Here is a 126,538-nt window from a genome sequence, read left to right as displayed (position 1 = left end):
TGGGAAGGAATGTAATATTTTCGGCCTTTAAAATTTAAGAAAGGAAAGGAATGGAATAAAATTTCTTTAATAAGCTAACAAAAAACAAGAGGTTTCGTTATTTATATATCATAAAACACTACAGGATGCACGTAACAATATATAAATTTTACTTTTAAATACTAAGTTTAGCCTCATTACCAATACAAACAAAACAACATGGTGTTTCGAAGTGGGATCTTCCTCTACAACCAATTACCAGGTGGACCGGACTCCCCTCCATCATGGGACTCATCTACGGATTCTTATTATCCAGACACTGTATCCTACACAGACGACGACCCATACCATGCCAATTCACTCACTGTTCAACACCCACCTGATCTCGGTACCCTGTACCTTCATTCGTTAACTACAACGCTGTATTGTAACACTACTCACGTACCCAACCATGGTGCGAATGAATGGTTTAACACGATTTACCTCTGCAATTCACCCGTCTCATTCAAGCTCGATACAGGCTCTCAGGTGAACATTCTACCAAACGTTATTTACGATTCACTACCCATCAAACCACCTCTCCAACCTTCTCGATACTCAGGACACCCTGCCCCCATCTTGGGTGTGATGACTTTACAAGGGGCCTCTCCTCAGGGCCACCTGGTTTCCTGCAGTTTCTACGTAACCCCAAACACTACAACTCCCATACTAAGTGCTGCTGCAACCGTTGACTTTAGCTTTATCGCTCGTCTCCGTCCCCAACAACGACCGGCCATACATCCAATCTTGCCATCTGACACGCACACCCAGGTCTCACTTAATCCCACCACGGCTCTTCCGGCCACTCCATCAACCGCTACCGCATTATACACCAGTGCACTTCTGTCAGCTCGGGAATATGCGAAGCAACTAATCGACGAGTTTCACTACTGCTTTGACAACATTGGTAAACTCCCAGGACAACACCATATCTCCCTCAAGTCCAACGTGGTCCCTTAAGCCACAGCTGCACGCACGGTTCATCAGGCTTATCACAATCGAGTTCATGACGAGTTGCAACGCATGGTCTCTGACGGCATCATCGCTCCCGTCGCCGAACCAACTGACTGGGTTAACGCCATGGTCGTCGTGACCAAACCAGACGGTTCGCTTCGACTTTGCCTCGACCCGCGCGAGCTAAATAAGGCTATTCGACGCCAAACTTATCCGTCTCCCACCGCCCAGGAAATCTTCTCAACTGTCCATGGCGCCGCACTTTTTAAAGTGCCTTTTGGCAAATAGCACTTGACGACGAAAGTTCCTACCTATGCACTTTCGCCACCCCGTTTGGTATATGTACAGCCTCGGAAATTTTTCAGAAGGCGATGCATGACATTTTTGCACCACACCAATATCCCGACATCAAAATCGCGACCGACAATTTCCTCCTGAAAGCCCAACACCCCGTGGACCACACTCCTCTACTGCTTTCGGTCCTACAGCGTGCTCGTCAACACTGGCGAGAAATTTAGCACCACGAAAATGCAGTTGGCGGTCACCCCAATCCGCTATCTTGGGCACATAATCACTCCGTCGGGGATTCTCTATTCATGCCAATCCTGCCAAGACCAAGGCGATCGACGCTCTAACATCGCCACCAGACAAAGAAGCACTGCAACGATTCTTAGGCATATTGAACTACCTGGCCAAGTTTTTGCCATCCTACTCCCTGGAAACCGCTCCACTTCGCGCTTTACTTAAAAAGGACGCTGTCTTTCTATGGGACGAAAATGCTGAAGTGGCATTCCATCGCGTGAAACGTATGCTCACCACGGCTCCTGTTCTATCGTTTTTCGACTCCGCGGCACATACGACACTATCGGTTGATGCCAGCCCAATCGGAACTGGAGCGGTCTTACTTCAAATCCAGAAACCGGTGGACTTTCAACGCAACCCAACGACGCTACTCACAGATTGAGATGGAGCTGGTTGCTGTCGTTGCCGCATGCGAGCACTTTGACTTTTAAATTGCAGGCACACAATTCACCGTCCAAACAGACCACAAGCCCCTTACCTCAATCATCAACAAGCCACCTCCTTTCACCACGCCTCCAGCGCTTGGTCTTGTGCCTAATGCACTATACCTTACACATCGTTTACGTTCCAACACCCTGTCTAGAGCTCCCCACCCGCAGATGACAATTAGCACGCGAGAATTGGGTGGTCCCTGTGCTGCAGTATATTCCACGACAGTCTTATCCGCGGCCAAACAAACAGCTTTTCGAGAAGCCGTGGCCAGTGACGACACATCCCAGCAAATCATCTACCACACTCGACATGGCTGGCCTTCGCTAATCAACAAGCTTCATATGGCGCTTCGCCCGTTCTGGCCATTAAAAGAGGAACTGCACGAAGACGAGGGCCTCCTGTACCGCCTGTTCGTCCCCCCATCCCTGCGTGATGAAGTGATTGCCCAAATTCACGTCGCCCACCAAGGTGTAAATGCCTGTTTGGTCAGAGCAAAACTCAATGTCTACTGGACAAACGATGTCAGCTGACATAACCACATTCATACGCAAACGCTCAATATGCCGCGCACGGGATCCGGCTAACTCACTCCTCTCATTGCATCCACATGCTGTTCCTACGCTACCATGGGAGACAGTCGGAGCTGATCTCTTCCACAATGACTTTAAAAACCTGATAGTGCTCGTTAACTACTATTCCAAATACGTGGAAGCTACCGAACTCCAAACGACCAATGCTGCCGCCATTATATGGTTCCTTAACCCACAATTTGCTCGTCACGGCGCACCACAGCGCTTGGTCTCGGACAACGGTCCCCGTTCAACTCGCAACAGTTCCGCCATTTCATGGAACAATGGGGCGTAACGCATATCACATCCAGTCCACACTATACCCGCTCGAATGGCATGGCCAACAGAACCGTACAAACCATAAAAAATATGATGACGAAAGCGAGAAAGGAAGGTCGCGACCTGCAATACCTCCTTATGGAGTATCGCAACACCCGTCGGAAACCTACCATTACCAGCAGATATGCTAATGGTACGTCAAATTCGGACCCCCTTGACGACAACCAAAACCTCCCTTCAACCACATTACCCAACGGCCCACATAGACAACAAACTTAACACCAAAAGAACCACTATGATCAACCAAAATCAAAACAAGCGCCACCTTCAACCCGAACTACTACCCATCGGCCAAAAAGTCCTCTACTTCATGGCACATCGCACGTGGCTTCCCGCTCGCATCATCGCATTGGCGCCAGAACCGTACTCATACATACTAGAGACTGCTAATGGACGCACTTTCCGCCGCACACTCGATATCATCTCCGCATCAATCAATCACTTCCCCCACCATCTTTGGACGACTCCGTCGCTTACCCACGGCCACATCCCGGCCCAACACCCTACCTGTCAAGACATTCCACACCACCCACAAGTACTATGTCAACTCAACCCTCAACCCGTGTTCAATTCACACCTCAGCCACAGCCACAACCACAGCGACGACCCTGCCCTACCAGAGCCCCACTGATCACTCCTCCCGTCACCCTAAAAAGCTGCATTCAACCTCAACCCGCGCCCGGATCAACTTATCCGCTTGGCCCCGCCATAATCGTAACCGAACAATCGCCGTTTTCCACAGCACCGCAGAGACAGCAACAGCCTAACTCCATCGTGCCCGGAAACTCACCGCCACCTCCCTCATTCTCATCGCCCACACTTCCCATTTTCCCATTGCCGTACACTCTACCCTTCGCACCGTACTCTACATGTATACCAGTCACCCGTTCCGCCTGTGGCAGGGTCATTAAACCTATCGCTCGCTACCGCCAAGATTAACCGCAAATGAACTAGAGGCCAAATTCGATGGCGTAAGTTCCGCACGTGTCAAGAATACGTTGTAGATCGTCGCTGCCAAAATGCACTCTTAGCATCAATGACAGTAAAAACCTTCATGCCATGTAAAGTAGAATAAATTTATTGTGGTGTTGGCATGTGAATGTGGTGACGTCTGATTGCCGGGTTAAGTTTTCTTGGATCAAGACAAATACGAACAGACCCGTCTGGTTTGCGCTCAACAACCATCGGATTCACCCATTCCGTAGGACCCTGAATAGGAGCAATAATCCCATTCTTGGTCATCATCTGGAGTTCTTCATACACGGGTTGTCGTAAACCGTGTGGAAGAGTATGGGGTGCGGAAACAGATGGAATAACACCAGGCCGCAGGTGAATCTGATACTTAATAGGCAGCTTCCCAATTCCTTTAAAGACTCCTGGGAATTGGTCAATTACTGTCTTCGGATCATCGCATGCTTCTATCGCATGAATAGCAAACGGAGAACGAGGTGGCCTTCTTGCGCGATAAATGACACCTAAGGCTTCAGAAGCAGTCGCCCCAAGGATTGGTGTGGTTGGCGGAGGTGTTACATAGGATGTTAGATGTTAAGGAGCTGCAAAAGAAGCACACGGTAAGGTAACCATACCCAAGATCGGAACATCGTGACCAGTATACGCCACTATCCGGCGAGCCGGCGGATTCAAGACAGGTTTTACAGCAAGACGGTTAAATAAGTGTTGCGGAAGAATATTCACCTGAGCTCCGGTATCCAAATTGAAAGGAACTGAAATTTTATTTATGTATCATACTCATACCATTCATCATCCGTTGGGTGTAAGGGTGGATGTTGAGTAGAGTCACGGAGCGCCATTAGAACATTAAGTCATAAGGGAAAGCCGTCGTCGATCTCAGGAGTATGCGGTTTAAAAAAATACGATTCTCAATAGAAAGGTTCTTCCTGGATGGCTTTCCGGAAGTCTTGGTCCGACTGATACGTATTGTATACAGGTCGTCGTGGACCAGTCTCTTGTAGCTGAATTGCCAAGGAATACTCATCCGGGTCAGCTGAGTATTGTTGCATCAGAGTTGAGTTAGAAAGAATCCCAGATGGAGTGTAATAAGGGTCGATAAGTTGTTGATCCGTAGCAGAGAGAACGCTTTCAAAATCGGCGACCTCATATACTCGAGCTGTAGAAGAACGGCAAAGAGCAGCCCAATGTCCAATACGAGAACAGTGATGGCATTTAGCCTTTGATGCAGGGCCTCGATTAGGTTGGAAGTTATGTAGACCACAGTTCGGGCAGGTTATCGGCGAGGTATTATGGCGATATGGTTGATATTAATGGTGGTATGAGGGAGGTTGTAATGGCTACGGGAATCGTCCTACAAAAGACCGGTTGAAAGTTGGACCCCAACCACGTAAATCCAATGGTTGTTCTGGAGAACGCTGAGAGATGGAATGGCGGATAGCAGATACTCCAGGTCGAGGATAACGGTGATGTATCATGTCGACACCAGCCATAAGAGAAGGATTATTAGTGGCACGTATCCGGTCAGCATGACTAGCAGTGGTCTCATCAGTCTGACAGATGGAAATAGCCTGTTTGTACAATTTTAATACGTTTTCAAAATTTTCCTACGTAATACGTTTTGGATTTGTTTAATCGTATTTAGTACGTTTGGAAAATTTATGATAATGAAATACGTTTTAATATTATTTGGCATATATTTAGTATGTTTGAACTTTTTGGAGTTCGTTGAAATATTATATGGTCTAATTTCACCACCAAAGCAGCTTGCTTTCTGCGAAATCCTCTTGTACGGCCCTCTATTGAAAGCGACATTCACGCTGTTTTCAAGGGCATTGAAATTGTTGACAGCAGTTACAATGCCGGATTCAATCTTAAAAAGGGGAGAAAATTGGTTTCATAGATCACGCACTAAGCGGAAAATCTAAAAGTATACAGGACAGCAAAACGCTAACAATAAATGAAGACATAATCGGGAATATCCAATTCCGAGGATGGAGAAGCCATTTTCACAGGTACCAAGCTCGGAGGACTTCTCGATGGAGTAAGAAACTGAAACATTAGGAATTTTAAGCCGGAATAGCGACAAGGAGTCGTCGGGGGAGACGACAAAAGACAAGGCATCAAAAGGTGATGAAGCTGAAGAAGAGGAGGGCAGGACACGGACATGGCCACCGGAATATCTGCAACTTTAGCCGTAGGAAACGCAGCATAAATTTATCTATGAGTAACGGCAGTAGAACTGAAAGACTGAACCGTGACATCAACAGTTTCGTCCACCTCGATATCGTCATCGGAGATAGTCTCTGAGTTTAAAGGTGAAAGCACTGGTGGACGATGCCGAAACGACCGTGATTATATCTTCGACCCAGGAGAACGCGAACGTTTGTTCGTCATGCCGTAACGCACCAACCTCCGCTGAGGCGAACGAAAAAGAGAAGCCAACAAATAACACGATAAAAGTAAACAGGAACACAAATAGAACCAAAAGGAGTTAATAAAAATCAACAAAAGATCTTCTTGTACTGGCCGCGACTCGATACAAATGTCTAGCGAACAGGAGCGACCTTAAACCTAAAAGAGATAAAAAAAACTTCCCTACAGGAAAGAAAACAAGGACGAAAAGGAATTTTCGTGGTATGAATAGTGTAGCGTGGTGCATCAAGCAAAACGAGTCATTTAGTGCAAACCACACGCATACTAATGTTTTCGCTTATTCGAGCAGACGAGAGGGGGGGGGGGGCAAAATAACAAGTAGCGGGGATTGGTAGATCTTGACAGTTTTGAGATTTCCTCCGGCGTTTAGATGGCGGTACCGTCAGCGCAAAAAAAAACAAATTACCATAAAATACCAATAGAAACATTTATTTCGAAGACGGGGCACCCTAACCTCGGGGGCTCACTTGGCACATGCTTTAATATGGCCATGCATGGTCTAGTCATGGATTAATTAATCCATGGTCTAGTTTTCCGTAACGAGAAGGGGGGAGTGCCGAGATGGTCTTATTCACACGTCGAAAGACTACGTTTTGGGCAGCCAATGAGATAACCACACCTCAAATAAAGAGCAAGTTGCAAATTATTCGTTACCGCCTTAATTTTGTTATTAAACGAAGCGCTTACGTTTAAAGTACCCAAATATAAAGTTTCGTTGCTTTTCGCTTCGTAGTTAATTAGAGTTAATTAGTAGAACGCCAAAACAATTTGAATTTTAGCGTGGTGATTGACGTCATTGACTACACGCTATTTCTCATTGGCCGCTATCCCCAACATATGGAGTTTAGGCTTTGATAAAAATGTAGATGCCACTGCTTCCGTGGTCAAATCTGAAAATCTCCTATAGAATTATGGGATTCTACTATTGAATTTTGTAAGTGGGTGCTTACACCCTGCTTACACGGTTTTAAAAACACGCGCTCACGCTTATCGTTTAGAGCGCGCGCTAAATTGGCATCGTCATATTATCTAGCAAGGATATTACAAGAATCATAGTGGGGACTATATAATCTACCAGCGGCAGTGGGAAAAAATTCAAACAGAACCATAGCCCATGACTTATCGGTCAGAATAAAAGCCGCAGTGGGGCGCTGCACGTAAATTTCATTTCAATATTAAATGAACATAACGGCGGTATTTCACCAAGTGAGTTACATTTTCAGAAATCCCATGATGAAATGAACGAGAGAAACATAAAAGAGTTAAATTTCTATTCCGAAAATCTTTTAGCAACCTTGACAGTTTTTAGTTTTCGTGTTGAAAATTAACAAGTGGGCCCGGCTGTCCCAAATAGTAGTCTTACACTGCTTGGTTTGGCGCTTGTTGCAGCCTACTTCCAGGGGCTAGTAGGCCACACTTTGAAGCTCTCTGGCGCTCTTTTAACTCATCGTAGGAAAATGGGAAAAAAACAGGCATACTTCTCAACTCACCCCTACAACTCCTTAATTTTTTTTTGCAAATCGCCGCAATGGTATCCGACGATAGGAGATCAGCTCGAGAAATGGAAGAAGAGCAAGATGACATTTTATCAGGCCGAATATACATCACCGTAATGGTGTTAATTGTAGCCTTAGCAATATTTTGCAGGCCCCAATAAAAATTAAATTGCTAAATAAACATGTTTGTTGAACTTATTAATTTCGTTTAACTTTCAGATTTCTTGTATCAATAAGCGATTAAGTCCTATGGATAAACCGCCGTCCACCCAACGTGTTTTTCCCCGCAACAGCGTTCCCAAAGTAGCGTTGAAAATTAAAAAAGGACACAATGAAAATTGTGGTATACACAATTTATACGCTTTATTCCTAGTATATCACTTCAAAGTTACAAATAATTTTTACCACACTAAATTTCAGTAAAGATTAAAGTACCAGTACTTTGAAAGCAATGATTATATCAAGAACTTCTCAAAATTATAAAAAGTCCTCGATAACTTATGCAACTATGAAGTGGAATTAAAAAATATTTTGTATTATAATAATTGAATTGCATATTTAAAAAACGACCTTTGTTTTGGTAAAAGTAAAAAGCGAGGTAAAAAGGCACACTTTCAAAAGAGTGTTTTTAGAGAATGAAACTTACGATTAATATAATTCGGATTTTAGCTCAATTGTACAGTCTTATTTTATAAATAAACTATAACATAAAACAGTGTTAAACTTCAACAAAGCTTTTGCGTAAAATAATTACAACCTCGGATTTCAACCAAGGATTAAATATTAAACTGTCACAGTTTTAAAAAATGTAGGTTCTGACTATGGTATTCTAAAAATATGTCTTTCAAGTGACTTTAAAACTACAAAAATTTAAAAAGGTATACTTGGTATAAATACAAAAAAAAAACAATGTATCAAGCTCTTAGACAAGCTTGGAAAAATTAAAATTAGTAAAATAGAATAGTAATTATTCATATGACATAGCCATACAGGGATTCTTGTGGGAGAAGGGGTTTTTGCGAATGACACCGAGTGATAAAAACTTTTAAAGCGATTAAATAAATAGTTATAATTTTCTGTACACAATTCCTACACTAACTATTCCATAAACATTTTTACAGAATTCATTAACCACATTTTTTTTCTACTTTTTATATATATAAAAAGGTGGCCACTCTCTATACCAATAAAATAAATTTAATAAAACTCGAAATTAACCACGATGTAAATTTGTTTAAAAATCTTTCGGGTTGGATTCTAAATCTAGGAAACATTTAAGAATCGGTATATTTGGTTTTTTATTTGCAAATGTCTATGGATAAACGAGGATTTAAAAAAAAAACATGTGAAGAATGATTAGAACTAAAACATTTATATTTTTAACATTTACACATGAAACACACATTGTAGCGCGTAAACTCAGATGAAAAAAAATTTGTATTAAGAAATTGCGTGAATATATATTTTTTAGTCTTTCCATATCATTTTAGAAATTTTTATGTTCCTTCTATAGAAAGATGTAAAAAGTAAAATTTTGCATTTACCCGTGTATATTTTTCTACTTTTTTAAAAGATGGATTTTTTTCATTGCATCGTCTTTAAAAAAATAATTTATGCCTGTGATTTATTTATTTTGAGGGACAATTTCTTAATACAAAAATGTTTTAACATTTTTCCTGGAATAAATGTTTTTTTACATCGTTATGCGCTTATTAACTTTTATATTTCACTAAGCCATGAACGTAATTCGGTGTATACAACCATATTTGAAGGTTGAAGGAGCCTAAACACAATTAGGCTCTTGTTAAGTGACACAAAATGGATTCAGACCATATTTTACATTAAAAACGATATGCTGATATAGAAGTTTTGCGTTATATTCAAAACTAATCCTCATCTTAACAAAATAGGCTGATGAAAATTTGCTGTATATATGAGGTATTTCCGGAACTACCAGTAATTTTTTCGGTAAAAATTAAAAATTCAGTTTCAAATTCTTTTCAACTATGAGTTGAGTCACGGCCAACTTAGATCCACTGCTACTCGCACTAGTGCGAGTAGCAGTGGATCTACGTTGGCCGTGGTTGAGTATACTCTAGTTTGAGAGTAATTCTCGCGGGGCTATTGTTAAAAATACTGTAGACCTACCCGGGGATTTGGAGACCCGTAAATTCTAATCAATGTATGCAAAAAATTATATCGCTTGATTTCGCAGCTTTTTAAGCACCTTCGGAAAATACACACGTTTTTATCGAAATATGGGCTAATAATAAACTATTTTGATATTTTAGCTTCAGTCACTCAATAATAATTTGCGAGTTGTATATTGGTTTATTCGGAAAGGTTAGTACCCTGTGTTATTAAATAATTTCAACAAATTTCATTTTCAAAATTATTTTTCCAACTAACAAAATGAAAAGTTGGATATAAGGAGGCTCTTTTAGGCCTCTGCCGTCTATTGAAAACTTTTTGTATGCATAGCAATGGAAACGTTAAAGAACCGTTACTTTTTTCTTCAAGCATAACATCTCGATAAAGACTATCAGGAACTTTCAGAGAAAGGTTATCATATCATTCAATATTAATTCGGAATTACATGTATATGACTGGGGACGGGGAGTTTTCTCAACAATCAATAACCATCTAAATTATTCGCACCCTTTTTTTACTAATTCGTGCGGTATAAGTTGGCATTACTGTGAACCCTGTTTGATTGCACTGATTTTAGTTTGATAAAAGTTTGGTTAACAGGGTCACTAAGTCCATAACAAGTAATTGATCGATTCAAACTAACCAATTTTATTTCTTTTTAAGTATTAATGTTTCTAATCTCCATAATACTTAATATCAAAAAAACTAAATTGGCCTTTGCCTTGGTTTTAAATGAGATAACGAACAACTCATTAATTCAAAGTTACATTTAAATTAATTAACTCATTTTAACATTATTTCCTTGTAGCTTCTTAAACTTGGTCTATATGAATGGCAAACTATACTTCGGCTACTGCCAAGGACTACCGAGTATTTTTTTTGTTTTTCGTATTTCAATCTTGGCAAAATGACTACAAGCTTGCATTAGACAGTTTCAGAAATTCATAAAAACTACCTTTAGAAACGTAAGGAGTGTTTAGAATAATTAATTTTGTATTCCGCTTAAATATTTTATAATTATTTATCTCAAGAGGCGTATGAGCTTCCTTGCCATCGAAATAATTTTATGGTATATCAAAATCCTAAGAATTCAACTTGAGAACGAGATAATTCTCGAGATATTTTGAATTCGATTAGCTAAAATTTTATTTATCAATGACAATTCTTAGTATTTTGACATACCTCAAAGAGCTACACAAAGCGTTATTTGGTCAACTTTGATAATGACGCGATATCGAAATTGGCTGTGTTTTGACTTTTTAGAGACTAGATTAGTCGTGTGAAGTAAACTTTACAGGATTTAACGAAAACTCGAAAATTAACAAATTTTAATTACCTAAGGGATGAGTTATAGAGATGAAGTATGGTTTTCAATCTGGCCACGTATGTTGCGAGTAGTAATAACCAACTTTTAACGCACGAACTTGACTACAATTATAATATTTGTCGAAACGTAATGTATATGTAAAACAGGTACGCATTTTCTTTACAAAAAAATCCAAAAAGATCATATTTTAGTAAATTATTTTGATATTATAGTATATCATTTATGTAGATATTTTAATTCGGAGAGAACGAATGAAAACAATTCGGAATTAGCTTTCACGAAAACTAGACGCTATATGAGATGATTTTAACAGTATCTTAATCACGGGATTTACATATCGTTAGAGCCCATTGGACTTGCCTTTTACAAAAATTATTTTGATCTCCTTTTTTATAAATCAGGGTCGTTCACTAATTATTATTTTTACACGTCGTTATTGTTTATTGTATGTCGGATGATAAGTGGGAACGCACGCCTTGCAATGAAAGGGTTTCTGGTCGTGCGACGTCGACGAAGATTGCAAATGAGCGGTGACAGGAGGTTGCATAGCCATTTGTTGGGGGGTTGGTTCTATCAAACTAGCTTCTTTGTGCATTCTTTTGCGGTGAAAATTACGCGACGAGGCTTGCGTGAAACGACGGAAACACAAATCGCAGACGTAGGGCTTCTCCTTCGAATGAACGCGATAATGGGCCTTCAAATAGTTCTTGAACGCGAACGTTTTCCCGCAAACTTCGCACGGCGGAGAGTTCTTCTTCGGTTGGTGCTGCGATTGCGACGATCCACCAGGGGGCGTCGGGTTGGCGCCGCCACCCGCGCCTGGCGCGTGCTGAGATGGCGCCACTGTTAACGGCCCGATTTCGATATTCTCTTGCTTGTGCGTTTTTTTGCGGTGTCGATTCCTCGAAGACGGTTGGCTGAACCTTTTGGGGCAAAGGTCGCAGCAGAATGGCTTCTCTTTGGTGTGAACGGTCTGATGCAATTTGATGTAATTTGTGAAGGCGAAAGTCTTTCCGCACACGTCGCAAGGAGGAGAGTGTTTACGGTTCGCGGCGGCTTCGTTCGGATTGTGACACTGATGGGGCCGCTCGTGATCGTGCGTGTGAGAGCCCGCCCGGTGGCCGGCCGCCGTCGCTTGCTGGAGCGAAGATGGATGCGGATGTTGTTGAGATTGAGAATGAGCGTGCTGCGCTTGTTGAAGATGCGAATGAGACGAAGGGCTGGTGGCTTGCGAATGAGCGTGGCTCTCGCTCGGACCGCGCGAATGCGCCATTTCACCTTGTTGCATATGACACGAAGAATGAACCTGGGAAACTACTTGCATCTGTTGTTGGGAATGATGGTGGGCCGCCGCCGCGGAGGAATTATTGTGGGTCCCCGCGGGACCCAATTCGCCGCGGTGAACTTTGCGTCGATGGCTGTTCTTGCTATTAAGCGAACCGAACGTTTTGTTGCAAATATCACAAGCGAAAGGTTTCTCTTTGGTGGTGTGCACCCATAAATGCGTTTTCAGGTCGCTGATGCGAGAGAACAGTTTCCCACACACTTCGCAACGACAGCAATTCATGTAATTCGGAGGAGTCGAGCGAATGTGTGCCCCGAGTTTGTCTTTCAAGGCGAAATTTTCCGTCCATACGCCGCACTGATACAAGTCTTGCGAAGAACCGATTCTCAAATGGGGATCCATTTGATTTATCTTTTAGTGTAAGCCGTACTTGTTAGTGGAACTAGCTTCCCCGTACCTAATATTATAACAATCGTCCGCTTTATCCGGGATCGGATCCAATTTTTCAACTCTGTATTTTTGAAAAAGCGCGCTACCAAATTTTTCTACACCACTGTACTGTTCCGGTATAGGACTATTGTATTTATCTTCAATTTGGTCGTTAGAGTGATCAGAGTTGAGAAAAACCTAAGAGAAAAAAAGACAACTTTTTAAGAATATTATCATTATTAAACAAACGCTAGTCTTTAAAATGACATAACACCACCACACTGTCCTCCTCAATGGAAAATAAAATCTCTAATCTTAGAAATAATTCTAAATATGGGATTTGTTTCAGTCCGATGTTTTGACAAATTGGCATATCGAAACGTTTCTCCACTACAGTTTAAAATAACTTGCAAAGATAAGGCACTATACAGATGGTGCTTTTGATGTTTTCCCAAATTCATTCCAAATACGTTACACAACACATGCTACAAGTTTCTTTTTTCTCTGGTAAACTAAACACGTCCACAAGGATTCAAAAATGCATAAAAAGAACCAAAAACTGCACAGGAAATTAGGAACTTTTCCCCTTTTACTTAGTTTTTAACCTAAGAGTAAGATTTACCTTAGTTTAAAGTCAAGTTTAACAGTTTTTAAGGTTATATTTCACAAGTAACCAAAGTTATTAGTGCAACCTTTACAAGGAAACCCTTTATCGCTGTGAATCGATACCGGATGAGGTTGCAAGCACAAGGCTAACGGTTGAGGTGTCGAAGCTTGAGGTATATGGTTCGACTGAGGTTGCGGTGTTCCAATGGATTGCCTGAGTTGTTCCTGTCGAAGTTGCTCTTGCCGAATTTGTTCCTGGCAAATACTGTCTTGCCTCAAATTGTCGTGGCTTAAACTTTCGTGCCTCAAGGTGCCCTGCCGTATAGACTCGTGTCTTAAATTGTCTTGTCTAATGGAGTCGAGCCGCAAAGTATCCTGTCTTAGAGACTCTAGCCTCAAATTCTCTTGTCTTATTGCCTCGTGGCTCAAATTGTCGGGCCTCAACGAGCCGTGTCGCAAATGATCCTGCCTCAAGGCTTCGTGCCTCAAGAGATCCCGCCTCAAATTTTCGTTTCTTAACGCTTCTTGCCTAAGATTTTCGTTTCTGATGTTATCAGCTCTCAAATTCTCGTTTAACAAGTTTTCGGGCGCCAAGTTCTCCGCTCGTAAATTGTCGGGGCTCAAATTGTCATGCCTCAAATTATCGGCTCTCAAATTTTCGTGCCTCAGATTTTCGGGAGTCAAACTTTCGTGCCTAAGATTATCGACTCGTAACCTGTCGAGTCTCAAATTATCCTGTCCACGATTTTCTCTATCCTGTTCCGATTGTGGTTGAGGGCTATTAACGGTTTGTCTAAGTTCCTGCCTGAGTTCTTGTCTAATTTCCTGTCGAAGTTCTTCCCTCAATTCCTGTCTTAATTGTTCCTGCCGTAATTCGTCCCTGAGGTCCAATCGGAGTTGTTCCTGTCTCAAGTGATCCTGGTTCAAATTGGGCAGATGGGAGCTCTGGGCAGAGTTGGGCGGCGCGTCCTTGTGGATCCTTCGTCGGTGGAAGTTGCGCGAACTGGCTTGGCTAAATGTTTTGTCGCAAAGGTCGCAGTTGTACGGTTTCTCTTTGGTGTGGACTCTCGCGTGCACCTCGAGGTAATTCTTAAAGGCGAAAGTTTTTCCGCAAACGTTGCAAGGAGGCGAGCTCTTACGCGGTTGGTTGTCGTGTTGGTGTTGGTGTTGGTGTTGTTGGTCGGAGGAGGAGATTGCCAGCTGCTGAGATTGGCTTTGATTCTGAATAAGAGGCGTGACAATGCTTACCTCTTTATGCACCTTCCGCAAATGAAAGTTTCGGCTGCGGGGGACAGACAGAGAAGAAAAAACAAGCACGCCAAAATTAGTACGCTTCTTCTGACAATTTTGGTTAATCCATCAATAAAAAATAAATATTTAATCGACCTTGAAACTTGAGTGAATGTTTTGAAACAGATATCGCACGAGTATGGTCGTTCCTTAGTGTGTACCTATAAAATAAGGTACAAACTTTCGCCGTCACACCATTGGTCTCAACAAACACTATACAAATGAATACACCACTTCAGTAAAGCTCTTTCCAGACGACGTTTACTAAATCGGGTTTTGACTCCATTTAGTAAACCAAAGTTACATTATATACCAAAATAAGCTTTCTTTAACTAAACTCAATATTATAAGCATCGCCTGAAAAGCGTTTAATACATATAATAGTAGCTACTATCTTAACTGCTCTAGGCGCCACATTAAATACTGAAATGACATATTTGAATAAAGATAAAATTTCACTCACTCGCATGTGAATATCAAGCAAGCTTTTGCATGGAAAAACCTTGCCACAAACGGCGCATGGGGGTCCTATTTTCGGGGGCAATTCTCCGAGAGCATTTTTTTCCCTGTGCATTTCTTTCCTGTGTCTATTGCGACTGCTGGGTTGGCTGAAACGAAACGACTGGCTCAGAGCTGGATGACACGAGTCAAAGGGAAGACCAGAGAACGATTTAAATAAAACAGAGTTGCCACAAGATTTCCAAATTCAAATTCCCTGTTTTCACTGACCATTTTTAGAGATTTTCCCTTTTTTTTTAAAGTCAAAGTTAAACAATTTTGAACTTCATATTTCACATTTATTCAAGGGCATATCATGGATTTGGGTGAATCTTAAAATGTGCACCTTCTTTTTTGAAAAAAAGTCACTCCCTTGAGACTTAAATAAATGATTGGCTTTGCACCCTTCCTTTCAAACTGGGGTTTCAACCCGGGCAACCCCTAAACCCTCCTTAATACGCTCTTGCTTTTATCCGATTTTAATGAAATTAATGCAGCTTAGAAATTAAATACAAAGGTGACTCTTAAAGTTATGTGTTACTTAAAAAATATTTTATCGTAACGTTTACAAACTTCGGTTTTTATGGATCATCTTCATAAAATGTAAGATAAATTTCAATTATCAGATATTTTTAGGCCTATTTTCCCTGGCCAGTGGCAACCCTGTAAAACAAATATTTCGATTCGACTTTATAGACTTAGTTTCCCGCCAAAAGCGGGCGACTCCATTTGCCTCACTAGGCGATTTATTTCTGCCTGATTTGGGATTTCGAAGAAGACTAACAAGAGAAACTTAAACCTATGACGTCATTTCACTCCTGTCCTGAGGCGGTGAATTGTTTGAGTTGGGGTAAAAAGGTTTTTCCAAAATGGCTACCTGTGGCTATTTTAGAAAATAAATTCTGGATAAGCGGACGATTTTATCAGTTTTATCTTTCAGTAGAAATAATAGCCAAATCCCCGGAACAGGGGAATAAAACGTTTTAGAGTAAAAAGAGTACACTTCTAGTCCTAGAACAGCCGAAAAGAAACCACTTTATAGCGCGATTCTTATTGCTTGTTCTGGGATTTCGGGGTAAAGTAAGAAGAGAAACCCTATTACGTCATTTTACTCCGATTCTAGGTGGTTTTTTTCGCTTGTTCTAGAACAAAAGGTGTACACCTTTTAAGCTAAATGAAACTTGCTTGTTTTGCAGTAGATAATCACTCTACACCGAGAACTATTCCACAAGGTCAGAGTTTAGGGGCTACACTTTTTACTCCTCCTCAAAAACAGGAGTTAAGAGAGCAAGCTGATAAATTCGTCTGTTTATCCATCATTTATCTGGTAAAATGACTGACTGTGCCCTTACTTTCTTTACTCCTGCTTTGGAGTAGGATTAAAAAAAGTAACCCCCAAAGACTTTGAGGAATAGTTCACGATGTTGAGTAATTATCTCCACCAGAACAAGCGAAGTTTAATTTAGCGTAAAAGGTGTACTCCTGTTGTGCCAGAACAAGCGAAATGTATCCGCAATTCTCTCTCACCTAGTAGTGATTTTATGGGGTAACTTCGGAAAATTCCTCCTTTTATTTAATAGAATTTTGCTAATCCTTTCTACCTTTTGATTATGAAGGGGCAATGGTCGACCATTTTGAAATATGTAAATACTAATTTATGGGTAAAATTTTTTAAACAAGTCATTATATACAGTGACATAAAGATTGATTCAGCTCACATTCCATATTTGAAAAATTTTCTGTTAACGTAGCTATATACCAAATGTCGACCTTCTGGCTGACCATATAGAAAATATTAAATAAAATTTTACTTTTCTCGTGGTAACTCAGTTAGAAACTATACTGTCTAGTACCAAACATCCATAGCAGTGTTGCCGGACATGGTTGGTCTATTTACTCGTTGAAATATGATCATTGGAAATAATCACCTGAATTTCTTGTGACACAAATCACAGCCATATGGCTTCTCCTTTGTGTGGACTGCAAATGAAGAAATTTAAGCGCGTAATTTTCGTACTCTATAAAACGACGTTGTATTTACCTGTCTGATGAATTTTAATGTAACTCTTGAAGGCAAAGGTTTTGCCGCAAACGTGGCACGGAGCGGAGTGTTTCCCTCTGTTATTGGACAGAGCAACTTGGCTATTGCTTTCGACTCGGACAGCGGGCAGAGCCACCGGCAACGACTGAACGCTGTGCGTCGAGGACAACGCGGGTGGCTGGCCCGCTTGATTCAAGGACTCTTCCTTATGAGTTCGACGAAAATGGTTGTTGCGACTGATTCGAGTGCCAAAGACAAAGAAATTCCACGTTATTCTCGGCGCAGTTCGAACAAGCTGATAAAATTAGCAAAGCGCAAGTGGTTCCTTCGAGGCTTATTTGCGCGATCCAACATTTTGCCATTGCTGGCCAACACGAGTCACAAACTGAGTCGCTCCGTGTGAATGGAGAAAACATTTCTACAACGTGTTAAGGCCTTTTCACACGAGCCAACTTTTTGATCCAACTAGATGAGTCAACTTGAGTTTAGTCAACTAGTTGGTTCGTGTGAATAAAAGTTCGAAGAGTTGATCCACCAAAAATGTACGTGAGAAAAAAATGGATCACTGATCCATTTTTGCTGACTCAGCATTTTGATTTAAAAAGTTGGCTCGTGTGAAAAGGACTTTAGTCACGCAAATGCTTTTGTTGGCCACGTTTTGAAGAAATCTGCTTTTTATGAAGGACAAGAGGGTGTGTTTTTGTTTGTTCGGGCAAGTGATGTTTCACAAAAACTACTTAAGGTAGAAATTTGAAATTTTTACATTTAAGTAAATACACCGGGAGACATTGATTGGTGAAATTTTATCGTTTTCTGAGAATATTTTCACACTTTTAGAAAAATTATTTTTTCACCACTAGGTGCTAGATCAATTTTGTAAATTGAGAATTTGTAGAGCATCATCTGAAACCTACGAATACCTTTGGGTCGATGGGAAAAAACCTCTTTTTCACTGCAAGCCAAAATTAACTTGTTTGATCCTGGAAAGCGATAGTCGCGCACTTCATTACGAAACATAGCTTACTTAGAAGTCTAAAATTTCCATCATTATTTTAGTTGCGACCGTTTTTCAACCTTTAAAAAACTTGTAAAAGGATTTTGAAACATCTAATTAGACCTAAATGGTTTAAAGTTCACGTGCATTTTTGGTATTTAAATGGAAGTCACTTTTTTTAAAGCAACTGTCGGCACTATCATTGCCACCGGTATTATGATAAGGAGCTAGTTATTAGAGATGGCAATGAATCTATCCGATTCTTCGAAAAAACGACTTTACTGGACAGCGTGGTGCCATCTATTAATGGCAAAGAAAGCTAAAATTCAAAATAGCGAAACAATAATGTCGTCAAAGCACCAGTTATAATTATATAATTAGACAATTTATACTCTACTTAATGGACTTTAAACTTAAATTATATATCCCGTATAAAATATATTGTTAAAAATTACTATAATTTAAGTTAATGACAAATTGACAAACGAGCGGGTACTTTAGGGTCAAAATGTAGCTTAAGCATTTTCTTTCGATTTCGACGCTAGCGACATCTGTTGAAAAAAGATCTACTTGACGTCGAGGCGACACTCGCTTTAACATCATCGAGATCGTCAATCTTTCGAATTATGGTTCGTTATTCAAGAACGGAGCGTACCAAAATTGTTGCCCTGTACTTTGGAGAATGTGGTCAAAATCCAAACAGAAAGCCGTCCCTAAATACAGTAAAGCAAGCTGTCAGTGACTTTCAACAGTTTGGTTATTTAGAACCTAGGTTTCGTGGATTTGGTCAGCCTAATTTTGACTATGGGAACACTGTTCTTGCATATTTTGACGCATACCCTCGAAGACGTTGCTCGACCGCGAGTGCCGATTTCGGTTACAATAAAAACCATGTTTGAAAAATTTTACGTAAATATAGGTAGCTTCACCAAGGACTGATCGATGGGTTTTTCCTAAGACGTTACCAAAGACTATATAATTGCTTGGCTTACTAGACAGGCGTGTTCCTAGGAAAAACCTGTTAACACCTCTGTAGCACTGTAAAAGCTGGATTAATATTTGGACCCGCGGCTAGAGGCGCCATTAGTAACACAGCTCAAGCTAGGGGAAAATTTTGACCAGCGTCGAGATGGAGCCACAATCGGTATGCAAGTTGAGACATAGAACACGCCTGTCTAGTAAGCGAAGTGTATATATAGTCTTTGGACGTTACGACTCTTACAACTGGCTACTCAATGCGATGAATGAGGATCCCCAATTTACGCGCCATGTTCTCTACGCCAACGAATGTTCTTTTTCTAGAGATGGACCTTTCAACCATCAAAATATTAACCTATGGCAAGACGATAGCCCTCACTGGTGATTCGAACATCATCACCAAGTTCTGTTCCAGCGCTTAAACGTTTTGGTGGACTTTTAGGAAATCGTTTGATTGGCCTCAAAATCTTAACGGCCAGAATTATTCGCGATTTTTACAGATGCAATCAACGACCTTCCTTTGGCTGAAAGCCGCCGAATTTGGTTTCTGCAAGATGGCGCTCCACCACATTATCACAGAGAGGTGACTGAATTCCTGAACAACGAATTTCCTCACAGATGGATCGGAAGAAATTTTCCAGTTCTTTGATTTGCAAGGTCTCCCGATCTGACAACGCTGAACTTTTTCCTATTGAAACGAGAGCCGAACTTCGCCGTAGAATTTAAATCACTTTTCAAGAAGTAACACCAGAAATGAGGATGGAGGTTAAATTGAACCAACGTGTTTGAAATAAATTATGGTATTTAATAAAACCCAAACTTTTTTTGAGCGTGCAAACTATTCTACGTGTGTGCATTTACATAATATTAAAACTAGTACAGGTTAGGTATTCCTAAATTGGAGGTTTCCGTCGATTCCCATGAGACCAAACAAGTTTATTTTCGATCACCCAACTCAAGTCGCGTTTTTCAGTTTTTTTCCATCGAACCAAAGGTATTAGTAGGTTTCAGATAAAGCTCTACAAATTCTCAATTTATAAAATTGATCTAGCACCTAGTGGTGAAAACAAATTTCAGAAAACGATGAAATTTCACCAATCAATGTCCCCCGGTGTATTTCAAATTTCTACCTGAAGTATTTTCGCACAAAATCACTTGTCCGAACAAAAAAAAAGCATCCCGTACAAAATTTTACGAAACTTTTCTTGCTCACATTAATTTATGTAAATTGGCATATTTTGTAGCAGAAAAGGTAGTTTTTTTAATTATGAGTAATTTTCTTTGACGGTGAGCGCGCAATCTCAACTAAAGAGGGTTTAAAACGATTTAGAACATCTTAGAAAATGAAAATAAAATCTGGTACCTGTCCAAGTTACGTTTAAATATAGTTTTCCAATAAGTTTAGAAAGTTAGCAATTTAATTTTTATTCGCGACCGAAATGAGTCTAGGTGGCGTAACGGCGCTAGCTTCTCCGAGGTACAGTGTTTCCACTTTGCGGCGAAAAAGGGCGTTTTCGGCGAAAACTGTCTTGGTGAGCACCAGAAATAGTAGTCCACTTACTGTGCCCCTAATGGCAACCCATTAAATTTTTTGGCAGAGATAAAATTTATCTAAAATGTTTTTTTTTATTTAAAAAACAAATAGTTACCTTTTGTAAAAAAATAAATATATTGCCTAATTCTAAGATTGGAAATAAAGAGAAGAAACATATGCAGTGACACTAAATCTATGGGGAGAAATTGTGGCGAAAACGGTGGCGAAAACAGCGGCGAAAATCGAAAACTGGTAAAATTGCCCCTAAAATAGGCGAAAATCTCGACCGCAGAGTGGAAACACTGCCGAGGTAGCGCCTATGATCTAGTGTCTGCTACAATCAAATTAAAGTCATAAGAACGTTTTTATTTATATACATTTATCAAAATATAAGAAAACGATGCAAAAATTGTATAATAATACAAATATCATTATTATACCAATAACGATGAGGAAAAACTAATAGCGTCTGCTTTAGCCGCTACCTATCTAGGTTTTCGGTCGCGAACAGTAAATTATATAAAATTTAGGCGTATTCACAGGAGTGAATTTTTTTTCCAAAACATGGTTGGTCAACCAGAATTGCTCTGTGCGATTTGGGTTTGTTTTTCTGAACAAGGTTAGCTCCGAATATTTAAATATAATTTTCGTAGATATCGTCTTGTTTACAAAATACTAATTAATATTATATACATTTATTAACGTAAATTGACATTTTGTAATAAATCAAACGCGTTGGCCACACGAACGCATTTTTTAGCCAATTTAGTCGGTTATTCTGACTGAGGCTTACCTTCAAATATTAAAATTTAATAATTTTCGTATACATCATTTGGACTGGACAAATTTTGAAGTAGGAGTATTTTGTTAAGAATAACTAGAAACTTCCGTCTTCTCAACAACTTCGGGTTGAAACGAGTTTTGCGAACAAAAGTCGAAAACTACGCTTACCAACAAAGTTGGCTCGTGTGAATAAGCCCTTTAGGTTTTGGTTGAAAATCACTGTTTCAAGTTTTTCTTTTAAGAGTGGTAGAAACACTGCCTTTAAGTGACATTGGTAGAAAAACATACCTATTGAGACAAGGAAAAGCTCTATGGCACAAATCGCAACTGTATGGTTTTTCTTGAGTGTGGACCCAAAGATGAGTTTTTAAATCATTTTCCCTGTACGAAACAACTCCAATATTTACAAAAATGACATTGGAAAACTGCGAGTAAAATCATGCGCAACCTACCGCGCGAAACGGCGCCAGCAAATTTCACAAGCGAAGGACTTTTCGTCAATGGAGACTCGATCATGAGTTTGCATCATTTTGCATAGAAGCCCCTCTCAATCACCAAAACCCATCGCGCGCATCCAATCCGAGAGCTCTTTTAATTTTCAAGCTAAAAGTAAACAATGTCTCTGTTACTTCCGTTTCTTCACAAATTGGCAAATATATTTAAGCGTTAAATCGTGTGAAAGAAATATGATCCAAATAACATTACCAGTTCGTTTTCGCGCAAGTCATTTTCTTTCGAAAGGATATTTAAACGGTTTTAGATAAAATATATAAATATCCAAGCAATTTAATGACTTGAAACTTAAATTCGGCTGGATACGGATTTTTACCTAAAAACAGACTTTTAAAAGGATTTAGCAGAGCTATCGTAGCCGAGTCTCGCAATCCGGAAACGTTGCGACTATTATAAAAAAAACAAGGTGTTTGCGATAATTTTTGTTAATTTTAGTTGCCTCGAAAATTAAAATTGAAGTTAAAAATAACTTCCTATTTTAGATGATTATAACTAAGTCTCAAAAGTAACTAGTAAATAAATCCTAGAAACAATTTAAATACACATTTTTTTTTTAGTTTATTTAACTGGAGTATACATTTCCAAGTAACGTGCTATGGTCTAAACTTTTCGGGTGCACAAAAACTAGCTGTTGTAACTGTACAATTATAATGGCTATTTTCAAAAAAGCGTCTGAAAACAATGAAAAACATGTACATTTTGTACAATACTGGCAAATAAACAAATTAAAATGAATTTTACGATATGCGATTTCTTTTACAAGTACAACATTAATATTTTTTTTAAGTTTTTTGTATTCTAAAAAAAATTAAATCTGGGACTCTAAAATAACTTTAAATGAAACCCGAAAAAACTTGTCGTTTCTGCTTTAATTTATATACTGGGATGGGTACTTTATTTTACTATCAACATCGACGCGTATAACTTATAAAACCCCAAAAAGAAAATAAAAAACAGCATTTTTATTTTGACATTGACGTAACTTTGAAATGCTGTGTACGTTTTTTTACATCTAAGGGATAAACTAGGAAAATGTTTTATAAAGGGTTGAAAAATTTGTAATTGAACTCCATATCGGACAGAAGATAACCGAAAAATTAGTTTCCATTTTCGTTTTCGCTAATAACCAGACTTTCTCAGTCGTCATAAACAACAATTTTTCCTAAAACAGTCAATAGAATATTCTTAATTTTTTAAGAACCTTTTCTTTTAAACAACGCTAAATATACGCTTAAAGACTTTTTTACGTATGCTTTTACATGATTTAACCCGCATACTGTAGAAGTTTTATTTCTTTGAAGTACGAAAAAACTATAATTGACCTTGGCCTAAATGTAACATTGATAGTAAATCAAAACACAAGGGCCTTTTGAAGTTTTTTCCTTACACAGTTTTGGATGCTTCTGGGGGGAAGAATTTATAATGGGAGATTTTAGGGGGTAAACAAAGAAGAATTTGTAGACGTTTGTCCTGGAAATGAAACTGGATAAACGGACATAAAACGGATAGCGGGAAGGAAAATGGTATATTAATAATTATAGCTATAAGACTTGATTTTACGAATAAACCTGAGCATTGTTTTGAAATATTTCTTTTGATAACTCGGGTACGATAGTAGACAAAGCGCAAATACATATATTTACGTATTCACCACAAAAAATTTGATAATTATAATAGTAATAAGCATTTTTTTAAGAACATCCCCCATTTTTTTTATGTCCAAGAATTTATTTTTGCATAGAGGGCCCCCTGCCTGTCATCTCAGTGTCAAGCTTCCCTGAAAAATAAAAAAGTTCTAATTGTAAACAAAAATTAAAAATAAAAATTAAAAAAGAAAATGTATGTCAAGTAAAAAGTATAACCTAAGGTCAATATATATATATATATTTCCATGCAACTGCCTTAAATGCCTGACTTTAAACTGACATGGCCAACACAAAATCATTCACACACTCGTATAACGTAACCCTCGACTTGACCGTGCGATAATTGTACACCACCGTGGTAATAAATTTATATATAGTAACGCGAATATTTAGAAATTTTAATTTGTCAATCAAAAATTTAAATAGCGCATTTGTACAGTATATCGCGCGATCAAATAACGATGATTTGTTTGAAAAAGTAAAAAAACCTCAAATTTCGTAAAAAGCGCCTGCCAAAATTTATATTCGTTTCAACAAATGTTAAGAGCCAAAAAGCTTAGTCACGAAGCTGTTAGCCAAATAACTAAAAGTTATTTTCACGATACAGTTACTTCAACAAATAATAAATTAAGTTCTTGCATAAATTTTGTAATTTTTTTCAAACTTCGCTAACTGTATCTTGAAAAAAACGTTAATAAGCTACTGCATATATAGAGCAACCAGGAATTTCAACTAAAACACATATAACTAAAATAAATTTTGAGGTAGGATATTTATTTAGGCTACATTTTGCTTTAATTTTTAACAAGGATGGGGAACAAAACGCATGCTACTAATATAGCCTACATTTTCAGCACCATTATATTAAAAAGAGGTACATGGAAGAGGTACTTTGTTTAGCTCGATACATTCCACATATGGACTAAATTAATCCACAACATGATCAAAATGTTTATTTTAACCACACAGCTTTTAACGCATTGCCAACTTCTACTCTACGAGGCAAAAACTTAACAAAAAGCGACTAAAGACTATAAACTTAAAAATGTGACGCTGCATAATTTCTCATTCGTAGATTATATCTTGTAAACATGTTAGTATAAAATTAATACCTTTTCGAGAAAGATATATAGCACAAATTAAAGAGAAGAAAAAAGTATTAAAGTTTTTTTTGAAAAAAAAAAGACCCAAACGTTTGTATAAATTTGCATAATTACTAGTCAAATCGCAGTTTATTTTTTTTTAAAAATTCGGAATTGTACCTGATGATAGGTATTGTATATATAATATATATTTTACGTATCATCATTTTACGACGCCCCGCAAAATGAAGGGGAAAAAAGCTCAAGTTGGGCACATTGACTAGTTTTGGAAGGTTTTTTATAAATTCGTTTTTATTAAATCATTAAGCCTATTTGTAGTGTGTAAAACTACCCGAAGCGCACATTTTACAATGGAAGTTCTTGTCACTGGCGTCGCCTACCAATGACTGGCTTTGTTGAGAAGGGGATGTGGCTTGTTGAACTTGTTGTAGAACGTGCGAGTGTTGCAAATTCTGTTGTTGCGGCGGTGGTGGTGGTGGTTGTGGTTGTGTGCCGGGTGAAGGGGAGGTTGCTTGCTGAACCGGATGAAGGGCGTGCGTGTGTTGCAGATTCTGTTGCTGCTGTTGGGTGGGAGACGGAGATGATTTGGCCGTTTGTTGCGATAATGGGGACAGTTGCGGTTGCAAGGAAGGCGCTTGTTGCTGCTGAGGGGACAGAGGAGACTGGCCACGATGTTGATGAGAGATTTGACACTGATGCTGAAGCTGGGCTTGTTGCGATAAGGGGGACAGAGGAGACTGTTGTTGTTTCAATTGACTCTGAGCCTGCTGCGACGTTTGACCTTGTTGCTGGGCCAACTGCCGCGATAGCTGAGGTTGTTGCTGGACTAGACCTTGTTGATGTTGCGGCACTTGCGCTTGTTGCGGGTGCTGCTGGGATACCTGCGATTGCGGTTGATGTTGCTGCGTAATCTGGGTTATTCGCGATTGCTGTTGGTGCTGGGACACCTGCGATTGTTGTTGCGTCAATTGCGTTTGCTGTTGGTGTTGAGTCACCTGCGTTTGCGGTTGTTGGGGTGATTGCGACTGAGTAAGCTGAGATTGCAACTGTTGGGCGAGATGCATTTGTTGCTTTTGGTGTTCGGGCAATTGGGCTTGCTGCTGCTGCTGCTGGGTTGATTGTGACTGAGTAAGCTGAGATTGCAACTGTTGGGCGAGATGCATTTGTTGCTTTTGGTGTTCGGGCAATTGGACTTGCTGTTGGAGGGGAGTCGAGGGTGGCGCTGGAAGAGCCAAAGGTTGTGGCAAACTACTTTGCGAGGAAGATGAATTCTGGCTGTTCGGAGAGGCAATCTGCTCCTTGTGGATTTTCCTTCGATGGAAGTTTCTCGATGAAACTTGCGTGAAAGTTTTAAAACAAAGGTCGCAGCTATATGGTCTCTCTTTGGTGTGCACTCTCATGTGGATCTCCATCAGACTCTTGCAAGGGAACCTCTTGCCGCAAACGCCGCACTCGGGCACCAATTTCCCGCCGCTTTCCACCAGAGTGGTTTGTTTGAGAGTCAACTGCTGTTGTTCTTGCTGCTGCTGTTGCTGTTCAGACGGAGGAGGTATTAGGCTTAAGATTAAGTCCTTATGCATTTTCCTTCGGTGAAAGTTTCGGGAAGAAACTTGAGTGAACGTTTTGTAGCAGATTTCGCACGAATAGGGTCTCTCTTTCGTGTGCACGCGGGTGTGTATTTCTAAGAGACTCTTGCACGGGAAGCGTTTGCAACACACCGCGCACGCCGGTCCGACGTTCCTGGTGAGGACGCCGATGGCTCTCCTGGTCCCAGGAGGGCCTTCTCCGGGCGGCAGCGGCGTTTCGCCGTCTTTGTGCATTTCTTTCAAATGCCTATTCCGTGAGCTATTATAAATTCAAGACATTGTATGGATCGTTTTCGAGACTAACAAAACTTTACATCGAATCGGCGACAAAACAAATTTTACCTTGCTTGGGTGAATCTTTTATGGCACAAATCGCAGGCATAGGGTTTCTCTTTGGTTTCCGGGACGGGATGGACTTCGTACAGAGCCCCTCGAGACGACGGGAACTGCTTCCCCAACACGTCAAACTGCGAGACCATTTTTTCGGAGCCGTCGCTAATGGCCAACTGCGAGCCATTAGGCGGGTCCGTCCCTTCTTTGTGCATTTCTTTTCGATGTCTATTGCGACTACCTGCGGAGGAGGAGTGGGGCTCTAGTTTACTTCAATTCCTGTTTCTCGTATAGAGCTACTAATATTTAAAACCTTACTGGCTTGGCTGAACGTTTTATGGCACAAGTCGCAAATATATGGTTTCTCTTTAGTGTGGACTAAAATTTGGGACTCAAAATTACCTGCTTGTTGGTATGACGATTCGCGTTCGTTAAATTTCGTTTCGTTTTACCTGTTTGGTGAATTTTCACGTAATATTTAAATGCGAATGTCTTGCCGCATATATCGCAAGGAGGAGAATTTTTCCGCAAAGACGAGTCGGCATTCGTCGACACGGACAGTTGTTGTTGGCTAGCGGCCACGGACAGTTGTTGGGAGGTGGCGAGTCGCTGCTGCTGCTGCTGGGAGCCGAGAACCTGAAGCGGCTGTTGTTGTTGAGGAGAGGGTGCGTGCGCCGACGAGGAAGAGACGACGGCCAGCGAGACCACATCCTTGTGGGTTCTTTTGAAGTGGCTATCGCGAGTGGCCGCGCACGGGAAGGCTCGGTGGCACAGGTCGCAACTATACGGCTTTTCCTGAGTTTGAGTGTGCACCCACAGGTGAGTTTTCAAATCGTTCTCTCGCGCAAACCTCCGCCAGCAAATTTCGCACGCGAATGATTTCTCGTCGATGGACACCCTCTCATGGGCTTGCATCATCTTTTCATCTCCCAAATATTAATCTAAATTATTTTAATTCGATTTTGGTTTGTATTTTATTAATATCGTTTCGATTCGGGGTCCATATTCATACCTATAAACATAAAGAGAACGTTTTCAGGGGTGCGACACGCAAAGAAGCGACAAAAATGGATGCACGCATTCGCTAAAACTTACAAGTCTTTTCGAACTACTATTATATAGATATATATATATATATATATTATTTTAATTAAATTAATAGCGCCGAACAAAAAGATACGCGGCTTGCAAGTTTTAACAAATACAAAAAATACGAGTTTCTTGCGGGGGTTTTCACGGTTAAAAGCTTCGAAGTGTGCCTCCGCAAAGAAACTCTCGGAATGTGAAAATGTCATTTTAGGCATACCAGCAAAGTTTTTTTATAAGCTCTCTCCAAAGCGTAGAATGTTGATGGGCTCCGTACATGATTATTGTTTTTCAAGATCTGGTTCGGAAGCGTCTCAGCGGGTATTTTTGCTCTTATATTCACCGAAAGGAACCGCCCGATTTATATTTTAAACGAAATCTTTCTCGACTAAAAAAAAGAATCAATTTCTTGTTTTTCGAGATATTTTACGACTATTTGATTTTATTTCCTCAGTTTGGCCTATTAATAAATCCGTATAAAAGTTTGAGGGGGAGAAATTAAAAAAAAATACCATACAACATGCATGCAATAATGTAATAATTTTAATAACATTCCCAAGATGGACTTAAAACCAGACATGCATGGCATGAACGGAGCCCATACAAGTCTGTTGCAAAATCACTGGTGTTTGTTTTTGCTGGACTACAGGCCACGATATCTATTCGCTAAAGGAATAACCAAATTCACCCGAAACAAAAATGGGGCTAGAATACACCAACTACCAATTTACCGAACCAAATAGCCAAAAATAACACATTGAAATGCGAGGCAATGAATTAGATCCCCAGAATTTCACCGAGATAAACACTGATACCCATTTCAAACACCGAATTTCAATTGGTACGAAATGAAATGTTGTTAGTTTCGGTGACCAAATAAATTAGTGGTTCAGTCCAATAGCGAATAGATGATATGAAAGAGAGAGAGAGAGAGAGAGAGAGAGAGAGAGAGAGAGAGAGAGAAAAATCCACCACAAATAAAAATCTTCAGCTAATTACCCAATGCGAGTCTCATTAAAAAGTTCAAGACAATAGATTTGCAGTGGGTAACTAGCTTACAAACCACAGCTTTGACGAAAAGGGAGTGAAAAATAACGGTAAAAATAACTACAGTTCTTTCGGAAACTTTTTTTAATAAAAAGTTGTGCGAAAGTTAATTTGTGAATAAACCAGAAACAGTAATAAATTTAGTACCAAATTACCATATATTTTGTTTATTCGAAACTATGACGAATCATGCAAATTTAATTTGAAAATTTCAAGTAAAACATGATGAGATGGTAAATAAAATAAATTAAGGATTTTCAATTCTGAATGGACACGAATGTAGGTGCAAGGCATAGTTATGAGGATTCTTAGATAAATTTAAATTGCGTGTATCTAATTTGGTGGTCTAGTTACTGACTGTGCAGCTAACCACCTAATAAATAACCGGAAAGCATCTGCACTACTTCAAATGACACTACAACACTTTATCTGAAGTTTTGGATGGTGGGGGGGGGGGGGAGAATTGGTACAATATGAAGGAAGCTGCGTAAACATAGGAAAAGTAAAAGTAATGCATTTAAAAATTAAAGCAAAATATAATTTTTTTTAACAATAAAACATATTGCTAAAATTGTAATTGCTAAAGCTAAACCAATTGCGACAATGATACCTTGAACCAAGCCATAATACATTTACATAATCTACTCTCGATATAATTAAGAAACCATATTGCTATAATGGCCTCTTAAATAAAAAATAAGCCTACAAACCAAAATTTCTAAATAAAGAAATGTAGGCATATGATAGAAAGTCAAAACAAAATCCAAGACTTACCAGTATCTTCAACGTTATACAGTCCTAAAGCGCAGCCAATAATCACCATAGTTCACTTGGAAAATGACAAATAAAAACGTTCCCGAAAAAGTTTTGTCACTCAAAAAAAACCTTCGAATGTGGAAGTTGAATGCGAGAAAAATGCGAATTATAGTTTTTGGTTTTTGTTATAACAGTTCACGCAGCTTATCTAAATGATTGGTAATCCAATTGTCCAAGTTCGTTGCCCGTGAAGGGAAGTGCTTCGCAAATATTTACTTGGCTTTCAACTTTTTCTTGGGGGGTCGTTTCGGGGTCTCTTCGGGAGAAAGGTCACCACCTTCTTCACCGTTATGGACAGTCGAGTTTTTGTTGTGTACCCACAAGAAATGATCCTCCAAGTATTGCTCGCAAGAGAAGCTGCTGTCGCACAAGTCACAGAGGAAAGTGTCCTCTTCCTGTTCGTCCGAAGAAACGTCACCGGAATCTGGAAGATCAACACCTTTGTGCATGCCACGCCGATGGCGGTTGCGGCTTCCAATTTGGCTGAAAGTACGATCGCACAACTCGCACGGGTATAATTTCTTCTTATTATGAGTTTTTGAATGGGCTAAAAAAAAATAAAATTTAACAATAAAATTTCATAAAGTACGCAAAAAAATTATCTTACGAAGTAAAACCAAAATTACAATAAAAAAATGTGTCATGCGCAAATGCTAATACTAATAATATTAAAATAGATCCCAATGGAAGTAATTTAATTTCTCTTCTAACTATTAAGACATATGCACAGTAAGTCCTACAATCAGCAATTGCAAGGAACTATCGAATTTAAAACAACCCTAAAATTTAAATATTGGATTTAGATGACCTTAATTTTTAAGGAATTTTTTATAAAATTTGGTACAAAAAATTTCACTTTTAAATTGACTAATTTGGAATGAATATGGAGAATAAAATTAAAATGAACATTAGTTAAGTAGAAACTGACCTTTAAGTCTGTCCAACGAAGCAAACTTTTTATTGCAAATTTTACACTGTGGAACTCCTTTCTTTGGCGATTCTTCAGCCCCCTTCTTGCTCTTTTTCTTGCTCTTCTGACTTTTCTTCTTGCTAGTGGCTTCTCCGGCTTCGTCCTCTGACGAGGAACGTTCGCTACTACTGTCGTCTCGTTGACCTCCTACTGATGACGGCACTGGCAAACCATCCTTATGCTTTTCATTCCTGTGGTTGTTTCGCCTCGAAGCGCGAGTAAATGTCCTATCGCAGAGATCGCAAGAATAGGGTTTTCCTTTGGCGTGGGTCCACAAATGAGTCTTTAAATCATTTTCTCGAGCAAAGCGCTTGCCACAAACTTCGCACTTGCAGTTGCTAACGTTGTGATTGATTCTCAAGTGGGTTTCCAAACTTTCTCGATCTCCGAATCCTTTCCCGCAAACACTGCACTTATGCGGTTTCTTGGGAGGTTTTTGCTTTAGAGCTGATTCCATTGGCTTCTACTTATTGCTCTTTCATGAGCTAGCATCATGCTGTGTCCAACACTTATTCAGATGGTATCACGGCCAATTTCATGTATGATCTGAAAAATCAAAATTAAAATGATAAACGGAAAATGTATTGATAATAGTGTTGAGTGTCAATAATTTCCTCTAAATTGTCTTAACAAGATGATATATTTCCTCCAAGAATACATTCATAAAACTACCCAAATATTGTTAAAAAAAATTTTCAAATAAGCATTACAAGCACCCTAAGTAAATAAGTAAAATTCCATAATGATAATCTTTTCATAAGTATGGTGTTTCTTAGATACTTGAGAAAAATTATAATTCCAATTTCCCACATCATAGAAATGTTTCAAGTATATATTGAAACCTCTCAAATAAGTTACCATAAATGTATGAGAGGGGTAATCGAAACATTAATCTCCCAAAGTAAAAAAATTTATACTATGTATTATTTCTTACTCTAAACCAATATAATAATAGCCAAAGCCAAAACCTCAATTGAACTTGACCAATTACAAGCAACTACCATATTAGTAGCATTAATTTGAATTAGTTATCTTCCATAATGTTTATAAAAACTGCAGTAGTTTAGTTTGTGATTTTAGCTTGGGAACCATGAAGTACATTAATACAATACCTAAAAACTGAAATTTATTAAAGTTAAATTTCCTTGTATCGGACTTAAAAGAAGAAATGTTTATCATAACCATAAACAGAAAACCTTAACCGATTTCAATAAAATTTTGAACATAATCAACAGCTATCCTGGTAGAAGGTCATGATGAAGCTTAAATTTTAAAACTGAACCCCTAACCTAGGATATAAGTGGTAACAGGTTATACTGAATAAGGGTATAGCTAGTAAAATTCAATGTTACTTGACACTAAGAGAAATGAAGAATGATTGTCTTCTAACCTTTGTAGTCTTAACTGGTATGATTTATTCTTATCAAATATAATTTAACCAGATGTTAAGATTGTTAAATCAACCTCCTACAACATCCAACTATAAACAACAACTAATTTATCTTATTGAGATGTTACTGAATTTAAAAAGTTAACCGAGTCGTAAACCTTCTGTTAATGGGAGGTTCATATTTGATCAAAATGGAAATTTCCGTTTTACATCAGATGGCAAGTGAAAATAAAATGTTGTCAAACGCGAATAAGTACTGTGCAATGTTGATAAGACTCCATTTAAAATCTAAGTGCTGGATGATCACTGCTTTTTAAAAGATTGCCATTGTGTGTAGTGAATATCTCCTCAAATCCTTAAACATGAACTATATATATTGTGTAAGCATTTTGTACAATTATCTTATTTCTAGACATTCAAACGGCGAAAGAGTAATAATCTGACCCCCCTTGCAACCAAAAAAATCAATCTTCGTTTTCGCGCGGCGTAAGAACAACGTAGCCTACGTAGGTTACCGCCCAATCTCCCCCAGACTCCGCCATTGAAAATCCCCAGTTATTAAGTCTCGAAACATGTAGGCCTAAAAATACGAACATTCATGTAGACCTACAAACACATGTACACCAAGGCTTATCACTAAAATAAAACGTCTCGAAACCCCTTAAAACGTACGATTCAAAGACGACATTCATCTTCCTTAAAAGGAATAACTACTTTTACAATAAAAACGACAATTACCTCATTAATGGGCAAGCTTCTCGGTTGCTACTCTCTAAGGATCGCCACCAAATATGGCTTCCGAATTTTCCTGCTTTGTTTGTTGCTAAAATTCCGGAATCCGGAAACACCCGAAGAAAGAATAGGCACGAGTAAAAATATATAGAGACGTTGTGGCCATCTATGATCGAAATGGAAAATATATAATTTCGCAGAACAGGGATTTCAGGGGCGTAACAGGGTGGGTACGAACTGTGGAAATTGGACGACCAGTTTGTTCAAAAAATCGTACAAAACTGTTATTTCAGTAATTGACGAAAACTCGAGTTTTACCACGCATCAACGCTTAAAAAGAGGGAGATACAGTGGTGTAACCTACAAAATTTAATAGGGAACGTATGTCGAAGAACGAGAGGTGGTTGAGAAACAATCAGATTTCCACTGAAATGTTTTTAATAAAATTCGTATAGGGTAATATCATGCGTAAACCAAGTTTCAACATTTTCCTTTTGCCCTTGAAAATTACGAGCCTATTAACTTATCAAATATTTATGGGCGTACTTCATTGTTAGAAATTGATTATGATTTAGTTTTATCAATTTAAACAATGCCCTTAGGCACCTTATAATAGAGAAGGGTAGATAGGCCAAAGAAAAAATTGGGAAAGAAGACTAGTTTTATTTGAAAGAAGTTACAAAATACTGTCGTGGCTCCTTGTCGGTACAACAAAATTCTTAAATAAAATTTTAAAAAGTTTGGTTTTTTTTTCATATTTATTAGCATATTGACTTAGGAATTGGTTTTACATTTTTCATAAGTTTACAAAAAAATTATCCCTATTTTCTCAGAGACAGTTTCAAAAAACACTGGAAAAATGGGCAATTGAATATTTAACCGGTCTTGAAATTGGGTAATAAGAGTCAATAAAATTGACAGTTTATTATCAAAGGCATAAATTAAAAAGCACCCGAATTGAGCTTCATTTTTAACTAAAGCTTTTAATTTTAACTTAAGAATATTTTAAATATAAATACAAGTCGATTTAGTTAAGAGTTTAGTTTGTTAATTTTTGTTTCCAGGAGGTAAATTTTCACAATTAGAAAAAAATGCAAATACATAAAACGACGAAAAATTCTACAAGCACAATTTATATGAAAAGTTTTTATATATTTTTTTCGAGCATCGGACGAAACCCAGCCTTAATCGAATTGGATTTAAAGCTAGAATTGTGCTTGCTCAAAGCTTAAATTATTTTTAACGGTTTTGAGTTAAACAGTTTCTTGTATTTAAACTGTTTGTGTCCACAGGGCTCAGAAGAAAAAAAAAAGAAAAAGAGGCCACTACAATTCCTCTCATTTGCTTTTCTTTAGTCTACTTGCCACCTTTCCTAAAAGCCTCTTCTAATGCTTCTTGACTTGCTTCCTCAAAATCACACGCTTGCACGTATTTGTAAACTCCAACTAGAGCTTTCTTAAGGGCATCATAACTGCTCGAATACAACATCTTTTGCTTGATTTTGGATCCTTCAGGACACCTAAACGTGTCAAAAACAACGCTTTGTTAGCTAAATATTCCCCCAAAAATTAGGTTCAAAAGATTAAATTTTTCAAAATTTCTTACCAAGTCATCAAAACGAGCCTATCTACAGACATAGATGTCTTGTCTTGGGAACCCTCAACGGGAATGTTGGCTGGGAAGTCAAACACGCAATATCTACATTCTGTTTTAAACTTCTGCAATTGTTCCAAAAATTGTGGGTAGGTGGCATCTCTAGGCGCTGTGGTCTCCACATCGATAACTTTTTCATCCTTAATGTGGTAGATTATGTATCTATATTTTTTGTCTTTCTTAACCTCCTCATAGACAGTCTTGGCCTCAGTGGAAACGGTTACTCCAGAAGACTACAAAAAGAAGTAGTAGTTTTCATTATATAATAAAGCAGACTTGAGATTAAAAAGAGAAGCGTCAGACACACTTTACTACTGATAGAGTAATATCACTTAGTAGCTTTGACCAGGGCTGCCATTTTAAGAGTTTTTTTCTCTATAGAAAAAAGCATGAGTGACATAACACTGATACTACTCTATTGAAGCATGAACTACCGTATTTAAATTTTAATTCAAAATGTCAAAACATCTTACTGGACCAGGCATTTTAAATTCTCCTAGGTAGTTTTTTTTTAAATTAGCGCAAAACTCATTCAAATGGACTAGTCAAATTTCACAAAAAAAATAGTTTTCCCAAAAATTATTACATTCAATTTTTCCTAATAGGGAAATTAAAACATTTAAATAGTTGGGAGCTTAAAACCAAGCCTCAGTGTCTAAATTAACAATATTTGGCCATGCTCTTATTAAAGGCAACGTATTACAAAACCCCAAGCTTTGCAAAAACACCTCTTAAAAATAGAACTTTTCTTGGAGAGGATGATGGGTATTATTTCATTAGAAGAACGAGAGGAAGACTAAGATCCCTAGGATGCGGTAAGAGAAACAGCCTCTTGGTAAAGTCTACCTAATGATTTTGGAAGGGCCCAAAAATCTAAATAGGTCTACCTTATACTAGAGGGAGATGTTCTATATTTAGCAAGATTAGGGAAGCTGTGCTAGGATTTTTCAGCGAATCGGAGTTTTAGTTCCATCACAAAAGATAGCCCCTAGATTCTTTTTTTATTTGGCATCTAGAACGGGTAAAGGCTTAGAACTTAAAATTCTTTCGTGAGAATATCGAAACACTTCCTCCCGTCCCGCATAGCGGAATGCATGCATACGCGTAATATCATAGTTAAGCCTCGTCAGGCATTGTGCCGGTCGTGGCTTTGTCATTTTTAAAACTAACTTCTTTAGAGTCTTTCAGTCTTTGTTGATAGGTCTAATCGTATTCTTCTAAAATTCGTTCACGGGCTATTCGTAAAGCAAAATTGTAAGGTTAAAATTATACTCACCATGATTCGAAATTCTTTGGGAACTTTTGACTGAAATTTGCTTGAAACGTTGCAAATACGGAAAAACCGGCCTAATCAAAAGAAAAGGGAGTATCGCTCCTTACTTTGACTTGTGCGAGAGAGCGAAGACTGGAAAACTACCAAATGTATCAGTCCGCGCGTCGCGTCGATTTTGTGAGGTTGGCATTTATTGGACGAAAATGCGAGACTCAAAAGGAAACCTCGAAAATTACCCAATCATAAGCTTGCAAAGGTCTAAATATTCCAGACGCAATTTTTGCGGTGATTCGGCTTTTCTCACTACTCTTGCGTAGCGCTGATATAACTAGCTTTTTACCACTGTTTATTACTCAAGGGAATTATGACCTAAGGTGCGCTATTTCGAAATCCATATTTTTGCCCATAAATACGTAAAAAAATACCTTATGGATTATGAATACGTTTATTCGAACAGCAATCTATTTTTCGATGACTCATTATTGCTTGTTAGGTGTAGGCTTTCTCAACGGGAAATTGATAGTTGATACCATTCTATATCATTTTTTGATTTGGTAGCATTTATTTTTGTACCGGAGATAAAAAAATCTCGGGGTTAGAGGAGTGTAGATCTAGATCTATTTTAAGGAAATAATTTTTCGCTCGAAAGGAGACATTATTATAAACAGTAGAGGAAAAAACTCGAATGTCACTTCTCGTTCCTTGACCCCTAATTTATTTAACTAACTAACCATGAACTTTTTTGTAAACCTGAAAATGTCTTATATCGGCTTACCACTATTCTAGATGAAGATAACAAATCATTTCAGATTAAATAGTTTTTTTGTAGTAAATTGTATGTCATACATTTCAGAAGAAAAAAAAACTGCCGGAATATTTCTCCGAGCCAATTATATACCTCGTTCTATCGATATATAGCCAATAGGCTATTTCATGAAATTTTCAAATACTTCATAATCATAGCAGACGATTTGTGTTTTTGACTTTTTGTACTCGGGTCTCAGGTAGGCACTTTCGGATGTGATATTTATAAGGAAAAGTAAATGATAAAATGATGATAAACATCGGATAAAGTAGGATCCCCGCCGAGGAACAATTTCCAGTCCTGGTCCATCGAACTGTCCAAACACGTGCTTCTCTCTTGTCTTCAATTAAGCCTTGTCAAATGGAAGTGCCAAATTTGAAAACAGAAGAATGGTTTTCGTCGAATGTTTTATATCCCAGATACTTACAAATACTAATATGGGGTAGTGTTATACAGATAATTACAATTCTTTGCACAGTAACGTTATGCAATTGTTTGACTTTATCATTAGGTTCAGTGTTTTCGAGTCTTAGTGATATATTTAGGTTCTCGAACTTTATATTACTATCAAGTTTAATATTTGGAACCATTTGTTTAACTACAGTTCATTTTCGTAACTTTAAAACTGCTCCTAGCATTTGTTCTTCTTTGTGGACTGTAATTTTAACTTGGACAAAATTGGAGCGCTTGTTTTACATGGTTACTTCAGTCATTATTTACATAATCTATGGAAATTTGTTGGCATCATTGTGTGGCTTTGATGGAACATTTGTGACAAACTCTGAAAATAGTAATGCGTGTCTAGCTGAAAAACCAGTTGCGATGACGATGTATTACACTTATTTAGGAATCATAACCAACATTTTCTACTTCCGCTATCATCAATATAGCTTGAAATTTGAGAGCATAGTCCAGCTAAAGATTTACACCATCAAGATGAAAATGAAAGATGGGTTGAAAGACATGGCTAAACAAACATTCCCACACCTTATTAGATTCTTGGCTTTGTATATTTCAATTGGCTACATTGTTAAAGCAATACTGCCTATAATTAACGATATGCCCTTTTGCAATGGAAATTTTTGGTCTTTGTCAACCATTAATGAACTGCTCAGTGTTAAATTCTTATTGATCGCTGTGATTACGAGCTACTCAATATTCGTGACTCACAATACAATATTAATATTATCCCAAGTTTTTTTGACTGAGAGATGTGAATTTTCTCTGGACTCATTTAAAGTAGCAGACCAAGTTTGCCAGTTAACTAATGCTTTGAAGAATGATAAACACCAACTATTACAACACCTTGCCTTTTTGGATTTAAAGCACCTTGCTGAGTTTTCGGAAAAACGTAGAAGCTTGATATTTTCCGTGAGTTACCCAGGAGGGCACCCTCACACGTGGAATTCTATTTGCAATGAAAATCTGTTATTGATAAATTCATTCACCACTTCATTGCATGATATTTTAGCTGGGAAATCAAGGTTCTGTCAAAGCCCAAATGTGCAAAAAGTTGAGAAAAAACATTCACCCATAGTGGAATCCATCCAAGGAAAATCCCCATCTAGGCTGCGCAACATTGCTGATAGTTGCAACTTACCCACGCCATTAATTAATTACTGTGAAAACGCAACGAAAAAATCTGACCCTAATATTATCTGGCAAAACACTCCCGCTTTACTAGTATCCAAGTTGAAATCTTCATTACCAATTGTAGTACCCAAATCTTTGGTGAACTTTCTAATCGCAGAATCCATGGATAAAAACTTTGAAAATGCTTTCTATAACTCTCAATTGGTCATTTGGTCAATACAGGCCCTTACATTGCTGACAGTGGCTTCTTACAATGAGGATAAATTTGGAGTCGTGCAGTGGTCACTCTCATCTATTTTGGCTTCTCTTTTAGAATTAAACTCTGTGTTAGAAAAAGTAATTCGTCCTAAAAGGAATGAAGTTTCATGTAGAGTATGGCAGTTTCAACAAAGTTTGAAAGGAGCCATTAACAACTCTCTGTTTAGAATTATGTCAATTTTTCATTCAAACCTAAATTACCTTGAATTAAGCCAAGAACATAAACAGCGTTTGCAGTGTTACAAAATTTGATTCTTAATTTCAAAAGTGTTATTTGACGTAATAAAATAAGTTGATAAAAAATTTAAATATCTTGATTTTCACCCAAAAAATTCTGAACTTTCTTGTTAGATTGTCATTACCACAAATATACAAATCATCATAATTTTATTAGAACTCGTGGGCAAAGGACTTAAAATAAGAAAACAGTCCTCTCTTTTCACATTCACTCTCTCTCTTTTGACTATTAAAGAAATGCTTTATTATATTAATATCCACAAAACCTTTTTTCGCAAACATTACTGCAGATAATAAAATTAAACTCTCTTATGTTAACTTGGAACAGTAATTATTGCATAGAATTTTTGAATAAATATCGAAAATTATTAGGAAGAGTTAACTTTCTTTACCCCTAAAACCTTTTTTTTAAACAATGCTGATGATAATTGTTGAAATTTTTCAAACTTGATAAGTATAACATTTTTTCTTTCAAAGATTATATTAATATACAAATAGGGGGATCACAGAAATATGGCATTGAAAGTGTTCAAATAGTAACATTATGTTCCTAAATACAAACTCTTTTTAATGTAAAGGTGGATTATCCAGCACCCGTTAGTTCGTCTTCATACTGTTTCCTGAAACAGTCACCCACAGGGAAGAAATCCCAACAACGTTTTTGGTACAGCTCCCATACATAGGTTTCCTTTAAGACCAAAAAAATTGGTTTATAACTTTATGAAATATATTAAATTTAAATTTATGAGAATTTAACATACTTGACCAGTATACTCAGTATCTGGCTTGTTAATTAAATGCATCAAGAAAAACCTGCAAAATAATATTTTATTTCAAATAAATTTCTGCTAAACCTTAAAAAAAAATTAGGTTACATGTAGTTTGCTAAATTGTGCTCTTTCTGTACATGAGTATCGAAACCATGCGGAACTTTGTCAAAATAATCTTTTCCGATACCACAGATGAAACAATTGGACTAAGACACAGAATAAAATTAATTATTATACGTTAAAAATTAATTAATTTTACTAACATACTTCCATGTCTTCAACGACACTTTGAAGTTGATCACGAAGCTCACCAAAAGCATCAATGATCAAACCTAAAAAAATATTAACATTATTATTTTTTGACATTAAATGAAATATGACAGTTTATTGGTTACCTTGGATGATAGCTAACAGGATGACAACGATGAAGAAAAAGAAAGTAATGTCAAAAATAATACGATAAACTTCATAGTCATCTCCGTCTGGTGGCTCAATTTCATCACCTACATTTGTCAAACACATTAAAATTTCCAAAATTTAAATATATTTATCTTATTAAAATTAAATACCAATTCCACCGCCAGCTCTTACACCTTTGTACAAATGGAAAACAAAGCACTGGAAATAATAAAAACATTTGCGTAACATGATTCTATTCAAAATTATAAACAGATGCATACCGTGAACATACTATGGCACTTTTGGTCAACTTGGTCGTCCTCCTCTTGAACATAAAATTTGCGAAAGAAGTTAAATGCAATAACTGTGTATATATAGACAATAATTGTCAAGAGCATGACAGTCAAGACAAGTTGTTTGCCATTGTGCGTTACAGACTGCAAAATGGTTCTTAAAGTTTTGAAGCCCACGGCAACATCTAACAAATGAGCGGCAAAGAAGAAATTGTTGAAGTTTCCCATAACAGAAAACGTGAAATACCACAAGTTGTATAAAAATGACTGTAGTAAAATTAGAAAGAAATATCATTATTGTTTTGTATGTGTGCTCAATTCCAATAAGTTCTTACATTGTCAGTAATGGTGACGCCAGCTTTCCAGACTTGATACTTCCAGTCCATTTTAGTGATGCTAATTATAAACAAAACATTTTATCAATTTTTTTTTAATATAAATCCAAGTAATACTTACAAACTCAAGATTCCTGTACTCTCTTCTTCCTGGGCCTGGAATGAGCCAGTTTTATCCATTCCTAATAAGTTACTGATGGCATCGTAATCATATTGCTCACTATACTTCTCCCTGACTCTCTTCTTTACAAATTTGTCCCAATAATTAACAGGAAATGATCTGAAAAAATTGAATTTGTTTCAATCCTAATGATTGAAATATATGATATTTTACCTTGTGCTTATAACAAGTTTATCCCAATGGCTTTTGAGATCATCTTCTCCGACTTCTTCAGTAATATACATTCCTTCAAATTCAATGGTACGAGCAATTTCTTTTTCTCTCTTAAAAATGGCAAGTGGGACTTTCAAATGGTAATAAGCAACAAGCATGGAGAAGGATATGAGTGAGTGGAAAAAGGCCAAAAATGTCATGATCGGGGCCAAGTAAAACACCTTCTCTTCAACAATGATCCATTCTTCAACATCTTCCTCATCAGAGCCACCACCATCACTTCCTGTACCTTCGCCATCCGATTCACCAGCGTCACTTAAAGTCCCATTAACCATCGCACTAACTGCGTCAACCGCCTGTTCAGTAACATTGCTAATAATTTCAACAGCTTCTTCTAATAAGGTTGCAGCAGCCTCTTCCGTGTCTGAGCCATCACCCTCTTCACCTTCAACATCTGATCCCGCTTCATTTTCCGCTGACGTCACCTAAAACCAATCAATATATTGAAACTTTAATTAGTCCTTTTTGCAAATTATTTTTTTAATTTAATTCCTTTAATTAAAAAATTTACACAAAATAAGAAAAATCGTTTTATAATAATTTATATTAAGCCCCAAACCTTGTAAAATAATAAGATGAAGTTCATACAGAAAGCCATAACCAAAGCGATATATTTCATAGTGTAAAAATTTCTGGCCAAGAAGCTGACGACTTTCTGAGAATATTTGCTAAAATCAATGGACGCTACCGGCACTGCTTCTTCAACTGCTTTTGGTGGTTCTTGAGCAGCCATCATTGGAATAGCCTGAATGGTTGCAGCGGCAGCCATTTCAACACTAGGAAGAAAAAATACCCAACAGGTTTCGCCTTTTCCATTTATGTTGAACATTTAACAAAAATTTACTTTTGGGGAGCTTCTTGTATGGCCAGAAGTTCTTTAGGCTTTGGTTCCACATCCATATGGTTCGTTTGAGGAGCTGGCTTTGCCGTTCCATCAGTGGCATGCACTCCTTCTTTATCAGTTGGAGAACCTTTGCTACTGTCTTCTTCACTTCCAGGTTCTGTTTCCGAAAAGTCTAGGCTAGACTGTGGCGTAATTGTAGCCTGTTTCGGAGTGGGAGCCATGTGATAATGTACTTCACCACCATCTTCTTCCTTGGTGATGTCCAAGCCGAAAGCCTTCATTTTGGGAGCTCCTCCATCTGGTGGTTCACCAAGTGTTGCCACTTCTGCCACTTGCATAGCTTCAGGCTGCATCTGTACTGTTGGCATTGGCAAGGCTAACATTGGTTTTTTGACCAAGTCCTCCTTTGCAACTTGCTCATCTAGATTTCTGTCCAATGGCTGTCCACCCATCAAAAGTATGATGAATTTCAAAAACGTTCTGAAATTACACAAGTTCTGGTCAGAAAACTTAATAATTAGTAAAAGAATTTGTTTGCCATACCTCGTCACAAAATAAACGGACCACAATGAATAGTAGAAACTATAAAAGATGACTTTGAAAAATCCGACTAATAGTTCCAAAGGTGTTTTCTGGCGAAGGTTTCCATATTGTTTTTTGATATTTGAAGGTGTGAATAGTGAAAAGAGAGCTACTATGGCATTTTTGATAAATCTAAAGCCTTTTTTAACTGGCTCAAATATAGATCTAATGAAAAACAGCCAAATCAATAACGTTAAAGACAGTGGCGTATCGAGGATATTTGGCGCGTAGGGCAAAACACCACAATTTGCACCCCCTCCCAGCTGCACCCATTGCACAGTTATATACCTGGTTTTCAAACAAAACCTTATCATTATCAGTCATAATTTGGCGCCCTCTTGCCCCCCTCGCTACACCACAGGTTAAAGATCAAATATAGAACGATAGTGTCGCAACATACGGTTTTTCTTCTTGCTCCGCTCCTGGGAATGGATAGGGTGCTCTTTCAACGTGCTCTTCAGTATCCTCCATGGATATACTACTTGCATGTTGCATCTACAAAACATCCGCCATATACTATTTAAAAAAAGATCCGAATAATCATAATAAAACAACAAACTGTATACCTCAAAAATAGCATCCTCGCAGAAATTTACAAAAGCTTCAAGTTTTTCTTTATCACCACCTTCAGTTACAATGCTGTAAAAGAAGGCTCTTTTTGATTCCTAAAATGAAAGTAAATTTTTGTTAAAATTCATTATGAAAATTAATATGGGTAACAAAATACTTTAATTTGGGGTTTCTCCCATTGATCAATAGTTGATTCTTTAATCTCAAAGTAGACCCTTTCAATTCTTTTGCTACTTCCTATTGAACATAAAGCATAACATTATTGTATTATAGGGATAACGCTTATTACAATGCATGTACCCATGATCTCAATTCTTCCCAGGAATGGTTCAAAGTAATTCAAGACACTACTGGCAGTTTCCAAGAAACGGTTCAATCTTGGATCACTGGGCATGTGTTCAGATAAATTGGTTAAAAGAACAGCCAAATTGAAGCCAATGTCTTTAGCAGGATTGTGGAAACGTTCAGTGAATTCTTGATAATCAATTAAGCCGTCATGATTTGGTTCACAACAACTCATCAGATACTGAATTTCCTCCCTAAAAGATAATTCTTAGACTATATCTTTTTTTATAAGTAGAAATAATATACGGTTGGTAAATCTTTTGTTGCTCCATGGCTTTCTTGAAGTCTTTTGGTGTAATCCATCCAGTTTTCTTCACATCAAATTCCTATAGATATATTAGTTTAGTATCAATATGTTAAAAAAACCAATAATCAATTCATGGCTATAATAAAGTACCAGATAAAAGGCACAACTGTTTAATTAAAAAAAAAGCATAAAACTACACTCGAAAAGAAGCAAATAATCATACCTGAAAGCTATTGGATGAAGTCAAGCCTTCCAATTTCAAGAACATGTCGAAAAATTTCAGTATCAACTGAATTTCAAATTGCAAACGCACGAAAAAAAAAAGTAAAAACAGCCAAGAGAGAAGGTAGACAAGCATAAAGGTGAAAAATCAATTTAAAAAGTGTTTTCTTTTAGCAAAGCGCATACTGATTTCTGGCAGCGTGATTTTTTATTCATCCTTGGTTGTTCTCTTTCAAATATAAAGTAGACCCCCAAAATGTGCAAATACATGGTTGGAAAAAATGTAGCATTGTTAGTACATATATAAATTACTTTGGCGAAAAGTGTATAAAAATATTATATACTACTATCACAAAATTTGCAGTATATAATTCATTACACACAGATAAAAAAATTAGATTCAAGTATTTATTTGTATTAATTTGGAATGAAGCCATTTATGTAGAATTTCTGTTAGGAACGTGCGGTGTTAAAAAAAATAAAATCAAGCGATTGTGTGTTAATGTGCTCCTCATTAGAAGGGGAAGAAAAATTTAGGAGTGATAAAAAAAGGAAAAAATGTATACTCCCGCGTAAGTGCAAAATAAAAATAAAAATTTAAGAAAGCCCAAGCGCTTCTTTACGAAAAGTCACGACTAAGGGCTCACCGTAATGGCAGGACTGTTGATAACCTGCTCCATTCTCAAGAACATGTTGAAGAATCGGAGAATTCGCTATATACAGATTTTTTTGAAGAAGTAAAGTGTTGTATAAAAAAAACCCAAAAAATATTACAAAAATTTCCCCCAGGGATGTTTCTGAACTGTTAATATGTTTTAGATTAATAAAGTTAGGCTATTCTAATGAAATTAATTTTATACTATATTTTCCAACCCTTTTTCCTGTAATTTTACATCACTGCCAGTCAACAGATAGCTAATTGTAGGTTAATCTAATAAATGTTATATTAAATTTACCCTTCACTGAAAGTTGTATGTAAAATCAATTTAAGTTTTTACCTCAACATTGGATGCAGACTCTACTAGCGTATCCACCATCTGTTTACCAATCGTTCCATTCATTACGTTACCTTAAGATTCAATTAAGTTTCAGAAAAATAGAACTAAAATTAATAAGAAAGAAAGATTACTAACCTTCAAGCATACTAAGCATCATGATAACCATTTCTTTCTGGAGATCGAGCAACTCTAACAACAGATCTAATTGACTAGAGTTCTTGGAAAGTTTGTCTTGCATGTGTGCGAAGAGAAACATGAAACCTCCAACAGCATCCCACAGCCTACTGTGGGCTAAAGCTTGTTGATTGAGGGAACAGGGACCCTGAATGAACTCAGTAAGCGTGCTGAAAACTTGCTTTGCAACTCCAATAGCTTTGCAGAAATTATCTTTTCCCTTAAAAAAGACATTGAACGTAAATGTTCGATATATATATTATAATTTTAAAACATTGAGGTATTTACTGGTTGATCAATGACTTCTTTACTGGAATAATGCCAATAGAAATCCATAATTGATTCCTGAAGTCTGAGCAGATAATCAACGGTGCTAATGACAACATTAACTGTGGTTGTGTTTCCAGCTTGCGTTCTTAAATAGTTCTGAAAATCTAAAAAATATAATCACATATTAAAGAGTGAGGAAAAACTCCATACTTTTCACACCCTATTTTAAAATATATTTAATTATTTACCTAAATTGTGCCCTTCACAAAGCAATTGCAAAAATCTGAAAAGGGCGCATGTAAATTCTGCGTCGTGCATATTTTTCTCTCCGGCTGTGCCTTCAGAACCAACACCCAGACCTTCCGCTTTTTGAGTTCTTTCAAAAGCATCAAGATCCAAAACACTGGGAATAATGAAAAATAATTAGAATGATTATCTTTTGCGTTAATATAAACATATTACCTAAAGGAAGCCATCAAACCAGCAATAGAGGTAAAGAAGCCTACATCCTTTTTCTCTTTTAGATGTTTAAGCATTTTCTGAAAGATAAATTAAAATGATTAACTGAAGAAAACACATATGTAAATACAGATTTTTACCCCTTGCACGTCAATATTTCCACCTTTCAATATGGAAATGCCTAATTTTAAGTTATTCATGACCATAGGTCCCTGTTGTCCTTTGCAAGCTGAAATGTAGAGCAGAATCATTTCGGCTACACCACGATCAGCCAAACGAGATTGCTGGAATAATAGTTTTTGCTTCTCCATTTCTTGTTCCTAAAATTAGTGAAAAAATCCAAACATATTAACTGACCCAAAATGGATTTAATTCAATTTCATCAAGTAAAACTGCCTAAATAAACTACTTTAAGGCCATACCAACATCTTAAACATTTTTTGATGTCTTTTCTATCCGTTCAACGCAGCAGTAATGTATTAAATATACTCTTTATATTGTACTCTTTTTTTTTAACATTATAGACGTATGATGTATTTTGAAAATAGAAAAATCATTTTAAAATCTTACATGAATTGAAGGGCCTTCTTCGTCACCACCCTCTTCCTCCTCCTCTTCTTCTGCACCCCCGCAGCTCTACATCAAAGGAAAAATTACAACAAACATTGCTTTGTTTAAAAGTATTAAATTTCCACAATTATGGTTTACCTTGCTGTACAAATCAGCATACAACATATAGAGATCATCTTCCGACATTCCGCCTCTAAAAATTCAAAATGAAAATTTATCAAATTTAAACTTATAGTTGTCACGAATTCTGATATAATTACATGTGTTCAGTTGTGGCATTTCTGCAGAAGCATAGTACAAGCTGCTTAAGAGGGTCCGGTTTCTCTTCCTCTTCTTCTTGCCCAATTTGTTTTTCGGCTTCTTCAAAAGTTTGCTGTTTAACATTGAAAAGTACATTTTATAGTCAGTTCTCAAACCATAAAGCCATTGAATCGTACAGTTAAATCTTCCACTAATTGTTCTTGGTCAGTATTCTCTTCATCCAGCCAAAGATCGCAATATGTTCTCATGAATATGTTTATGGCTCTATGCCTGAAATAAATTAAGATAAAAATTTGTTTAACATCAGAATTAAATAAAAGTAAAAAACGTTTTGTTAGTATACTTAAAATTCTATTAGCCGGTGTTTTTTTTTATTACCTTTGCACATTATACAGAGGGACACTACGTAGACAAGCAATTGCAGTTCTTTTCTTAGAGGTAGACAAAAGTCTTTGCCATGCTCGTCTGGTACGAGGTGGGTTATGGGCCTATAAGGGCAGAAAACCAGGGGAAAAACAAACATTTTCCCACAAAACATGGCCAATTATTGTATTAGATTTAAGTAAGTTCTTTTTAAAGCAAAAAATGCAACTAAAATTATTAGTAATGAAAACTAAATTTAAATCATAATGACACATGCCATAGTTAGCAAAATAAATTATTTTAACGTATTATAAATAATAATAAAAACAGCTGAGATTAAAGCTTAATTAATCACGTATTTAAACTTGAGGATTCGTTGACACTGTCGATATTTTTTATTTACAAGGGGTGGTATTTTACCTGTGCAAACTGTGAAGGGAAGTCTGACGGAAACAGGCAATAACAGCCCGTTTCCGCTGGATTGTGACCACAGTACGCATCTGACCTTTGCCCTGACCTTGTGGATGGTCAATCTGTCAGTCGCAAAAAAATTGGTAAAACAAAACAATAATAATAAAATAATAAAAATAAATGACAGAAAACTAAAACTGTAAATTATAAAAGTGCAAGCTTTGATAACTTAAGTGAAAATGCAGCTATATTGTTTGCTTATAAGCCTGATAGTGCAGTGTGTTGACTGAAAAAATATTTTACCAAATGGAGTCCATAAAGAACTTTAGCCATATCTATAATTCGTTCCACCAATTGGTCAGGACTGATATTTATAGCGTTGGCTTTCTTTGTTCCTAATTTACTATAGAGATAGTGCTGCCAACTCATGACATCAGTTGGATCAATCTACAAAACCAAAGTATAACCATTTAGTGTTTCTAATACATTATATTTTCATCATACTTTGTCTGGAAGGGTTAGCTGTAGTTTGACAAAATCAAAGATCTCTGCATCATTAACTTTCTGTAAAAATTTAGATGAATAGTATAGTAGACTCAGATAATAGAACAATAATAAAATATGTATACTACCTTCAAGAATTTTTCCTTCGCATGTTGAACGAGTTCTTGCTCTCGACCAGCAAACAAATTAAGGCCAACAGGAAGCAGCCTCTTGAGACAGGCCACCATCAAACTAGCGGCTAATTCCTTCTCTTTGTCTCTCTGCCTATCTCTCTTTTTCTTTACTTTCTTCGAAGAAGAAACTGTTACGGCTTCGCTAGACTGCGCTGAGCTGCGACCTCTTCCAGCCGCAGCAGGCATAATCAGGGCTAAGTTATCAATCTCGTGTTGAGAAATGTGATTGGTTTCCTCCCGTCGAAAGTACTATTCAAGTCAAAACCAATGCTTAACAATTGGCTATTACAAATACAGTAATTTTCAGATCAAAAAGTTGCATTATTGGAAGTCAATCACTGTTACGATTTCCACAAAAATTTCATTCTAGGCCTCAAGAAGTTAAAAATATAGTATCGTGATGATCTGGAAATTACTCTTAAACAAGAACTAGATTGAAACACAACGAACTTGAGAACGTGACCACAAATCAAAAATATGCGCTACGAAGTTGTAAAGTTTCTCGGCTTCTTTAACACTCTGTTTCAGCCACAGAGCTCTTTGTAAATCAATATATTTGATTAAAAGGGGATAGAAAGCATATATATCTCTGACTAAAAGCAAAAATTCCTGAAAGGTAAAATCCATGTACAACGAGTTTTTACTTTGGTTCGTAAACTTTGTAAACTATCATTTACCTCTTGAAGTTCACTTTCCGCTTGAGATGTGTCCTCAGTGGTAGACTTGAGATAACCTCTCATCATTTCTTCCTTGTGGAAGACAGCAATAGCCCTGTTGCAAATTTTCTCTGCTAAAGGTAGAACAGGCTCATACAGAAGCTCCTCAGAGGAATTGATTACAATTTGGCCTCCATTGGCAGCTATGCTTATCATCCAAGGAGCATTTTCAACTCCTACATTATCCCTTATCAATATCAGAACATTTTTGAACAGAGTATTAAGATGTTCACTTGTCACCATCGTAACATGATTTCTGAAATTTTAATTTTAATTAAGTTGTTTCAAAAATAAAATGAAACTTGGTAAATAGATATTAACCCTGATGTTAAATTAACGCAATCAGGGCCTTGACTCCACCAGAATGGAAGGTAACTGCACAGGATTGGCAACATAACATCAATGATGTAAGGGCTCTGTGTATATTTTCCGTGACTAAGGATAAATTTTTCAACTTTTGACATCAGGTCATCTAAGGTGGGCAATGAAGACTCAAGCTCACTCATAACGGCTTAAAAGGAAGATAAAGAAAGTTTTATTATTATTATAATATAATTTTCAATAAGTAATCATACCTTGAGCTTCTAAGGAATGTTCTTCTAGTTTTCCGTGTATACAAAACTTATTGTGCTTGTTGAGGTGAGGTTCGAGAAACGCAACGGGGAAAGTACTCGCAAAGGCACCCAAACAATTGCCTACAGCTGTTCGATGCCTTTAGACAAAGTTATTAATACATATTTTTTTTGTAAATGTTAATTCTAATCTCTATAATTAAATACAAGCAACTAAGTAAAAAACTATAATCTACGTCTAAAAATTAAAACCCAAATATAATACCTGTCCAACTCTGCCATTACAAAACGCCTAAGTATAAATGAAAAGAAAACAAAACAAATGAAAAAAACAAAAGTAAAACAATAATTCCTCCTGAATTTTAATATTACAATTCTATACCTGTTATTATGCAATTCTTGGTTTGTTCCCAAAGTAAAGAGACTATTAAGCATTTTGTAACAGGATACTTGGATATCGTTTACTGAATAGAAAGGAAAAAATTGTTAGTTTCCAAAAGATCTTAAAGAATATTATAAATTCAATCTTACAAAGAATGTCACTTCCAAATTCGTTGGCAGCCAAGTGATCGAACAGAGTAGTCAAAACGGGTAATAGCACCAACTGAATGTAATTGAGGGATGATGAAACCTTCATGGATGTACCTCGGAGATGACTGTAGCGTCCCTGTTGCAAATTAACAACAGTTTGGGCAAGTTCCTCCGCGGAATTATTGAAGAAGGTCAGCATTGAAGTTTTCACAAAGTCCGGGCAACTTTTTACAAGAGCTTTGCAATCCGTAGATTTTATAAGGGCTTGAAGACAACGAACTGAGATACGAGCTTCATTGCCAAAAACACTTAGCTTGAGTCTCAAAAGACCAGCAAGACGACAGAACAAACTATATAAAATATTAAAACAATATATCTACCACGTTGGGAAAAATTAAAGTATAAAAGTTTACCTGGCAACCATTTCTTTTTCTTTAATTGTCGCTACACCAACATTATTTGTGGCTGTAGCAGTACCCAAGAAAAAGCCGCGATTAGCAGGGAAATATTTTTCCATCAGGGGAAGAACAACCTATAATTTGGAAAAAAAAAAGAAATATTTTAAGATTTTATAAATGAAAATGGTCAACCAATATTATTATAGCTCAACCTTGCTGAAAAACTTGACATCTCGAGTTGACTGTTTGAAACTAGATCTCCTACCGAAATTGGCACTAGGCTTCAGCACTTTCATACTAATGGCAGCTATGTCCAAATACTGAAGCAACTTCTCTAGAAGTGACAAAGCAAATCTCTTTTCACCTGCCCCCGCAACAGAAGCTCTTTCCTGGGTCATTTCGTCAGTTTGTTGTTGCTTCTTTGTGTCCCTAGAATTGGTGGTAGTTTCAGGGATGGCTCTTTTTCAAAGGAATGATAAAGTATGGCACAGGCCAAAAATAGTTTTGGGTACAAAACAGACAAATATCGAGGGTTTTTTAAATACAAGGTAATCAAAAATATACAAATTAAAAAAGGTTTTCAAAAGACACCAGCAGAGAAAACCGAAAAATATTCAAAAATGATTCATTGGAATTATGGGGTCGAGAGAGTACACAAGATAATATCAGGGGTTTTTAAAAGGTTTTCAAAGAAATTTATAAAAATTATTTTAGAACTTTGTTTTTACAGCCCAAAACTTATCAGAAAATCATTTAAAAGTGTTCAAGCAAATAAAAAATTAAGTTTATACTTAAAAACGCGGTATCCTTCATATTGCATGTATTTTAGAAGCTCCTGCGACCTTTCCCTGTTTTTACGTTTCTCTTTATCAGTAAGCAAGTCATATGGCACCAGCTGGGGATGTATTCCACCACCTAAAATAACAATAACAAAAAGCTATGTTTATAACCTACATTGCAACTGGCCTAAGATCCTTTTAACAGTGATATAATTTAAACCATGTGGGAGGGTCATGGCTAGCCATGCCACAATCATAATATAGTTATATATTTGAAAGTCAAATGAGCAACTTTTACAACAATTACTACCACTAAAGAACTTACCAACAGCTTCCAATTCTTCCATCATTTTTTTTGCCCAATTGTCATGAGCATTTTCAGCTAAACGCTCAGCCATATTCTGAAGCGAAAAAAGATTAATTTGAATCAAAGCTTGAAGTAAACAATAAAGAATAAATTTGGACAAGGACTTGCTTGCAATTCTTTTCCTAAGGTTAAAGTGGACATATCAACTGGTTGAGGGCTATAACTATGAGGGGAGGAGGACATTGCATGAGACTGAGCTCTAGGAATTGCTGGACGTCCAGATTCGCTAAAATCAAGATGCCATCCAAGCGCCAAAAGAGCTTTCAATGATTCTCGAATTGGATCTTGGTATCGCTCTCGTTCCCAATCTTGCAGAGAAGAATATGGTTTCAGCCTTGGATGCGTCTTGTGCTCATCACTCCAATATTCTCCATAAGTCCACCCGATTTCAAACTTTTAAATAGATTTCATTATGATAATCGGTCCATATTATAGCACTAGTGATATTAACATTGTACCTTTCTACTAGCCCAGGCATCATGATAATGCTCTGCAAACTTTTGAACTACAATATTCAACTCCTGAGTAAGATTTATTCTAAAAATGGTTAAATTTAATTAAATTCACTTTAAAGGTACCCAAGTTTAGGTAGATAGGGTGCACCCCCCAAAAAAGGTTACCAAGTTTCGGTAGATAGGGCGCACCCCCCAAAAAATTAGATCTAAAAAAGTCACAAAATAAGAACCAAGTCCAGGAAAATAAGCTTCACAGGAGTATAAGAAGCAACTAACAGCATGCAGAAAAATGATCCATAGCCAGTTAATATACAATACATGGCCAGGTAGTGGAAAATAAATTATCCATCGCCAGGTAGTGAAAGTAAGTTTATATTCATTTATCATGCATCCTAAATAGTATAGAGCTCCATCTACCAAAGCGCTAGGTGGCGCTCACGTTACTCGGGGGTGGGGGTTGGGAGGAATACTGGGACCCGGGGTTAGGTATTGCCGTTCCTGACTCGACACCGAGTGCCACCTCTTTTACAGCTTTCCCACTTTTGTATTAATTGTATCAGGTAAATAAATTACCCAATTCCGAAACTAAGTATCAAACCGTAATTAAGGTAAATAATATCTTTTACCCTTGTGTATGGACAGGTTCTGGAATGTATGGACCATCAGTTGGACCTGCTTGTTTGTACCATTCTTCATCAACACCCGTTGTCATTGAATAGTCGGGTGGTAAAGAGCAGGCAATAGCCGTCAAACATGGAAGAGATTTGTTGAAAAGTTCCGGATCATATTCCTAAAAGAACCAGGCACTTGAGTTTAAACAAAACTTTTAATAATTAAAATTGAATACCATTTTAGCCAAAGAATCAAAAATATTTGTGAAGAGTAACATGGTCAATCTCTTTTCTTCTTCCGAAGCGGCCCCGTAGCTTCCTTGACCACCAGGGTGGCAATAATATCTTGCACAGCGTTCATAATGCAGAGTTAAAAGCTTAAAATTGTAAAAAGAATTTATTTAACTTCAACCATGTTTTTCTGTAAAGTTATCATAAATTAGGTAAATACTCTGAGAGCAACAGTTGTATATTCAGTAATGACTGACACATCAACAGTCAATTTCCTCAGAAGTCTAAGCAGCATTCCAGGTTGCATTTCACTAAGGACAACAAAATTATCTTAACTAACCTGATATTTAACCTACCCATAACAAATTGCAAAATATGCTCACTGAGTTAGGGCAACTAAGAAATCGGAAACTTTTTCACGCTGGCCTTTGGTGAGAATTTTCACTTTGGAAAGCCTATAAACGGTATGTAGAGTAGCATCCAGCAAATTTGAGTAGTTATCGGCATCAGCAAAATAGTTGCAGTACTGAATTAGAATTGGTAAGATGGAATTGCCAATATAACGATTTAAAGCGAGTGACATATCACTTTCAGTTCCATCTCTCTGAAATTAACGAGGCACAATAACAATTACGCCCCAAATAACTTAGCAAATGAGCTAAAAAAAATTACCCTTTCTAACATGGTAGCTGCTCTCAAATCGGGAAGAAAACCATTTTCCAATAAACGGAAAAATGTTTCTTGATTCTCAATACCATATACTCGTTCCAAGAACAGAACGATAGACTGTTTGTGATTTGGCAACAAACCAGTTGGCAGATCACTTTTTGTCTCTCCTGAAATGGGATAAAATTAAATAATTAAGCAGGAAATATGAATCTGAATAAATTGCTTTTAAAAATACTTAAAAATCATGAATTCAGTATAATTTTGCACTATTAAGCATTATATTTCACAAATTTAAAATATAAACTTCATGCTTATACGTAAATATTAGCGCAGCCAAAATGGTACAATAATAAAAATAAAAAGCAATAATATAAGCGAAAATAATGTTTTGCTGAAATTATCAGATGCTTTAGCTTGAATGGCAATTAATTGCATATTGCAAAAGCTTTAAGCTCAGTAATAATAACACTGATACTTTTTAATGAAATCATATTATAATACCAAATTATTAATTCCTCTCAAAATCACAAAAGCCACTCAACCAAAACTTAAATGAAAAATTAATAAAAAAAATAACAAAAAAATATTGTAAAACAAAAAGTGATAAATAATATTTATAAAAGTTATTTAAAAAATATCATAAAACCCAACTTAACTTTCAAAAGGGAATAATACACAATTAAATTTAGCTCAACTGTAACACCTAAAAGAATATTATTTTAGCCCCTACCTGGTGATATAACAACTCCAGGTTTTGCTTTACAATAATTACAAATTTATACAAATTACTATCAAGGAAACCCCAAATGAATTTGTCAATAGTTACGATTAATTGAAATATTAAATCTAATATTCTACAAGTTATAGCACATGGATGCCTTTGAACTAAGCTCTCAAATCCCTACCTGGTGAAAAAATACCTTGTCCTGGAAGACCTAGGAATCGCAAAATTTTAAAATATTTGTTTTACAAGTAAAAAAGACTAATCTGTGTGTCAGAAACCTTTAAGTGGATTTTAAGTTTCTAGCTAGTACCATTCGCGCTAAAAGAGTTCTCGTAAAACTATTCTGTAACCCTAATTGAATAAAAAGGAAAGTTTTAGCTCACCATTTTTCCCAATCTGCGGATTTTGTAGGTTAAATCTTAAACCTAGGACTCCTTCCAAATCTTGCAAAGACACTAAAGATCTCAGAATAGCGCGGGCTCTTATACAGTCATTCTTTCCTTGAGCAATAGTTGCTTGTTCCGGGGCACAGCGCCCTAGAACATCAACCAGAGTACAGTAGAAGTTGAGAACAGCAGCTCCCATATCGATGTAGTCTTCATCATCTTCAGCACTGTCATCACCAGCAGCTAAGCTTTCTTTTTCTGACTGAATTCGCTCTGACATTTTGATAGCATCTTTAATAGCTGAGAATAGACCCGAACCTTCTCCTCTTAAAGCTGGACCCAAACACTCGGGACGACGGATCAGAAGTCTAATAACTAAGTTGGCATTTTCTTCTACACTCTCACCTGTGAAACACAAAATTACCCACACAAATTAAGAAGTTAAAATGTAACCATATAAAATTTATAAGAACCTTACCATTGACCCAAACACAAAACCTCAAAAAGTCCAAGTAACGTTCGCCTTCAACTGGATCCCAACCAATATCGGGATATCCCTTGTCAATCAGTTCCTGACTGGATTGTAGACCACATCTGGACAAGTATATAGCAATTTTTTCCAAGTACTGCTCTCTCAAGGCTAATGCTAATTCTGTATTCTCCATTAGAGAAGAGTATGCTACATCAATAGGCGTACTTCCTCGTAATGAGGGTCGTGCTGGTAAAGGATTTATTTAATAATTATTTTGAAACTTTCTTTATAATGTAGTTGATGAAAAATCAATCCTTACAAAGCAAAATGTTGCTGTTTTCCAGCAAGAAAAGCAGATGATCAAACATGGCTTTTTGATTTTGTCTACTAGTTCTGCAGAAATAACATAAAAAGCGACAGCAAGCAACCACCATTTCATGAGATGTATCCTAATAAAATAGTACATTATTAATTTAAATTGATAAAATCTACAGAAAATGATCAATCATAGAAAAATAATCACTTTGTCTGGTGTTTCAACAGCTTGCCCAGGACTGGTGGGCGAATTAACAGCAGCGGCTGGAGCAGCAGGTTGGGCAGCTGATTGCGTTTGAGACCTTTTACCCAAAGTATTAATCATAACTGCCATCACATTCTCATGAACTCGAAGGATTCGAATTAAATCAGGATGTTGAAAGAAGACACGATTGTTAACCATAGCCCTATAAAAAAATTTAAGTAATAAAGTCGACCCTGAAATTGCGGAAATCATTTTATCGTACCATAAACTGACTCTCATAATCTCTTCTTCTTCCGGTCCCATTTGCACTGGCAAAAGGGCACGAACTTTGCCTAACTGTCTCAATAATAAAACAACATCATTTTTGCTTTTACTGCTTATGACATAGGTATTTTGTAAAGCATTAATCAATTCTCCAACACCATTGAAGGTTCTCAGTAATAAATTGAACATCTCGCGAATCAAATCAGGGTTTTCCAAGTAAACTTCCTCAGCCCATTTCACAATGGTTGTCCTTATTTTCTTGATAAAGATGTCCTCGCACCTTGGTTTATACTCTTCTTTCTCTTCTTTGACTTCTTCCTGGCTCTGCCTGACAATCTTGACTATAGACATCAACCTCTGCGTCCATGGTTTTTTTCCTTCTACAATTTGTTTAGCTTCTGGGGCCTCTTCCTCCAACTCTTCATTCTCAATGTGTTTAACTTTCTTCGTCAATTCTTCGTGGTAATTATTCAAGAGTTCCCTCATGTTATCACCGCAGGGGCACTGGTCAGCATTCTCTTCATCTAAATTTTTGAAAGAGAGAATTGATCTCATCTGCTCCTTGGGAGAACATCGGAACTCTCTCGTTTTCTTAGCAGCCACGGCAGATGGAAGATCGGATTGTTTGATCTCAATGTATCGACGAAGTTGGTCATTCTGTAACTCAGCCACAAAATCATCGCAAAAAGCTACAGTGGCTTCTACACGATGCCGAAGTTGCAAGTCTAATAGATGATGAAGCAAGTGACTTAGTTCTAGCTTTACTCCCTCATCTAAGGACATTTGCATTAAACCTTTGGCTTTTGGATCAGCCTCTGTTAATAAACATTTTGGGGTAAAATATTAGTAATGTGGCTATTGGAAAAAAACTAAATTTTTTGAACATACCAGGGTCAAAATCCAAATCCCATGTTTCAACGTCAATGAGCATTAACAGCCATTCTAAATCTTCATCCTCCATTAATCCAACAAGCAACAATTTATCAGCCAGCTTCAACAAGGGTCTGCCAATATTTCAATACATATCAAAATAATACAACCAGAATAGAGATATATATTAGTTTAGACATACACGAAGAGATTTTCAGCAGTTCCACCAATTGGATCTCTGTTCGGTCGATTGCCTTTTTTAACAGCATCTGCTAAAGCCTCCATCACAAACTGTTTGAGAACATCCATGGAAAATACAGGCGTACTAAGATTTTTTATAGACTCAATTTTCTCCCTTAAAAAAAAATTGTAATATAAATTAAAATAATTATAAAAAAGTTTTCATGACATTATAAGATTCATACTGGACTTCAGACATGGTCATTTCCGGTCTAATTGAAACACATGCTAAGGCAGAAAGGCTATGAGCACTAGCAGGATCTTCATACAGAGCTCGAATATCAGATCCCAGTGGAACAATAAATTCATTTTGTGTCAAACTCCTACATATTATTAAAAAAAATTCAAATTTGTAACTCTAACAACTAAAAAGAATTTTTTTACCTAGCATAAGCATGGAACTCTAAATGCAGAGCAATTAAAATGTCTGTAAAGGCAATTCTCAAAGGACCAGACATATACTCTGACTGAATTGCATATAAAAGTTGTTTCTCATCCACGTGTGAACAGATTAAATGGGAAACCCTGTGATTTCCCTGGAAACAAAGTGCTCCGTACAAAGCCAAAGTATGAGAATGGAAACTAAATATTGTTCAAAATATATTTTTAAAGTGAAATTTTTTTTAATAATTTTGTTGTAAATTAATTTACCTAAGTAGTTTTTCATGTTCAATGAGCTCTAAGCAATCCATACAGCGATCCTCTTCAGGTATGTGAACCGCAAGCATAGAGACTGCATCTTCACAAAGCATACTCCACCCTCTTATATCAGAAAGCTTCAATGCGTGGGGTTTCAAAGATATATTAGGAACCCTGGCCCATTGATAAGGTTGAAGACATTGAACCTGGAAGGAATATATATAAAGTTGAGATAGTTTATTTCACTTCATTTATCTATGAGAAAATACCTTCAGTCTTGGTGGACACTGAGGAGTTAAATGTTTATCGGTGATTTGAAGAAGAGCAGCAGATAGTGGAAGAGTTGTGGGGGTTCTGCCCAGCTCAAACTGCAAAACCTCTTTAGTGGTTGCTTCAAAAAAGATAGCCGGGAAGAGTTTAGTGCCAGGCTCCATCTTGAAATTATGATTAGTCGGTTTTCCATCGGCCGTAAATGTTATCAAGCCAGTGGAAATGTCCAAATGACAGCCAACAAACATTCCTTGATTGGAATTTCTAGAAGAGGCATCACCTTCAGATATCTCCCCGTGCAATTGGCCAGCGCATACCATGTAACAATTTTGTCTCTCCAAACTGCATAGCATAGAATAAAATAAGCCACTTATCTTTAAAAAAGAAACTATGAAGAGGTTATCTTACATTTCTTGAGCATATCCATCATCACCGACAGAATGGAAGACTACAGTTCTGATTTTGGAAGAGTCAAAACTTTTTTCAAAGCTATGGAAGGTGGTGCGGACCCAGCCACAATAGACATGGTTAGGGTCTTGACCAGGGAAGATACGAACACCATAGAAATATTCATCAACGAGTGGTAGAGCAGCTGTATCCAGATAATCGCCCCCAGGTTCCGCTGGTGCTGGTTCAGCACCACCAGGAGGTAGGGCTGATGGCCTTCTTATTGAACCACCCAGTTTATCTCCTCCTGGACTAAGTAAACTTGGCCTATCAGGGACTGACGGAGGCACAATATGTGATGTGGAACCCATAATTCTAATGGAAGCAGTGCGTCCCATCGGAGTAGACAAGGGCTTGCTTCTTTCAGGAGGTAAATCAATATGTACAATATTGCTCTCATCCACAACAGCAACACCTCTCGGTCCCCTGTCGGGAATGTCTTTCTTCTTGCCAAAGAACCTGAAGGGAGATTTACCCCTTTTCTTATGCCTATCTCCTTCTGTATCAGAAGCAGGTTCAGGGGTAACGCTCTTTTTCCTTTCAAGTCCTTTTTTGTGTATCATTTCTTCACTAGACGCTGACCTTAAACGGCCCGAACCATCCATTCCAGGAACTGCTAATGTGGCCATATCAAAAGATTGTGTTTTAGTCATAGTCAACCGACTGGTAGAAGATCGTCTAGTTTGAGTCATGGGAGGGGCGAGTGTGCTGCCAGATTGAAGGGCAGTTTGTTCCATTTGAAGAGCACGCATTGGATCATGATCCGTTTCTGCAGCATCTTCCGAATAGCCTCTTTGAAGGTCTGATTAAGGGTAAAGAAGCACTTGATGTAAGAACAATAAAACGAAAAACCATCTGGCTTGATATTACCAGTACCTTTAATATCAGCCATGCTAAAACCACTTTTAAGCATGTGCTGCTCCAATTTAGCCGGATGTCTGATTCCTGCTCTTTCAACATTTTCACGTCGTTGCCTGTGTCTAATGTCAGCCCAACGCTGTTCTTTTTCAGCCTCACTAAATGAAGAATTACATTTCACCACTGAAAAAAATTCCTATAAGCTATTAAAAAAATGCTCACTCTATGAATTCAAGATGACATGTAACAGGCAAACTGAGTCTGAGAAATTCCCAGTTAACTTTATCAGCTGTTTCAAAAAGCCTATGGGATATTTTGAGTGCTGGGGGAGATTCACCTCTGAATAGAATTAAACATTAATTTTGTGGATGTTAGTTCAAAAACTGCCCATATTATACCCACCCGGGGGGTATTCTTGAAACATCAACACCAGCATCTGAAACTTCTTCCACATTAAAGAAATTTGCTTCATTTTTATTGTACCAGAATGTCATGGTTCGGTGCATGTTACTGAGAATAGGCGGTAAAAACTTAACTAAAACTATATTTTAAAATTAAATACGAAACATAATGAAAATTACACGCAGAATGGTTGGTAACCTTCTTGAAGACCACAAAGTGTGAAGTATTTTAATGCATTAATGTCTTGACCAAAAGCGAGCTTAGCTCTTTGGCCAGTTCCCAAAGTGAAAGCTGGCACAAATGCTGGGGAAAAAATATAATAAAATAATTTAGACATCCTACAAATCTTAAAGAAAAATATTTACATTCCCCAGTTGGAATATCAGTAAAGGCTGTTTCTGAACCTACAGCGTCAAGAATTAGTTCACCATTTATACTGAAACCTTTTGGATAAAAGATAAAAGTTACACATAGCGAAAATAAGAATTTCTTGAATGTCCATCTTACTGATTGTCCTATCATGAAGATCTAATAAACAACCCACTACATCTCCAACCACAAACTGCTTGCCAAAAGCTTCGGAGTTCCCTCCAGTATTCTTCCGGACCTGTAAAAAAATTGTTGCTTAATTAGCTATTTGGGTGATAAATACTAAAAAATATTAGCATATTCTTACATTTAAGCCATCATAAGCCCAGGAACGGTCATCACCACCCACATGTTTGTTAGGACTGAAATTGGTATCAGCCCAGCCAACTTTTAAAAGGCCAGTTGTCATGACTTCAAATTCGTAATACCATTTGCCAGATGACACAGCATACGTTTTCTCAGCTCGGTAGGTTCGACAGGCTTCCACAACTTGGACTTGAGTGACAGTTCCTTCAGCACTATCTGCTGCAGGAGGTTCCAAAATGTATCCATAGGTAATTAAAGTTCTAACAGTCTCAATAGCCGTATCTCTGTTGGCTTTCTTAATAATATCATCAACATTTTTGTAAGGCACTAAATGAGGACTGCGTCTTGCACGGTTATCTTCATTAAGACCATATGTCCACCCTTCAAAAAGGAAACATAGTAAATTTATATCCTGAAATCGGCGCAAATTTACAATAAAAAAGTATATATAACATGCCTTGTTGAATGCGTTCCTTAGCCCACAAATTATGAGTATTTTCAGAGAGCAAATCAACAAGAGTTTCCATTTTGGCATTCAATGCAATATCTCGCAAATCCAGAGGAGATGGTTTATAACCATTGGATTGAAGATATGGACTAGAGAACATTTATTTATTAATAATACAAAAAATATTCATAAACAAATCTATGAATCATTACTCATTATGAAGTTTCAATGTTTTGATGCGTCCTGGTGGTTTGTCAAGAGTTATGTGGTAGCCCAATGCTACAATGGTTCTAAGGGAGACATAGTCATGATTTAGCACCATAATTCACAAATAAGGTAATGATATTTCTTCGCAAAAATTACTTCAGAGTTTGTAAGGCGACCGTGGTATCATATTTCTTCTCAGCAGCTGGCAATCTCTCAAATGAAGTCAAACAAGGGTGAATTTTGTCAATGTCACTTCTCATCTCTCCATATCTCCAGCCAGACTCAATTTTATTTAATGCCCACAGTTCATGAATATTTTCTGCCATTTTATCCCTGATGTTCTCAATGTGTGGTAATAGACTTACCTAGAACAGTGCTAACCATTAATTTCAAAACCGAAAAGTAACTTGGGATTTCTTACATTTGAAGTATCAACTGGAGCAGGAACAAAGGCAGCTGTTTCACTCAGTTCAACCGTTGGTCCATACATCACTCCTTTACTAACTTCACCAAATTGGAAGCAAGGTTCAACCATCAAAATTTGTTTTGGTAGGAGGCAATCAGCCATTGGTGAAAATCCTTCAGGTGGTCCATAATGCAATTTCCCATGTTCTCCACCAAACATAAAACGGCAACTGAAAAGGATGATTTTTGTTATAGGGAAAAAATATCCCATAGAAACACTAATCTTTTACCTTAATTTAGCTGAGAAGCTGATAACCGGGTAAAACATGCCATCAGTATTGAAATTTCTAAAACAACCCTTTAGCCTCGTTCCATTGAGTGTAAAAACCATAATAGGAACATTCAAATCGATGATACAACCAATGACATCTCCCTTTTGAATGTAAGGTACTGAGCCTGCTCGAACTTCATTACATCTACCACCTGATAATTAAGGGTATAACTGTAATTTAGATTGTAAAATAGACACTTTAGTCACAAACCAACCAGTCCATAAAGCAACTCCATCAAAACCAAAAGAGTAAAGATCATCTCCAACTCCATTTCCACCCCATCTGGATCCTCCGCCTGGGTAAGGAACGTAACCGTAAGTATTGGCCCAACCAACTCTGAAGTGTGGTTCCAAGTGTGTCACTGATTCAGAGTGATCAACAGTGGCTTCAAAATACCACCTTCTATACATTGCAGAGCCATCAACTTTGCCAATGAATATATTTGGACGCATGCTAAGGAAATATTCAGAGAAAAATTATTGCAAAATTCAATTAGTTCTAATGATTACCATACCTAGTTACATGATCAACGAGTTTAGTTTGTAACAGGAGATTCCGGCCTGGTAGTAAATTATCACAAATGTTGTTCTGACTGCTACGAACGCCGACGCCATTACCAACACAAAGCGAGCAAAGAACATCCAAAACTTTTGGATCTCTTCCATGTTTTTCTAACAAAGATATAATGACTTTGATGTGTTCTTCTTTCATCATATTCAACGCTTCAGGGCTGTCAATTAAAACACAGTGGAGTACATCAAGCATCCCAGTTCCTTCTGCTGCTTGCTGACTTCCCAGTCTACTGAATAGCCAATCTAAACGGTTTGACTGAGCGAATTGAGCACAATTAGTGTGGTTTCCCATAATAACAGCAGCCAAAAGTTGGTATAGATAGCTGGAAATAGAATCCCAGTTTTGGCTGGAATCTTCACCACCTAGGCCAACCAAATAACCTTGACTACTCATGTTGTTTATTTTATCTATTGTTTCTAATATTAAATTTAAGATGCCCTCTTCTTGAAACAGATCTTGACGATTACGGAGGGCTTTAAGCTTATTTTGTTTTTCTTCATGTTCAATTCCTTCTTCTGGTTGAGCAAAGTAATCAATTAAATCCTCTAGACATCGAATCATTTCTTCATGATTCAGAAGACTATTCACTGTTTCAGGATCTTGCTGTTCATCTTGCAAGGAATCTAGACCCCTTAGAAATAATAACTATAAATCAAAACTGCTTCGAAGCTAGTTATAAAAATATGTTTAACTTACTTAATAAATTTATTGAACAGAGCTCCACATTTGCGAATGACCCTAGCAGTTCGAGACTCTTCTTCTTGAGATCTGCTGAACTCCAGACCATCATCCATTTTTCCTTCTTCAGACATGATAGCCTGTTTCTCTTCAACTTTACCAACACCTCGCTTTTTTGTCTCGTAAGTCTATAGAAAATAATATTTTGTTATTCTGAAACATTAACCATAAAAACATACACTTCAATTGTACTTTGTATGATAGCCAGAGTCCAGTTTCCAGATGCTGTAGAAAGATAGTGGTGTCACCATATTTAATTAAAGCTGATCCCATAACTTCTTCATCTTTGTCATCAATAACAATCTTCTTATCATCCTTAGTTTGGCGAAGGCAAAATGCCGTTGATGCCACTGAGGCTTCCTCTCTAGACACTAATATAACTTCTCTATTTTCATTGAATCCCATAAAACGCCCTGTGGTTATGTGAGACACCCTAAGAGCATACCCCCAATTCACAAAACCACCAGCCCACCTAAAGAAAAAATTAAACAAATAACACAGATCCATTTGAGTAAGCTGGTAATGGTAAGAGAGATAATTATTTACCATACTTACTTTGTTCTAACTAATTCCAGCCTCCATAAAGATCGAGCTTGGCTCAAAACAGCTCCCCCCTCATACACAACCATACTAAAATATTAAATTGAAACAAAAGTTACTTTCACATCAGTTTTAACAAATTTCTAAAATAAAATATTTACTTTTGACCAGGGGCTTCCGACCAAGTAGGAGGAATGGTCAAACATTCGTCACCCCCGTGGAAAAACCTCAAAACTTCACCCCCAAATACAAAACCTGTCAACGTTAAAAAATATGATTAACATTTTGACATACGTGGGTTTTCTACATAGAAATATGATACTTTACCAACGGATTTGACCCTGCTGGCACCAGTTCCAAATGGCGCCACTGACCAGTGGGTTAAGTGGAAACTGGCATTGACTATTGTTCTTTGGCCCTCACGAGCAGTGTGCTGATTAAGTTGGAAAAAAATAGCATCTTTTTTAAACATACTGATAAGTAAATCTTTCCCAAATATTATTCGCTTTGGCCAAATGCTCTGGCTTTGAGAAAAATTCTTCACTTAAACTTCTACACAACATGCCTCTATTTTTAATTTTTTTTAATTTAAATAAGCTACAAGTTTATTTCCTTCTGCACCGCATAAAAACATCTACCTGTAAAAAGCTAGCTTATCATTTATTGTATAATAATAGAAAATAAATTCATTTGTCGCTAATTATATCCATTTCACTTTTATAAAACCACAATCTCTCAAGATATATTTTTCTTTAAAGAAAAATTACCTTGTTTGTCAACGGAAGGGCTATAACAAAATCTTTAATCTATGCAACCAATGTACCAATCCATACCAAACCAGCGTAAAATATCATTTCTTTGCACTATATGTACGCAGCCAATCATGCTAAAACTACAGGTCTATAGTTCTTTGCACCTAATTAAGTCACAAATTCACAACAGGATTATGAAAAGGGGAAAAATCAGCCCTTAGCTTTAGCTAGGCGGAAGAAAGTAGTCACTGAGTTAAGTAGATGCATGCGACTATAGCCAAATCTAGCATTTTTTATTTTAATTTAAAGCATAAAATGTACCGTAAAACTAGCTGTCAGACATACATATTATGTTTTAATATTTTAATGCATTTAAATTTTTGTATATCATGACACTTATTCGTATCTGCGCATTATCTATAAGCTGGGAGAGAAACTTATTTACTTTGAGTAATGGTAAATATCGGTTCCAGACATGAAAAAATCCCAAAAATTGACGGAAAGCATCATCAACTTTAGGATTAAACAGTAAAAGCGACTAACCCAGTATTTTTTATACATTTAACACTTAAGGAATTAATTAAGCTAGAACCATTAAAAATAGTTACATTAAATATTATACTTTAAAGTATTAAAAGCAGCTCCCGAAGTAAAAATATATGTTTATAGAATAAACTAAGCTTATAAACGCAAAGTGGTATACTTACCAGGTATCTTTCTGTGGCAACGCTGACCAAGATGAGATCATCACCCACCCTGACCTTTTCACCTTCAGATCTTTGTTTGGAAGCTGGATGAATGGTCCACCAACAAGACTCTCCTTGGCTATTTTCTTGCAAACCAACATCAAAAGCAAGTTTATCGTTGGACGAACTAGTTGAAAGGCACGCTAAATACTGTTTAAAAAAATGATATTTGAGGTTATAGCTTGCTACAAGTGGTTGTGAAGTAAGTACCATATTGCTGTTTTGATGACGAAGGAGGACGGCATGGCCGTATAATAAAGTCCGGTGGCCTTGTTGGGTTCCACCACCTTGCTCGGAGTTGGAAGCTGTCACCATTTCTTGCAATGCCCTGACAGACAGGGCTTGCTCTATCACAAAAACACATGATGAAATTTCAGGGGGGAAATTCTGAAATATTTTCAAAACATTAAAAGACAGCTTTAGAAAGTGATTGTGGATTTTTTTTATTACTTTATCAGCTATATTTTCTAAATAACAATGTCGGTTTCCAAATCCTTCAGCAGCTAAACAAACACGTTCTCCAGTTCCAGTGCATTGAAGACATACCATATCATCCTAATGAATGAAAGAACAAGTAATTAGCAATTTTAAATTATAAATACACAATAGAGAGTGTTCATTTTAAAACAGGATCACTAGAATAAGTGAAATTTATTCAACAGCCTCAGATCTCATAATAAAATTATACTGTCGAAGGAACCTCTAGCCCATAAAACTTTTATTGCCCACTGCACCAAATAAAAGATAAAATGTTCGATGAAACTAAAAATAAAGTACACGGTCCCAGCAAGTCTGGCAAAATGTACATTTCTTATAGAATATATATTTTAACTTTTAGAATATATGTTTTAACTTTTGACCCTTGCTATTTATTTTTCGAAAATTAAAACAATAAACGAAGGCTTTAAATATTTTCGACTACGGAATTCTGACCAAGTCTATCGTCTCGTAGGTAAAATATAAACGATTTCTTTAATATTTTCTCACTGTCATCACATAAAGCTAGCGTATTTTAATAAAATAAACCTATATTTACTTGATTAATAACTAAATATCGATTGATTATGTTTTTTATAACTTTATTGTATTATTTTTGGGACAAACAAATCGCTCAGCGCAGAACTACCGCGTAGTGCGAAAGCCACTCGTGATAAACCGCACTCCTAAATGTTGACTTCTCCCTGAACAACCAAGCGCGGCAGTTGGAACATTTTTACAGGCGTTTTGGCCTACTGATCCTAAAAATAGGCTAAAATGTTTCTACACCTACACAGAACCAAATATAAGTCGGTGATTAATTCTTTCTAATACGAAGTTAGGAACTATTCAAAGCTAGCAAAGATACCAAAATTATACGGGAGCGACAGAAAATGAAATAGGTACCTGTGGATTCTCTTAAATTATAATTATTACGGTAATCTAATCGTTGTTTCCCCCCTACGTTTTTCATCTAAATGAGTCTGTTTTCATGTAGCGAGGAGCGAATTTTATCGGAGGAAGGCATTCTACGAGAAAGCTTTTCTTAAAATAGCCCATCCACGTAGTCGGATGTCAGCGAAAACATTTTAAGAAGATAAAAAAGGAGGGGGTAAGGTTAATATGGACTCTTCCAGGCATCATCCCGCAGCAGCCGAGTATAGAGTCGCGGCATGAAAGCCCCCAGGAAAAGCTACAGCGAAAGGAGCGGAGAAGATGTTTCGCTGCCTGTGTGCTATAATAATGGATTGAAAACGTTTTCCAGCAAGCAGCTGCTGTCTGACCCTCGGCCGACCCAACATATTACGCCGTTGTAGCGTCGCGACTCTCTAACCTTAGCACTTCACCTATCAACAACGGGTTCTCGCTGAACTAAAAGCGAAGCTAAAGAACGGGAGAAATGACACGTTAGGGAGTTTCCTAGCGCGGCTTAAGCAATATCTCTTAAGAAGGGCTTAAAACCGAGAATCTTTCAAGTTCGTAGGCTGTTATATACAAACGCTATAAAGGAGAAAGTACTTTCCGATTTCGATTAAAAATAATGTAAACGATTTCGCGTATGTATAAATAATGTATGCAACTCCGAGAAATGAAGCTACTAAAAAAAATACACTGTTGAGGAATTCGAAACGGCGATCCGAAATCGAGTAATGACAGGCGAACACGCACGCGAAACTCTCGTATACGTATCATTGGAAAATGTAGATCGCTCGTAACGGAAAAGGCGTTTTCCGGGGGTCGCGGGAGACTAGGGGGGAACATTCCAGGATGACAGATCACCAGATGAAGATATTCGGTAAGAGATAAACACGGGCTATACGGAGGCCAACGTGCCGGTGTCTCCCCTCCTCATTTCTCTCGACAAGAGAAAGGCATTATTTTTACGGTCTATATTTTAAGAACTCCGAGGTAATATATCGTGTTTTTCACATCAACCGCCCGGAATGGGAGGGGTTTTGTCGGCCCGTTATCTGACTCTTTCCAAATATAATTACAATTACGTTAAGTAAAGTATATTGATTTGGAGGGTCCACCCCTTCCGCGGTCTGGCGAAGAGCGTTAATGACCCAAGCTAACAAAGCCTTTATTACTCCGAGCACGTCAAACCTTACTTTCTCTCTCGTCTTTTATTACGCTAGCTAGTTACTAAACCCTTTACACTGCCGAATTTATGCCCTTAGGACTGCACAAAATAGGAACACCCACCGAATTGAGGCGTCGCTGTTGTCGCTACGGTCACGATAATCTATTTGTCAACATCTGATCAATAGAACTCGCCAATACGAATGCTTATGGTTGGCAAAAAGAAATCATTTTTTATTCATTGATTTATTCATTTCTTGTACTTCACTCGGGTTAGAAAAAAGTGGGGGGGGGGGATATAAATGTCCTCCGTCCCCACCGCGAAAAACGGATGGGAACAAGTTGCACATTCACGTCCCTTCTCCTATCCCTGTACCTCGCTTGGTGTCGTTCTCTACTGAGCCTGCGGATTCCAGTGCCAAAGTCTAAAGATATACCGCATCTCCCCCCCCCTCCCCCCGCTTGCTCCTTTATTTTTCTCACTTAGACATTTCAGACAAAAAGAAAAACAGAATTCGCCGTATGTTATAGCCGCGAATCCATATAGTATAGGCGAGAGCCCCGCTAGGCAGAGGGGAAAAGTGGCGCTGAGTTTCTAGGCCTAAAATCCTGGAAAGTTTCAGCGCTACGACGGGAAATGACACCCTTTGAATAACTAAACAGCGAAACGTAAGGTATATACCCCAGCCAGTGCGGAAATATTTTCGGGCAAGCTGCCCGAGGAGCGTTCCCGACATTTAGTCTATATACCACCCAAAAAAAACGAAGTAAAAAAACACACAATACGCTGCATGGTAGACATGGGTTGGGCCGGAGCCGACTGACTAACATAGGAGAGGGCTTAAAATTAAAATATTCCGGGTGCAGTGAGGGGGTAGAAATACGGCGTAGATAATTACGGGTTACTCGTTCTTAATTTAGACCTTTTTTAGATCAATTGGGCGAATTGGCGTTTTTACAAATCGAGGAGTTAATTTCGTTCGACTATATTCTATTTAAATCCACTTAGCTTATTTTAGAGGTATATAAATTGACGTAATTACGATAAAAAATGACTATTGATCAATGAGGAATGAAAAAACAATAGAGTAAACTTACCGTCCGAAGGAACGATACGTCATCTTGCTCCGATCCTCCCTGCTCCTCCGCCATGATTGTGAAATCCGCGTCCGCTGTAACTTTTGGTTTTCTCGCAGTTGCGTAATTTGGCCTTTAAGTGAATATCTCAAAGGCCTCCGTTCGAGTCTCTCTCGTAGAAAGCGCGCGAACCATTCGTGTCCGTCCTCATCAATTTTTCACAGTGTTTTTGCGGGGAGCAATAATTCCAAAGCTCTCGGTGCTTAACCCCCGACGCGATCTCCGATCGTCGATTCCGGAATATAATCGGATGCGGTGCGGCGGGGGCGTCAAACTGATATCGCGGGAGGACCGGTCAGCCACCACGAACGACCAGAGAGAAGAGGGGGGAGGGCCGTTGTCCAATAATCGTTCGTTGAGTCGTTATATCACGGGGAAATATCTTCCCGGAGAAGAGCGGGACCCGAGACCGGGTTGCGCGAAGGAATGTTTCGGCGACCCCGACCGGGTGAGCGAAAAGGGCTCGAATCCCTTCCCAGGAGCACCGTCAAATTGCCAAAAACCTAGAGAGGGGGTCGACACGCGCGCCTGCCCCGGGGGCGCCAAAAAGAACAGGGAAGAGGAAGAGCGGAATCCCGAGCGAGAAGCCGCTGCGTGGAGTGCGAAGAAGAAAGATATTTTCAGGAAACTTCTCCGGCGACGAGAAATTTCGTTGGGTTTGGTACCCCCTCCCCGCTGTTTTATTATTTCCCTCTGCCCTCTTTCGAGAGATTCCGTGCCAAGATTCTCTCCTAATTCTCTATACAATAAAATAGACCTAACCGGATTACCAGCGCCTATCGGGATGCCTTAAGTGCTTAACGGAGTGTTTCCTATTCTTCCCCCAAAAAAACTATTTGGATCGTAGGGCTCCCGTTCTATCTGATCTTCTCGGCTATCCTCCTTTTAAAGATTTCAGTTATATAACTACGCGGTAATGCGGTCATGGGCGCTTATACATTTATTACACTTTATTAATATTAAGCTTTAACTTTAGATATGTATACAGAGGACGTTGATATTCGGTTACTCGTTGATAATTCTTTACTATAATCTTCTAAATCGTATGTGGATAGAAATGTTCCAGCTGCTTTTTGACGCGCTCTATAAATAAAATAGTATTCTTTGAAAACGTTGGTTTTTTTAAACACGTGAAATTCTCATCGCCTTTGTATCTTATTGTTTTGATCATAAAATTCGTCCCAACTATATTTCATAAGCGTAACTAGAGTTGGCTACCTTAAATATGTAGATGCGGAAACTTTTCTCAACAACTATCGATTTTTTTCAGAGACTTTCTTTAATATTGATTATTTTTTCGGCTTGGCGATTCAACTTATGATTCATAAATGGGCCATTTTCATTTTGACACTAAACGGCGGGTCTTGGAAGCTCATGAAAGGGCAGTCATGATGAAGCAGACGTTATTTTTACAGTACTGCCACGTATTTTTGATTCGAATTATATATTTGAACCGAGGGTCTAACCACTTCCTTAAATTCTGTACACCGATTACAGCGGGTACAGCCTTTGGTAGTGCTAAATCTGTAATCGATTACGTAATCACTTTAGTACAGTCAAAGCTACGGGCTCGTACACCGATTACGGATAGTGGTCAGCCCCTCGATTTTAACTTCCATATTTATGATGTGTCAACGAATTTCACATTTCTTTTTCAGAAGCGAGGGGTAATTGTCGTTAATTACGTTAATAAAAATAAAGGTCGTAACGTGTGTTAACAGACGACAAAGAAAATAAATAATAAAGGTTAATTTCCTTTAACCTTTGGACCAAAATCTGGTAATCCTTCCATATAAATTAGCGTGTTAATTTTTTTAGGAGCTTGTATTAAATATATAATAGGGTCCATATCAAAATTGTCACTTTATAAGCTTCTAAGACCCGCCGCTTGGTAACAATATGAATAATGCCCATTATCAAAAGTAAAAAAAAAACACGATAAATTTTCAATGTAAATTAAATTATGCATGAGCTTGCAAAGTAGGTTCTTAGATAGTTTGATTTAATTCAGAAATTTATCCGTAACAAGTAGGCCTAAACTTTGATGATAAGTTTTAAAAACACGTAATGTAAAGTTTCTTTAAACTCTAATTAGCTTTAAAATTTCATAATTATAAATGATAAAGCGGAAAAACGTTCCAGGCAAGCATGGAGCCCTAACTTCTTCATCCATTAGGCTAGAAAGGGCGAATTCAGAAAAAATACTAGCAGAAAAATAACTATCGCCATCACCAGCTCTCCCTGTTGACGGAAAAATTATTTAACGTAATAAGTTACAAGTTAAATTTATATAATAAAAGCTGCACCGCGCATAAAAAAAATTAATTCTAAATGAAATATCGTTTAGTTTTTATCGATAATTACATATAAATAAGCAAAGAGTAATTATTGGAAAATTATTTCGAAAGCCAACCGACAGATGACGACGTAATCGCCGCGAATGTAAAGTAAAAGTTGGATCATAAGTAAATAAATCCTCCGAGTTTCGCGCTCTTGTTTCAAGCCTTCCCTTCCGAGAAGGGAAATCTATTTTTGGGGTGAAAAATTACAAACTATCTATAATTGATCTTCCTGCAGACTGGCGGGAAAGAAGATAGATTGCTTATACTGACTTGATATAATTAATGAAATTGTGTTTTGCTGTAAAATGTTAATCGAATTTCTACTAAATAAGGAGGTTTCTTCTTGGCGCTAAAACTAGCGAAAGGACCCTCCGATGTTGGGAATTTTTGTCATTCCTGGGAGACGCAGGGCCTAACAAGGGAATTTGCCTTTTCTAATAAAACAGTGGACTCGTTTTTCCCGAAGAAACTCGAGGAATTCATTCTATTTATCTTACTTTCGTTTGGTATGAAAATTAGTTTTTGGGGGCTCCCACTAAAGGAGCTGGAAATGTATCGTTTTTAGGCTTAATTATATTTAAAAAGAAGAAGCAAAAATTCAATTTTTTTTCGTAATTATTATTTATGTATCAAAAATCAACAACTTTTTATATTATAACGTTAAATTTCGTTAATAATATATTATAAAAAAGATTTTTTTATACACTTATATTATGTATATAATAAACCAAATCACAAAAATACGTAAAAATTGTTGTATAAAAACAGCGACATTTTTTAAAGCGACTAAAAAACACGTATGAAAACAAATATTATGATATTCACTCCAATTAAATGAAAACACAAATAAATATTAAAAATATTTAAAAATATAGTAAAAACGAAAAACCAAAAAATATATATAATTAACTAATACAGAACAGAGATTCAAAATTTCACAAGCGCATATCGTATAATTTGAAACTATTTTAATTATATATCATATATTTAAACCGGGGTTTAATTTTACCATTATTTCAGAATACGTTACAAGATGAGAATTTTTTTTAACAGAATAATATGATATATTTCAATATCAAAAAAGTATTGCGTAGCGTTATTTTAATAATAAACACTTTTTAATATAAAGGTTCTAATACTGCTGGGAACCACCTTATAACTTGGCACGAAATATTATGTAAAAAAGGCACTATTTTTTCATCGCTCGCGATTGGTCCATAAAACGGACTTTTTTAAAGTGATAACGTGAAAGCGAGCTTCCGATTGGTTGATTTATTTTTACGAGGTTCAAAATTATCACAGTATTTCTCAACAATACGCAACAGCCACGCTGAACGCTCGAGAGTAACTTGTCCCCCGGGGATACGATTCCACGCGAGTAGAAAAAGTTATTTATAGGTTTCGCCAAAAATTATCTTTCTCGTATTCTACGAGTAATTAACAAAATAGAAGAAAGAGCAATGTTTGAAAACGTATATTTCTTTTGAGCATTGTCGAATTCACGTCATATTTGTTACGCGACATAATCGTTAGATATGACTTCAATAATTGACTAGTTTTTAATAATTCAGATTGTTTATCTTTCATTTCTTATATTTAGTTGGCCCTTAATAGCTATAACCGCCATTTTGCAATTTAAACTATAACGGCGAATTCCTCTTACCGCTCTCGGAGCGCTCTAAGAGCACTTTATGATCGTTCTAGTTATAAAAGAGAGTGAAAGGAATTCGTCATAAGATTCCGATGCGCTAAATAAGGATTGGTGGAAAAATTATTTCCGTCGTCTGCTAGAGTATATTTACGCGCTATCAGACGATTGAAATAAATTTTGAACTTTAAACCTTAACTTTAAAGCGCGTGAAATAATTAAGTTCGGTTAAGGATGAAGGCCTTAATAGTTTTTAATACTTTTATCATTTTTTAGTACGTTTTAAAATATATATATAATTATAAAAATGCCAGTCGTCTTGGTGGGGGGAAGACTAAAACTGCTTGACCAAGGCTTACGATTCGGTTGATTTTTCTGATATTAAAGACGCCTTCAGATCAATTTGTGCAAAATTAAACGTAAATAAGAGAGTTTGACACTCAAAATACTAAGTTCGAGGTCTATTTACTAATTGAGCCACGTTTCTTATTTGGCGTCTTCAAAATCATCTCCGGATTCTCAATGGAAGACTAGTTGTAGAAATTAAGCCTTTGCTGGATGACAACGAAAGGGAGAAAGTTCCATTTCCTCCGCGGCCCGAAACGCATTTTTGTAGAAGTTGCACTTGGCCTGGGCAGTAATCCAAAGCACAGTTCCAGCAGCAATATTAGAAATGACCGTCTTTTTCTCAGTATAAAAACGAAAAAGCGACGAGACATTCTCAATTGCGAGATTACAAAAATATTTCTTTTCTTTGCCCTATGTGGTAAACAAAAGTCCATTTTCAAAGATGGCTTCACAGAGGAGCGCAATGATTGGTGGCCGAATGGGCGCACGAGCTCCGGGGCTGAGGCGACGCCATTTGTCCGCAGCGAGGGAGATGCTGCCGCAACAGATGCAACAGGGATTTCTTCTCGTCCTCCAGTTTTTCGATCTCGTCTTTCAACTGTTGATTACTCGATTCCAGAGTGGTCGATTCCTTCGGAGGAACACGAACGCCATTTGATTCTTGTTAGATAACGGAAGAGGCCGACAATAACAACAGCGACAACGACTTGTTAAGCCTTTAGGTTAGGTAGCAGCGAGCGACCGGAGAAGCGGAAAGAAAGTAACCAGAGGAGAGGGAGAAAGTATTATATTTTTGCGGCGCGTGTCTGGATATACCATCTCCGGAGAAGATGGACAAAATACATTAACGGAGGATAAATGGCAAAGGCGGACGAGCGGAACGATAAAAGACCCTTCTAAAAATTCCTAGCTAACCTTTCGCAGAGACCATATAGCGTTACTTCAGTAGGAATTGCGACCGTGATTACGCTTAACAAATAGGTTCATGATAAGTCCTTTGAGGGTGTTATTGTTTAAAGCGCCAGACATAATATAATTTTTTTAATATAGCTAAGGTAACCTACGCGAAGATAGCATATTACGAAATATAGCAATATTATAAATGTAACATTTACACAATCAATGCGATAGCGTTATTCCACTATATACAATGGTTTGTTGAAAAAATTAACTGATAAATGTATATATCTAAATAATCTAATAATACGTTTCACCCTCATATCTCAAAAGGGGGAAATCGCTCGCCCAGGAATTTAAAGCAGGGTCAGTTGGTTTAGGTTCAGTGTTAGTGAGCGTAAAATTGGGGGTTCTGGATGGTAACCATGCCGAAAAATATTAGACGGGTTAAGCCATTCTCTTGAAAACATGAACGGGGGAACTAGTCGTTCTACACTTTGCTACAAGTTTCACCCATTGAGTTGGGAATATTAATCTAGAGATCCAATCAAATCTGCTCCCCGCGAAACAAGTTTTTGAAAATTACGAATGTGTCGTCTCCTCTAAAATGACGAGAAAACGTTATCATATGACCCGTGGCGCCATCCATTATTTTTGAAAAACAAAATCTTTTTGCCAGAAAACGCGTCTTATTTGAACGAACCATAGAGAGATAGACGGCGCCACGGGTAGAATGATAACGTTTACTCGTCATTTGGGAGCAGACGACAGTATTCTTATTTTTTAAAAACTTGTTTCGCGAAATACTGAAATCTGGCGTTTCGATTGGACCTCTAGATTAATATTCCCAACTCAATGGTTTCACCCTCACGTTTTTAAAGGGTGGCTTAAGACCTGTCTAAGAGTCCTATCTGATTTTAACATTCGTAAGATAAAAACCCAATCAAAAGGGACAAAAAGTGTTCCATATACCATTTCCATTAGTATTACATTTACGAGCAATCACCAACAAAGCTGTATCCCAAAACGGACTAGCAGCCTCCGTTTGAAGCTATAATGCGTCTACAAGTTGGCAAATAAGCAGAACGTGCATAGCGCCTTAACAACGAAGTATAGAAATGCATCAACTTACCACTGCTAATCGCAAAGTCCTTTCCTTCTTCTTGTTTCTGCACTTTGTGGCCGCGACTTTGTTCCTTTCGCGTCGCCTCCGTCTTCGGTCTTCGTCCTCCGGAGTTAACTGTGCAAAAAACTATGAAAAATTAGTATAATAGTCTTCCTTTCATAACACGAGAGTACAAAGTTATTGAAATGTTTAAACGGATACAAAAGCATAGAATAAAAAGTGCCAAAAATTGCCTTCGATCAGCTCATTTCTCTTAAAGGCTGGTTTTCACTAGGGCCAAAACGCCCCGACGGTGAACGTCGACGCGAAAAATTCCCGTTAGGCCTAATGCAATATTTTTGCGTCGACTCTCAACGTTGTGGCGTTTTTGCCCTAGTGAAAACCAGCCAGCCTTAAGGCTGATTCACGACGACGGTGACGGTCCACGCAAAATGTCCCCGTTAGGCCTAATACAATATTTTTGCTCAGGTTAAAACCAGCTTTAAAGGTTGGCTGACTTTTAAAATTTCCGTTAGGACTATGATCTTGTTTTCACTATGTTAAAAATGCCTACGTAAAAATACAAGGCCTAAAGATTAGTTTCCATAATATAATTTTCTTTACGCGCGTAAATGGAAACCTTGGAGCAACAAACACAAGGAGAACGCAGCTAGCCTTTAAACACGCGAACGCAGTGTTGTGTACAAATTTATTTGGACGAGCCTTTACGCTGCACGTTTTCAGGCCCGTACACGGGGGGGGGGGTGCCAGGGGATGCTCAGCGCCCCCAAATGAGTACTTGAGCATCCCCAATCCGACTGACCCAAAAAAAATCGATTTCTCAATTACCGAAAGATATGATCTAAAATGTTTGTATATTAATCAAAAAGGAAAATTACTTTTACTAGAGAGCTAGTATCAGTAAATATTTTAAACCATTTTACTAAAGTTTTTGAAAATTGCTTTCGCGCGTCTCACTGCACCAGAAAAACTTTTCAATTGTAGAAATATTGAACCAGCTTATCAAAAATGTTTTGACGGATATTTTAGGGCTACTAATTTCATAGGTGGGGACATAAAAATTACTCAAGGTATTGGCACCCCCAAAAAGAATTTGAGCGCCCCCGAGTTTTGGCGGCTGTGTACGGCCCTGCACGTTTTACGGAGAGGGGGGAAGACCATTTCCAAATTTTCCCCTTCCGACGTCAGCAGGCGCCAAGGCGTTCAGCCAATGAAAAATGTACGCAAGAAAATCCACGACTTTTGACGGGTTGCGTTCTCCTTGTGTGGGGTGCTGTGCTTGTTGCTCCTAGCTGGAAACGAAGCATAACGGAGATATTTTGCATCGCCACTCGCCGTCGCGGCGTTTTAGCCTTAGTGAAAACCAGCCTAAAAGCGCGATTTTTCGTTTTCTGTAAAGGGTGTATATTCTGAATAAAAAAAATCTGCTAACAATCGCTACCACTTGTTTTAACGCAACTTGTAGAAATATGAAATAAAGTAATTCACCTTAAATATGGAACGTTATACTCCTTTTAAATGGAACATAACCTCCAACGCGTGCTTGATTGAAGACGTGTAAGCAGAGACTAAGGCTCTGCCTAAAATGTCAAAAATCAAGGGTGGGAGTGGTTAATATTGGAGCCCTTACTAAAGGTTATATTCCCTTTAAGAAATATATTAATTGAAGCTAACTTTTAGACTTTTACAGTGATTAAATGATCAATTTCAATATATATTAGGGTAGTTATTTACATGGGAAATATAGGTCGAAATAAGACGTTAATTTCCAAGAGAAGATATACCACCCTGAAAAGGGAGGGGGTTCCCAAAATTGCGGAAAGCGAAAGTGGAACAAAGGGATGGGTATCGTCATTTACCGAAAGAAACAAGTTTATTTTTTAAAACGCCAGTGCGTTCAGCGGCTCCCTGTCGCTCCGACTAAGTTAGTAGCAAAACTCGTTAACCGCTATGGAGCGTCGTAAATCGTGACAATTTAAAGACAACCATTTAAAAAATACGAAACGGCGCTTTTAAAAAGCGTCATATTTTCCGCGACAAATTGCTACAGAACATTTTAAAAAGTCGACGAATTCCGCAAAATCCCCCCCGAACTAAACAATAAATTGTTTGCTGGCCCGCCCAACCTCTCGCGACTAAAACAACAAATACGTCGGTGGATATCCCCAATGTCGACTTCACCTCACGGCCCGCTTCGAAACGAATTGCCTGGTAACGGGGGTTCCGCTTTCCCTTTCCTAACAATTTAAAAGGCTTTTTTTACCCCTCTTCATTCTACCCCCCCATTTCAATTTGTTTTTATTTTCTCGAGATTGCAAAATACTTCGTGCTAGCTCACAATGAAAGAATTTATTTTCTTCATTCCGGGTTTTTAGGTATTATACAAAATTATGAGCGGAGATGGAGAATTATGAGGAAATCAGACCGATTCCGAAATTGAGCGTCAATTAGGGTCGCGTAGCGACTAGGATTTAGATTACAAAACGTACGGGTAGATTACATTCTTGAATTAAAATAATAATAGTCAATAATAAAGTCGAAAGATATTTGACTAGAAAGTTCGATATTGAACGTTTCTGCCATCAGATTTGCCTTACGCGACTAGGATTTTGATTATAATTATTAGGTTAAATTCTCGACAAGGATTTAGATTATAAGACCGTACGAGTAGATTACATTCTCGAATTAAAATAATGGACGTTATATGATAGATATTTGACTAGAAATAGAATGGTGTAAATTTCATTAGTTATCTTTTCTGCCACCATATTTATCAGAAGCTATGATAAATGGCGCTATGGTTACGTTAAAAGCGAGAGTCCTGGCGAGTGTTAGCGGCCATTTTTTTCGATATAGAATACCCCTTTAATATTTCATTCAAAGTTAATTGGTAGATCTTAAAATTCATTTTGCGCGTGAAAATACGCCGCCATATTAGGGTATAAAAGTAGCCTGCTATACCGTACAATGTTTCGAGCAAAAACGTAATTTTGAAATCGGTCAATTATCTTAAATCGATTTAAAATTCGAAATGATTTCACATTTAAACAAAATTAACAAAGAGGGAATTGAAACTCACCTCATCTTTGGAGTAATCGGGACTGGTGGAATTGGCGAAGAGAGCTTGCGGCGATGGCGAATCCAATCCGCGGGCCCTCCTTTTGTGCTGAATGGTCAGTTTGAGTCCTTCCTTGATGAGCTGGCTCCTGGTGGCCTTGACGCTGTCCACTTTGCGCGACTGTCCGAAGACGGGAGAAGTGACTGAAAGACCGGAAGAGTGACCACCCGGAGACGGGGTCGGTGGGAAGTCGGAGAATGTCGAACTGGACGATATGTCGCTGGAGTAGACGCAGTTGTTCGTGGAAGACGATGGTAACGCGTACATTTGAGATTCGCCCATAACGGCAGCCTCAGTCTCCTGATGTTGGTGATGTTGTTGTTGGTTCTGTTGTTGTTGTTGCTCCTGTTCTTGAATCGAAGCGGCGTAGTTGAAGAAGGAGGAGAGAATCTCCGGAGTGGGTGGGGCGCAGGCCATGTCCGCCTGCCCGCCAGACATTTGGTCCGTCTGCTCGCAGTCCATTCTGGTAACGCCGACATTGAGTATGGCGTCACTGTCCTGCTGTTGCTGTTGGTAGTGGAATGATTGGCTGTTGGGGAAGTCCATGGTGTAGGCGAAGGCGTCAAAAAAGTCAGCGCTCGGCGGCGGAGTGGTGCCCGTCGAACCGAACATTCTCGAAGAGGTGGACTAGAGCGGCCTCGATTGTTCCGGAATGGATGCTGCTACAGCTGATACCTCCAGCTAAAGGAACCCCAAAAAGAACAAAACCACGTTGAATATTCGGATTGTCAAGGCTATGGTGAGTTATGGTTAGAGTTTTGGGACATCAGTTCCCATCCGGCCAACGAGATAATAATAATAATAATAATCAGCTAGGCACCACCTTAGGCCTAAGTCATCGAGCAACTTTTAAAGCCATTAATTCAGGTGGCCGGGTTACAACGCGTAGGAGGGTGGTGGCAAGCCCTTCATGCCCGGCGAGCCAACAGCTCCCTGCACTTACTATTACCGTTAACCTCAACAAGTTTTTATGGAAGGGGAAACCAAACAGCTCCCTTAAACCACTGGGGAGAGAACTTGCAAACTCAACGCGGAAGGAGTTGTTCTGAGTTTTTACCCAGTGCCACAAACTGGGACCCGGCTCTTCTTGTTGCGAGGCGAAAGTGCTAACCACTCCGCCACCCCACTGACTGATCTGGCTCGACCCCCGGTAAAACGATAATTTCGGGCCCCAAGACAGCGGTTATTACTGGACATAACTATACTTTATACTTCGATAATAACTTAACAAAGGGATCCAAACCCGAACCCCCAGTTGTGCCTGATTTCCCAGGATAGAAAATACTGAGTCTATTTCATTATAAATTCTTTAAATTGAACCAAAATCGAAAACCAAATTACTTATTTATGGATAAAGTAATTCCAAACTTTTCCACAGAAAATCAACGATTAATAACGGTAAATTTAAATAAACAAATACGAGTGAATTCGAGTGGACGCTTCTCGGGTGAAAGTGAAAGGAATGAATTGTTGGGAATGAGTTGCGACGAGTTTTATGAGCATCCCCGAAATTCGCGCCAGGGCTTGGAAAGCGAGGTTTCCCAACGAATCCCGCCAGTTGCGACACAAAAAGGTCTTCTTATGTACACTCGTGGAAATTATGATACTTTCGTAATCGACGATCGATAAAACCAACAGCATTTCACGTTGATTGATCGTAATCGGAAGATAATCAACTGATTGTTTATAAGCGCCTATCGCGTCCAGTTCCTGTCGATAATAATAACAAAAATAGCGGAGCACTCTAATCGGTGTTAAAAAAATATGCAATCTCATCGTCCCGTTTACCAACACGAAAAGCTTGACATAAAAACAAATACATACCTTTACTAATTACGTTCTTATCAACCAAAAATCCCAAACTATAAGTTATATAATTAATCGTTTCAGCGTTTTAATTTAGCAGTTACATTTCGAAATTTCTGCGTTTCAATTTAGCAGTTACATTTCGAAATTTCTGCGTTTCAATTTAGCAGTTACATTTCGAAATTTCTGCGTTTCAATTTAGCAGTTACATTTCGAAATTTCTGCGTTTCAATTTAGCAGTTACATTTCGAAATTTCTGCGTTTCAATTTAGCAGTTACATTTCGAAATTTCTGCGTTTCAATTTAGCAGTTACATTTCGAAATTTCTGCGTTTCAATTTAGCAGTTACATTTCGAAATTTCTGCGTTTCAATTTAGCAGTTACATTTCGAAATTTCTGCGTTTCAATTTAGCAGTTACATTTCGAAATTTCTGCGTTTCAATTTAGCAGTTACATTTCGAAATTTCTGCGTTTCAATTTAGCAGTTACATTTCGAAATTTCTGCGTTTCAATTTAGCAGTTACATTTCGAAATTTCTGCGTTTCAATTTAGCAGTTACATTTCGAAATTTCTGCGTTTCAATTTAGCAGTTACATTTCTAAATTTCTGTGTTTCAATTTAGCAGTTACATTTCAAAACCATCTTCACCCGGAAGCGTTAATATAAATAATTTAGAAATAACTTTGATAGTAAATTTTAGCCTTTTAATTTATCTTCTTAACCTTCAACTAACGCATTCAGTAGTGATTCTATCGCGAATTGAATTTTATTTATAATACCACCTTATTACGAATTAAACCAAATATCAAAACAATTCCCCGAAAGAGGAAATAAATAATGAAAACGAAATAATTTCTTATTATACCGTAAAAATACGAATATCGCCCAGTCGAAAACGTTGAATAATAAATATTTAATATCGCGAACCAATTCTAATTTAATAATTTTCAAAATACAAACTATTTCTTTAAAATAATATTTATTATTTAAAAAGATATTACTCTATAATTTATAAAAATAATGCTCATGGTTAATTATAATTTCTTAAACAGAAGCGACTCTCAATCGAAAAACAATTATATCAAATTTTTTGGCGTCAAAAATAGCCTATTTCGCCCCAAATTAAATGTCATCCTTATATGTCCGCTTAAAACACTTTATACAATTAATTTGGCCACTTAATTGTATCCAACTAATTGTAAGCGAGAAAATTGTATAGTGTGAACAGAAAAAGTGGGAAAATGTTTTACAATTTTTCTGTTCACACTATACAATTTTCTCGCTTACAATTAGTTGGTTTCAATTAAGTGGCCCAATTAATTGTATAGGGTGAACTGGGCTTAATATATATAAAGAATAAATAAAAATGTAACTTACATTTCTTACGATTGAAAGAAAGGCAGCGGAAATAATCCCAAAGTACGAACAATATCACCAAAACACGAATAATAACGAAACAAAGTGCGAAACGATCATTAGTTAAAACAATAGTTTCTCGACAGAACACTATTTTAACAATGAAGTTGTTAGAATAACATTAAATCGAGAGTGTGTCTCTGATAATCATTAGATAAGATGATGGAGATGGGCTGAACGCGCGAGAGAGAAGCTACAGTCGTCCGCTCTCGACGAGCGTGTCTGATGCAAATGTGCCGAAGGAGGGAGCGAGAACCACCAAGATCACCTAAGTCCTCCATCATCACTTCCGGAGGGCGGCTGGAGACGACGAGGGGGGCTACTCGCGGAGAGAGTTACCGCGCCTACACCCCCTCTCTCTCTCTCTCTAGACCAATCGACAAACTTTGTACAATAATAATGTCTTAATATCAAAAAAAGTAGGGGTTCTGTTTGTATAATATTATCTTTCTGTGGATTCGGGGATTCCCATTACGTCTCAGTCAACACAGACACAGACTTCCATTTATTTTGTTTGGTAACCGAGACGTGTTTATTGATACTTTTCTTCTTGATATTATCACTTTGAAAGACAGTGCGCGTGACGTACTAAGACTGGGATCAAATAGTGACGGCTTCATTGTTTATTTATAAATTGTAAATTATTTATTTTAATTTTTTTTGCGCTAAATCCAGAAATGTTTTTCGAAATCATGGTAATATCATTAATATTTACGTAATTATTGTACCTTGGTTTAAATTAAATTAGTTTTTGACAATATAAAATCATAAATATATACGATAATAAAGTTCTATTACTAAATTTAATAAAATAAAATAAATATATACGATATTAAAGTTCTATTACTATATTTAATAAAATTAGATAAAATATATACGATATTAAAGTTCTATTATTAAATTTAATAAAATAAGATAAAATATATACGATATTAAAGTTCTATTATTAAATTTAATAAAATAAGATAAAATATATACGATATTAAAGTTCTATTACTAAATTTAATAAAATTAGATAAAATATATACGATATTAAAGTTCTATTATTAAATTTAATAAAATTAGATAAAATATATACGATATTAAAGTTCTATTATTAAATTTAATAAAATAAGATAAAATATATACGATATTGAAGTTCTATTACTAAATTTAATAAAATAAGATAAAATATATGATAAAATATACAATAAAATATATAATAAAATATATAATAAAATATATAATAAAATATATTATAAGAAATATAATAAATTAAATAATAAAATATATAATAAAATATATAATAAAATACATAATAAAATACAATAAAATATATTAAAACAATCTACATTAACTTGATTAAAACACCTGCTTATATATTCGAAAACTCTCCTTTAAACACTGTGTATATACGAACCAAATAACATTATCCACATGCCATCGCGTAGTACAATAATTTAATAGACGCACTGTCTTCTAAGTCGTTTATTTTAATAATAATAAATTAACCGTGCTTGGATATACAAGAAAAATATATCGTACATGTCAATAGCTTAGAAACGTTTTTCGGTAATTACAAGTTGCGTGTCCTCTAAACGCGCCACCAAAAAAAAAAATAATAATGAAAGGGGAGGGGGTAAAAAAGAGGTACGGAAGACCACACCGAAACAGCTTTTTACATTAACCCATATTCCCCTTCTACCTGGCATTTCGACATTTGGCCATCTCGACGACGGGGGCCTACCGCGTGGGGTCAAGTCAAACCCATTGCCGACACCCCCGCTCGACCAATTAAACAATCGAGCATTGTTCCCTAGTTTCACGCCATTGACTTCTAACAATTATTTTCGAAATAAATATTCGATTAATATTATATCGATTCAAATTCCGGCGACTTGCCACTGAACGCTCACGTCTAATTTCTAAAAATATGATTTTTAATTTTTACAAAACGTCAACATTTCCGGCGGATTGGCGCATCAAGCCCTCAGGAAATGTAACGCGATGGATAAGTGTATGGTTGGAGAAAAAAATAACCGTAACGCGCGAATTAGTTCAAATCAGCGCCCACCCGATTTTTACAAAATGACTCAAAGCACCAGCAATGCGCTATCAGCCGCGATCCCAATAACCTGGGAGTGGCCGCCGCTTACGTCTACTCAGACAACTATTATTATTCCACCCCCTACCCCTTATTTGGTTTTTATTTCGAAAAAAGGGTGGAGATTGTTTAATATAGATTTCATAATTTATATAGTGGTTTTATACGTTTCGTTATATTGGGACTCTTTATCCTTATTAAAAAGGCTGTGTCGGTAAATAAAATTACATAAAATAATATCGCTTAAGTTATTTTCTTTTGGTATAAGCAGAAGTATATTATTATCTAACGCTAACTTGTAATAGTGTAGACGTAGCTTAATGGCGTACAGACTGCACCTCCTACAAGTTCCCTTACTGCTATCATTTTATTCGTTTGAAGTAATATTACGACTAGGACTAGTTGAAGTATTTTTGATTGATTTAATTAATTTAAGTCATCTTGAGACTTATAGGCCCCATTTATACAGAAAAAATTTATAAAATTATTATACATCCAAAAAATAAGTTCTACAGTTAAGTTACAACGTTTAATCTTGAAATATTTATTTTGACGCTATATAGTTTTTCTAACTTTCTTTTAAAAGCGTACTTTGAAACACAGTCGATAATTTCTAACTCCATAGTACAAAATTTATTTATCAAGGCATTTTTATTAAAAGGCTATTTCAGAATTATTATGTCAATATTGGTAATTTTTCTATTATTTATTCTTACATTGGTTAATATATATATCTATATATATATATATATATAGATATATATATATATATTCTTAACACCGTTGTACATTTGTATCTATTTTAATACTTTCCAAATTGAAAATCTGAAAAGTGTTAATTAATTCTTGTAAAGATTTTAAATTTAAATTTTGTTATTTTCGGCATTGGACATAATGACTTTATTAAATCTCAGATATTAATTAAAAAACAAATTGTAAGTTTTATAACGATGAATCGTAACATTAAATTATTTAATGTAAAAATTTTCGGATTAATAGCAAGCCATTAGCGACGGAGGGATAATCCAAAATAATATAGCAAAATTAAATAATTAAAATGCGACGGATTTAATTAAGTCGTTAAAAATTAAATAGAGACTCCCGGTTGCCTAGCTCCGAAAAAGTGGGACTTTCAATATAGCACCGCTCACTACAAAACTGGTTTCTCCGTTTTAAAGTTTGTGACGTTATGAAGATTGAGAAGAAGAAAATGAGAAAAAAAGCAGATAACCTTCAGGTTTGATAATTTCGAATCCACCACCAAATATTACCCCCCCCCCCCTTATCCACCTTCTTTTATTTTAAACGTTACGTTTCAAGTTAAAAACACCGTTAGAAGATTATTTTCTTCGAAAGCTTTAAACTTATAATGAGTATTTTCCAATTCGGTAAGTTGGAAATATTAAATTTAATTAATACCAAATACTACTTAATTACCGTTATTAAGAGAAACGTTTCGTTAATTGTATTTTAATTTAACTTGTTTATGTTTTGTTTTATTTGGGGGTTATTTTAAAGATTTCACTAAAAGTCGCAACATCGACTTATCAATAAATTACGATAAATTTGTCTTTGAATAATACATTTTGAGAAATTAGTTTTTATTTTACGAAATGGGTTAAAAAAAGGAATATTTTTACTCCGACAATGCTGCAAGATGGCGCTACACAACATTAGGGGGTTTGGTGTCACGTGTCGCCGTTATTAAATAGAAGCGGGGAAGCCGCCTAACGTTGAACGGCGCCATCTTCCAGCATAATTGAAATAAAAATCTTCCTCGTTAAATAAACTTTAATAAATGGTTTTAAAACATACCCCTTGGTATAATATTCCCTTGGATGGGTTAAATTCAATAATTTTTAAAGAGGAAAATTAATTTCGACGGTTTATCAAAAATAGCGAGCAAGAGGTTTAGGAGCCATAAATTTTAAAGAGTTCTTTTCGTGATAGAAATTGTCAGATTCAATCAATACCGAAGTAACCGAATACTGGTCGGTTCATCGATTTTTTGCGGTCTCCAATTAATAGAAGAAATGAAAAAGATGGCCTACATTACATCCTATCCGCGAGACGAGCTTTTCTTGTTGGTTGAAAAAGAAACCAGCCATACCAGGTCACGATATTATTTGTCAAAGCTAATACGTTAAAAAGATTTTATTTAAATACCGAAGAATTTCAACGGTCTTCCCGATAATAAAAAAGGATTTAAAAATAAATAAAAATTATTTTAAAAGCGAAATTATTACAAAACATATATTACAAAATAACTGACCCGTCACGGGTTGAATTAGCTCTGTCGCGGTACACAAACCCTTAGTCTTGGACCATTACGACCTATAACCAGGGCCGTATTATTGATGGAAAATACTTTGCGGATATTTTAGTGATGTTAATAAATGATTGCTTTAAATGGTATCGAAAAATGTGGACGCATTTACTATTAAAATTACTCCGGGAAAAAAATTGTGAAAAGTAAATGATAAAATTTTGGTACTTTTAATTTTTTCGAAACCTCCTGATGCCCCTTGTAGGCTTGGTGCCCTAGGCCCAGGCTTAGTCGGCCTATTGGGTAATCCGGCCCTGCCTATAACTAAGGTCAGCTAAGGGCAGCTAAGGGCAGGGTCCCTCAGCGATCTTCCCTAAGCCCTCTTGCTCCCCCGGACATCCATCTTCCACGAGGAAAAAACATCCTTTTAATTACGAATTTAAATCGTGATGAGTTATAAGCAATCGAGAGTATACGTGAAGAAATACCTTCCAGAGAGAGACCCCAATCCGTGGCCGAGAATTTTAACTCATTCGGCTAATGATAATTTATACGGCAAGAGGGGGGTAGCGTGAAAGGCGGGGAACCCCCCTTTATTTCAGCGTTTCTTTCTTCAACCCCGAAATGTTTCTTCCCACGCATTTCACCCGGCAAGAGAGAGAGAGAGAGAGAGAGAGAGAGAGAGAGAGAGAGAGAGAGGTATGTGGGGGTCAGGGGGGATGACAACACAGCCGACGTTTAATAATAATTCGCAGTGAAAATCGTGAACGGGCGAATCTGGGTCAAGTTTGAAAAGTGAAAGTAAAGCGGGGAAAACGACAACGCAGGGTGGGATACGCTCGCTAGTACGGCACACTTTTTTTACCAAACAAAAATATTTAGATTTATTAACAAGGACTACTGTAGCCCGGAATTATTTTTCTCCGTGTTTTGTTCTGGCGGGGATAAATAATACCAGATTTATTTTAAATGGTGGCAAATTTTAACGCATATATCAATTTTGTTTGTGTAGTGTAATTATTTTATATCAATATTTGGAAAAAAATCCTTTTTTAAAAAATGTAATTCTTAATATTTAACTAAGGTTATAAATACGCGTAACCGTTGTAAATACCCCTGATGACGGTCCGATAACGTGTCCGAAACTATTCGGGTGAATTATATTTTAAATTAAATCTCTTGCGCACTTTTTAAATTTCGTGTCTCTTTCTTAAAATAAGTATATTTGTGCAAGTCGTTAAAATTATTTATTATTATGTAACATACTTTTCAAAAACTTAAATAAAATAAATTGAGTAGATACGTAACTCTAAAATATTTTATTTGGTACAAAATAGATTACTCCGTATAGAACATTTTTTCGTCAATTGGCTAAGATCAAAGTGTAGTACATTTTTGGCTGTTAAACGTCCCGTCCAAAAATTGAAATAGTATCGATCTATATTATACATATTAGGTGGTTTCTTTTCGCCTGTTCTCGGACTAAAAGTGTACTTTTTTTACCCAAAAACGTTTTATTCCGGGATGAGAATTACTCCGCCCTATGAACTATTCGCTTGTTCCGGAGTATTAGGCCTTTTTAGCAGATAAATTCTGGCTAACAGTCGGCAAAATCTGATTTACTCTCTTTACACCTCGTTTTCAGAAGGAATAAAAATAGTAGCCCTTATTGGGAACTAACACTCCGTAGCTTTGGCTGTGGCCGCCATGTTGGGTAGAAATTTTTTCAATAGGACGTATAACTGTTAGCTCCGAGTTAGCTCCATATACTCCGGAACAAGCGAGTAGCTTATGGGTCAGAGTCATTATCTTCCCCGGAACTGGTGAATAAAACGTTTTAGGTTAAAAGAGTACACTTTTAGTCCGAGAACAGGCGAAAAGAATCCACCAACTCACTCGGACCAATAGTTAATAGATTCACTAAATTCTAGGTTATTTTTTTATTGTATTATCGGTGTATTTGATAGGATTTCTTTAATTAGTTATTTGTATTCTTAAAGATCTGGGAGGCTATTCTGTAAAAATCAAAAATTACAAATAAATCATTTAATTTTTCCACGCAATCATGATTTGTCAAAAATGACAATGCACGTATGCAAAAAGAGGCTGCTATCGAAATATCAAACTACCGTTAGTATTGGTCAAATTCAAAATCGTGGCGGTCTGTAATGCCGACGTAAGTGATTTTAATTAAATGTTTCGACATGCGGTCGATGGTGCCAATTTAAGCCTTGGGCACCAAAAATAAACAGATATTTGTCGTCCACTTAAGCATTTAGTTTATAATTTGACTCAAATACCGGATATAGCGTAACATACTGCCACTACGTAAAATTGTACTTACGCAATCGATAATTTGATATTTTGATATCCACCCCTTCTTTACATGCGCATTGCCATTTTTGACGGATCGAGATTCTGTTTGTCATTTTTGATTTTTACAGAATAGCTTTCCTGATCTTTTCTTAAAGGGAATATAACCTCAGGTATTTGGTGTGGAACACCAACGCTTGCAGCTCTGGCCGCTCTTGCCTTTGGCTTTAAAAATGTTTGGCGCTCTGTACAGGGACATTTGAAAAATTGAAGGGGTCTTCCGTAAAGATTGCTTTGCAGGTTATATTCCCTTTAACCTACAAAGATGACGAATTTCCTCCCCATAACCAGTGCCGTATTTCCGCCGTGGCCTAGGGGCCCTCCAGTGACCGTAATTACTGTATTCGAAGTCATAAATCTATAATAACAATCGTAATTTATATTGGAGAAATTTCTAGGTAGAAGATTTTGTTTTAAAATTACCAAAATTTGTGCCTGGCAGTTTACGGACGCAGCCTTAAATCGCAATGTTGCATAATTATCGCGTATTTAGTCGACGATTGTTAAGAGCTTTTATTTAGTAATATAACCGTAGAGCTCAGACTTCTACGCTGAATCAGGGAAATTCAGGCACAGCCTAGTTCCAGGGATAAGAGTTAATACAGCGCGTGAAAAGGGGGCCCAGACTCCTTATCTGCCTATGGGCCCAGGATCTCTAAGTCCGGCCCTGCCCATAACCTCCACGTTTGCTATAGTTGGAAAATTTTAGTCACGTTTGCGAAAAGATAATTTCAACCCCCCCCCCCACCTAATTTTTCAGCGGCTAAGGAAGGTCGAAGTAAGGAAAAATAGTTGGAATACGTGTCATACTTATTGTTGTAATGTTACTTATGGTCTGTGTACGTTTCTTTGTCTCGCGTGAACGAAACGAAATATGAACAGGTCGTTCCGGTCCATTCTTAGGGCATTACGCGTGGTACATAACTTCAAAATTTAATTAAGTAAAAAATCACGAATGAACGAGACATTAACCCATTTCTTTTGAATAAAACTTTACCTTTTAAAGACTTAAAATATACATTAATATGTAAATTACTCCCTATTCAAATCAAAAAATTACATTCATATAGATTTTAAATTTTTGGCAGGTATTACACGTAATGGCACACATTCCAAAACACCTGTAACACGCAACTCGAAAAAGGGCTCCCAAACTGTCTAAAACGTCTCGCTTTTAAACAATCAATAAGGCAGGATCAACCGATTTAGGCGCGGTTTCGTTACGGCCCGAAGTATAAGAAAAATTCTACGATGACCGAGGCTTAACTAATTTTGTTGCGGAGTTAAGTTTATCCAAGAATCTATTTATCAATACTTAAAGAGAATGCAATTATTGAGACGATTTCAAGCGTCGCTCTCAATCTCGCTCCTGGTCTGCCAATAAACTCCACCCTTTCAACGTCAATCCAATCGATCCGCTATCTCATTGGTCTCCTAAAACTGACGTCTTCCAACGCGATGGCGAGAGAAGCTGGTGAAGTGTTTGCTTCCCCCCTTTCGTTACGGGGGGGAAACTAGACCATGGTGGCCGCGGATGGTTCCAAAATAGTCATTATCTGTAAGTATAAATAATTAGATTCTTGGTGTGTCTGAAAAGATTTGAAAGAAGACCGTGAGACGTCCAAAAGGGTTTGCGTAATTTGATTTTTGGCGCGAAAATTTCCCGTTCGATTCGTGATACATCCATCTTTCTACGCGGAGAAAAAAAATGCTTTTTTTTTGGGAGAGACGGGGGGTTTCAATATAGCAGGAGGGGGGAGCTTATCAAAATTCCAAACTTGTATCGTCTATTGGTGTAGAGCAACATTATTTTTAAAACTTTGTACGTGCCTTTTTCACGCTTTGATGTCAATTTAATATTAGGTTATGGGAGGTCCCATTTAAAAGTTTTTTCTTTCTTCAATTTTCTAATAGTCCTGTTGGGCGACACTCATTACATGTGGCGTGGGGGGTGGTGTATCATTACAAAGCAGAGCCCCCCTATTTTTTCCCAAGATTAAAGTTGTAATAACAATAGAGATTAGGACTGATTTAAAGGGAGTATAAAGTGTTTTGGAAATTGGGTGGGATCAAAAGTATCTGTTACGATCGAGAGAGGTATTCATCTACCTATCTTGCTGATGTTATTCGGTTGGAACATGTTTTTTAAAGATATTTTGTGGCTATTTTGTAATATTTGAAGATATATTTTCGATATTTTGAGGCCATCTAGGGTATTTTGAAGATATATTTTCGATATTTTCAGGATAGATATATTGAGACAAATTTAGAATATTTTGAAGATATTTTTAGGATAGATATTTTGAAGATATTTTTAGGATAGATATATTGAGACAAATTTAGAATATTTTGAAGATATTTTTAGGATAGATATATTGAGACAAATTTAGAATATTTTGAAGATATTTTTAGGATAGATATTTTGAAGATATTTTAGGATAGATATATTGAGACAAATTTAGAATATTTTGAAGATATTTTTAGGATAGATATATTGAGACAAATTTAGAATATTTTGAAGATATTTTTAGGATAGATATATTGAGACAAATTTAGAATATTTTGAGGATATTTTTAGGATAGATATATTGAGACAAATTTAGAATATTTTGAAGATATTTTTAGGATAGATATATTGAGACAAATTTAGAATATTTTGAAGATATTTTACGATAGATATTTTGAAGATATTTTACGATAGATACTTTGAAGATATTTTACGATAGATATTTTGAAGATATTTTACGATAGATATTTTGAAGATATTTTACGATAGATACTTTGAAGATATTTTACGATAGATATTTTGAAAATATTTTACGATAGATATTTTGAAAATATTTTACGATAGATATTTCGAGAATATTTTAGAATATTTTGAAGATATTTTAAGACCATTTTAGTATATTTGGAAGATATTTTGAGATCATTTTAGAATATTTCGAAGATATTTTGAAGCTATTTTCCGGGTATTTTAATGTAATTTTTAGTCTATTTTGACGCCCCACATAAGCTATTGCCTATCTCATCTAACCTGTAGCGGCGTCAAGTACAAGTATTCCGGAATAGAGCTTAAAATCTACCGTTCTTATAGAAACCTGAATTCATTTTTGGTTTCACCAAAAGTAAATGAACCGAAGTTATCAGACTGCTATACTCCCCCTGTAGGAGGCGTTTTCCTTATGACGTTACATTTTTACCTCGAATTTGAAATTTTGCGTGCTTCTAGGCCCAAAAAAAAACGTTTTTGTTTTTACGAAACCATTTTTTATACATATAAATAGCTATACCCACAATTCCCAAGTGTAATTTATCGCTTCAAAAGACGGGGATGGAAATGAGCTTTTATTTGACTGGATTTTCTCATCATTTTCATACGGAAAACGCCCTCCGATTCTGAGCGCTATTTCGATAACTTCGGTTCATTTACTTCTGGTTTCACTCAATCAATGCCATTTATTCTGTAGTAAAGAAATGCTACGCTACCGTACACAAAAGTATCCTGGCCATTATTGCGTCGAGCTCTATCAGCTGATCGTTAGCAAACACCCGACTATATATGACCACTTCGAACGTGATGACGTAAATAACCAACTACCCATACCGACTTGTGACGTCGCGGCTTCCGGCGTGCTGGTAAAAACTACGTTTCATAATCAAACAGCACCGTTAAATATTTTTCATTTATAAGAATGTAAATTTGTTCCGGAAGGACGGCGAGCGTATGAATGCATTCTAGTCAAAATAAAACGTAAAAAAAAGTAGCATCGAGTAATCGTTCCCGAGAATTGACGAATTGACGTCAAGACGACGTCACGCTCCAACGAAACAGAGGCGGTGATCAGTCGCGCACACCCCTTTCCAGAAGAGCGTGCCAAAAGTACCCATCCGCACCACCCACTAGTCAGCTTTCCTTTATTCACAGCTCCAACCTGCTCGCGTGTACGCGGTAAAAATCATTTCGTAACGTTATTCAAACGCGAAGAGCCCGAGACCGTCGTTATAAACATTTACAAGAAAATGACGTCTCGGTGAGAAACAAGACGGCGAGATTAAAATAAGTTAAGACAAGTACCGTTCGTGAATAGGTGCTTAAATAAAACATCTTCGAGAAAATTGCCTAGAAGTAATATTTCCGCGAGCCAGGACCTGCAAGTTACTGTTTATACGGTGCTTGTTGAAATAATGGAAACTTTTCACCTGTAAATAGAATGTTTGTGCTAAGTTTTAATAAGTCAAAAAAGCTACCTGGTTAAAAGGAAACACTTTGTTGCGTACCGTACAGGTTAAAAGTTTCCACAAGCACTATGTAAACAGTAACATGCAAGTCCTGGTTCTCGGAAATATTACTTCTTGGCAATTTCCTTGAAGATGATTTATTGAAGGGTCTATTGTCTCTATAAAGCACCTTTACATAATTCAAGTTAATATGCTTTAATAAAATAAAATATTTCATTCAATACAGACAGCGTACTTTGGTGACAACACTAACAATTGTAAGATAAAATTCTTTATGTGGAAATAAACCTCTCAAAATGACCCCTACGGTTTGCTAAGTTATCCAATGGGCACAATGGGCACTACGATGGTTTGAAGGGGTCCACGAAAGCTTATGCGTATGAAAAAATTCCTTCTTAGAAATAGGGCCTTCAAAGGTCTTAGTGCCGACGGCCTACGAACGTCTTAAAAAAGCTCAGGGTTTGCAGGAAGCTGGGTAGAGGACTTCATAGACCCAATGTATTTAAATAGTCGCTTAAATTAAGGGAGCATGAACTTGCATGTTTATGATCGATCCACAAATTTACCAGTTTTAACAGAATCTTGGTGATGATTGGCGCAAGTTACGATAAAAACGAGTGTTAGCAGACGACTTTTCGATTTAGTTCATGAAGCCTATTTATCTATTAATATCTAATGGATAGTAGCTAAATAACTGCCCAAAAAATCTTTATAGAGTGTTGTCGTCTGAAACCCTGCGACGTCACCATTGTAATTTGCCTATTGATAAAAAACGGTAACTGTCATGGCTGTGAAGTTTTCAAAATCGTATCAGACGACAACACTATATGGTCGATTTCAATGTCTGCTTGAATGTGGGGCATTAAACGTCTTGGGCTTTTGGTGCTGCCTTGGGCACTAGCCTAGCTGACTACTCTATATCGCTGAATCGTTTTAAATTTGAGGGTGGGGCCAAAATATCACGTGTTTGGGAAAAGATAATGTATATCTTAGTCACGTGACGGTCTGACGGAAGGGGAGGAGCTACCTGAATTTCGGTCCACTCGTTTCAAACGATTCTGTGGACCTTTAAAGAAGAACATGGAAATTAAAGGTAAAATTAGTCTAGCTTCTCGTCTTTCGTACATCATGATACCAAATGTTGCCAATCACAGTTTGGTATTTTAACAGCCTTATTTCCGGAGCACGAACGCGAAAAACTGGCCAAAATATTTAATCTTCGATGTGTCCCTTTAATTTCCGTCCTTGGCCGTAATTAGGGTTGGATAATTTTTTGCTACGAAAAAATCTGGGTAATTAGTTTAGTTTTAAATATTAAATAGGATCTTAATAGATGATAACCCGTGGACTGGGTCAGCCAAGGAGCTGGGATCATCTTGGGTCACGACGTACGGACGGACAGGGCAAAGACAAGATCTACCGCGGGTTTAAGTAAAACTGGTCGAAAGTTAATCGAGTTTTAAAAATAATGAAAACGGGTTCCTCCGACAGAAAATAATGTACCCCGCACGAAATGCGTGGGTTTTTCAAACATTGGCACGTGTATCACGCGGAGCCGAGAGCGAGAAGCCGGATCCGGAAGCCCTCCACTACCGGCGGAGACCTGTTAGAGCCGCGAGCGAGATAATATTGTAGGGGTTTTTATGCTCCGTGTGGGCGTATGACGTCAATGGTGACCCTGTAAGGGTAATAGCGCGCGCCTCACGTAACGGGTTACGCGACTCGGAATCCGTGTCGAAGACCCGCCTATTCCCTAATTATCGAGTGCCCCCCTCTGGAATTTCGGCTAAACCGCCTCCGGGGCCCCCTTCCCAGCGGAGGAGAGAGACAGTTTTAGGCGGCACCCCCTTCTTCGAAAATTTACAAACAAAAATTTCGTATGAATATTTATAACTACATCCGAATTCCGAGGGTGGTTTGACGTCACGACGCTCTACCGGTACCCTCGACGTCATTAGTGACGTCAATGGACGGAATACCTCTGTATTATATAAAAATCATGTTGAATAATTGGTCTGTTACGTGTCTCGGGTAAAAGTGTTTTGGGCGTTGTCAGAACGGCAGTTACCGCTACGGCTGCGGTTGGTTGGACAACGACTGTTACCTGGCGATGTTTGACAGCTGGAATTTAGATTCATTTAACTAGATTCGCGGGAATGCGCGCGGCGACTAGTTAGAACTTTTCTTTGATCTCACCGTCGCCCACGTTTAAGCGTCGATTAAAAGGTATATAATTGTATCGAAATTACCTACATTAAAATGTTTTTATTCTAAATTTAAACTTTAAACGTCGTTATTTGCGTAACGGTTCCGTCAAAATGTGTAATTAAAAGATTTAAGTTAACTCGATTCTTTGTAGAGTCCTATCCATCTAGCAGTAATAACGTAACGTGTGTCTTCGCCGGATAGAAGTAGTTTTCAAAAGAAATTTTGAAAGTAGTTTTCAAAAGAAATTTTGAAAGTAGTTTTCAAAAGAAATTTTGAAAGTAGTTTTCAAAAGAAATTTTGAAAGTAGTTTTCAAAAGAAATTTTGAAAGTAGTTTTCAAAAGAAATTTTGAAAGTAGTTTTCAAAAGAAATTTTGAAAGTAGTTTTCAAAAGAAATTTTGAAAGTAGTTTTCAAAAGAAGCTAATTTCCCGCCCAATCCCTGAAAATATTTACAGTACTTCGCGTAAAATATTAAAATAGTACTACATAGGAGTATGTTTTTATTTAAAAATAATATTTAACGAAGCAATGAATTTCATCTCACACTATTTTGCTTCCGAAACATCTATTGAAAAATTATAAGAAGCCTGTGATTACTTATCTAATTTAATAAAAATACATAAGTCAGACTTATGTATTTTTATACATATTAAATTAGTTTTATATACCAGTCATGAAGTATCTTGTCTCTTAAATTAGTTTATTTTATAATACTATTGCTCATACTTTATCGTTATTTAAAAAACAAAATAAAACCATTGGGTATTATCAAAAGTCTAAGCCAGAACTACATAATATAGCTCTTAGATTGAAGCAACCATACTCTCATACTACTCATGTTATTCGCTAGAATAGAATGTAACCCTCCGCAGGCATGAGCTGATTTTTCAACACACATTTCGGAGAAAAAAATAGTCCATGGCGAAATACATTATATAGTTAATTAATATTTAATGAAACTGTTTAATTCCTACATTTTACATCGTTAAACCGTAATGTGGTGTATTCTTCCGCGGGTTGGCTTGAAAATGACTCCCCGAGCCTTCGAAGGTACATGTTACATTATTATTGCTTAGGTGGATACTTCTCTTGTAACTTATATTTTATATACTTCTGATAAAACCTTATTTCTTTAAATTTGAAAAATATGATACCATAAGTATATGAACTATACAAATATAGTTAGGCGCTTGATAATATTATAATACGCTGTTCACTGTAGTTCAAACACGACGAGCTGATCACTCCCCTTAATCAGTGTACACGCCATTAGCCGTGACTGTACTGAAATGATTACGTATTTTATTACACATTTAGCATTACCATAAGTAACATAATAACAATAAGTATGACAATTAACGAGATTTACAACCAAACTGATTTTCATAGCTATTGCGTAATCAAGATGTTTTCTCAGCACAGAGCACTCTAGTGTCTAAAATATGCGAGACTTCCGCTGAGCCGAAATATCTGGTTTCCGGATAGATAGGCGGAATTTTAGGCTAAAATGATGAGCTCATGTTTTTGTATCGCGTGATTCACACGCGGGCTTCTAAACAAAGCCAAAGCCCTCGCGAATCCAGAACGTGCTCTCCGATATTAGGCTTAAATTTTTATCAAAAAGTAGTCATCCAAAACGGTAAGTCGCGAGTATCAGTGCCGAAAAAAGGTTCGGTTAGAAAATTAGCATTAAAGCAATAGGAAGTGCCATACTTATTGTTATTACGTTACTTATGGCATTACTAATTGTACAAAGGCTTAGGAAGTGGTTAGCCCCTCGGCACCGTTCAACAGCACATCACTGTTTAAAAATAAGCGATACTACACTTTCATTATTAATTTCGGAAGCATTTAAAATTTAGAAAAAGTATTTTTAAAAAAAGGCGCCTTATGACGTCACAGTGAGCAGTCGTAATCGTTCGGAATTAGTGTCCAATTAAAAAAAAAAGCGAACGACTGATTCTGAATCACGCGAAATGAGCGCGGGGGTGGCGCTTTCATTACGACGTCCCACGCAAAGATCGCGAAAAGCGATAAAACGAGTAGGCCGAGTCCTAACAACTAACAAACTCTCAAACGCGTTTCTCGCTTTCTTTTCATCTCTGACGATAAGAAAAGACACCGTGGCCCTTACTTAAAACGCGATTAATCAAGAAACGTCGATAAAGTCTCCGAAAAAATTATTAGAGCACTATCTTCTTTATTTTATTCGCAGAATACCCTTACATCTATCTTCAAGGACGGTTCTTTACGACGAGCATTAGAGGGTTTGTGTCGTCATGGCAATATTTAAAAGCGCTATTAAGACAGTCAACAGCCACTAAAAAGCGCTCGTATATCGGCAGAGGGAGGACAGGACACTCGTGGGACAGTGCTTTACGCGCGAACAAAACGAGCGACTTACGTACAGTCCTCGTAACTCGCGACCACACACGCAATATCGCGGTTGGATTTTTTGGAGGTTAAGAAAGACTTCAACGCCTACGAGTAGGGTTATTTGAAAAAGGGTAGGATTCGACGTACGCGTACGATGAAATGATGGCCTTTTTTCGAAGGGGGATGAGAAAGTTGGAGTGATTTGGGGGTTGGGTTCTTTCTGAAACGCGCCCGTTATTATTCTTTCGACGAAAGCCGTTTGAAGAAGAGAATGGCGTGGATTGAAGGGTATGTCAAGGGCGAGCCGAGTAAAGGGCTTTTCTCGACGCCGTAGCCGTGACACCAAATTTTACCAATTTTTGTAGGCCTATACTCTTGACCCACTGACCAGTCTGAAGAACCTCAAATATTGTTATTTTATTCGACTAATTTCTTCATAAGTTTAAAATTATCTTCCAAATAAGTGTGTCAGTTCCATGTGTTCGGAGTGATAAACATTTTCTGAGAACTATTACATTGCGTAAGGACTATAAAAAAGATTAAAAATTTAATCACTTTAGTCAAAGCTAGAGATTTCAATTTTAATTAAGATTTAATCATACGAGGGTGTACAAACGGAACGAAGGTTCTCAATTTTCAACGGTCAAAAATTATCAAAACAATGTTGGTAAAAACATTGAAACGCGGAAAGACCAATTAACTGTTTGAAAAAAGACAGTTCTAAAATAAATGACATAGTTCATCTGAACCTAAGCCAAGGCTTAAGAGAGAGTCTTAAAACTTAATTCTTTCCTATTGTAATTTTGAGGTCATGAAAATGGAAATTATGTCGTTTTGTTACCAAAAACTAATGAATATCTCGATGTTTATACAAGCCGAAGATAAGTAGAACGCCTCGATATTCGAGTCAAAATAGAAAATCGACTAGGAAGAAGAAAATTCAAGTCGGCGTCTGGAAAGGATCAAAGGAGAAAACAAACCATGTTTACAATTCAAATAAAATTTTTCAAGCAAAAGACAAACGATAGTATTATAGTAATCTAATTAAACCTAACTTTAAACTTAATTGAACCTAATCTAAATTAAATGAAACACGGAAAAACTAGACCATTCGCGAATTTCGTAGACCACTTTAAAGAAACCCGATGACATAATTGGCAACCAATTAAATTAGAATTTAACATTGCTATGTTTAGTCGCTTTGTCGTCGAATTTAGTTTAATGTCGCAATATCTTGCGAATGTGCAAAGCTATCCAAAGACAATTTCAAGCGTTCCAGGAACTTCCAGAAGAAGTAGTTATCCATCTTGTCCTCCAGCCATCTCCTATCGTCGTGAGACTAAAATAAAACAGAAATTAAGTCATTGAATCATTAAAAAGTATGTATTGATAAAGGTAGGCTGAGGCCCAAGGCCCCACCGTAGGCATAGGTCATCGAGCTATTTGTAATGCCATTATTCCAGGATTATAATGAAGATGGTGGCCTTGGGCCTCAGCCATCTCCTATCGTCGTGAGACTAAAATAAAACAAAAATTAAGTCATTGAATCATTAAAAAGTATGTATTGATAAAGGTAGGCTGAGGCCGTAGGCATAGGTCCTCGAGCTATTTGTAATGCCATTATTCCAGGATTATAATGAGGATGGTGGCCTTGGGCCTCAGCCATCTCCTATCGTCGTGAGACTAAAATAAAACAAAAATTAAGTCATTGAATCATTAAAAAGTATGTATTGATAAAGGTAGGCTGAGGCCCAAGGCCCCACCGTAGGCATAGGTCATCGAGCTATTTGTAATGCCATTATTCCAGGATTATAATGAGGATGGTGGCCTTGGGCCTCAGCCATCTCCTATCGTCGTGAGACTAAAATAAAACAAAAATTAAGTCATTGAATCATTAAAAAGTATGTATTGATAAAGGTAGGCTGAGGCCCAAGGCCCCACCGTAGGCATAAGTCATCGAGCTATTTGTAATGCCATTATTCCAGGATTATAATGAGGATGGTGGTCAGCCCTTCATTCCACGCGAACCAACAGCTCCTTACACTTAAGCCACGGTCACACGAGAGCTTAAAACCCATTTTAAGTCGCTTTGAAAGCCAGTTTTGACCAAAGAAATTAAAATAAATTCGCCATGAAAACCGTATTCAAGTATAAACGCTGCTTTACAATTACCGTACAACAAAGTAATTGTAAAGCAGGTTAGCAGCGTTCACGTAAACCTCTACAAATTGTTGACCACACAAACGCATTGGTTAGCGAAGTTTAATAGGACAACTAGGTTTTTTTGGGCCGAGGCTTAGCTGCAAATATAAAAATCTAATAAATTTCGTAAACATCCTTTGGATTATACAAAACTAAATGATAATATTAATATTCAATACTTTTATTCGTGTAAATTGACAGTGCGGTGGCGAAAGGTTAGCACTTTCGCCTCGCCACAAGAGGAGCCGGGTTCGATCTCAGCTTGTGGCCTAGAGTGAAAATTCGGAACAACTCCTTCTGCGTTGAGTTTGCAATTTATCTTCACACTGGTTAAAGGGGTTTTAGTTATTGTAGGGAGCTGTTGGCTTGCGTAGCATGAAGGGCTGGCCACCACCCTCCTACGCATTGTAACCCGGCCACCCGAAATAATAGCTTTAAAAGCCGCTTGATGACTGAGGCCTAAGGTGGTGCCTTGGGTATCAGCCTAGCTGATTATTATTTATTTGGTATTAGAAGAGGTATTCATTAAGTCATTTTCTTTCGTGGAGCGTGTGAACGAAAACGCTACAAGTTTTATCATCTTGAGTTCTCCAACAATTAAGGTTGGGATTCTTGGGAAATTTTTTTTGCCTCTTGTCACGGTGTCAATAGGTGTTCAGAGTGGAATCAACTCACTCTAAACGCGAACCCAACTAATTTCATACTGACAGATGTTTTCCCGAAAGACATTTGAACTGGGCGACACCTGAAGTTTCCGTGAGAGAGTCAAGGAGAGAGCCCCAAGCGACTGCGGTAGGAAAGAAAACTTTTTAACATCACTACATCAGTTGTACAGTGGATAAACGCAACGTTTTTAAGCCCTAGTCGAAGTTTTATACTTTGAAAAAGGCTGGCGAGGGGTGTTTGAGATTTTTTAACAGATAGACTAAGTCAACAAAAAATCATCGACTGTCCAAAGGAGGCCAATTAGCAATTCAATGGTCCTAAACTTTCAGTTAGGTACTTAAGTTGTGAGAGTACTTGGGGTTGCTGTCGTCCTCTTCAAAGTCTTACAGGGGAACGGTCAAGCGTTAACCAGTTAGATAGCCCTATAGCCCATTAAAAACTAAAATTTATGGCGAAAACCGCGTCAAAAATATTGAGTGGTTAATTTTTAATAAAATAAAGAAATTTCGGGAAATCGAAAAGCGCGCGTCCGCCACGATGCCTGGTGAGAAGTCGGTGAGACAGAAAAACAACGTAAAAGCGCGCGCTGCTGAAGACGCAAAAAATATGTTAGGATAGTTCGCAAATCGCTCATACGGGGCACGGCCAACTTTGATTTATCGCGCATCTCTCGCGCTACAGCGGCGATCTCATTCGTTGACGTTTCTGTGTTAACCTATGAGCAAAAGATGTCTATGACGTCAGCGCCCCTAGCGGATTATTATTTTTAGTATAGTTTTTACATTGAAGACAATATAACTACCGAGCGTGGCGCTGACCTCCTACACATTATAGTACAGTTTATAGGGGGAAAATCCTTGCTCGCGTGATCAAAGTTGGCCGTGTACGGGGTTAGGGGCGCTGGCGGCAGCCCCCAAGATGGCGGCGAAAATTCAAACCCAAACACCTGGCGTTATTTTTCGTTTCAACATTTTGGACCAAAAGCTTTTTTTTTAAGACAAAAAAAGGTACGTGTTAGTATATTCAACGTCTTGTTAATCTTTTGATACGGAAATAAGGCCACATTTGGAAAAGCTTGGCCGTTCCCCTTTAAATATTACGTTTTAACTACCTTGGTTATTAACTTTACTAATTCTAAACTGGCGTCTGCATTCTCATTTAGTTACTAAATGGGTCGCTCGATTGTTACGTAACATATCTAAGATTAATAAAGAAACTGGAATTATTAATTATTTTTACGTACTTGTTTTTCTCATGTATAATAGTATTAATTTTGAAAGATAATTATGAATTACAATTTACAAGGCTTATGATGCTATTTTAATTGAGGGGGGTTTTAATACTAGTTACGTAATTTTGGGGGTGTTAGTCTATGATGGGAAGTGTCTAAAAAGTAAATTTTTTGGTTGAAGTAGGCCTAATTTGTAATTAATAACAAATAATAAATTATACAAAATTTAAATCATATTAAAATTTTGTCTACGGTCCTTACAGATATATATCATAGTTGAAATATTGATCTAAGTTTATATTATATTTTTCTATTTCAACAGTTTAGATAAAATTTTTGATTTAAGAAGTCAATGTGAAATAAGAAAAATGTTGGTTAAGCGTTAGGTAAAAACATTGAGAGGCGAGATCACCAACTCACTGTTTGAAAAAAAGACAGTTTTAAAATAAATGGCATAGTTCATCTGAACCTAAGCCAAGGCTTAAGAGAGAGGCTTAAAACTTAATTCTTTCGATTGTAATTTTGAGGTCATAAAAATGGAAATTATGTCGTTTTGTTACCAAAAACTAATGAATATCTCGATGTTTATACAAGCCGAAGATAAGTAGAACGCCTCGATATTCGAGTCAAAATAGAAAATCGACTAGGAAGAAGAAAATTCACGTCGGCGTCTCGAAAGGATCAAAGGAGAAAACAAACCATGTTTACCGCCGCGTCGCGACATTTGTCAAACTGTCCTAACGCCACCAGAGACATCTCGACGGCGCGGCGACGAGAGATTGGCCCGCCACCATTGCTCGTTCCTTTCCCGATCAACGCGTCGAAAAATACTCTTTTTTTCTTTATCTCAATAATAATAACAAAATAAAAATTGAGAAGAACACCCGGAAGATAATTTATAACTTACGCAGAAACAGTCAGAGGAAAAGTGTTCTATAATTACTTCTAAAAACGAAGAATCTGTGTAAAACGGCCGAAAATGCGGATAAGAAAAAAATTGACCCCAATTTTGTCATAATTTAAGGTATGATGGAGCGTTTGTTTACCTTTAAAAGAAGTAATAATTTGAATGAAATTTTTTCGGGTATAAAATGACCTAGGCCCCATTAAGCAAAACCTTTCATACCCCACACTTGACACAAAACGGACGTTTTCCCAAATAAAAACGTTATTTTAACAGAATATAATCCTTAAACAACGCCTGACGAAATAAAAATATTTATTAATGCTCGCACAACTTTCACCGCGCTTACGTTTTCGGTACCCTTGACCCGGGAAAATAAATTCACGAGTGCCCAAAATATTGTAAAAGAAACGGGCCTAAGACGGGGGTAACCTAATGGCGGAAAAAAATCTTTTGTCGGGGTAGAAATTCAATAAATAAAGCGGCACAAAAAAGCGTTGTAAGATATTATAAATGGACAAGGTCGACGAACAAAATAATTATTTAAACAATGAAAGGGAATTTATTCCTCACGAAGTGCTGGCTATTTTGCGTTACTTTACATTGTAACTCAACCAACATCATGTCAAAAATGAAACTCGCGAAGCCCCGTTGAAAGGGTGGTGGACGGGGTAAGCCATCCTTGGCCCAAAACATTTGTATTTGGACTTATTATCTCTTCACTCTGGTCTACGACGGTTGGGTTTTAAAGGGAATATAACTCGCAAATGCGTTCTTTATGGACAGCGTTGCCAGTCGTACCACAATTATGGTACTATTCAATAATTGTAGCTTGGTACACCTTTTTGCAATAATGCTAATTGGGTGCCCAATATTTTCAATAATTCTGATGGGGCTTACCATATTTTCAGGGGCGCAATAACCGGGGGTGTCCAAGGTGTCCGGACACCCCCTAGCAGCGGCGGCGATCGGAAAACATTTCTGTGGGGGCACGGGCCATAATTTTTTTATCCAAAAATGCATATACTTAAAACGTAAGCAACAAAATGTACAGCTCAAAATTTTTATTACTATATATTTCTAATATCTCATCCGTCAATGAATACCTTGATAATAAAAGTTAAGTCGATATCTTAAGAAAAGTATCCGTGTACATGGCTAGAGAATTAGGCCTTTCTTGGCCACATACTTTACGAGGGTATTTTAGGTAAAATAGTGTACACGACGGGCCGATTTTTTGTTTTTGGACGAATCTATCGAAATCAATTTTACGGTTATATCATCTTAATGCTACTCGCATCGGAAATCTCCAAATAACTTCTGTAAAAAGACTGAATTCGAAGATTATAAATTTCTCCCTGATTGCTATTTTTACTTAATTTTATTTCTGTGGGGGCTCTGCCCCCGTTTGTTTTTTTTTCCTGTGGAGGCTCGAGCCCCAGAGCCCCCACGGGATCGCTGTCACTGCCCCCTAGAGTCCAATGGATATCCCCTCCCAAGGTGTCCACGCAAATGCCTCATGGTTTTTTTCAGTCATTAATGTAGCAACTTGATGGACACCGCTAGCTTTTGGACGTTGTTGCACTTCTGCATAGTTTCAATAATTTTCGAGCCCACTAACATTTGGCACTTACGTATAGCTCAAAAGGGATATTAGTCACCATGGTTTCAATAGGCCCTTCAGTAAAACATCTTTAAGGAAATCGCCCAGAAGTACTATATGCGAGAGCCAAGACCTGCAAAAGTTACTGTTTATATGGTGCTTGTTGAAATAATGAAAACTTTTCACCTGTATGGTATGCAACAAGTGTTACCTTTTAACAAGGTAGCTTTTTTTTTACAAAAACACGACACGACATATTGTTTACAGGTGAAAAGTTTTCATTATTTCAACAATCACCAAATAAACAGTACTTGCAGGTCCAAGCTTTCGGAAATATTAGTTCTTGGCGATTTCCTGGAAGATGTTTTATTCACGGACATTCAATATATTGAATGTCCGTGTTTTATTGAAGGGCCTATTAAATCTTAACGTTCTCAACGGCAATTTTTTCGTAGTTTGATCTTGAAATGTCGCATATAATTTATGAAAGCTCCCAAAACTCTCAAAACAAGCCTTCATAATGCAAGTGAAATAATTTTGCTAAGAATTCAATAATTTATTTTTTTTTACATCTGGCAACGCTGTTTATGGATTACCTCCTTAACAAACCGCTAAGCAGCTTAAATTTCTTTCGCGTCGACGTTCGCCATCGCGGCGTTTTGGCTCGAATGAAAACCAATTTGAAAGACAGAGTATGATCTTCCATGTTCTTTGTGGATCAACGAATTTCACATTTCTGCCACCAGGGTTAACAGAAGCTAGGGATGATTGGCGCTAGTTACGTTAAAAACGAGTCGTAGCGCGTATTAGCAGACCATTTTTTATTATTTAGAGTATAACCCTTGCAGGAAAGATCATGCTACCGTCAACACTCACTCGTGGCGCGACGGTCTAGAACCAAATTTACCATTACTGCTGTGACGTGTATAGAAAACGCTTTTCCATAAAACAAGCTACTCTTGCTGAACTGGTTTATATGTAGCTCATTCGTCACGAAATAAGTATTTTAGTTCAGATTATACTTAAAAACAGAGTGCCTCGTCGAATCTACCCATATGTCCGGGTCTTTTCGTAGTGAAACATCATCGATACGTCAACCATGACGCAGTGGCAACGTCAAACAAGAAGACCAATGTTACTTTATAGAAAGGCCTATTATCGTTAGGAGATATGGATATACGAAGAAGAATCGTCTGCTAACATCCGCTACCACCATGAATATATCTAGCTATGAATATACAATAGCAATAGCGAGGGGCTAACCACTCTTAGAAAGTCTGTACACCGATTACGCCAGATTACGCTTAGATTACCACTACCAAAGGCAGGGACTTCAAAGATTACGCGTAATCCCATTAGTACAGTCAAAGGTACGGCTCTGTACACCGATTACGCGGAGTGATCAGCCCCTCGAGCAATAGCCTCTCTAACCTCCCGCTAAAATTTAGGTTGGGCTTATCTAGTCACGTGATCAATCACATCTGCTCCGAACGAGTGAGGAGCATGCCGTCATTTCCTTCAGTCTCCTGATTGGCTGAAAACGCGTCACTGGTCTCGAAAGTTGCCACCCAAATCAAATCGAAGGGCTATATCGTAGGGTTGGATATTCATAGCTAGATATATTCATGCTACCACTTATTTCTAACTAAAATAGCGACAGTTAACTAGCTACTGTTAAACTTGGTGGAAGAAATATGAAATTAAGTGATCCATCATAAATATATAACTTTATACTCACTTGAAAGGAAGATACCTCCCCAAACAATATTCTGGTTTACCTCCGCACAGTGGCGTCGCTAGGGGGGGGGGGGCGGTCCGCCCGGGGGCCAGACGGTTTGGCGTTATTTGGGGGTGACACCCTCGGTGACACCCGACCGTGCAAACACACACTATAGAGACTAGTAAGTAGCCCACCATGATATCCGCCCCGGGTGTCACCCATGCTAGCTACGCCACTGCCTCCGCAACAAACGAAAATGTCAAAATTCATAGGAGGGAGCGGTCAATATGAGGGGGGGGGGGCAGAAATATAAGGGGTTACATTTCCTTAATAAAATGTATTTATTAAACGCGAATATTCGATAAAATAGGGTGAATTCTGAAACACCTTCAACCGAAATAGTGGAAAAAACGACGAATTTCGCAAGAAAATTTTTAAGGCACGCGTTTTGCAATAGAAATAATTTAAAAAATTCAGCGAGAATTAACTTTTGACACGAAGTTGTTTAATTTTTTTTTCAAAAGGTCTTTCCTTCTTTTCAGCGTTGGGGAGTTGCTTCTCTTGATTGAAAAAATAGTTTGACATAAGTAGGACTCCAATGAGTTGGTTTTTAGAGAAAACTCGTGGGAGGAGGGTACGAAGGTCGTAACCCCTTCGTCATGATGCGTTTTGACTACCCGTTACATAAACCATTTTGTAAAGAATTATCGGCCTGGCCTAGCTACGAATAAATTGAATAAACGCGTTGGAATAATTCTCGAGAATATACTAGCCAGTAGCCATACCCCTTCCTTCCAAAGTCAGGTCATTCAGTCCGTGCTACCATAGACAGTAAATATCCCTTTTCTTCTATGTTTCTTGCTGAAGGGAAATCGCCTCGCTACAGCATTTATATCCGACTTTCTCCTTGATGTTCTGTTTTTTTTTTTTTTAATTTTTTGCATACAATACAAATTATTTATTTATTTGAACAATAAACATCTGTGAAGCCGTTGCCGACTTGTATACAGACTTCGGATTAGATACAAAAGTAGTGTGGTTCGAATAAAAAATAAACATGACGTTGAGAGCTTCCGTAGGGAAAGTACCGCCATCTATAATAGTCCATTGAGGGGGTAGCATGGATACAAGCTCTTTAAGTTAGAGCTGGCCGCAAAACGTCTATGGTTGGGGTCAGCGTTGCCAGTTCCTGAAACTCAAATTATCGTACCAGAGCTAAAAAATTATCGATTTCAAAAATATATTATCGTACGCCCGAAAAGTGTCGGTAAATTTGAATTTTCTGTGAAATACTGACGTTAAACTTGTTAAATAATTTTTTTTAATGACACTTGAAGTTCAACGGATTGAAAACTTACGTTTAAAATTAAATTTTTTTCAGCCAATTTAATAATTATAGTACATTATCGTACGCACAAGCTGAATTATCGAAAATACATGCTATATAGTACACCATTGAAAATATCGTACGTTCCTAAAATTAGCTCGAAATTATCGACTTGTACGATAACTATCGTACGTCTGGCAACGCTGGTTGGGTCTGAAAATAAGTTCGTTTTCTGTCAATATATTAAATTTGTGGACTTTGCGATGCACTCTCGCCATCTGTGGCAATATTTTAAACTACGAAAAATCACGGTAGTGCGTAGTTGAAGTTAGCCGTGTTTAAAAAAGAACGATGTTTTGCCCATTGAGTTGGGAATATTAATCTAGAGATCCAATCAAATCTGCTCCCCGCGAAACAAGTTTTTTAAAATTACGAATGTCCCGTCTTCTCTAAAATGACGAGAAAACGTGGCGCCATCCATTATTTTTGAAAAAAAAAATATTTTTGCCAGAAAACGCGCCTTATTTGAACGAACCATTGAGAGATAGACGGCGCCACGGGTAGAATAATAAAGTTTTCTCGTCATTTGGGAGCAGACGGCAGTATTCTTAATTTTAAAAACTTGTTTCGCAAAATACTGAAATCCGACGTTTTGATTGGACCTCTAGATTAATATTCCCAACTCAATGGTTTTGCCACTTCGAAATTTAATCTTTTGACACCTTAAAATATTAATTAAATGAGTATTTGCAAACAAAGTATTTTCTTAGCTTAACTTTTAATATCTAATGTTAAAACGGTTCAAGCTAACGTAACAACGACTGCTTTTCAAACAATTTCTTACACAAAGTCCCTCAAGAAAAAGGCGATATAAAAAACAAAGATTAAACAATAAAAGGCGTGGAAGAATTCAAAAATATAAAAATCGATTTCTGTATACCTATTATTCCGCCATCTACAAACTGTCAAAAGAATAAATTTCTTAAATCATGGAAAATATGCTTTAATTTTAAAATTGTTGAGAAGTAATTCTACAAATAACAAAATGTGATTATAATCTTTCCTTATGAATGTTAATTCTATGTCTCTTGAGAACCGCTGCGCTTGACAATATTCTTTTGCAAATTGGGCATTGATGATTTCCTGTTGAAATACATTTTTGAGGTGACAGTGATTTATTGTGAACAAGTTTCACATGCTGATCTAGGTGAAAAGGTTGAACAAATATTTTGTCACACTGGGTGCACATGAACATCTTTTTAGCGTGGGTGCCACGCATGTGAGCTTGTAGGTACTTTTTCTCGCTAAATGTTCGATTACAATACGTGCATTTATTAAAGTGCTTTGACTCAACATGAGCAGCCATTTCTTCTTTACGAACAAAGCGCATCTTACAAATTTTGCACTGAAATGGCTTAGCTTTTACAATATCTTCCGAAACTACTTTTTTATCCGAGAAATTTAATATATCACCCGAGGGAGAATTCTGGATGGCCTTAGTTTTGTTGGCTGGAGTTTTTCCTACTATATCAAAAACTCTGGGATAAATTTCAAAACTAGAAGATTGAAGAGGAGCCACGGTATTAATTTTTGGCTGTACAGGGTCTGGTATTTTCAATGGGGCAATGGAGAGAGAAAAATTATCCTTAGTCTTCGATTGGATAACATTTTTCTTTTCAACCAGATTATTAGAATGTTGGTTATTAGATTTTGGTTTAGCGTGAATCTTTAGATGGCGATTATAGTTGTAAGTGTGTGAAAACTGTTTTTTACAAGTTGGGCACTGGCGGTGGTTCTTCTTGGTTACATTAACTGGCATTAAAGTTGACTTTCCCTTCTTAGTAGGTTCTATTTTTTCTTTAGATGGTGATATCTTGTTCACTGGTTTTGGACCTCCATTTTTTTCTTTATTTCTGTTCCTCAGTCTGTTGGTTTTATAAATCTCTTCGATATGTTCGTGAACTAACTCGTGACGATTCAGTTGAAAACGGCTTTGAAATTTCTTTTGACATTTAGAACAGTGAAACACCAGAGGCTTTTTATTCCTGTTAGTTATCTTCTTGGCAAGTTCATTTACTAATGATTTTTTAATTTTTCCAACTTTAGAAAAATTTCGAAGGGAATAACTGGTAATTGAAGGCGTATGTTTTTGTTTTATATGATATTTTAGATCATCTTTGGTTAAAAATATTTGACTGCAACAGTCACATGGAAAGTGAAGCTTTATAATCTCATTTTTATCATCCACTATAGTACAACCGCTAAAGTCAATTTCCCTATGATGATTTCTAAGATGATCCAAAGCGTCATTTCGAGATGACAAGCCTTTCCCACATATCTGGCATTCGATTTTGTAAATTTGGTGAGATGTCGACAAATGGCGCTCAGCACTGTCTTTTTTGGCAAACTGGGCTTTGCAAAGGCTGCATTCGTAATGAGTGCTCTGTGAATGTGAAGGAAGATGACGCTGATAAGTGCGATAGTTGTTATATTTGGCAGAACACACTTCACACGTATAAATTTTGCGAATTTGGTGGGTTTTGCGATGTTTATCGTAGTTATTCTTTACTTTGAAACCTAGGTCGCATTTACTGCAATGATACTTGTATAAATCTTTATCCCAAACCATTCTTAATATCTAAAAAAATAAAAATAAATTATTAATCAAAGGCTTAGAGTAAAGATGATCTAAACCACGTTTAAACTCGAAACTTTCGTATAAAATTGGTGTTAAATACAAGTCGTACCAAATGTAAAGATTGTTTAAATTTAAAATTGGATAATTGATCACTAAAAGATGAAAATAGGTACGAGTGAAAACATCAAAATACGAACTCCAAAAACATTAATTTCTTAAGCCTCGCTCTTTTACGCGGGAAATCCGGGAATTTTCGACAACAATTAATTCTACCAAGGACAAGTGAGTGGACTTTCAATATGTAAGAAAGTGCTGGAAAAAAGCAGAATGAAAAATTTATAAATGCAAATGTAATTCGCGACCGAAACAAGTCTAGGTGGCGTAACCGCGCTTGCGTATCCGAGCTTCCGAGGTAGCGCCTATGATCTAGTGTCTGCTGCTACACACAAATTAAAAATGCACAAGAACGGTTTTTTTAAATAAACATATCAAAATATAAGCAAGTGATGCCTTTTTTTTTTGAGAGTCACACGGTATGGTAAGCAAGTGATGCCAAAATTATAAAAAAAGTATCATTATTTATAAAGTCAATTTTACGAAGTGGAAAAACTAATAGCGTCTGCTTTAGCCGCTACGTATCTAGGTTTAACTGGTCAACCAAAGGCGGCGTAGCGATGGTTTTTGGTCACGAAATAATATTAAAAAAATTCTACTAACAAGAATGTATTAAGTTATTTAAAAGGAGCGATAGTTTTCGGTCGCGAATACTCTCATACAAAGCGACGTTATCACCGGAAGAAAATCGTCTTCTACCGAGGTACTGTAATGTAGTGTGTAATGTTAAAAATCTTGGTAAAAAGTTTGCAAGTGATAAATAGGAAGAGTCCTTCTTATGAAAAATATTATAAACGTATGATAAAATTTAACATTGATTTTTTAAATAATCCCCCCCCTCCAAGCCTTCTACAAGCCCCCGGAACCCCCTTTAAATCATTCCCGGGTGTGCCACTGGATGGCGCTATGCATTGTTATCGTATGTTTCTCAGATTTTCACTAACAGCCGTTAGGGAGAAAACCTGTCATCACTATGTATGTGTCTCACTGGCCCCTTTTTGTGCCAGGAGTTTTCCTAACCTGACCTCTTTTGAATTTTGGTCGTGCACCACCTCGAGTTTCAACTACATATACTGCTTATAATATTATCTGCTTAAATCATATACCATGAAGAAAGAAAACCAATGCATGTACCTTCGCCGAATTCTTTGTTATTTCTAAAGACGTTTTGGAAGAAAAATAGGCGACCATTTGAAGGTACAAGTTTCATTTTAAGGACCTAGAAGGATACTTCTAATAAAAATAATTGAAAGAACTTAATTTTAATATCGATATTTATATCTAAAATTATTTGAGATTTCCCACTCAGGGTTTTCAACATTTTAATACTTTATAAGCCTACGCCAAAATCCCAAAAATTCAACTTGTCCCTAAATCCTAGTGCGTAGTTTAAATTCACCGCAACAATAGTGACTTATAGCGGCTCGATTCACTTTCAACACCTTCATAAACGAATCACTCCAGCAATTGTTAAATCTGGCACGTCATTTTCAATAAAAAAAGCAGACGACTTTAAGTACCGCTAGTTCGACTTTTTATTTGTAGATGGCACTATATGGGTCCATATGAATAGTTGGGGACTAAAGTGAGAAGGAAATTTGCATGGAAAATAAGAATAAAATATTGTATATTGTGCCCACCAGCGCGTAGATTTCTACATAACTTACAGAATGAAAAATATTTTTACTCCGACAAAGCTGAAGATGGCGCTACACAACACTAGGAGGTTTTTCTCGCTTCTATTTACTTAATAACGGCGAGCGTCATCACGTTCCAATTAACACGTGACAGTGATCGTTCGTCGCGCGCCGTTACTAAATAAATAGAAGCGAGAAAAACCATTTAATCTTTAGCCTAATCGGAGTAAGGCTCTTCCTCATTACTTTGATTATTTACAATTTTTAACCGTGCCTTCCCCTCCCCTCCCCCCTGTTTCATTAGTGTCTTGATACGCCACTGGAGGTCACTGCAAATAAGTATTTGTAGACGTTTACGGTGAATCATTAAAGGAATTCCGAATTCGCGTTGGAACAATTATTTCCCCTTAAAATTGCGATTTCAAACGGAAAACTAATGAGCTGGGTGACGTGCTCTGAGGTTCAACCCCCCCACCACCGCCATTAACCGCTAACAAACTCGCCCCCAAATGAAACTAAATTGGGTTATATCAGTCGAAAGATTTTACCAAGCGGCGACTTTATTCAATTACGATTGTAACGCGTTAAATTTTATTCACACTGTCATAAGTAACGTAACGTAATATAGGTACCATCATAAATTACATAACGTAATATAGGTACCATCATAAATTACATAACGTAATATAGGTACCATCATAAATTACATAACGTAATATAGGTACCATCATAAATTACATAACGTAATATAGGTACCATCATAAATTACATAACGTAATATAGGTACCATCATAAATTACATAACGTAATATAGGTACCATCATAAATTACATAACGTAATATAGGTACCATCATAAATTACATAACGTAATATAGGTACAATCATAAATTACATAACGTATTATAGGTACCATCATAAATTACATAACGTAATATAGGTACCATCATAAATTACATAACGTAATATAGGTACCATCATAAATTACATAACGTAATATAGGTACTATCATAAATAACATAACGTAATATAGGTACCATCATAAATTACATAACGTAATAAAGGTACCATCATAAATTACATAACGTAATATAGGTACCATCATAAATTACATAACGTAATATAGGTACCACCATAAATTACATAACGTAATATAGGTACCATCATAAATTACATAACGTAATATAGGTACCATCATAAATTACATAACGTAATATAGGTACCATCATAAATTACATAACGTAATATAGGTACCATCATAAATTACATAACGTAATATAGGTACCATCATAAATTACATAACGTAATATAGGTACCATCATAAATTACATAACGTAATATAGGTACCATCATAAATTACATAACGTAATATAGGTACCATCATAAATTACATAACGTAATATAGGTACCATCATAAATTACATAACGTAATATAGGTACCATCATAAATTACATAACGTAATATAGGTACCATCATAAATTACATAACGTAATATAGGTACCATCATAAATTACATAACGTAATATAGGTACCATCATAAATTACATAACGTAATATAGGTACTATCAAAAATAACATAACGAAATATAGGTACTATCATAAATTACATAACGTAATATAGGTACTATCATAAATTACATAACGTAATATAGGTACTGTCATAAATAACATAACGTAATATAGGTACTGTCATAAATAACATAACATAGGTATTATTATAAATAACATAACGTAATAATGGTACTATCATAAATAACCCAACATAGGTATTATTATAAATAACATAACGTAATAATGGTACTATCATAAATAACATAACTTAATAATGGTACTATCATAAATAACATAACTTAATAATGGTACTATCATAAATAACATAAAGTAACATAGGTACTATCGTAAATAACATAACATAGGTACTATCATAAATAACATAACTTAATAATGGTACTATCATAAATAACATAAAGTAACATAGGTACTATCGTAAATAACATAACATAGGTACTATCATAAATAACATAACGTAATAATGGTACTATCATAAATAACATAACTTAATAATGGTACTGGTACTATCATGCATAACATAACGTAGTATAGGTACTATCATAAATAAAATAAAGTAACCAAGGTACTATCATAAATAAAATAAAGTAACCAAGGTACTATCGTAATTAACAAAACATAGGTACTATCGTAATTAACAAAACATAGGTACTATCGTAATTCACAAAACATAGGTACTATCGTAATTAACAAAACATAGGTACTATCGTAGTTAACAAAACATAGGTACTATCATAAATAACGTAATATAGGTACTATCATAAATATCGTAATATAGGTACTATCATAAATAACGTAATATAGATACTATCATAAATAACGTAATATAGGTACTATCATAAATATCGTAATATAGGTACTATCATAAATAACGTAATATAGGTACTATAATAAATATCGTAATATAGGTATTATCATAAATAACGTAATATAGGTATTATCATAAATAACGTAATATAGGTACTATCATAAATAACGTAATATAGGTACTATCATAAATAACGTAATATAGGTACAATCATAAATAACGTAATATAGGTACTATCATAAATAACGTAATATAGGTACTATCATAAATATCGTAATATAGGTACTATAATAAATATCGTAATATAGGTACTATAATAAATATCGTAATATAGGTATTATCATAAATATCGTAATATAGGTACTATAATAAATATCGTAATATAGGTACTATAATAAATATCGTAATATAGGTATTATCATAAATAACGTAATATAGGTACTATCATAAATAACGTAATATAGGTACTATAATAAATATCGTAATATAGGTACTATAATAAATATCGTAATATAGGTATTATCATAAATATCGTAATATAGGTACTATCATAAATATCGTAATATAGGTACTATAATAAATATCGTAATATAGGTATTATCATAAATAACGTAATATAGGTACTATCATAAATAACGTAATATAGGTACTATAATAAATATCGTAATATAGGTACTATCATAAATAACGTAATATAGGTACTATCATAAATAACGTAATATAGGTACTATCATAAATAACATAATATAGGTACTATCATAAATATCGTAATATAGGTACTATCATAAATATCGTAATATAGGTACTATCATAAATAACGTAATAAAGGTACTATCATAAATAACGTAATATAGGTACTATCATAAATTACATAACGTAATATAGGTACCATCATAAATTACATAACGTAATATAGGTACCATCATAAATTACATAACGTAATATAGGTACCATCATAAATTACATAACGTAATATAGGTACCATCATAAATTACATAACGTAATATAGGTACCATCATAAATTACATAACGTAATATAGGTACCATCATAAATTACATAACGTAATATAGGTACCATCATAAATTACATAACGTAATATAGGTACCATCATAAATTACATAACGTAATATAGGTACCATCATAAATTACATAACGTAATATAGGTACCATCATAAATTACATAACGTAATATAGGTACCATCATAAATTACATAACGTAATATAGGTACCATCATAAATTACATAACGTAATATAGGTACCATCATAAATTACATAACGTAATATAGGTACCATCATAAATTACATAACGTAATATAGGTACCATCATAAATTACATAACGTAATATAGGTACTATCAAAAATAACATAACGAAATATAGGTACTATCATAAATTACATAACGTAATATAGGTACTATCATAAATTACATAACGTAATATAGGTACTGTCATAAATAACATAACGTAATATAGGTACTGTCATAAATAACATAACATAGGTATTATTATAAATAACATAACGTAATAATGGTACTATCATAAATAACCCAACATAGGTATTATTATAAATAACATAACGTAATAATGGTACTATCATAAATAACATAACTTAATAATGGTACTATCATAAATAACATAAAGTAACATAGGTACTATCGTAAATAACATAACATAGGTACTATCATAAATAACATAACTTAATAATGGTACTATCATAAATAACATAAAGTAACATAGGTACTATCGTAAATAACATAACATAGGTACTATCATAAATAACATAACGTAATAATGGTACTATCATAAATAACATAACTTAATAATGGTACTGGTACTATCATGCATAACATAACGTAGTATAGGTACTATCATAAATAAAATAAAGTAACCAAGGTACTATCATAAATAAAATAAAGTAACCAAGGTACTATCGTAATTAACAAAACATAGGTACTATCGTAATTAACAAAACATAGGTACTATCGTAATTCACAAAACATAGGTACTATCGTAATTAACAAAACATAGGTACTATCGTAGTTAACAAAACATAGGTACTATCATAAATAACGTAATATAGGTACTATCATAAATATCGTAATATAGGTACTATCATAAATAACGTAATATAGATACTATCATAAATAACGTAATATAGGTACTATCATAAATATCGTAATATAGGTACTATCATAAATAACGTAATATAGGTACTATAATAAATATCGTAATATAGGTATTATCATAAATAACGTAATATAGGTATTATCATAAATAACGTAATATAGGTACTATCATAAATAACGTAATATAGGTACTATCATAAATAACGTAATATAGGTACAATCATAAATAACGTAATATAGGTACTATCATAAATAACGTAATATAGGTACTATCATAAATATCGTAATATAGGTACTATAATAAATATCGTAATATAGGTACTATAATAAATATCGTAATATAGGTATTATCATAAATATCGTAATATAGGTACTATAATAAATATCGTAATATAGGTACTATCATAAATAACGTAATAAAGGTACTATCATAAATAACGTAATATAGGTACTATCATAAATAACGTAATATAGGTACTATCATAAATATCGTAATATAGGTACTATAATAAATATCGTAATATAGGTATTATCATAAATAACGTAATATAGGTACTATCATAAATAACGTAATATAGGTACTATCATAAATAACGTAATATAGGTACTATCATAAATAACGTAATATAGGTACTATCATAAATAACGTAATATAGGTACTATCATAAATATCGTAATATAGGTACTATAATAAATATCGTAATATAGGTATTATCATAAATAACGTAATATAGGTACTATAATAAATATCGTAATATGGGTTTATAATAAATAACGTAATATAGGTACTATCATAAATAACGTAATATAGGTACTATCATAAATATCGTAATATAGGTACTATCATAAATAACGTAATATAGGTACTATCATAAATAACGTAATATAGGTACTATCATAAATAACGTAATATAGGTACTATAATAAATATCGTAATATAGATACTATAATAAATATCGTAATATAGGTATTATCATAAATAACGTAATATAGGTACTATAATAAATATCGTAATATAGGTATTATCATAAATAACGTAATATAGGTACTATCATAAATATCGTAATATAGGTACTATAATAAATATCGTAATATAGGTATTATCATAAATTACGTAATATAGGTACTATCATAAATATCGTAATATAGGTACTATAATAAATAACGTAATATAGGTACTATCATAAATAACGTAATATAGGTACTATCATAAATAACGTAATATAGGTACTATCATAAATAACGTAATATAGGTACTATCATAAATAACGTAATATAGGTACTATCATAAATAACGTAATATAGGTACTATCATAAATAACGTAATATAGGTACTATCATAAATAACGTAATATAGGTACTATCATAAATATCGTAATATAGGTACTATCATAAATATCGTAATATAGGTACTATCATAAATAACTTAATATAGGTACTGTCATAAATAACATAAAGTAACATAGATACTATCGTAAATAACATAAAGTAACATAGATACTATCGTAAATAACATAAAATAGGTACTAAATGTCATGAGTAACATAGCATAGGTACATGGTATAAGTACCATAACAATAGTACTATCATAAGTGACATAACAATGGTACTATCATAAGAGACATAACATAGGTACTATCGTAGTTAACAAAACATAGGTGCAATCGTAACTAACATAACATGGGTACTATCAGAAGTAACAAAGTCACTCCCTTCACTCTTGCAGAATCACTGGCAGGTTAGCTTGAATGGCAATAAATATGAGCCAAAACGCGTTAAGATTTCAAATACAGAAACGAAGCGAGTGAGTATAATAGATTATAGCCAATTTGTTGTTGGGCATCGTTCCCTGGCAGTTCCAAAGACTAGTAACAACTAGTCAGCCCTTAGCCACTTTATGATTGGCGAAAAAAAATATTATTTAAAATGTTGAGTTTAGAGAAAAGCACGTTTCATACTTACGTTTGTCACGTTTCTTACGATACTAGTCACATTTGAAACGGAAAACAACAAAGAATTCAAGACTGAAAAACCAAAAACTTAAGCGAAAGGAATGGAATCCAAAAGCTATCGGAACATGACCTTAGAACCAGCCTTTTTTTATATTTACAGACGGACAGCGAATCAAGAAGTTAAACAAAACTGAAAAACGTGTATCGTAGGCAGTTATCAAGTAGGATTCTCGGCGGTACGCTCCGTTGAAGGTTGAACCAGTCGGGGGGAATAGGGGGGCGTAAAATGTACGACAGGCTTAAGAAACCAATAAGTCGAGCTGATTCTCGGAGGCACGCTCCCTTCTCCGACAAACGCGCATTTTTCACTGACACCCCTTAAACTATAAGATTTATACGGTCAGTATTGTACTGGATGACGTCGTCGGCAAGGCCCGATCCACGCATCCTCTCCAAGTCCTCCGGGCCGAAGCAGAGGGAGACCGAGACTCGGAAGAGGCTGCGGATCCAAGCGGGGGGGAGTAGAAGGAACATCGTTCCGGGGGGAGACGTTTGGAGGAGCGAGAGTGGAGATGAGGGCCAAACGCGCAGGGGGGGGGGCAGAGGGGGGCTCAACCCCATGAAATCGATGCTCGGAGGCTGAGCTTTCAGGATCTCCGTCTGCTCACAGTGATCTGTCGGTGCGGTTCGCTAGCAGATCATCCTTATGACTTTTTACCGTTTTCCGGGAAAGCACTCCCGACGACTTTTTTGGACGAAACAAATTTCTCCGATTTCTTCTTCTTGTTATTATTACCGCATCTTTTCGTCTTTCGCGTCGCGGGTCCGAACCTTTTTCGTTTTACGTTTGATGTTATTCACCGAGTCAGTTTAATTAGACGCGTTATGTGGAACCGATAATATTCCGGTGGAAACCAAATAAGTAAAGTTATCCATCGAATTTTGGATTGTTCGTTCGGAGAAGGAAAGTGAAATGGTCGTTTCGTATTTAATTACGTAAGATTTCCCGCAACTTTTTATCGGACTTTTAACGCGGATGTTTGGAAAACGCGTTAGAAACACGCTTCGGACGTAAGAAAAAAGATTTATCGTAATTGTGTGCAAAACCTGTAGTGCGCTCTAACGAGAATTTCACGGAAGAAAAACGTCGAAAAAAAACTAAAGCAAATAAAGTTAAGGAAACGAAGAAAAGAATTGGGTGGCCAAGTTTATTACGTTCACTCTCCTGGAATGCTGTATCTGCTTCAACGAGTGAGTAGAGAAAAATGTTGTTTTAAGATTTTCAAACGTACGGCTTTCAACGCGTTTTGCATTTACTCGAGTTTAAAACAAATATACGGCCTCGTTTAACATGTTGTGTTTTGCCAAATGTTTATGTAGTAATCATATTTTGCTTTTCAAAAAGTACGCGTTGTTGACGCGTAGTTTAAAGTTTCGGAGACGATTATATCTGTTGGACTTCCTAATAAATGGCAGGCAAACTGCAACGCTAAATTAGAAAGAATTAATATCGAGGCTACTTTCCCGGGATGCTGGATCGATGCAAACTGCGGTTCTATATTTTATACTAACAGGTGCTAGGCGTCGCTCTTTGTTTAAAGATCATATAAATTGGGATCTGTTCGCACTTTTAGGCGGTCGAGGCGTTGGTTCATTAGCGCTGCCTTATTAGGCGGCGCCAATTAAGGAAAGAAATACATCGAACCCCTTATCTTTTTTCCTCCTTAAAGATTGGATAAACAGTTTAGAGGATCAATTTAGGGCGAAATTAAGTTAATTATGAGAACTTATACCGTTACTTACGCTCAATTGATTAAATGAATGAATCATTTTTAAGATGTAAATATAAATCTGTCTGCAAAAAGTGCTTATTTCAGAAGTAAATGAACCGAAGTTATCGAAATAGCGCTAAGAATCGGAGGGCGTTTTCCTTATGAAAATGATGAGAAAATCGAGTCAAATAAAAGCTAATTTCCATCCCCGTCTTTTGACGCGATAAATTGCACTTGGGAATTGTGGGTATTGCTATTTATATGTATAAAAAATTGTTTCATAAAAACCAAAACGGTTTTTTTTCGACCTAGGAGCGCTCAAAATTTCAAATTCGAGGTAAAAGTGTAGCTTCATAAGGAAAACGCCTCCAACATGGGGAGTATAGCAGTCTGATAACTGCGGTTCATTTACTTTTGGTCTTATAATAAGGTTACTTGTGCTTTACATGTACCAGAGGTATATAAGATAAATTTTTTAATATAAGTATACATCCCCAAAACAGCGAATTTGGAGTAAAAAACATAATATGTTTTATAAATAAGTAAACATCCATAAAATATTTAGCAATGTAAATTTGACATTTTACATTAGCAGGCGGAGAAATACAAATCATTAAATTTCAAGCAGCGATTCCGTGTATGCTTCCGCGATTTGGCGGGAAATTCGCAGCCATTCGATCCTCCCTCAGGCCAGCGAAGGTGCGGGTTTCATTTTTACGTTTTGAGAATCACCGACTCCAGCTATTGATTTCAATTTCTTAAAATTAAAGTGATAACTTTGAAATAAATTGTCAGTAAATATTCATAGTGTTCTACGATATAAACAAACATTAATTTATTTCCTCAAGCAAAGATCTTTTGGAAAATCAGTGCAAGCCTGCTCGGGTACATGTTTCAAGCGAAGAACATTAGCAAAGATAGGTAGATAAATACTTCTCTCATAAGGGATATATTATTTACTTCTGCAAGCGCGTAACAACTGCGATTAATTCGTCTATTAGTTACAAGAACAATCGCTAAATAATTAGTTCTTATTGAAGTTACTACCACGGAGTTAAGATAAGCAGAGTCAATTCATCAAATTATTAGAAAAATGGTTGGTACCGATGATAATATTATTTCATTCCCAAAGTAAACTAGATGGCGCTACGTATATTTCATCCGCTTTGCCAATTTGAAAATTTTCACCAATGGCCTTTAAAAAGTATGATGACAGTCTATTGAAAAAAAAACCTGTAGAAGACGTTAAAAAAATCGACGTTCAAACCTACTTTTCTTTCCCTCGTGTTACTGTTTTTAGCTCCGCTACACGAGAGCATTGAAAGGCGGAATGAGACGTTTCCATAACTCAGGCGGAGCGAAGGGGAGCGGACGAAATAAATGGCAAAAACATATTAGAGTCCGCGAGGCGCGATTGGCAAAACATTCGATCATTTCAGATCGATTAACACGCCAGCCCGAAATTAGTTTCGCGACTAATTGGTTCAAAACTCGACGCCGCGCGGTTCCTATCATTCTGATAAATTGACCCGGTTACCGTCTGCTCTGAAATCGAGAATATTTTGTACTACGAATCCGACCAATAAATTGGAACGATAAAATATACCGCGCCAAAACGCTCGCTCAATAAACCGATTCGCAACTTAAATTAGAAAAAATGATTCTAGGTGGTTTTTTTCGCCTGTTCTGGGTTTTTTGAGCAGGTTCAAAAGTGTAGCCCTACGACGTCATTTTACTCCAATTCTATCTTGACGAAAAAAACGAGTTGGAGTAAGCAGTGAGTAGTTAGAGGTTAAAGGTTATATATTTGTTTTCTTCTTAAGATGGCGACCGGTGGTGAGATCATCAATATAGGACTCATTTTTCTTATTTATTTAATAATAATAATAATCAGCTAGGCTAATACCCAAGACACCACCTGAGGTCTAAGTCATCAAGCAACTTTTAAAGTCGTTAAATAGCATTTAACAATTGGATATTCATTATTAAAAGCTTGTCACATGTGAAGATGTTCAAAACCCGTTATGTTTTCGTGAAACGAAATTTAAGCAAACGAATTTTCTATATAAGCTAGATAATCCTAGATTACTCAGTGTACACCTCCTTTCGAGGAGGAGTAAAAAGTGTAACGTCTGAGCTCTGGGACAAGCGAACAAAATTCCGGACAGGTATATCTTACCCCGAGAACAGGCGAATAAAACGTTTTAGGGTAAAAAGTTTACACTCTTTGTCCTGGGACCGGCGAAAAAAACCACCTATTATGGTCAATTTTAATGCCTTTTATCAGAAGTATATAAAAGTTATCATATGACTAGGCCACTAAAATTAAACACGTATCTTCGTGTATTACGTTGCCTGATGATGTAAATCAGGTGGTGAGGTGGCGGAGTGGTTAGCACTTTCGCCTCGCAGCGAGAGGAGCCGGGTTCGATCCCAGCTTGTGGCACTGGGTGAAAACTCGGAACAACTCTTTCCGCGTTGAGTTTGCAAGTTCTTTCCCCACTGGATTAAGGGGTTTTCCCCCGAGCTCTTCCATAAGAACTTGTTGAGGTTAACGGTAATGGTTAGTGTAGAGAGCTGTTGGCTCGCGTGGCATGAGGGCTTGCCACCACCCTCCTAAGCATTGTAACCCGGAAACCTGAATTAAAGGCTTCAAAAGTCGCTTGATGACTTAGGCCTAAGGTGGTGCCATGGGTATTAGCCTAGCTGATTAAATTGTACAAATGACACTCCGTAGGTATATTTACTTATTCATAATATCTCAACGAAAGTTTTCAAAAGACATGATAAATTCAGTCTATTAGTCTTATATCTAACATTGCTGTTATCGAAATAATTTTGACTAGACCTCAACTATTTTATTTCTTAATTTATCTTTCAACTCTGATTTGAAACGATTTTTATCGATGCTTTCCTTAGTCAACAGCGGAACCCTGTAATTTAACTTCACCTTGAACACCTGGGGCGTTGGGGACAGTTAAGAATTAAAACCTTTTCTAGTTAGTGCCAAATTTAAAATTTCTAAAATGTATTCCCTCTTGTAAATGCATTTATATTTGAGCTGTTCATATTGTAAATCACTTTATTATTAGTCCTATCCATCCTTTTTGTTTTTTTTTATTTTTCTAAATTTCTATAATTTTTTGCCAAATTCATTCGAAATTATTGATTATAATATGTTGTTTTGATGATGACAAATATATTTAAAGTATGTCACTCGTGAATACATATTTATGTTTCCTCCCTGTTATAAAAAGGATTTGTTCTTTAACAAAGAGTAAATAAATATTCATTCAATCATTCAGCCGCGCTTGCGTTACTTCTACAGGAGTTTTTGTTTAAATTTAACGGTTTGGAAATCGGTCACTGAAAACTTCGTGAAGCTTTTGATATATTACGTACTTTTGGTATTAATCAAATGGGATAAAATGGTAAAATATTTTCACGATATTTGCTTCCAAAATCAAACCGACTATTGGAACTAAACAATTACAATCCAATCAGAGAGAGAGAGAGATATATATATATATAAGTAAAATTCGAATCTTATTTTTCCATTAGGTAGGGTGTAAAATGTCCTTAAAATCAATGGAAAAGCGATACATATAAAAAAAGAAATATTGTCACTTAGCGTTATTGAGCCCTCGCTTTTTCATTCGGTATTTGACGCTCCGGCCTACCCCCAAGCGCGACCCCTCCGCTCCTTCGACGCCTTTCATAAAAATCAATGGGTGACGATGATTTAAGGAAAAGATAGCCCGGAGTATTTTGTATCTTTCGCTGAAAAGAGAGAGTACCCGTAGAAGAGAAAGAAGACGGAGGAGGGCTCGCCTGTAGCGCTCCGCAGCTGGGCGGCTTAGCCCGCAGTCGGCTTTTCCAGGCGGCTGCGACCAAATTACCGGGTGCGCGTCGCCTTTTCCGCCGTCCTCGGCTTCTTAATTCCAGCCGCTCTTTCGCGCCTCGACTTTTCGACCAAACTTAATTAGCAGGTCGGCCAGAGAGTGAGAAGATCCAGCGCCTCTTTTATTAAGTGAACCAGCGGAAGCATCTCGCTCTTTTAGCCGAGGCTTACGGCGGAATTCGGACATGGACGGATAAAATATCCGCGCCTAGCCCACGAGACGCAGCCAGTCTCTAGCAATCGGACGTATAGAGAAACCCGCAGAGTGTACCTTATTTCGTAGCGTTCACCCGCAGAGTGTACGGTCGTACATCCGCCACCTACCTTCGCGTCGTTTGTCATTTTTTTTCGCTCAAAGCGAAGCTCAGTGTTTTTCGCTATGGACGGTTCTCATTCGCTCCACATTTGGCGCCAAAAATAGTAGCTTTCTACACGGAACGCGTTTCCCTCTAGCGGTTTTGTGGAAGCGTAAAAAAAACCAAGTTCATTAAATTATAAGCAGATTAAATTTGAAGTCAGAAAGGTAACTATTTCCGCGCGCGAAAACTCCCCGACGCGGTTCGAACGGAACCTCCTTAGAGGAATTTCAGTCAAATATTTCTCGGAGCCAAAAAGCGGATACCTCATTTCGGTAGCGGACGACACCTTCCCGAAAAGTACTCGCTCATCCCCGCAGACCGTCCCGAGCGGGCCCCCCCCTCAACGCGGCTAAAGTTTTATCAGCGCTCAAGATTTTCCAGGACAACCCCTCACCAAAACCCCCTTTTAATCTTTTTTCAAAGGATGCTTGAGGCTGAAATTTAATTAGCGTCGTCGCTAATTATACGAGAACATATTTTTGTTCTTTTTTCCGCCTCCTCCGTTGAATTTTTAACATCATTGACTACACAGTAACTTTCCGGGTGACTGTTTGAAGGCGATGAGAGGCCGCCCTGTTTTGGAGCCTGCGGAAGAAAAGAGTTGTTTTACGAGGCGTCAAGATTATCATTTTCCCTAAAACCCCTGATTTTTATGACTAAAAAGCGGTTCTTATATATTTTCGTGGATTGATTTCTTAGTGACATTGGATTCATTTCAAGGGTGTATCCACAATTTTATTTATTAAAAGACAATTACGTTTCGCACGAGGGGTTGGTCACTCCGCGAACTTGGTGTACACTGTCGTACCTCAGACTGTGCTAATAAGAGTTCGTGAACTCTTTAAAATCCTTACCTTTAATAGTACTAAGTACGTGAACTTGGTGTACAGGTCATCCGAGAGTAACTTACCCCTCGGTTTCGCGCCGAGGGGTCCGACATTTGCAAATGTTTCGTACGGGATTTTGAATCTCAAAGTGATTTCCGAAATCAGAAATTGATTTTGAGATTTCAGAGCGCGTTTTTCGTGTTGTATTTTGATTTTAAGACTGATTTTCGCCCAGATTTCGGGATTTTTAAGTTGATTTCCAGATTTCTAAAATCATTTTTATCTAGAGTGTACGGGATTTGTACGAATGTCGGACCCCTCGTTTCGCACCCCCCACCACTTAAGACTCAAAATTAATATAACATTACCTCGATCCACTGTTGAGCCCCTTGATTCATTTATTTCCTAACATAATCACTCATAAGTAGGCATCTTTATAACATTTCCACGGAAATATTTCAGAAAAAAAAATGCTACATATGTCTTAAGCAACCAAAAATCCCGTTATTTTTAAAGCCACTAATTCACTTTTCAGAAGAGGAATATCCAAAGTGTATTTTCCATTTGAACGGAGTCTAAGCTCGGCTTTTTATAAACCTCGTACCCTAGATTCGAAATACTGCCTCTCGAGTAATCAATAGTGTTTACCGACTTTCTGCCGGAACTATTGTATCCACCTATAGATTAGACCACGGCCCACTTTGATGACGCGCTGTTGCGCGAACAGCGCGTCATCAAAATTGGCCGTAATAGGACTTTATAACGACCGATGAGGCCGGTTTTTCGGAGGTCACATGCCGGAAGTGGGTAAACGATTCGTTGCAAAAACTGTCAATCAGAAAGCTCACAGATTTGTGATATGTATAACACTTTCATATAAATAACTAAAAAACGATACAGAGCTAATTACTCAAAATGTGTTTTATGTAAGAATTTGAAATTTGCAGGTTACATCGAGGGTGCAGGGGGACAAATGACAATGAAAATTTCAATGACCTTGAACCAGGTCTTCAAGGTCATTTAAATTTTATCTCAAGAACCGTTAGGATTAGAAGAATAGTTCCAATTAGAAATGTGTTCTACGTTTAATTTTAAGTCTAATCAGCTTTGACCCGATCTAATTTGACCAATGGGAAGCCGAGAAATGTTAGACCAAAAACCATAAGGTCGTGTGTGGTATTCTAATCAAGACACGACATTTAAGGGCTTATAAATCGAAAACTACCAGATCTAATGAATTAAAATTGTCAATGGTCAAATTAGATCGGGTCAAAGTTATTAGACTTTAAATTAAACATAGAACACATTTCTAATAGGCGCTAGCATAAATTATTCATGTCTTGTTCAACTTGTTAAAATGTTCCACGCGCTCTTTAATATGTTAACGTATAAGGCTCGTGCGTTTTTTTTATATTTCAGGAGCACGCGCGAAATCGCTCGAGCTCGCTTACGCTAAAATATCAAGACGCGCGTGGAACTTTTTAACAAGTTGAATTAGATATAAATAGAGTTTATGCTAGCGTCTATTGGAACCATTCTTCTTATAAAATTTTAATGACCTTGAAGACCTGGTTCAAGGTCATTGAAAATTTCATTGACATTTGTCCCCCTGCACCCTCTATGTAACCTGCAAATTTAAAATTCTTACATAAAACACATTTTGAGTAATTGGCTCTCTATCGTTTTTTAGTTAACACCCTGTATAGGCACTTCAATAAATGCCGCTCTCTTTGTTTTTCCTCCTCTACGCGCATGCGCGAGTCACTGAATAAAATAGCTTATGTAATAGCGTTTTCCATTTGACTGCTCTCGAGCGCTGTAGATCGCTCTGATCAACATTTTATGTTCTATTTGCGTTCTCGGATCTGCTCCGATCAAGTTTCGCGAATTCCATTTCCCGCTCTCGGGTGCTCCGAGATCGCCCAAAACCGATCTGTCGAAATCGACAGATCAACTGATCGAGATCGGAGCCATTTTTCGCGTGTTCCTTTTAGATTTTTTTGGCAAAATGGCAGACCAAGACGCGAAGATTAAAATTACTACAGACGAAAAACAACAAAGCGCGGGAATATATTCATGGAATGTTCCATTTGCGGTTTTACTCTAGTCGATTGGGGCGAGATCTATGATGTCAGAGACAGATTCGGAGCGAATCTAGAGCAATCAAATGGGAAACGCTATTAGTTTTATCAGGAATCCATAACGCTACTTGGAATGAGTATCTCCCCATATCCCCTGTGGTATTTTGTGGCGGAACATTGTGGGAGGGGCTAGAACGCTTATACCGCCTTAAATGACGTCAAATTCAGTGACAAACAAAGGCTTATAAGCTCCGCCTACTATGTTCCGCCACAACGGCGGGGAATCGAAGCCGTTATTCATTCCAAGTAGCGTTATGGATTCCTCGTTTTATGTATAAGTCTAAAGTTGATAATAGGTTATTTTTTTCGCTTGTCCGAGGACAAAAAGT

At 36.8% G+C, this 126,538-nt stretch overlaps 8 protein-coding genes across 15 annotated transcripts; 1 reads left to right on the top strand and 7 right to left on the bottom strand.

Annotated features, from left to right (window-relative positions):
• Positions 1–11,197: 11,197 nt before the first annotated feature.
• LOC149948616 (uncharacterized) lies at positions 11,198–13,059 on the bottom strand. The gene has a single exon (XM_090173675.1). The coding sequence runs from the start codon at positions 12,958–12,960 to the stop codon at positions 11,707–11,709; it is 1,254 nt and encodes a 417-aa protein (XP_090029801.1). The 5' UTR covers positions 12,961–13,059; the 3' UTR covers positions 11,198–11,706.
• Positions 13,060–13,111: 52 nt separating this feature from the next.
• LOC149948615 (uncharacterized) lies at positions 13,112–22,420 on the bottom strand. Its single transcript, XM_090173674.1, has 8 exons — positions 22,164–22,420; positions 22,000–22,092; positions 17,423–17,658; positions 17,310–17,361; positions 15,347–15,491; positions 14,980–15,044; positions 13,610–14,875; positions 13,112–13,185 (listed from the first exon to the last, which is right to left on the bottom strand). Exons 1-7 carry the CDS (start codon positions 22,238–22,240, stop codon positions 13,651–13,653), a joined length of 1,893 nt encoding a protein of 630 aa, XP_090029800.1. The 5' UTR covers positions 22,241–22,420; the 3' UTR covers positions 13,112–13,185; positions 13,610–13,650.
• A 1,511-nt stretch (positions 22,421–23,931) lies between these two features.
• On the bottom strand, positions 23,932–30,045 carry LOC149948614 (uncharacterized). 3 transcript variants are annotated; one of them, XM_090173670.1, is made up of 6 exons: positions 29,797–30,045; positions 27,342–27,901; positions 27,208–27,267; positions 26,902–27,130; positions 25,316–26,818; positions 23,932–24,001 (listed from the first exon to the last, which is right to left on the bottom strand). In XM_090173670.1, exons 2-6 carry the CDS (start codon positions 27,805–27,807, stop codon positions 23,992–23,994), a joined length of 2,268 nt encoding a protein of 755 aa, XP_090029796.1. In that variant the 5' UTR covers positions 27,808–27,901; positions 29,797–30,045; the 3' UTR covers positions 23,932–23,991. The 3 variants fall into 3 exon arrangements, with proteins under 3 accessions (XP_090029796.1, XP_090029798.1, XP_090029797.1); XM_090173672.1 differs by having other exon boundaries at positions 25,354–26,818; XM_090173671.1 differs by lacking the exon at positions 29,797–30,045 and adding an exon at positions 28,196–28,399.
• A 3,936-nt stretch (positions 30,046–33,981) lies between these two features.
• tsr (Cofilin/actin-depolymerizing factor homolog tsr) lies at positions 33,982–36,040 on the bottom strand. 2 transcript variants are annotated; one of them, XM_090173668.1, is made up of 3 exons: positions 35,860–36,040; positions 34,536–34,816; positions 33,982–34,449 (listed from the first exon to the last, which is right to left on the bottom strand). In XM_090173668.1, exons 1-3 carry the CDS (start codon positions 35,860–35,862, stop codon positions 34,287–34,289), a joined length of 447 nt encoding a protein of 148 aa, XP_090029794.1. In that variant the 5' UTR covers positions 35,863–36,040; the 3' UTR covers positions 33,982–34,286. The 2 variants fall into 2 exon arrangements, with proteins under 2 accessions (XP_090029794.1, XP_090029793.1); XM_090173667.1 differs by lacking the exon at positions 35,860–36,040 and adding an exon at positions 35,057–35,139.
• A 618-nt stretch (positions 36,041–36,658) lies between these two features.
• On the top strand, positions 36,659–38,839 carry Ndc1 (Nuclear division cycle 1). Its single transcript, XM_090173666.1, has one exon. The coding sequence runs from the start codon at positions 37,022–37,024 to the stop codon at positions 38,762–38,764; it is 1,743 nt and encodes a 580-aa protein (XP_090029792.1). The 5' UTR covers positions 36,659–37,021; the 3' UTR covers positions 38,765–38,839.
• A 55-nt stretch (positions 38,840–38,894) lies between these two features.
• Positions 38,895–68,975, bottom strand: RyR (Ryanodine receptor). 3 transcript variants are annotated; one of them, XM_090173663.1, is made up of 87 exons: positions 68,428–68,975; positions 65,221–65,325; positions 64,981–65,157; positions 64,732–64,920; positions 63,600–63,705; positions 63,434–63,527; positions 63,288–63,362; positions 62,925–63,204; positions 62,691–62,860; positions 61,936–62,625; positions 61,636–61,874; positions 61,380–61,572; positions 61,106–61,319; positions 60,841–61,049; positions 60,690–60,767; positions 60,487–60,626; positions 60,031–60,410; positions 59,862–59,961; positions 59,720–59,797; positions 59,534–59,657; positions 59,355–59,462; positions 59,175–59,291; positions 58,971–59,110; positions 58,056–58,896; positions 57,647–57,989; positions 57,390–57,583; positions 57,123–57,320; positions 56,924–57,061; positions 56,701–56,853; positions 56,517–56,632; positions 55,627–56,443; positions 55,368–55,566; positions 55,164–55,293; positions 54,851–55,090; positions 54,370–54,777; positions 54,168–54,197; positions 53,266–53,429; positions 52,977–53,197; positions 52,814–52,904; positions 52,599–52,739; positions 52,378–52,541; positions 51,755–51,833; positions 51,405–51,689; positions 51,255–51,330; positions 50,942–51,065; positions 50,363–50,579; positions 50,166–50,284; positions 49,753–50,102; positions 49,604–49,685; positions 49,487–49,513; positions 49,225–49,361; positions 48,971–49,160; positions 48,611–48,905; positions 48,384–48,542; positions 47,889–48,182; positions 47,761–47,820; positions 47,560–47,703; positions 47,266–47,378; positions 46,659–46,752; positions 46,482–46,594; positions 46,360–46,414; positions 46,222–46,287; positions 45,792–45,971; positions 45,655–45,731; positions 45,441–45,595; positions 45,211–45,356; positions 44,884–45,142; positions 44,749–44,819; positions 43,752–43,817; positions 43,528–43,607; positions 43,237–43,475; positions 43,094–43,173; positions 42,933–43,031; positions 42,767–42,861; positions 42,328–42,531; positions 41,785–42,264; positions 41,500–41,716; positions 40,881–41,365; positions 40,668–40,826; positions 40,547–40,607; positions 40,200–40,478; positions 40,089–40,137; positions 39,915–40,022; positions 39,787–39,851; positions 39,625–39,725; positions 39,511–39,562; positions 38,895–39,437 (listed from the first exon to the last, which is right to left on the bottom strand). In XM_090173663.1, exons 1-87 carry the CDS (start codon positions 68,479–68,481, stop codon positions 39,333–39,335), a joined length of 15,639 nt encoding a protein of 5,212 aa, XP_090029789.1. In that variant the 5' UTR covers positions 68,482–68,975; the 3' UTR covers positions 38,895–39,332. The 3 variants fall into 3 exon arrangements, with proteins under 3 accessions (XP_090029789.1, XP_090029790.1, XP_090029788.1); XM_090173664.1 differs by lacking the exon at positions 54,168–54,197; XM_090173662.1 differs by lacking the exons at positions 43,752–43,817; positions 61,636–61,874; positions 61,936–62,625; ... (7 more) ...; positions 65,221–65,325; positions 68,428–68,975 and adding an exon at positions 44,398–44,463 and having other exon boundaries at positions 38,910–39,437; positions 50,363–50,609; positions 61,380–61,574.
• Positions 68,976–71,756: 2,781 nt separating this feature from the next.
• LOC149948610 (uncharacterized) lies at positions 71,757–81,509 on the bottom strand. Of its 2 annotated transcripts, none has more exons than XM_090172259.1 (4): positions 81,129–81,509; positions 77,907–78,626; positions 74,834–74,953; positions 71,757–73,435 (listed from the first exon to the last, which is right to left on the bottom strand). In XM_090172259.1, exons 2-4 carry the CDS (start codon positions 78,555–78,557, stop codon positions 73,253–73,255), a joined length of 954 nt encoding a protein of 317 aa, XP_090028385.1. In that variant the 5' UTR covers positions 78,558–78,626; positions 81,129–81,509; the 3' UTR covers positions 71,757–73,252. The 2 variants fall into 2 exon arrangements, with proteins under 2 accessions (XP_090028385.1, XP_090028386.1); XM_090172260.1 differs by having other exon boundaries at positions 74,834–74,941.
• A 25,853-nt stretch (positions 81,510–107,362) lies between these two features.
• Positions 107,363–109,310, bottom strand: LOC149948609 (uncharacterized). Of its 2 annotated transcripts, none has more exons than XM_090172255.1 (2): positions 109,201–109,310; positions 107,363–109,003 (listed from the first exon to the last, which is right to left on the bottom strand). In XM_090172255.1, exon 2 carries the CDS (start codon positions 108,992–108,994, stop codon positions 107,417–107,419), a length of 1,578 nt encoding a protein of 525 aa, XP_090028381.1. In that variant the 5' UTR covers positions 108,995–109,003; positions 109,201–109,310; the 3' UTR covers positions 107,363–107,416. The 2 variants fall into 2 exon arrangements, with proteins under 2 accessions (XP_090028381.1, XP_090028380.1); XM_090172254.1 differs by having other exon boundaries at positions 109,113–109,304.
• Between the last annotated feature and the right edge of the window lie 17,228 nt (positions 109,311–126,538).

This window comes from Leiobunum rupestre, chromosome 4 (assembly GCF_980474605.1).
Source record: "Leiobunum rupestre chromosome 4, qqLeiRupe1.1.hap1, whole genome shotgun sequence".
In the NCBI taxonomy this organism is placed as follows: Eukaryota; Metazoa; Arthropoda; class Arachnida; order Opiliones; family Sclerosomatidae; genus Leiobunum; species Leiobunum rupestre.
This window is presented reverse-complemented; position numbering and strand designations above follow the sequence as displayed.

Excerpts from the sequence above, each read along its gene's own strand:
- LOC149948616 (XM_090173675.1), bottom strand. The coding sequence starts at position 12,960 with ATGGATCCCCATTTGAGAATCGGTTCTTCGCAAGACTTGTATCAGTGC.
- LOC149948615 (XM_090173674.1), bottom strand. The coding sequence starts at position 22,240 with ATGATGCAAACTCATGATCGAGTCTCCATTGACGAAAAGTCCTTCGCT. Across the intron at positions 15,045-15,346 it reads TGCTTGATATTCACATGCGA|GTACACACTAAGGAACGACC; the intron begins GTGAGTGAAATT and ends CTTATTTTATAG. Across the intron at positions 14,876-14,979 it reads ACATTCACTCAAGTTTCAAG|CCGAAACTTTCATTTGCGGA; the intron begins GTCGATTAAATA and ends TGTCCCCCGCAG.
- LOC149948614 (XM_090173670.1), bottom strand. The coding sequence starts at position 27,807 with ATGATGCAAGCCCATGAGAGGGTGTCCATCGACGAGAAATCATTCGCG. Across the intron at positions 27,131-27,207 it reads TAAAACGTTCAGCCAAGCCA|GTAGTCGCAATAGACATCGA; the intron begins GTAAGGTTTTAA and ends CCTCCTCCGCAG. Across the intron at positions 26,819-26,901 it reads AAAAGATTCACCCAAGCAAG|CTCACGGAATAGGCATTTGA; the intron begins GTAAAATTTGTT and ends AATTTATAATAG.
- tsr (XM_090173667.1), bottom strand. Across the intron at positions 34,450-34,535 it reads AGGCTCGTTTTGATGACTTG|GTGTCCTGAAGGATCCAAAA; the intron begins GTAAGAAATTTT and ends TGACACGTTTAG.
- Ndc1 (XM_090173666.1), top strand. The coding sequence starts at position 37,022 with ATGGAAGTGCCAAATTTGAAAACAGAAGAATGGTTTTCGTCGAATGTT.
- RyR (XM_090173663.1), bottom strand. The coding sequence starts at position 68,481 with ATGGCGGAGGAGCAGGGAGGATCGGAGCAAGATGACGTATCGTTCCTT. Across the intron at positions 45,596-45,654 it reads GGTTTGATGGCTTCCTTTAG|TGTTTTGGATCTTGATGCTT; the intron begins GTAATATGTTTA and ends CATTATTCCCAG. Across the intron at positions 42,265-42,327 it reads TCCGTTTATTTTGTGACGAG|AACGTTTTTGAAATTCATCA; the intron begins GTATGGCAAACA and ends GTGTAATTTCAG.
- LOC149948610 (XM_090172259.1), bottom strand. The coding sequence starts at position 78,557 with ATGTTCGGTTCGACGGGCACCACTCCGCCGCCGAGCGCTGACTTTTTT. Across the intron at positions 74,954-77,906 it reads CCGATTACTCCAAAGATGAG|TTTTTTGCACAGTTAACTCC; the intron begins GTGAGTTTCAAT and ends AATTTTTCATAG. Across the intron at positions 73,436-74,833 it reads GGACTTTGCGATTAGCAGTG|GAATCGACCACTCTGGAATC; the intron begins GTAAGTTGATGC and ends GTTCCTCCGAAG.
- LOC149948609 (XM_090172255.1), bottom strand. The coding sequence starts at position 108,994 with ATGGTTTGGGATAAAGATTTATACAAGTATCATTGCAGTAAATGCGAC.